The sequence below is a fragment of the Eschscholzia californica genome, unplaced genomic scaffold, assembly GCF_041429995.1.
Source record: "Eschscholzia californica isolate CP2 unplaced genomic scaffold, dmEscCali1.0.p SCAF_3, whole genome shotgun sequence".
Lineage (NCBI taxonomy): Eukaryota > Viridiplantae > Streptophyta > Magnoliopsida > Ranunculales > Papaveraceae > Eschscholzia > Eschscholzia californica.
This window is the reverse complement of record NW_028238420.1, coordinates 56,679,914-56,813,068: the sequence shown is the minus strand read 5'-3', so window position 1 is coordinate 56,813,068 and position 133,155 is coordinate 56,679,914. Positions and strand designations below refer to the sequence as shown.

Here is a 133,155-nt window from a genome sequence, read left to right as displayed (position 1 = left end):
AGATTGCCATATAGATATGCAGTAACGACATCTAGTAGATGCATATCGAGTCCTTCTTGAGCAGTTAGACTGATTAAATATCTAAATGTAATGGAATCCATAACAGGAGAATATGTTTCCTCATAATCTATCCCAGGTTTTTGTAGAAAACCCTGTGCCACAAGTCGTGCTTTGTAGCGAACGATTTCATTATTTTCATTTCGTTTTCTTAGAAAAACCCATTTGAACCCAACTGGATTTACATCCTTGGGTGTAAGGACCACTGGTCCAAAAACACTACGCTTATTGAGTGAATCTAGTTCTGCCTGAATTGCATCTTTCCATTTCGACCAATCAGGTCTTTGTCGACATTCCTCAATAGAGCGTGGTTCATAATCATCATTCTCTTTCAGAATTGAGGTTGCCACTGCAAAAGAGAATACCTCGTCGATAATTGTTTCATTTCGGTCCCATACTTCCTTTGACCATCCATAATTTATAGAGACTTCCTCATTGTTTTGTAACACTGTCTCATCAAGGGCTTTACCCACTTCAAGGGGTATTGGTTCAGAAAGTGTTGGTGTATTATTTATAGTCTCTTCTAGAGAACTATTATTTAGTGATTGGTTCTTTCTCTTTCTCGGAATAGTATCTTTAGAACCAATTGGTCGTCCACGTTTCTGATGTGGCTTAGACGACTCATTTGCTATAGCAGCTTCTCCTGGTCCTTTAGGAATATTAATTCGTGCACGAGCATTAACAGCAGGGATATATGATTCTGTTACCCTTGCAGCATCATTAAATGCATCTGGTAGTTTATTTGCAATGCCTTGCAAATGTATTATCCTTTCTACTTCTAGTTCTGACTGACTAGTTCGAGGGTCTAGATAAGACAAACTCTCTGTATGCCAACATAAATCATTTTGTTTATTATCCGATGTAGACGGATTTTCTCCCCCTAATGGTGGGAAAATTGTCTCATCAAAATGACAATCTGCAAAACGTGCGGTAAAAGTATCACCTGTCATAGGTTCGAGATATCTTATGATAGATGGTGAGTCAAAACCAACATATATACCCAGCCGCCGCTGAGGTCCAAATTTAGTACGTTTTGGAGGTGAAATAGGGATATGCACCGCACACCCAAACACACGTAAATGTGTAATATTTGGTTGATGACCCAAAACATGTTGTAACGGAGAATAACCATTTGCTCTGGGCCGAAGACGGATCAAAGCTGCAGCATGTAATATTGCAGATCCCCATGCCGAAATAGGCAATTTAGTTTTCATCAACATTGGCCTTGCAATTAGTTGTAGATGTTTTATGAATGATTCTGCTAGACCATTTTGGGTATGAACATACGCTACAGGATGTTCAAGATCAATACCAGCTGCCTGACAGTAAGCATCAAAAGCCTTTGATGTAAATTCTCCTGCACCATCAAGACGTATCTTTTTGATAGGAAAATCTGGAAAATGAGCACGTAGTCTAATAATCTGAGCTAGTAATCGTGCAAAAGCATTATTACGTGTTGATAAAAGATTAACGTAAGACCATTTGGTAGATGCATCAATTAATACCATAAAATATCTAAATGGTCCACATGATGGGTGAATAGGACCACAAATATCTCCTTGAATCCTTTCCAAAAATTTAGGAGATTCCATATGAACTTTTGTGAAAGATGGTTTTACAATGAATTTACCAAGAGAGCAGGATTTACAATTAAAATCCTTAGTTATCAGAAACTTCTGGTTCTGTAATGGGTGTCCTTGAGAATTTTGGATTATTCTACTCATCATGGTAGATCCAGGATGTCCCAAACGATCATGCCAAAGTGTCACCACACTAGGGTCGTAAAGCTTCTGGTTTACGACAATATATGATTCAATCGTTTTTATCCTTACAAGATACAGTCCAGAAGAAAGAGTCGACAGTCTCTCTAAATCATGCTTCTCGCCAGAAGTATTTGAAGTAATATATAAATATTCTTCATTATTTTCATCTCTAGTCTCAATGTGGTAACCATTTCGACGAATGTCTTTAAAGCTTAATAAATTTTTCAAAGACTTGGTTGAAAACAATGCGTCATCAATGGTTATTTTCGTACCATGCGGTAATATTATAGTTGCTTTACCAGAGCCTTCAATGAGACTAGATGAACCAGCGATTGTTATCGCATTAGCCTTGTGTAACTTTAAGGTTTCAAAATATTTATTGTTTCGAAAGATAGAGTTTGTAGTTCCGCTATCAACTACACATATATCCTCATCATCCTTTGATATTGTCTTTTTGTAATCCATACCTTTTGTACACAAAAATAAGACATAAGATTATAACATATTTGTATTATATGAACATGACAATATATTACATTAATTATTTAAGAAACAAAGTAATATATACAAATATAACACTATTCTGGGAAAATTTTGTCAAACTCTTCATCAAGTAGTTTGTCAAATTCAGCGGGAGGTAGATGATCAAAGCTACCATCGTATATATCTCTTTCGGCTGCTGGGACACAATCTTTTAGAATCTCCAGATTACCGCCGTAATCAACAGGAAATAATTCGGTTTGTGATTCAGTATGATGAATTTCCACTTCATCAACTAGAAAATCAGACACATCTAATCCAGTGTTATAGGAGGAACCACCTATCTCCATCTGGTTCATTTCTGTATTCGTCGTTGATTTCTTTAACGACGCTTGATAAAGGTCTACCAGATGTTTTGAAGTTTTACAGGTCCTTTGCCAATGACCTGTCATGCCACATCTATAACATGATTTAGTTTGCATTTCAGATGGTTCATTTAACTCCCTTTTTCCTTTGTCTTGTCGACTAAATGGATGATGTCTAGTACTCGAGTTATTATAACGTCCTCGACGACCACGACCGTAACCACGACCACGTCCACCAGAGTGGTAGCCACCATCTCTGTTATTCCAACTTTGACTGTTCCCATGACCGCGTCCTCCAGAGTGGTAGCCACCATCTCTGGTATCTAATTGGTGATCGTTGCCACGACCACGTCCTCTAGAGTGGTAACCACCACCTCTATTATTTTTGTTGTGATCGTTGCCACGACCACCTCGTCCATAAGATGTCACATAGGTTTCAGATACTTCTGAATAACCTGTTGGACGAGCCTCTTGGTTTTTCATAATAACTTCTCTATTTTGTTCCGCAACAAGTAGACAAGAGATTAAATCAGAATGATATTTAAAATTCATATTTCTGTATTGTTCTTGCAGGTTCATGTTAGATACATGAAAAGTAGAAAATGTTTTCTCCAGCATTTGTTCTTCACTAACAGGAAAACCACAATGTGCCAATTTTGTCGTTATTTTAAATAAAACAGAACTATACTCAGAAACAGTTTTATAATCCTGCAGTCTCAGATGCAACCAATCATTTAAAGCCTTAGGAAGGATAACTCTTTTTAAATGGTCAAAACGTTTCTTTAAACCGGTCCATAACAATAAAGGGTCTCTCATATTTAAATATTCCGACTTTAGATCTTCACATAGATGGTGTCGGATAAAATTCAGTGCAGCCGCACGATTCTGAGAAGTTTCATTATTTCCCTCTGCTATGGTTTTCTTTATATTCCTTTCTTCTAAATGAGATTCAACATCAGGAGCCCAATTCAGATAGTTACTTCCTGTTAGGTCAAGAACTGCAAAATTTATATTAGTTAGATTCGACATTTGAAAAGTAATAACACAACTTACTTTGATTTTCAAACGGTCTTCAAGACAACCCTTCGTCTATAACTGGAATTATTTCCCCACTTGGTTAGAGCCTCGTGCTGATAACGTGTAACAAGTTTGCTATTTGTCAATAAGTAAAAAGAGAGTAGATAATAAAGAATAACAAAGACTTGGTAAAGAAAACTTATATTTATCTCATATATTTATATTTTCTTCTCACTCACTAACTAATGGAACAATGAAGGTATTTATAGTAAAAGTCCCAATCACAAAAGAGCATCCACGTTGGTAGTGGATGTGGAGCATTTAGAGGGTAAGGTATTTTGCTTTGGGCACCTCATGCTATCCATGTTCATTACTCAGCCAAATATCACCATTGAGGTACACCTCATGTTAACTTCACACCTCATGTTAACTTCTTCCTTAATTCTTAAGGAAACTTATGTGGCATCAAAATAGACCATAAATCTCTGGGCAGCCAATATATATAACAATATAAGTTTTATTTAGTCTTTGACATGCTGACTCATTTCTACTAAAAGACAAAAAAATTAAAATTTGACTACGATCTGGACTGTTCTTTTACACGAATGAGGCATCATACATGTCAAAGATCAAGTAAAGGGTGGCTCTAAAGGCACCTGGCCAAAAAGCTGTTAGCGGACGACCATTTCGTTGACTCAGTTTTCTTCTTTTATCTTCTTCTTCCAAAACAAAATTCATTTTTCTTCCGAAACAAAATCCTAGGTTGCACTACTACCGACATTCTCCGACAACCATATCGACACCTACCAGCGACCACTCAAATAAACAGAACCATCAATCCGAGTGAGATATTCATCTTTCAACTGTGTTATATCATCTTTTTAAAAGAAGTAAAGGTCCACTATCATCGATATTCTTAAGTCCCGGATCAGCTGATCTGTTTGGTCCTCTTAGGTCCCGATCAGCTGATCCGTATGGTCCTCTTAGATCCTGGATCAACTGATCTGTTTGATGCTCTTAGGTTCCGGATCAGCTTATCTGTTTGGTCCTCTTAGGTCTCGGACTGGTCCAGTCCGCCCGATAGATTTTTAAGGTAAATTAAAATTCATCTTTCACCACCGTCCGTCTTCATCAAATGATTGTTGATTCTAACACTTAGAGAGTGAAATGATTGACTGAGAGTAAAATTTGATATCTGGTTTTGAGCTTCAAATTGATTTTCAAATTGTGAGATTTAGATGGAGGTTAGGGTTAGGTTAGATGAGGTCGGGTGCTTACAGATGAGGCCGGTGCTAACAGAGAAATTAGTTGTTGGGCATGATGCTAATAGAGACCGCCTGCTAACAGCCTTTTGACTTGGTGCCTTTAGAAGCACCCTTAAGTAAAAACTCCATGTACTTATAACACTTTTGTTAGTATATACATATATGTAGGAAACATTGACTTGGGCTTCCAATATAGTGAAGACAGAACAGAGATATTTTTCTCCCTTCCGATATTGCAGCAATTGTTGAGTATCAAGATATATGATGAATTGAGAAGCAAGATCCGAAGATCCAATTATTTGAAGATATATAAATAAGTTTGTCTTATTTCATATATTTAAGATATCTTGTAATTATCAATTACTATTTGTATATCGACATATCTCAAATCATCTTTGTAGATCTTCGAATATCTTAGTCTCCTGATCGTAAGATCTCATCTTTTCGATCTGTCATAAATCTAACTACCATTGAGAGAGAAATATTTCGTTTCTTTGTGAGTCTAGAAAAAGAAAGAAGAATCTCTCCCTCATCTGAGGTTGAGACACCATTCATAATGTCGCAAAATGCTTGCCTATTGTGTACTGTCTCATATTTCTTTCCCACTGTTGCAAATGTCATGCATAATGTCGCAAAACGCCAGCGTATTGTGTAGCCCAATTTGGGCATGGTGCCCTTAGTAAGGGGTGTCTTTAGTCAAAGCTGAGGTTCCAATATGACTTTAATTATTGAACACAAGATCCCCAATACCTGCACTAGATATTGGCTTATAAGTTCGAATTTTGCTTAAAATTGATTTAGTGCAAGGACAAACAAGTAACACAAATCACAAAAAAAATTGTTTTATTTCTTTACTAGGTTCACATTTTTTTTTTTTTTTTGAAAGACGACTACGATCTGTGATAAGCTCGATAACTGCCCACTCAAACACTAACAAGACCGAGCCTATAGCCCAACAAGACAATGCCTTGAAGCCCAACAACATTATTTATACCCTAATAATAACCAAAGATTCCACCTCTCTCGGATTCAAACCTGGGACCTCCAGGGCTTTATGGAGTTTATATCAACACCTTGGAACCACTTGGGCTACAAACTGTTGACTACTAAGTTCACATATCACAAGTAGAAATGTTTTACAGATTTGATTATCAATTTCTATAATTGACAAGAAGAAATAAAAATAGGTGTTTTACAGTACAAATCCGTAAATAATTCATTGCCACGTCAGAATCATGAACCAATTCCTCTTAACAAAAAAAAAAAACAAAAATGAACCAATTTTTGTTTTTCTTTTTTTAATGTTTCCCCCCTTGTTCTCCCATTCATTCAGTCGTTTTTGTAGCTTCTGTTGCCTGAGAAAAGCACTGAACAAGAAGAGTTAAGCCTCGTCTGGATACACTGATAGCTTATTTCAATAGATTTTTTGGCAGAACTCAAGTAAAAGTGCTTTAGATCAAGCTATTTTAGTTGTTAGGTGTGTCATAATAATAAAAGCACTTTAATATCTTTAAAAGCTACAACATGACATTTGGTTAAAATAAGCTAAATGAATAATCTTCTGTTTGTTGATCCCTACATAGGTGGTGCACAATAACTTACGGCTGTATCCTACCTAACTGTTGCAAGTACAAATATCAACTTCTTTCCTTTCTTGATGTTCCCTTAAAAAGTTGGGTTTTCAAAATAGGTCATTCTTTTTGGAACTGATGGAGTAATTGGGAAAAGATAGAAATATCGAGCAACTAAAAAATTACATATATGAGCTGAACACAAGTTTATTGTAACAATTACAATGCGTAAAATGCGAAATGACTAACATATGACACACATCCCAGTTTAGTCCTTCAGCTCTTCGATTTTTTCTTTGGAGGGGCTCTCTTTTTGGTCTTCTTTGAAGCCGCTCCACTATCCTGTTAGCAAATATTAAGCGTGTAAGGTCACTTCATCAGATAAAAAGTGCAAATTTTTTGTGTTTCGAAGAACAAAAAAGGAAAATGAAGATCGTATAGATTCAAGAATAGTGGAAGTATGTGGAGATACACGAAACGGTAACCATATACTCTATCCAGACTTACCTTCTTGAACTGCCTATAAGCATTTCGACCTGCCATTTCTTGTCCATTTTTTGTTTTATAAACCTGAAGAAGATTAACAGAGCATGAACAAGGAAACCATTCAAAGCCTAGAAAGAGGGCAAGTAAAGCATAAACAACATTGCTTTCAACTAAAAGTGACCACGAAGCAAACAAAACGAGAGACATAGGAGCAAAAGGTTTGATTGGCAATTCATGTTATGTTTTTGGAATATCCTAATGAAACTTCTGTACGGACTATAGAGTTAGTATTAAGAAAGTAGATAGACTAGAGGATGACATGTTTTTCGAAGATGGCATATATAACATTGCTTTCATAAGTACAAGAACTTGAATTATGTGTGAATAGACATTACTTGGCTTGGCTGTAAGATGTTGTGCACCTATGTAGTCTTCTGTTTGTTGAATTATGTGTGCATATAGACATGTTTTCCGAGGATGGCATATAGAAAAAAACCTAAATGTTTGTTGAATTATATTGCATTTAAGACGTAAATTTGAGTATCCTGCTTCTAGGTATGTTAGCCTTTTGGAAACCCTCCATTCATATAACAGAATTTAAGTAACATGGAGGCTTTCCAAAGGCTAATATACCTAGAAGCAGGATGCTCAAATTTACGTCTTAAATGCAATATATCTCAGAATTGAAGTAACGCAGAGAAACCTTTGATTCTTAACTAAAAGTTGTAAATTTTCTTCACCACAATAACTTTTTCGATTTACCTTTCTTCCATCTGGGTTTGTATACCAGCGACCAGCTGATGTATTGGCCTGAACCCTTTGTTTCCCAGCATTTTTTGGGATGTTATTGCATCTCTTGGGGTTAACCCAGTTCGTGGGGACTTCTAATGTATCTTTAGCATTGGTGTTTTTCAAATTCTTCCTCCCACGCGTAGGATTCTTCTTCAGGTTTTTGTTCCCCTCCTTAAAAGTTTGACTAGGAGTTCCTCTGTGGCCAAACTGAGTCCTGAGACAATCCAACAAAACAAATACATCCTGAAAATCTTAACAGATGTAAGTAATTTTTGTACAGTAAAAGTTATAAGAACTTACTTATAGTTAACAGATTCTGCTGCATCACTCCGCATGTCAAACTGATCCCCCTTCATACCAAGAGGGGAAAAATTAGGTAGTCGTTCTCGGACTAATCTTCGGATCCTTGGGTCATCATGATAAAAATATCGGAAAGCATGAGGCCGTCCATCTTTTTCAATGCTTTCACTAATGTTCTTGTTTGGAAAACAAGCTCCGGAACGACCCAAGCGTACATGTTCTTCCTTACTTGGTCCTACATTATTATTTTTGACAGATACAAAATATTCATCACAGAATTCATCCAAAGCAGGTGTTGGGATATTGGTGCTTGTCTTTGGAGTAAAATATTTCCATAAATCCTCACTTTGAAATATATTTGACGAAATATTGGCTTTCTTCTGTTGATTTCCTGTCAAAGATGGACTAGGATTTAGCTGTCTCTTTTTATTAGATGAATCCGCTGCCGTGGCCTCTCTATTATGAGCATCACTAGCAGAAGGCTCGTCTGAGTCGGAATCAACCAACTGGAATCTTCTCAGAGGACTGATGGTTAACTTCGGAAACATCAATTTCTTCTCGCTTGCCTCCAAACTTGTAAAAGCTGAAGAATTTGAGTTGGGGGTATCTTTCTGGGCTTTAGTCTTACTGGTCCACTGCTTTGGTAGGACACGACAACGAGGCAATACAACCTTTGAACTGCTCGGTGCAGAATGGTTTTCTACTGATGAATGCATCTCTGCCATTAACCAAAAACAGAAAATAGGAACAAGTCATTACATCTAAAATTTAGAGTTTAGACAATGTAAAAAATGAACTATTTGCATCAAACTCTTCATATTGAATATCTTCCTTTCTAGCAATTACCCATTTGATGCAAATAGAGGACTTTCTAGTCTATATGATATCTTTTCCTTCATAAGGTCGCAAATGAAGTGCATCGTGGCTAATCCCCAGAGTGCATTGAGTGATATGATGTAATTGTTTATGTTAAATTTGTGGTCATCCAACTCATAACCAATTGGCAATGGGTTGCTATATCGCCTTTCGCCCAAGTGGCTATTCTCACACGCCCCCTCACGTGTGGCGTTATTTGAGCCGAGCACGTTTTGTTTCTTTTTCAGGTGACGTGGAGCACATGTGGCTTTTAAGTCTATCAGGTGTGGTCCTAGATCTGTTATCGTGTTAAATTTGTGTTCATCCAACTCAAAACCAATTGGCAATGAGTAGAGAGGACCTAGACATTATATTCTTGGTTGCTAGATAGCCCTTCTCCCATGTGGGACTATTCGCATAGTTTCAAATTTTTTCGTGGAGAGCAACTGTTTGTTTCTCTCTGGTTATGTTTCACTGATTAACCGCAGAGTTTCTTTCACGAAGATTGATAAAAAGTATATATGATGGTGATAGAGAGCAAACACAGGGAAACCACGAAATGCGAGAAAAAATATACCACCCAATACAAGTTTGGAGAAGATTTTCCACATTACAAAATCTCAAATTTCTTCAACACATTTCTAAGAAACTATAGTTCTAGAAATCTCTATTGATATAAGGGGATTCCATGATTTCTCTTTTGTTTAAATATGATAAATAAAAGAGGAAATGATTTAAAAACAAGAAATAGGGAAATTTACCTCTACGTGATTCCTCGTCAGAAGAGAAATCTTCGATATCATCATCAACAGTTGCGGAAATAAACACGGAATCACGTTTTTCAACGGTAGAAAACTGAGAAGAACGTCCTCCTCGTCTTAACCGCCTGAGAATAGGAGGTGAATCTTCAACTTCTATACCAGGATTTAGGGTTTGTTCTTGAACGGTTTCATTTTCTTCGAAAGATTGAGAGCCCAAACCGGTTGGTGGTTCTGGAGGTGGATTAAAACCAGGTTCTTGTCCTCCAGGATCATCTGATTCAAGATCTAGGTCTAGACCTAGAGAGAATGAAGGAGCTACAAAATCTTGATCTAGACCTAGAGAGAAGGAAGGAGCTTCGAAATCCGCCATTAGGGTAGAGAGAGAGAGAGACAGAAGAGTTTAGAGAGAGAATTAAGAGGTTGATTTTTTCCCTCTGGAGGGAATTTTTTTTGTTCTTTCGCGGCAAAATTTTGAGGTTGAAAAAATTCAACTGAGAGGGGAAAACCGTCGAAGCCCTGGAGAATTCTTTTTTCGGTATGAATCTACCCGCACTACGAGATGGTTACGGGTTTCGAGGTAATGATGATAGGCCCAGGCCCAAGTAGTTTGTCTATGTAGGAAATTTTATACACACCACAAAAGATGTTATCGATACACAAAATTATACACGGGCAATGCCAAATTACTAAGCAAACATAAAACTCATTTGTTCTCTGGCACCACCATATCCGCGGTGGAGACAGTTATAATTTAGTCGGTTTTTAGCGGTTACCTTCGGTTACCGGCTAAACATTACATCTCTTCGTCAGTTTTCTTCCTCTTTAAGGAGGCTTAATCTGTGAGAATCAGTCTCATTTCATCTTATTTCTCCCCCTTCTTTTCGTCAATCTCTCTTTCACTATGGATACTTCACAATCCCTGTTCATTCAACAATTCGATGCTCTCACTACGGATGATCCTATTATCCCCACTGTAGAAGAAGAAATTCCCATCACTACTATTCACAACATTAATCGTAATGGCATTATTAAGTTTTCGAGTTCTAAAAAGGTGGAGATAGGACAGGCCATGTTGAGAATGTCTAGAGTCTTGCACGGTCCAAACAGATTTACAATTTCAGAAATCTCTGATAATCTGTTTATGATTAGGTTTATCACTGCCTCCGAACTAGAATTGGCAATCGAATCCTCCCCATGGGTAATTATGGAAGACCTCATCATTCTTAAACCATGTGAACCAGATATTCCCCCATCAGAACATAGATTTGATCAGGCTTGGTTTTGGATTCAACTACATGGTATCCCAACAAGATACCTCAACAGTAACACTATAAACACTTTGGCCGGAAAACTAGGTAGATTTGTTGAAACCACACCGGAGGATGCGTTCAAGTGGAGTGTTTATGGACGGGTTAGAGTAGAAATTGATATCACTAAACCTCTTCCTTTGAGAATTAACTATAAACTCACTAATTACAAACTTATCTCGGTTGAAATTCGATTCGAACGACTCCCACGCTTCTGTGTTTACTGTGATATGCTAGGTCACACGATTAAGTTTTGCCCGAATATCCTCAAATTGGCGGATCTTCTACATCTAGAAATATCTGATGATCAAAGGCAAGCAGTATTAAAAAGAATGGAACCAAAATACCATGAAACTTTCAAGGTGCCGTTTGTTAACCGAGGAACAGGAAGAGAATTAAATTCTTTCTCCCCGGCAACCGTTGATACATTGACAAATTCGGCAGGAGCACCACATACGGATATATCCCCTAACAAAATCTACCCTTCTGTTGCTTCTGTCTCCGAAAGTTTTAATCCTATTTCTCCTAATGTTTCTAATGCTAAACGAGTTAAATTTACTGTTCACAGGAATCCGATATTGACAGGGTATCCTACTCCTCTAGGGGATCTCTCCTCAGAAGCAACTCATCATGTTGATTCGGTAAACATAGAAGGAAATATACTGTCTTTGAATAATACTACTTTTGCTCACTCAGAGGAAATTGAAGATCGTATTAGACGCACGTTCAAACGACAAAACAAAGTTAACAATCGTGAAAAATATGGAGATAGGGGTTCGGCATCCTTAATGTCGATTGATAAATGAATTGTTTTGCCTGGAATTGTCGGGGGCTCAGGAATGACCCGACAAAGGCTACACTTAAAGGATTCCTGCTTTCTATTAAACCTAAAATTGTTTTCCTCTCTGAAACTCATTTTAATTGTATTTCCTCTATTCCTAATTTTGCTTACTTAGGACTTAATAAGTACCACCTTGTTCCCTCCCAAGGTAGGAGTGGTGGTCTCCTGTTGTATTGGTCTTCGGACATTAATCTTTCTATTAATTATTCCACTAGCAATGTTATTCACCTTACTATTACTTCGGACTCTTCTAGTCCGGTTTGGGATTTATTTTGTATTTACGGTCCCCCTGTAATTCGGGATAGGGACTCTTTCTGGAACTCCATTCTTACTAATATCAATGCTAATTCGAGACCCACACGTTGTATTGGTGATCTTAATGCTATTAGTTCTACCACAGACAAATGGGGGGGTAGTGACAATTCTCCTTATATTAGAAGGTTTCAATCCTTTATGAGACAGGCCAGACTAATGGACCTGGGTTACAATGGACCAGGTTACACTTGGACCAATGGCAGATCGTTTAATCTGTTGACTAAAGAACGTTTGGATCGAGCCCTTTGTAATCCAGAGTGGCTCCTAGAGTTCCCTACTGCTGGACTTTTTAATCTCCCTCGTTATAATAGTGACCACTCGCCTATCTTACTTAGGACGGAGTCTCGACCAAAAATTCTGGATACTATCTCGAGGTATGAAATTTTTTGGTCAAAGCATAAAGATTACAAAGATGTTGTGTCACAAGTTTGGAATTCTGCCCACGGTACTTTTCATGATAAAATTTCAACTGTGAGAGACCACCTACGAGTCTGGAGCAAAGGGGCTTTTGGTCTTATTAATAAGAGACTTAAATGTCTCAAAAAAAGATTATCTGACATTCAATCCCTAACCCCAACTGATGATCTTTTACATGTTGAATCTAGTTTGCAGGAGCAGATTATACACCTAGAAGAATTGCACAGAACCCAATTGGAACAACGATCGAGATCGAAATGGGTCAAGAATGGGGACAGAAATACGAGAGCTTACCACGTCTCAATGTCCCAAAGAAAATCAAAAAATAGAACTCCCAACTGAAATTATCATCAGGAGTTATGACACAGGATGAGGAAGAAATTTCTAGTGCTTTAATTGCTCATTTTCAGAATTTGTTTACGGTGGAAGAAACTTCATCTCCACCGGCCGAGATACTTCAGGCATACCAAGCAATCTCAGATGTTGAATTACAAGAACTCAATAGAATTCCCACAGAGGACGAAATCAGACAGGTAGTGATGAAAATGGACCCAGCTAAAAGCCCGGGTCCGGATGGAATGTCTTGCCAATTTTTTCAGCATAACTGGGATCTCATAGGTGAAGAACTAGTAAGTACAATTCAATCTGCTTTCGGTTCGGGTACTTTTGACCACTTGATCAATAATACTACCCTTGCCCTTATTCCTAAGGTCAGGTCTCCTACTATTGCCTCTGACTTTCGTCCTATTGCTTTATGTAACTCGACTTACAAATTCATCACTAAACTCATAGCAAACAGGATTAGCCCTCTTTTGGATAATTGCATCGGTTGGAACCAAAACGCGTTTGTCCCAGGTAGACAAATATTGGACAACATAATAGTGACCCAAGAACTTATGCACACTATGAAAAACTCTAAATCCAAAAAGGGCGGCTATGCCCTCAAAATGGACATGGCCAAGGCTTACGATAGAGTAAACTGGACATTCCTAGAAAATGTCCTAAAAGCCATGGGGATTCAGGGAAACATCCTCAGCCTTATCAATTATTGTGTGACTACTGCCCAATTTAGTGTCCAAATTAATGGTGGACTTTTTGGTAATTTTAGCTCTTCTCGTGGCCTGAGGCAAGGGTGCCCTCTATCACCCTACCTCTTTATCCTAGTGTCTCAGTCTTTATCCTTTCTCATTAATCACTTTAAAGTACAAGGATTATATACAGGTTATAAGATTAATAATTACTGCCCTAGCATCACCCATCTGTTATTTGCTGATGACCTCATCTTCTTTGGGAATTCAACTGAAGCAAATCTGGCGGCTATTTCTCAAATCATGTCCGGCTATGAAAATTTCTCAGGTCAAAAGGTGAACTTTGACAAATCAGCATTATACTTCGGCCCAAGTGTCTCAAATGAAATCAAATCATCTTTTGCAAATATCTTACGAGCACCAGTTATGCTTGATGACTCAAAATACTTGGGAGCCTTGATCCTGAAACCAGGAAATCGTATCAACAGTTACAATTGGTTAGTTGACAAATTTCAAAGTGCGTTGGCAGGGTGGAAGACAAAAATGACAACACAGGCAGGAAGAACAGTTCTTATTAAATCGGTTCTTCACTCATACACTACTTATCCATTCAGTCTACAACAAATACCTAAGCAAATTATTCATACCCTTGAGAAATTAGAGCGTTGCTTTTGGTGGGGGCATTCAACAGAAGAGAGAAAGTTACATTTCATTGCCTGGGATATTATAGCTAGACCAAAACAGGAAGGAGGTCTAGGGCTCCGTACTCTGGAGGAGGTCAATTTGTCTTTATTAGCTAAACTGTTATGGAGATTACTACAATCACCAAATTCAATTTGGGCAAAAATCCTAATCGGCAAATACACTCCAGAAATGCATTTAAGATACTATACACCATCATCAAAATCATCAACCCCCCTGTGGAAATCGATTATGAGTATCAAAGATATTATTTTCGAAAATATTATTTGGAAATTGGGAGATGGCAGCAAAATTAATATTATCTCTGATCCTTGGATAGAGGCAATCCCAAATCATACTCCTATTCCAGTGTTTGAATTACCTCCTCAAGTTACTCTGGTATCGCATTTAATCAATCAAAATACAAAGAGTTGGAATATATCTATACTACACCAACACTTTGATGATGAAACAGTAGCAGCCATTCTAAATATTGCAATTCCAACAACAGATAGAGAGGACAAATTAATATGGTGCAAAACAGAAACAGGTAAGTTCTCAACAAAATCATTTTATACTACTATCACTAGACATCCTCCCCTTCGACCAGACATCTCTGACTTCCCTTGGAAGAAATTTTGGAGTAAAACGAATATGTTACCTAAAATTCAATTATTTGTCTGGAAGGTCATTCATAATGGGATCTCGGTTTTAGACAATATTGGAAAGATCATTACCACAGTAACTAGCACATGCAAAATTTGTGGACTAGAAAATGAGACAGTCATACACCTCTTTGGGGACTGTCCTGGGTTTCAATCTATTCTTAATCACATGAATCCGATCTTCACCGATCAGATAAACAGTAACCCTATATCTACAATGAAAAACCTACTCAACACAAATTATTGCTCAATAGACTATTGGTATGATTATACTTATCTTATTTGGCATTGGTGGAAGGCAAGAAACGAGTTAATCTTTCAGAATCGCCCAATCAATTACCACCTCATCATCAAGAAGATGAATGGCGACCTCAGGTATGTGCCTTCTTCCCCCTCCTCTTCTCATAATGGTAATTCTCGCCAGGTTGCAGAATGGATTCCCCCAGAACAGGGAGTTATAAAAATAAATGTTGATGGCACTTATACTTCCTTGAAAGCTTCAGCAGCTGCCATCGCTAGAAATCACGAAGGAATGATATTAGGAACTAAAACGATGGAATTTAACCCTAAATCAGCTCTTCATAGCGAGCTAATGGCGGTGGGATTAGGTTTGGATCTGGCTGAAGAGATGGAGGCAGTCCCTCTTATAATAGAAACAAACTCGAAAACCCTATTGGCTTTCCTATCCGACGGCTCTCAAGATATACCTTGGAGATTATCTGATGAAATTGATCGCACAAATGGACGGCTACAGGCAGGCCATGCTACAATCCAACACGTGGGTCGGGAGTGCAACACAGCTGCGCATGACTTAGCGCATTCTATTTTAAGTCCTTAATTTTGGCTAATGTTAATTCATAGCCCCTTTCCGTTTAACTTTCATTCTGTTTCAATCCTTGTATTTGTATGGAACAGTTTGTTTTCAATGAAAGGATATTTCAAAAAAAAAAAAAACTCATTCACACACACAACTTTCTTTCCCACCGTAAGTCGGAATCTTGCACCTTGCCTAGATCGCACTCTTTAGCTCTCTATCTCTCTCCTCCACTTTCATGACATATATCTTCATCATCTTTTGGAATCCTATATTACACCAAAATCCTAACTAAAGTTGTCGGTAAGATGCTACTAGTACCGGTCCTTGAATCCTATGTGACTCAACGGTGAAATCTCTCCTAAGTTAATTTTGATTGAACGAGTTTTTATTTACCGTAAATTAATTTGAATGACCCACAGCAGTGTCCTAACAAATCCATTCGTAAAAACCAATGTTAAGGGTTTGACTATACGATTTTGTAGACCTTTTACTTTTTGACTCATGAGACCTCAGCACTCAAGTGGAGACTGTTCAATCCATGCATACGAAATATAGTTGAATAAACGTTAATGTCTTGAGAAATATTTGCCTACCATCAACCGTCGTAGTTTTGACCATTCTTGCAGCTTTTAAGACATTTCTTTTTTTATCAGAAGACGTGAAATATTTGACCTATCACGTGTTAATTTTAGATTAATTACTAGTATATTATATTAGTTGATATGCAAGGAGAGAACAATCCACCATGAAATTAAGGTAGTAGGTAATGATTTTTTTTTGTTTATCTGGATTATACTCACTACACCCACCTCTAAACTGAAATTATAAGCACGCAAAGATTCACTTGTTCTGTACAAACAGTCAAACATTGAAAAAGACTAGAAAAATAATTCTAATGAGTACGATAGATAAAATCTTAGTGACACAAACGAAAACTCGTCTACTTACAAACTTGTTTTAATATATCTTAGCAGTTGCGGATGAGTCAAAACTCAAATCTATACTTAGAAAAGAAGTCATTCAAAGATGAAAGACTAGCTAATGGCTGAAAGCAGCCAACCTGACTGCTGAGTTAACCTTATTCATTTTGGTCTAGCATTCTTTCTTGTGTTGCCATTACTAGATGATAACTATAGAATTTTTTTCAACCAAGAACAAGATATCATTCTTTAATTATATCACATTTTTGTTGGTTAGTAGGAGGAGACTGTACTATACTCAAATACCACCTTAATTTCCACGACACTTAGGTTGTGTTTGTTTTTTTATTTGTGTCTGAATCTGAATTATCTGAATCTGAATTGGCTGAACTGAATTAGCTGAATCTGAATTGGCTGAATTATTTGAAAAGTAAGATGTTTGTTTTTTAAATCTGAATCACTACATCTAAATTAACAAATTTACATTTATACCCCCATTTATATTAATAAGAAGAAAAAAAACCTATCCATCCCTTTTTCTTTTTGAGTTTCTCTCTCCTGCCTTCTTTCTCAAACGAATGTATGCTACTTCACCCATAAAACCCTACTTCATCCCCAAACCCTAACATTTGTGCCTTCTTTTCCAAACGGCTAAACATCCCAAAACTCTACTACTTCACCATAACCCTACTTCAAACCCAAGTCCTAACATTTCACAGATTAGATTTGTGATGTGGTGAGAGCCGAGATGTTCTTGCTGTGGTGAAAGCGACGGGTGTATGGTGGTGCTCTAATTTTCTGGTGTGTTGTGGCGGCGGTTTAATTCTTGTTTTTGTTGGTGGTGTGGTCTAAGGTGGTGGAGCTTTGAGGGTTCGGTGGTTGTGGTGGTTGTTTGGTGGTGCTTTTGTGTTTGGTAGTTTTCTAGTGGTGATTTTTAATGGTAGTTGTCTGTTTTGTAGTTTTTAAGATTGGTGGTTTTTAGACCTGGGGGTGATTTTGCAATGGTGGTTTGTTGGTGATTTTGTGGTTTGGTAGTTTTCTGGTTGAGGTCCTTTAATGGTGGTGGACTATTTTCTGGTTTTAGGTTTGGTGATTTTTGTGTTTGGTGGTTTTTAGGTTTGGTGGTTTTTAGGTTTGGCGGTGGTGGTGGCAGCGGCGGTGGTGGTGGTTCGGTGGTGTTTTGTGCTCTGGTGGTGGCGCCCTTTAAGGGTGGTGGTGGTGGTGGTGGTGAATAATTTTAATATTTTTTAATATTAGAAAAGATGTTTTCAAATTACATGGGTAGAAGTGTCATTTGACACTTTTCAGCAGTTGGCCCCTAATTCAGACTTGTTTTGAAGTCTGAAATGTCTGGGCAATTTTTCAGCCAATTCAGAACATGATCCAATTCAGATTGCTTTTCAGATTTCCTTATATTAAAAAACAAACATCTGAAATCTGAATTGAATCTCAATTCAGATTTCAGATCTGAAAAAAATAAAAAACAAACACCACCTTAAAGAGCAATTGGTGGATATGACAATGTCTAACAATGTCTGTGTTATTGGTTAGACATATTTGAAATGTTTCCAAATGTCCATATTACTCATTTCCGACATCTCAAATGTCTTGATGTTTTTGTGTTATTCGTTTGTGGTATTTCAAATATCGTCTTCCAATGTCAGTCCTATTCATTTGAGACATTTTAGATGTCCTCCAATGTCTCTGTTATTCATTTAAGACACATAGTCACAGACAGTTCTTGATATTCTAGCTTCATGGACAGTAGTGAATATTTTGTCTAACTCTGTGGAGTTTTTTCAGAGAGACTGTCTTTCAAAATATGAAAGACATTTGTGAATATTTTTTAATGAAATTACTGTATTAATAAAATAATAATAAATATCCACCGATTGTCCATCATGTCCACAAATATCTCAATGTTCATGAAAGTCCAATAACATATGTTTGAAATATAAGTAAAATTATGTTATTCATACAATAAGATGATAAATATTATTATTATGAAAAATGGGATTAATTTTGTTTTGACTCCTGTGTGGCAAGCTCGTCGTTTTAACCCATAAGTATTTAACAATTCGATTTGGCACCCAAGGGCCACAAAAATTTTAAATTTTTCGCAAGTATCTGTGTGCGCCAAAATGGAGTTAATTCTCAAAAACTACAAGAACATTAAAGCACCTCATATCTCCCTCTCTCCTGCACTTCGTCTCTTGCCGCCTCGTCATCTTCTCTAACAAAGATCGTCGATCGACTAAATTTTCAACAACCATCTAAGATTAGACAGATTCCGAAGGGTGCACCCTAAATACAGACCTCTCAGTGAACAACCTAAGATTTCCTATATCTAGTTGGGATATAAATATTGTTGTTGAAGACGATGGGTTAGTTATGTTATTACTCCTTTTTTGTATTTTTTTTCTAATGTATTGTTAATTGAATATGATTGAAAGATTGAGTGCCTGTCAACCAGGTTAATCCAACTATTTTGTAATGTAATATTCAAATCTAATGAAAGATTAATTTGTTTCAAAATTTTATTTTACCATATAGTAGTTTGTAGTAAAAAGTTACTACAAACCATTAAGTGTGTAGTTGTCATTAGTTTAATATTCTTCTCCATTAAAAACAATAACAATAAATAAAAACTTTAAAAATCTGGAAAAAAAAAGATGGTTTTAAAAGTTAATTTTTAAGTTCAACAAAAAAAAACATGTACTGGATTGGTCCGTTAGTCAGCCCGCAAGCCAAACATGCCTGACCCCAAGACTCGACCCAAAAAACAACGCAACCATAGAGTTCTTAAGTTGGTAGCTTGGTTTATCCTCTTATTGACCTATGTTGTTGTAGGGGAATAACCTAGTGTATCTCATACACCTAATTGACTAGTGTTGGTAGCGGAATCTCAAACATCATATGTTTAACACTATTTCCAGGATCTATACATGAACATACCAATGAACTAGATTGGAAAGATGATTACCTCTTAATCGCTTTCCCACGAACTAAATTCCGATCAGTATTCGGAAGATAAGAGCTCCAAGTGTAGCTCCTCTACTTGAGACACCGAATAACGACTTGAACTCCCTCCTTTCAGTCAGCTAGGACCTTCTTGAAGGTTGAGATGAAGAACTCCTTCTTCTTGACTAGATACTTGAGAAAACTCCTTTTCTCTCTCTCTCTCTGAGATGTATATTCTGAAACTCTTTCAGTTAACCCTCAGACTCTTGAGAATTTCTCCTCTTCCTTTAGGTTGTATAATTAGGTATATATAGAAATCCCTAGAAGAGGTATTAGACTCAAACTAGGATTCCATAAACCTAATTATTAGGCAACACCCAAACTACCCTCCATTGGGTCTCTTTAAGTGGCCGGCAACATAGCCCTTTATGGGCTTCCTTGGCCGGCCCACTTAGGGCCTAGCCGGCCATCACATGGCCGGCCCTATTGCCTGGGCCGGCCATCACATGGCCGGCCCTATTGCCTGGGCCGGCCATCACATGGCCGGCCTTCCTAAAGCCATTCCAGGCCTCCCTTTTGGGCCCGGACATGTTTATCTCTTCGGACTTCTCCAAATCTTTCAGGACTTACCAATAACGGATCCAATCCACTTATTTGCCATTATCCATCTAGTCAATTCTCTCCGTTCAAATCCTTACTCTGTTGTGTAACCCTTGTAGGATCCGGTCTATGTTAGCCGCGAATCAACTCTTGATTCGACGATCGTAGTTGGCTTCTAGCTAAGCATTACGACCCCTAATTGGACCGGACTAATGATCTTCCGAATAAGCTCATTAAGATCCTAATAGTCAAATTGCACGCATTGCATCCTTGGTCGAAGGACACTCCTTCGGAAGGATACCATTCCTTCAGACTTTAGGCATCATATCCTTCAGTTGTTAGATCAAGTAGCGATAAATTTATAATACAAAATGAAATAATTTAGAAGAGATGTTTTTTTTTTTTTTGAGCCAAGGGAAAACATATTCCATTAATAAGTGACAAAGTCACAATGATACATGGATGATAATTTTTATTTCTCTCCTCTGAAAACTTCATGAGAATTACATACCTTTAAATGCAAAGTGCCTCATGAAGGGAAATAAATTGGACAAGACACAGACACAATGATCCTAAAGATCGAGAATAAAAAGACCCTAAAGGTCGACAAGAAGATCCTATAGATCGTGAAAGGAGACCCTAAAGGTCTGACAAAAAACTGGAAAAGAACTAAAAAAACTAAGTAAAAATAAAACAAGTAATTCTCTCTTCTCCTTTGGCTGCACATCCCTAACTGGATCGATCTTTCCGATCTAACTTCTATGGTATCTGACTTCACTTCGATGAGACGACATAACCAAATTCTCCCAAATTCGCTTCTTTCTCCTCTTACCCTTCCACGATACTCAAATTCACCGGATAAATCCTTAGCCTTTTATTTCTAAACCCTGATCAGAAACATACCTGAACCCAAATTTGACCGAAAAAAGTGCCGGAGACTTATAGCCGGAAAAGTTACTCCTCAAAATTCCAGTATAATCGGCTTTCACCATCTTTCCTAGTCTCATGTTGCTATAAGTAAAAGACGGCCATTTCAATTTCCTTCTAAAGCCGATTGATAAACCACTGTCTTCATTGATTTGATGGAGATAGATAGAAACTTGCTTCCTCTGAAAAAAGGAAACCCTAGATAGAGCTTTTTGTTCCTTCTTTATCTTCTGTTTAATTATCTATTTATCTCTCTGTAATTGTTGTTGGTTCCATTTCATATTGTATTAGAGCAAATTCAATGATGATAAAATGATAAAAAGACATCAAACAAACACCTATTTCACCATGAAATAGAATTATTAGAACCCCTCAATCAAAACATGGATGAAGACGATGTGATGGGATTTGACATCGGCTTCGGCGAAGAAGAAGAAGAATTGATTGAAGAAATTGAAGCAACAGGAGATGAAAAACGTTGAAACTTAAACCAGATTCAAAATGAGAGTATGATCATTGAATCTTCATCCAAGTCGTGATTAAAGAAGGAAATGGGTAAATCAACATCTTGAAGCAAACTAAACAAAGTTAAGAGTTTGATCCCGCTCAAACACCACCATAGCCAGAACGAATCAAACGATTAAGGAGAGAAAGGGAGGAAGAAAACTATAAAGGAAGCATAAAAGAGGGAGATCCGGCGAAGGGAAACCCTTCGCCGGAAAAGCTGGATCTCGAAACTCTTTCTCTCTCTAGGAAGAAAACGGTTATGCAGTGCTTTCAAACGGTTATTGGATTTAGAAGAGATGTTGACAGTGGTAAATAATTTAAGCACAAGAAATTTCATTTTTTTTCACATTAAGACTTGATTAATTAGAGAATTAACTTGTCATGATGATGAATTAATTGTAACTAACAAAACTATGGGAAAAATGGAAAACAATAAACTAATAACTCAATCATCAAAAAAGATAATCTGATTTTCTATTTACAAAAAAAAACCACATATATCTCCCTTTCTACTCTACATATAAAATAATCCATCTGATCCCAATTTTCACACTCCTAATAAAATAATCATGAAATAAAATAAATATAATTAATGAAAAGGGACGGTCAAGATCGACTCAGTTCACCTCAGGAATACTCTGTAAAACTGGCGTCCATGACCGTTGATGTTGTTCATGAACTTTGTATTGATCATCCTCACCGTTCATCAACTGAGTAATAACTTGTTCAAGGGAAAGTCCATCTCCTTCAATTTTCCCTAATATTTCCTCCAATTGTTTCTTACTAATCCTAATTTTTACTCGATCAATTAAACTACTACTTTCTTCTTCATAATTCCCATCCATTTTCTTCAATGATTTCTCCGATTCTTTGTTGCATTTCACATTTTTTCTGCTAAATTTCTTGGATTGTGGTGTTTCCCATTCATCTTCTTGTACCCATATCTTGGATGATTCATGTCTGCAACAGTTACCCATTTTGATAATTAGTTTTTCCTTCTCTCTTCTAATTTTTTTTTCCCTCTTCTAAATTCTTTGGTTTTGATTGAGAAATCAAGAATTTAGAAATGAAGAGGCTTGGGGTTTTTATAACTTAATAAGCTTACGTAGGGACTGGAGAGGAAGGAGGTTAGAAGTTGCTGATGTCTAGAAATTAAAGAGAGAGATGGAAATTAGTTGTCAAAGGAACTCATCTTTGATTGCCAAGTCAGATAAGATGTCATCTGATTGGGCATGATATGGTTGACCTATTACATTTTTTCTACAGTTAGATTGTTTGGAGTATGTGTTTTTTTGGTCCTATTAACAAATTTAATAAGTTCAATATTGGGTGTTTTGAGTGACCCATGGCCAAGCAATTGACTAATTGATAACCGACTAAATCTACTTTCTGACTCTGTCTGTTAAACAAATGTATTGTAGCATACATAAGTCACCTAATTATTTAATCTATTTGTCGTCGGCATTATAATCAAATACTAATGTTTTATTTTATTCGTCGGTAAGCAAAAAATTACGACGTATAAGAGTGAAATTTCCACATCATTGTTTTTCTCATAGGTTACATACACATGATATGGAGTATTATTATTTTGTACAAATGTAGATCTACATATAAGCGTAGCCTAACAGAAAATACCTGTATGTTTTAGATTTGGCCTACCATAGAAAGGAGTACGTATTTTATGCTGAGTCATAATTTAACTAATTATTGAAGCTCAAATAGTGAGGTGATTAGTCCGGGAGATGGGTGCTCATGTGTTCAAGTCGCATCCAATGCATATTTTTTTTATTGTTTGTTTTCTTCACCTAGTTTCAATTTTGAGAGCACCGGTTGCTATGTTTTTCAAGTGTACAAACAAAAGATGTCATGCTTCATTTTAAGGATTAATCTAGTTGATTTGAGTTCCGTAAAAGCATCATTTATATCCGAATTATTTTGAATATTTCACTACTGCACCATCTCCGTCTTAATTTTTATAGCATGTTGATCTTGATGTTTTAAAATATATAGTTCTTGATTAAATAAAATAGGTGGGAGATGTTACTGTTATACTCTAGATACATAGAAATGGGTGGGCTTTTTATTACTCAAGATCATAAATTTTAAGCCATACTATACACCGCTTTGTTAACAATAATGTCGATATGTAGAGACATTATGTTACTCATGTTTTGTACATGAAATGTAGTATTTACTCATGTTATAAATGGTCAGGGACGGAACTAGGAGTAGTAGTCAAGGGGGGCCGAACAAAAAAAAAAGTGAAAAATCTAAGTCTACCAGTGCTCGAACCGAGGTGTCTCACGTCTGAAACTCGAACCTCTACCATCTCACCCACGCTACATGTATGTTATGAATATGATTCGAACTTTATTTATACGAAAAACCAAAGAGCAATCAGCATTTCTAAAACAAATTACGGCAAGTCAATGGGGGGGCCATGGCCCCCTTTGGCCTGCATGTAGATCCGTCCCTGTAAATGGTTGTCTTTGACTTTCTTATTTCCATATCTAGAACAAAACTAGATATACCAAACATTATAGTAATAGTTTTTAAATATATTTGACACATTTTAAACAACGTATATCTACTTTGAGTGTGACACATGGGTACCATATACCATATAGTACATTATAGGGAAAATGATTGTTTGGGTACAAAAACTTTTGAAATTAACTATAAAAACCCCCACCTTTTAATATTAAGTATTAGTTATCATAACATTAAGGCTAATAGCTGATTAGGTTTAAAATAATATAGAATATTATTAATCAGGTCAAAAATTAAAACATATTTTAAATATATACCAATATTACCCTTGTATGGTTTTATACTCTCTCTCTACAACTATAGCAGTGGACGAAGTACAAACCCTAAGTTCCCTCCATGGCAGACGATTTGGAGCTGAAAAGAAGTTAATTCCGTCGTAGTTCGTGCTTCTGAGGTAATGTTCTAGGATTTCTTCTTCTTTTCGTTTCGTTTTATACAGAGAATTAGGGTTTATTTGAAATTAGTGGGAAAGTCTAGTGATTGTGGCTGGTTATGGTGGTAGGGGTTTGAAAAGTTACATCAAGTAGGCATCCATGTGCGTCTCCCAGATCTCTAAAAAACTTGATTGTGGTGGTGGCTTTTGAGAAATTACTAGTGTGGAAAGTGATCGGTGATGGAAACTAGCCCTAACCATCTAGGGACTAAATTTTGGTTTATTTCTGTATGGAGCTCTTTAACTAAGTCAATGGTTTGGAATGTTGAATACACATGGACAACCATCACCATCTTTGCGAACAACGACTCTTGCTTCGATTTGATTTTCAATAGTATTATGTTAGATTTAGATGATGTATTCAGTAGTAGTCAAATTAGGTTTTCTTTGTGATGTTAATGTAAGGAACACATTCATTTTAATGTGTAGTTCTTGTTGTAGTAGGTTAAATGCAAGTTATGTGTTTGATGAAATGCCTCTTACAACTAAAGTTTCATGGACTATTGTGATTTCTTGTTATTCAAAGCAAGGGGATGTTAATTCTGCTCGTTTAATCTTTTTGACAAAGCAAAGGGATGTTAATTATGCATGTTTCATATTTCTTGTTGTGCTACACATTCATCAGCTGTCACTTTTTCAAGTAACCCTTCAGGTGATTTATCGACTTTAGTAACCACAGTCAAAGTTCTCTCACCAGTTTTATAAACTTTCCGAGACATCCTAATTGACTCACAGGTAGAGAAACAGTAGCAATTAACACATTGAGAATTATGCTTTCTTTTGGGCTAATATACTTCATGATAATGTTACTAACTTGTTCATATATGTCTTCTGGCTGACCATAAACAGGAGTTCGAGTAATACCAGGCAAATCAACCATGGTTAAATCGGGAACACCATTTTTGTTAACAACAAGTGTAAGAGGAGTGTCCAATATACACTTACCATTTCCCGTAATCTCTTCGGTTGCAGAACAAATAGCTTCAGAAATATTAGCTTCATCAGTAGGCGCAACCTTTCCATGATACTCCAACTGATTTTTTGGTTCAGGAAATGAGTGATTTTGTAGGCGCATAATGAGCGGTACACGAGTACATATTCCTTGACCACGAGGGAGACTAATGCCAGCTAATGACTCGAGAACACTCGAGTTCCCCGAGGATTGATCGCCAACTACAAGAATGGTAGGTAGTTGAATTCCTCCACTCATAACTTGTAGGTGACGAAGCTTATCAACAACGTCAAGAAGAGGACGAACACGATCGTTGTAGTTAGATATAAGAGGTGGAATAGAATTTTGTCGAGTTTCTTTTGCTACAACTTTTGTGCTCGTAAACTTGTAGTCGTTGTCAATGTCATTGTTGTGAGGAGTTATAATATGCTGAGTTTTGTCACCTCTTTGAGAAGCATCATGAAGTGGACGAGAAAGAGTTACTTTTTTGCTATTCAGGGTGCTTTCTGGGCTACTTATTTTGAACTTGGAAGTTCTATCTTGAAGGGAAGCCATTGAGAGTCTAAAAGAGAGAAACAGAGCTAGAGAGCTAGAGATGGAGCTAGGAGGAGTTGGATGGGTAATTTGGTAGCAATGGTGGGTATAATCAGCTGATATTTATAGTGGGTTGGGGAAGTTGGAGATGGAAGAAGAGTGTTCATGCATTTAATAATGAAATTGGAACTTGATTTTATTAAAGGATAGTTAGTATTGAATTATAATGAGAAAACGTTTAGTCTGTCAAAAAAGTGTACTTACTCTACATTTTGCAAACACAGTTTGCAGTTTACATTTTGCAAACACAGTTTGCAGTTTACATTATGCAAACACGTGTTTGCAGATTAGATTGTTGCAAACACGTTTGCAGAACAGATTGTTGCAAACACGTTTGCATATCAGATTGTTGCAAACACGTTTGCATATCAGATTGTTGCAAACACGTTTGCATATCAGATTGTTGCAAACACGTTTGCAGAAAAGCGTAAAGAAAAAAAACGCCGTTTTTTTCTGGGTGTTTTTTTTTTGAAAAAAAAGTATTGAAAGTGGATCTTGTTAGAAAGCTAATGAAAAATCATTTTTAAATATATAATTTTTATAGAAATCCGACATCTCAAACAAAAGTTATATCGATTTAAAATTTAAAGAAAAATAAAAGAATTTAGTTACACAAAATGACAAAAAGGGGTATTTTAGTATTTGCACACTTTTTGACCTGAATAATAATTTTCAAATGTTTTGTGTTTTTCTACTCATTTTCAATATTATTTTGACCTTTTTAGAAATTACCCCTACATTATAATCGGCTGATGATAATGATATGGACTTATTTATAGTGCGAAAGAGGTTTGGGATGGAATCTTACAATTTTGGTGTGAACTGGGTTACAGGAAGGAATCTCTTTACCTTGTTGAGATTTGTTTCATGTTAGATATATGCGGACGTGTGATAATGGTTAAGTTTAAAATCTAGAAACGTAATTAAACTATTTTTATTAAATTAATTTCTTTAAGTCATGAATTCAGAACAAAAATATATAATAGAATAATGCATATGGTTTGTCAAATACGAAGGATAATATGTATAACATTTTAATTTTTTTAAAAGACAAATAAAAAACGCAATAGTTTAAATATTTTGTCGAAAATAAAATAGAAAATGCGGAAAGCAACTTCACTAGGCAAGTTGAAATGTTTTAGCTAAAAGTTAGTGTTAGTTAATGTGCGTCAAATGCAAAAGACAATATACAATACAATTTTAAAAATTAATTTTTGAGTAAAATCAAATTTGTTTGGAAGTTTACAAAATTATTAAAAGCAAACTAAAATTTGTTTAGAAATTTTAAAAAATATTTTTCATGTTGATTTGGACGGAGATTGTACTAGGGACCGGTGTTTTCAGTTATAGGGATAATATCGTATTTTCATGCGATGGGCTTTCTTTGCTTTAATTTTCAAGATTGAGTCTTGTTTCCTGACCCCCAGTGAGGCCAAGCTTATAAATTACGAGCCCTTAATTTGACCGAAACGACAATAATGATATTCTAGTGGTTTTTCAGCCATTAAAATATATTATTTTGACCTAAACATTATTTTTTTTTCCTTGCGTTTGGAGTGAAGCCCTATATCAGTTTGAAGAAATATATGGAGAAGATGTCAATATGGAGATTTTTTGAAGGTTACCCTTGAAGATAATCTTATTCACTTCAATGTTGAGAAAATTTGTCCTTTGGAGGTATTTTTCTCAAAGGGGTGAATCACTCAATGACTTGATAGCTCAACAAATGAGGTGAACAAGAGTTTGAGATTTATACCAAGATGTCGGTTTTCTCCTTTGGAAAAGGTTTTGAGAGAAAAGTCCATCCGCCATTCAAGATGAATAACCCAGATCTTGGTGTTTGTTAATAACTTCGTTCCCCTTGACGGTTAGTTCATCAATGAGTCATTTGTGGAAGGAAAATAACATTTTTGGGTTTTCTTTCTTCTTCATTCTCTCTTCTTCAGTTCGTGTGAGAACAGTTCCACATGAAAAAAAAAGATGTCTAGCAACAAAAAATATAATGCCTAGATCCTCTCAATTCATTTCCAATTGATTTTAAGTTGGATGACCACAAACTTAACAATTTGTTGATGATCTCAACTGAAAACGCAAGAGGCCGAACACAACTCATTCACTTTCTGTTCCTAGCTTCTATTCACTTTTCTCATAATTGAGAGGAGAAAATTTTCAAATTCTAGAGAGCTCGATTAGATTGTACCTCCCAAAATTGAGGTACCCATAAAACTTGTCCATATAAAATTGAGGAGTGAGCATACACATCTTTGTGGTCCCTAACATGACATGATCTACTCACTGTATCCATGTTGGTACATCAAGAGACAACTTATGGTGATGTTAGGTTGTATTTGTACATTTTCAGCTTGCATTTAATTCACTTAAAATTTACTTCTACTTAGTTTCATCATTTACTAGAACAATGTGAAATTGAAAATGGATGACTTCCCAGAATTGATTGAAAATCTCATTATTTTACTAGTGTTCTGCGATGGTTTGAGGCCAATATTACCTGGTACGCGAATCGCTCCTACATCGTATGCTACCATGTGAGTATCGGGAACATTAGGAGTATGCCTTTTTGGTGCGTTATTTTCGACTGTGGTATGTTTTCGACTATTTTCCTAGAAGACATGTATTCTTTATAATGAATTTATTACAGATACATCTACTCTCAAATATTCTTGTCCTTATAAACTTTAATGTCGAACAAATTAAAAAATATTATTGTAGTTAACTATCGAATTAGTGGAAACATTGTAAACTTACTAATGTGGAAGGGGAGAACCAAATGATATGCATGATTTTCAACAAAGAGGAAAAGGTATATGCATGATTAATTGGTTACTCATCAAACTTGGTAACAAGATTGTGAGTAAGTTCTACATAGAGGAATACATAAATTAAACCCACAGTAGAAAGTAAGATCATATATAGTTACCCCGCCAACATTGGGCACTTAAAAGATTCTTATTTTTGTGGACAAATTTGTGAAGTACTTTCTTACATACATTTGGACAAAAGGAGGAGAAGAAAGCCTACCACTACTACTCAAATAATTCTCACATTTAGACAAAACCTAATGTTTTGAAATATTCATTTTGACATAGACATACATACAAACAATCTTGTAAGACAAGAGAAAAATAGAATGAATGTGGACAAATAAATATACCCCATTAAACACAATGTCGGCAACTTATAACAAAGATAACATAAATAAATAGGTTGTATACTTGTATGGATATAGATAGTGTAAGGTTAAAGGCTTGTTTTTGTCCAATATTTTTATCTAGTTTTTTGACATTTGATTTGTATGAAAAATAAAGAGAATAATTGAAAAAATCGGCAATTTCTAGATTCAGATCGAATTAATAAATTAGTCTAAAATAACTTCAAAATTTGACAATTTTCACTATTCAAAATGGTCAAATTAAGCATCTTACAAGGCACAAGCATTGGTAGATCTAGAGTTGTTGAGGAATTGGGTGGTTAGGTCCACACATAGTATTTAGGAAAAAAATGGCCATGCATGAGCTAGGACTCTTTCCCTTGATTAGATTATTATGCAAAAAAAAATCTTTATACCATTGGGAAAAAATATTCATGAGATTTTAACTCACTTGCGCCATTTCGTATATTGGTCGAGAATCTGAATCTATCGATTCCGATTATTCAATCTATACATTTATTTGAAGATGTGAAATAATCATATAATACTTATTAGATTAAGCAAAATGGTTTTTTAAAGAGTCCATGGGTATATAGACCAAAATTAATTTGATAATAGGTCTATAGACCATTCTTCTTAGATTATGGATTTTTGGTCCTTTTACAAGAAGGGTATAAAGTATGGCTAATTTATTGGGTAATACCAAATGTATCCCAAATCAAAAAACCCCGGGTTTTTTGAATTTACGAGGGTTTTAGGAAACTTTCCCAAAACCCGTGGGCGTGATTTGTGGGGGATCTTTATTCAGCCGAAACAGATTGGATACCAATCTTCATAAAGACAGATTCTCACGAAAATTTCTCTCTCTTCTATAATCTGTTTAGAAACAAAATCTAAACTTTCCCAAATCAATTTTCTCTCTCTTCTTTACAGATTTAATATGGAGATTTATTAGCCAAAAATATGGAGATTTATTAGAAAAAAAAAGATAGAAACAAATCATAATTTCTCTCTCCTCTAAACAGATTTGGAAATCAAATTTTCTCTTTCCTATTATCTAAATCAATCTAGGATCAATTTAGCGTGATTTGGGGGTTAATATACAAAACATATATATCACTTTCTCTCACTTAACTTTCAGTTTTGGAAATAGTATATTTTTCTGGGAACATTAAAGCAACATTTGTTTTCGTTTTTACTCATACATAAATACAAATCGAATACAAATTATGAAACAAATACGTAAATTATGTATTATTTATGACGAATAAACCATCATTAGTCAAGTATACAACGTAATTTATCAAATGTATTTGGGTCTTGTTCAGTAAATTACACATACTTTCTATTACATAACACATAATTTCTTTTACATTACACATCGTTTACATTCTGTTACCAAAAAATCGTTTACACTATATTGTTGAAGAGCATATGTAGTCTTGAGCAGGACAAACAACATTTACACTATATTGTCGAAGAGCATATCCAAATGATTTTGCACCACCAGGAAACAAATGACCAACTTCAGTAGCAAATTCCATAAGTAACAACAAAACTGCAAAAAGAAAACATATACATTTGTTAACAAAACAAACAATTTACTAGAAACGACATGTATAATGGAATAAATTATGCATACTGTTTGTTAAACTTCATAATGTGTTAGAAGACAAACATAACGTTAGTTCGAATCACAAGGTCACTGTTATGTGAAAAAATATGTATAATGTGCAATAAATTACATATAATTTTTGGAACATTTATTGTACTATAAACGGCAACTGTTTTGTGAAAAAAGTACGCGTAAAGTACATGTACTTTATATCCAGAGAAAACAATGAATCTGAATATACCGCAAATCTGAGTCCGTCAGTGAAGATGAATCTGATCTGAAAAAAACTTCAGTAATGATTAAACGAAAATCTTAAGATACATACCACGAAAATTGAAAGATATAGAACATACCTAGATTCAATAAAACATTAAATATGATATAAAGATCAAAGATTTCATTATTGATATTAAAATTTTAGAGAGAGAGAGAAGTTTAGACTTCCATTTCAGATCTATCAAAGATGGAAATATATATTATGAGAAAGATCTACAATTGAATCGTTTTTTCAGAAATAATACATAACAATTTGATACAGTTTAAAAAATTAATTATTAGATCTTAAAAATGAATCTAAATACAAAACAGTAATATCAAATACATGAAAACAAAAACGAAATCTTACAAATGAATGTTCTCATTATGATTTTAGCAAAAATAATTACCTTCAAGAATTGATCTTCGATAAGTTTAATGGAGATGAATGTAGAGTTCTGATGTTAATAGTGGTTAAACAACTAGGTTAATGTTCTTGAAAATGAGATATACTATATTACGGTTACATATTAGATTTGTTAATATTTCTTTCATTATAATTCTGATTGGAGAGAGAAAGATGGAGACAATTAAGGAAATGATATATACATGATTATTTTGGCAAAAACGGTTACAAAATATATGGAAAGGCTATAATAGGTATTAATAAGGATTAAATATTATAGAGATTTGATATTTCTCTCGAGATGAATACAAATGGACTAGATCTCTTTTATGATGATTAATTTGGTTTTTAAATCCTTTTTAGGATTATAGAGGATTAAATCTCCTATTAGGACCCTATTTTTGGTCTATAGACTCAAAAATTATTTTTTAAACATTATTATTCTTCCCATCTTTTCTTTACTCTTCCATCTTTGTTTGTTTAAAGCTTTAGTCTTTGTTATAAGTAGATAATTAGCACATACTCAAAGACTAATAAAAAAATTAGATCCATTAACAAAGATTTAGATCACACAAGGGGCATCATTTTCGTCTTTATCGAAGTGCTTTATCTTTGGATATGGGTCACCCTTCCGGCCTTCCCATCTCTCGTGCCCTTTTCGTCGCGTAGTCACGTGTACAAGCTAACGTGTTAATACCATACGATCACCTCTGGATTTTGTATACCCACTTAATTGACGAGGTTTTGTATACTCACGTTACCCTGTCCATTGTCTAGCCAGTACTTGAGATATTTTAGTAGGAAACTTTTTTTTCTTTTTTGATGAAGGATATTTTAGTAGGAAACTTGTAATTTCATACATTACTTGATATAGTCATCATTTGGTTACGCAAATAGTTTGAAATGTTGACATATACTTCAAAAGTTTTTAGAGGTCTCGATTTGGGTCACTAGAAATGGAATCTTTAGGTTATTGAATTTGAGATTATTAAGGTATAAATAATGCGGAATTATTAGGAAAAATAACCTAATTAACTTGTTCAGGAATATGAAGATAAACGATGCGAAAGTAAAAGTAGAGACACCAAGATTATTTAACGTGGCAAAAAACCCCTCCAAGATAGAAGGTAAAAAACCACGGGACCTAGTCCAGAAATCTTCCACTATAATTAAATAATGGGTTACACAACTCTTCACCAAAACTATGGTGGATAAACTGAACAAAGAAATAGATATTTCCTACTCCTTAGGATTTGAACAAATCCTAGATTACCAAAGGTTGAAGAAGATAACCACAAACTAAATTGCTTCACAAGATTAATAATCTTCTTTTCTTCAAACCAATATTCTGCTCTTTCAATCTCTCTTGAAAGAACCACTTCAGAAATATCTCTTTCTCTGGCTTCTCTTTGTTCTGGAAGTTGTTTCATCTCTCTTATCTCTCTCTAACCTGAGAAGATATATCTGAGAGGATTCTCTACTAACTCTCCCAACTGGGAGCTCCCAACCGGGAGGATACTCTCTATCCTGAAAGTATGAATAATTTATTCCCTTTCATTCCCTATTTATAATGATAAATAAGGAGGTATTATACTAGAAATAGGATTCCTTTTTAGGCTAGAAATAGAAACTTCTATTTCTCCCTAAATAAGGAATAAGGGAAATCCTATTCAAACTAGGAATCCTTTTTATATAAGGAGGGACCCCAACAAAGTGCACAATCATGAAGGATTTGACAAAAAAAGTTGTCCAGCGAATGTGACGGTTGTGATATACATGTAGAGAATAGGTTGGGTCAATACTTGCTTGTCCAAGTGGTTGAAAGTGTTGACGTAAACTCGAAAATGCTGAAGAGTCCCAAGTTCGATTCTCACGGAAGGTGGAATCCATGATTTATTGAATTTTGGTTATTAAAGGTGTTAATAATGTAATTAATTTGTTGGGTTTTAAGTCTCTTTCATGTTGTCGGATTTTACATCTCTTTCATTAATGCTGAACTTAGGCATTTATCGTGCTCATCATATCTTCCTGATATATTAATGTCTTGTAACGAGTAATGTAGATCGTAGTCGATTTCTCAAAAAAAAGAAAGGAATAGGTTGATTTGTGGATGAAGTAAAACGATTTGAGAGATTAGTTTATATAGAGGAAATAAGAGTTAGGGGGTTGTAATTGGTAATAGCCCCTACCCCTTTTCAGCCAATGATTTTGGTAAAACAGGCACATGTGTGAGACATATTTGTGTATCTGTACTAAAATGACAATTTTCTAACTCTTAAATCCTAACAAACAAATCTTTCTTCCCTTGCGATTTTCAACTTTAATCTTCACTATCTATGAATATCTAAACACGAGATCTTCAATATCTAATTTTGTCATATTTTAACACGAGATTTTGAACTAGGAAAAACATTTAAGCTAATTCATGTGTTAGTCTTTAAGATGTGATTAGTTCACCTATTTAACCCATTATATTCAACCAACCTTTTTTTTTTGAATTGTATTCAACCAACCTTTATTTGGCCTATGCTAACCAGTCTTGTTTTCTTTTTCAAATTCTACACTTTGTTCTTTATCTTCATCTTCTTCGGTGCAAATATTCTTGATGGGAATTCAACCACACCATGAGTTACTATCTTACTTGTTAGAGTTGATGAGGAAAGATGACGAAAGAGAAATTTCTATTTCGAGGGAGAGAAAAAGTACATTCACTGTATGAGCGTGACGAAATAGAAAGAAAATGAGGGAAAAAAGGGCTAGGATTACAATAGGGAAATAAAAGTTAGATTAAGTATTTTCAAAATTAGACTTCTGAAAAGGTGGTGGTAAAAATGAAAGTTGGTTAACTACAAAGGCTTAACGGACGAGTTGGTCACATATAGGGGGTAAAGGAGAATTTTCTCATATGGTATCCACCAAAAAGTCAACAGGAGAAGTTCCGGTCTCGACTGACAAGAAGAAGGGTGGATGACGTACTATAACCTACCTAAGAAGTGGGTGTGCAAACTGAGAAGAAACAGGGTTATGACATGTCAGTATGTCCCACGTGGAGCCCGCCTCGGATACCAATTCTCGCGACAAAATAAATAATACATTGACACAATTTCCAAAACTACCCCTGTACTGGTACCCTGACTCGACTCCCGTGGAAAGTCTTTATTCTATTTGTATTCACATGCCAAGGAAAAAGTAATGGTGAAACTGTAATTTAACTAAACTTGAGGTGCAGTTCTTACCAGTATCATATTAGAAATACTGTGTATCTAGTTTTTATGTAGTCATGATCCTAATACCCAATTGGCTAAGAACTAGGATCTTTTTGAAGTGTGGGCCCTTAGTAAATTGAGAAGTATATTTTCCAATTTTTTATTTTTATTTTTCTTTTGAATTTCCAAGTGCAAGTAAATATTTGTATTTTGGTGTACGCGGTTAACATACATTTAAATATACGTATTTAGTACATTATTCTTTTGTATGCTTTGTTAAATTTGTTGTTACTTGTTGCCCCCAATTCTCGTCAGTTTCGTTTATATATGTAGTAAATATTGGTAATGTTAGCTGCATTAACATCTGAAATTCCAAACACCAAGAATTCCTAGGTTCGATTCCCACCGATCGAAAGTGGAATTCTTGGTTATTAAACTTGGGTTATTAGTGATATAACTAATGTAATAAGTATGTCGAGTTTTAGATCTCTTTTATGTTGTTGGGTTTAAGCCTCTTTCATTATCAGTTCAAACTTAGACAATTATCGTGCTTATCACATCTTCATGATGTATCGATGCCTTGTAACGACAATCGTAGTAGATTTCTCAAAAAAGAAGAAGAATATCTAACAATTGTCCTATATATTAATACTAATAATTTTAGTGACTTGATTCTGATTATACAAAAATTTAAATATTGTCTATTGCACTTAAAATCTATATTACTATTATTATTATTTCCTATGAAGTATAATATAAGGAAGTCTCCCATTTAGAAAAATATGTCTCAATCACTTGCCCAACTCAATGAATTTGTAACTTTAGTGAAAAGAAAATGCTATTATTTGTGGTATGTGGATATAAAGTATAAACTGGTATAACTTATAAGAGTGAAAAATGACAGAATAGGAGCTATAAAAACCATCCGTATTTATTTTGTACTTATTAGAAAAAGTACCCATTTTATAAGGACCGTATTTCCAATTATATTACTCCATATAGTAGTCAGTATATACAGAAGCAATATACGTATTTCTCTTTCTCTCTCTAAAAGATTCATATCTCTTACCATTCACACTTGCTTGAGTCAAAACTCAGTATCTCTCTCTCTTTCTCTCTCTAGCTCTCTCCTGGTCTGGTTCCATCTGGAGCTCTTCTGAAGCTCTCATGGCGGGAAAAACTTGTCGGAGAAAATGAAGATAACAAGTAAAGATAATTTGTCGGAGAAACTTCCGGTGATTCTTCATTCAAAATCACCGGATTCAGATCTTCAAAGGAGGAAGAACGATCGGAAACAACATAATAGGAAAATCAGAAATCCAAGCTTTATTGGCGGAAAAATACGATTGAAAAAGGATTTAGTTTCATTTGGTAAAAGAAGTGGACCTGTTACTCCTCTATTGAGTTGGAAATTTGATGATAGAGAAAATGGTGTAGTTTCAGAAGATAAGGTACCGGAATCAAGTAAGAAATGTCACCGGAAAGTTAAGAGTAATGAAGAAGGTTCAGTTTCAGCTAGAAAGCTTGCTGCTGCTCTACGACAGTTTCAGTTACCGGAGGTTCATGGCGGCCGAGGTGAAAGACGAGTTCAACCTAAGAAATCATCTTCTCATTTAGGAATCGAGGTATACAATTTTTTTTTTTGGTCTCTTAAAATGATTTCATCAGCATATGATTCTTTTTCTAGAGGTTATGACATGAAATTAGGTATAAAGGTTGAATTTTTAAGTGACATAAATGGAAACTGTTACCTTTCATTCTTCTGGTTATACTATTAGATCTCATTTTTAGGGTTTTGAACCTTAAAGTGAAAGGGATGTAGAAGTTATTATTAACGGAGAGATACTCAAATTGGAACAGATCAAGACCTAGCCCTAGCTAGGATTGTTAGTCAAACTGGTAGAATTTAACTTTTTGACATTAAATTGAGTACCCAAACCATTTCTTTTCATTTTGATAACACTGGTAGGATTGTTAGTCAAACTGGTAGGACTATATTTTACCTGCATTATATATCTTCCCAATCTTTCTTTGAAGATTTTGAGGGCATAAGTTTATATGATCTCGAAGTAACATAGCCAAGAATTGAGCTCAGTATACTTGTTATGTAAAATTTAAGGGGTATGTGTTCATTGGTTTGTTTATGAATGCAGCCTGGTGCTGGGCATTTTGATCTACCGTTTCTTCATCACCGAGGTAGTAGAGATTTGGGTGCAGAGAAGAAAGATGTTTTACAAAATCCTCTTACTTTCTGTGTTCCGAGGAATGGAGTTCTTTACAAGGTAACTTACCTCCTTCATCTTTTATATAGTACATTTCTTTAAGCATCGGTAGGACTGTCGACTAGAGGATCGAGTAGTTAGAAACAGAATCAACCCATTAAGCTGTTCTTGTGCTGGGAGAATTGTCAATCCCCATGTTGAGGAGATGTTTGATTTTCTTACTAAATGATCTTGACTATCTAAAATATGACATATCTTTCGACGATTGACACAATAATCTTACCTCTGACTATTCAGTATTCATGGTAATATGGGTGTGGCCTTTCATGGGCATCAAACATTTACCATATTTGGTATGTTTAATTAGTTTTAACTCATCCAGTTAGTACCTAGGTTTGCTCAAAGAACTCGACCAGTAACATATTCTGTTGGTTTTCTTGATCACCTGATCAGATCTTAATTATGTAGGTTGATCCTTCTTTATCAATTCGGAATTCAGCAATGGAGCGGGCAACGAAATGGGACCCTGGTTACTCAAAAACATCAGATGAGGTGTACCGGTTTTATGGACAGATGAAGCTTTTAGAAGAGCAACAGATGGCAAATGTTTCAGTTGTTTCTGCTCTTCAAGCAGAACTCGAGCAGGCTAGAACGCGAATTGATGAGCTTGAGAATGAGCGTAGATCCTCAAAGAAGAAGCTTGAGCATTTCTTGAGAAAACTTGCTGATGAGAAGACCTTGTGGCGGAAAAGAGAGCATGAGAAGGCTCGAGCGGTTATTGATGACATTAAGGCTGACTTAATTAGGGAGAAGAAAAATCGACAGAGGATGGAAATGGTTAACTCCAAATTGATTAATGAACTTACTGAGATCAAGCATTCTGCTAAGCGATACATGCAAGATTACGAGAAAGAGAAAAAAGACAGAGAGCTAATGGAGGAAGTTTGTGATGAACTTGCCAAAGAAATTGAAGAAGACAAGGCAGAAGTAGAGACACTAAAGATGGAATCCATGAAAATGCGTGAAGAAGTTGATGAAGAGAGGAAGATGTTGCAGATGGTAGAGGTGTGGCGTGAAGAACGGGTTCAGATGAAGCTTGTTGATGCAAAACTGACTCTTGAAGAGAAGTATTCCCAGTTAAGCATACTTATATCACAGCTAGATTCTTTTCTAAGATCGAGAAGCGAAACCCTAGATATGATGGGGATGAGAGAAGCGGAGTTCCTCAAAGACGAAGCCGGCAAGGTAAATATTCAAGATATAAAGTTCTCCTACGAGCCTCCAAAATCAGATGACATCTTCTCTGTCTTTGAAGAACTCCAAAATGGTGAAACTATTGAGAAAGAAATCGAACAATGTGTTGATTATAGCCTAGGCGATGCCTCTCATATCCGAACCACTAGTCCTGAAAACAATGGGTATAGCAGAGACACTATTCTAAGACATCCCAATGGTTGTGCGGATGAGAATGGTGAAGGAGATGAAGATGAGAGCGGTTGGGAAACTGTGAGCCAAGCAGATGATCAAGGTTCAACCTATTCTCAAGTGATAAGTGATCATTCTAGTAACAGAATGAGAAGAGAGAGTAATGTGTCGTGTAGTGGAAACGAATATGAAGAAAATGCAGGTCGTAAAACACCGGATACTGAAATCAGTGAATTAAGTTCGATATCAGCGAGGCAATCAACTAAGAAGAAGGGCTCATCTATAGCTAGGATTTGGAGATCAATACCAACTAACGGTGAGAATATTAAGACAATATCAGTAGATGGATTGGATGGAGGAAGACTTTCAAATGGAAGAATTTCTAATGCAGGAACCATTTCTCCGGACCGTGGATCAGCTAAAGGTGGACTTAGCCCACGTAGTTCTATTGGCCAGTGGAGCTCACCTGACACGGGATATCCACATGTAACACGAGGTATGAAAGGGTGCATAGAATGGCCATTGGGTAGAGAAAGAAACAGTTTAAAGGCGAAGCTTTTGGAAGCACGGATGGAATGCCAAAAGACCCAACTACGTCACGTTCTTAAACAGAAGATTTAGAGGTATTGTATGTCCGACATGAATCATGTTTCTCTTAAGGGTGAGACGCAAACTACGAAAGAGCTTCCGAAGAACCTGAAAGTCGAGAAAGCCGATTTGATCAATCTCACCGTCTTCATTTGTAGCTACTTTTCGATTTTGTTTTCGGAGGCATTTCTTTTTATGACTTTAGCTTTAAATTATGTAATCTTCTTGATCAAATAGCTAGGGTTATATTATTCTATTCAATTTCTGTAATCAGATATTACTTCTTCTGCATATATAGAGCACAACAGAGAATCTACTGCAGAAGGGGAAACAATTTTATGAGCAATCTCTTTGAATTTTGTACATTTATCCATGCCAGTGTCTAAGAACCGTTAAAACAGTTGCGTAACGCTCATGGACTGATACAGACAGAATGCCCGTTATAACAGTTTTTTTCATCGGAACTACCGTTAACCGTCTCTTGTGTCCTGCCAACAACCCGACCTACCAAATTTGCAAAATTTATAAGCTTAAGATTGTGTTCGGTAGCTTAAATCAATATTCTCATCCATATATATTACTTGTCGAAAGAAGTAGTTGGAAAGGACTTCCTAAAATCTCAACAAACAAGATTCAAATCCTATTTTCTTGAGTGGAAGACAACATTGATGTCACTAATTGAACCAATCCTATTAATGTTCGTATTAATGTGAGACCCAAGTTAAATATCTAGTTACTAACCACTCAATAATGTACTCTTTCGTCAACATTTGGTATCCCAAGTGGTCGCTTATGTTAACATATACTCCAAAAATCCTGGAGGTCCTAGGTTCGATTCCCCCAAAAAAAAAAAAGTAGATTTTGTAGTTTATTGACTTGAGTTGTTAAAGTATAAAAAATGTAATGAATTTGTCGGACTTTAGACCAAAATATAGTAATAATAATATAATTCTTCGGCTAATGGGCGAATTGGCAAAAGTGGAAAAGGTAAGAATTAATGCTTATTGCTTTTTTTCCCTTAAAATTTCTTAACCCTTTCATTCTCAATCTTTTGACTGATGTTAAAATTAAATATATTCTATATATGATTTGTTATTTCACAACAAAAAAAAAGATATACATTTGGTTTTGGTTCAAAAGTCCAAGAATTGCTGGATTTGATTTGTGTTACCTATAATTTACCCCCTTAAATTATTCCACTAAGTTAAGGCAAAATCGTCGTTATACTAGCACATCATTCGCCCCCGAAACTCTGTAACATTGCACCAAGAATATACTTCATGTGGCTGCTTATAACAAGGCTATGGCGAGACCCTTAACTCTCGAACTCCCATCTCTTCTCAACATGTTATTTGTTTTGAGAAGAAGAGAGAAGTTATGAGTTCAGTGGTACGTTCAAACTTGACGTTTAATGTCCAACAAAATGAACATTCACTGGAATCCGACTGTTAGAGTGCAATAGAACACGCCAATTAGGCCCATCGATGGTATGTTCCTTGAAGACAAAGGTGAAGCGGGTCGAGAAGCAAGAAATTCAAGAAAAATGCTATTTGACTCGAAAATGAAAACTGACCACAACTGGAAAGCGCTGCCAGACTCTCATTGGTCTCGGCATGTGGAGAGAAAAACAAATGGACCAATGGGAGCCGACCACACTTCGGGCTATGGTCTGCCTCTTCTTGAAATTCAAATGAAATGTTCTTGGGTTCCTTCCGAGCAACCTCAAGAATGGACATAGAGACAATGGCTTTTTCAATTGGAAATGGACCTCATTATCAAAAAATTTGTTTTAAAGCAATCATCTCAACTTCCGATCGATACTAAACAAAGAGAACAACAATTTGAGAAACGATATGAGGAAGCAAAAGTCATACCTAATTTGAACATACATATTTTTTTGTTGAAAAATACTGATATATTGAATCCTCTAAAATAAAAAAATATAAGAAAAGAATCGAAGAAAGCAATCATACCTAATTCATTGGTTATTACCTTCAACAAAAAAAAAAAAAAATTCATTGGTTATTAAATCATCATCTCACATGGCTTCTCTCACGTACTTTATTCCTTTGTCAAAAATTTTATATTTATTCGATTACTTTATACTTCAACATTATTGAAAAAAAGTTTTGATTGTGATTGGTTCTTATTGTGAATAATACTATCAATTGGCATTTTCTCTGTGTTCCCACTCTAAGTAGTACTTCTGGCATCATCAACCGTTCAAAAGTCATTCTTTAGTGGTTCACAATGGTGTGTGTCGGTTCAAAAAAAAACTCAACGCGTATAAGGATAGATGTTTGCACCACACAAAAGATTTCTAAGTTCTTCGCGCAAGCACCCTGTCCCTTAGGGTTACGATGGCTCCGGGAACTTGCCTCGCTTCTCATGTAAACACAATCTATTAAAGAACGTGTCATGACTGGTACAAAACTTTATCTACCACGGCTTGTGGCAGTAACTACTAAAAAAAAGTGAAGATCAAATATGGCTTATTTCCTTAATAAAACCAAAAATTTAAAAGTCTATCAAATTTAAAATGGCGAACATAATTTTTTCGAAAGAAAGAGAAAGTCGATGAGCCAAAACTTTTTTTTTTTGTTGTTGAAGATCAAATAAGGATGATAACAAAATGGTCAAAGAAGCCGCAGAAGAAACAGATAAGTGGGCAGATAGGAAAATTAAGATGTGTTTGGTACCCCTAACCATGTTAAATTGTTAACTATCTAAAAAGCTGTTTCTTAGCTGTTCATCTAAAATTAAAATAAGCAAAATCAAACATTTAAAAAAAAACATACTATGTTTTACTATTAATTGATTTTTTATTTTAATCTATAAAGTGGTATTTCTGTTTTAAGAAAAATATGGTGCATGTGAAGATTACCACCAAAATTGGATATCAATTAGGGATTAACTTCTCTAAATTGAATAACTCATTGTTAGTTTGATTTTCTTCCTTCTTTCCCACAAGTTTTGGTGATTCGTTGTATCTAACCTAGATAAATGATTGGATAAATGATAAGATTAGGAATTTCTCTAACTGGGACAAAAATTTAGGTCTCTTTGACAACACTTGAGCTAAACTCTAGGATCCTAAATCACAAACTACTGGATACAAATTTGTATGGGTTAGACAGAATGCATAATAAATTTACGGATTTAAATGCACATACAAATTTAATGGATTGAGGGAGACTAGCAGGTCTAGAAGAGCAAACTGACTTATCATCGAGTTGCGTGCTATACATGGATAATGGATTCTCGATCATGTATATCCTTAATAAATAAATATTTATACCAAAAGTGATATAAATGGAAATTAGCTAATCCAAATGGAACAAACTAACTTGTTTTTTTTTTTTTTGATGAAAAACAAACTAACTTGTTGGTACTCTATGATTCTCTTGATTATCTTCACAAATTTTGGTGATTCATCCTATCTAAGTTACACATTTAAATGTATAATTCATAATGTTGGTGACATCTCTTAACGTTGTAATCTAGGCCAGTTTGTGACCAACTATGCACAATGTAGAAATTTATTAGATCCAAACGTCCCCAAGTTGAGTGGAACTAATAATTGTGTAGAACATAACAAAACAACTGTTTATTCAGTTACTTGCTTACTTAAATTAAAGATTTTCAATAATAACCTAGTTTTAAGTTTTATCAAGTCTAACATGGATGGAAGAATGTCACTATCACAATAGTATCACCTCCTAACCTACTCTTATTAATTTAGACAAAAAAACATGGCGCAACATAAGGATGTCATGTGCTTTTCTATCTCTCTCTCTCTATCAACAAAAAAATCACAACTCATTTTCTCTTTGATGTCTATATAATAGAGCCCCCTTTTACTCTCTTTCCCATTCATTCTTCTTGCTCATAATTCATAAAGAGGAAAAACTTCTTTCATTATATCCCCAAAAACTAAACACAACCCATAACAGAATTCCTTCAAATCTATTATCTTTATCTTCTTTTTCTTGATTCAATTGTGTTTTAAACGAAGAAATCAGAAATGGGTAACTGTGTATTTCATCCAAACAAAGCTGATCAAATGGAAGATGAAGAAGATTACGAAATTGAACCATCCATGGGTTGTAATTTTGAAGAAGATCCTAAGAAGATAATGATGGAAGAGAGTCATAATAAGAATAAGAACAATGTGGTAAGATTGAAAATTGTAATGACTCAAGAAGAACTGAGTCAAATTCTGAGATTTGTTAATCAAAATGATGATTCTATTAAGTATACTTCAATTGAGCAATTGTTGAAGAAGATGAGGAGAAGTAATAATGGTAAGAGGAGAACTTCAAGAGTTGGCTCATCAGATACAAGAAGCAATTGGAAGCCTCATCTTGAAAGTATTCCAGAGGATCACTAATTCACTACTAATTCTCCCTCTCTCTAGACCATTTGCTCTCTCTAGATATCTCATTTTAAAGGATTGAATTTTTTGATTTTCTTCTTAATCAAGGTTTTTGGTGGAAGGTGATCTTATTATAGATGCAACTTGGAGAAATTAGTCTATGTAGTTTTGACAATTTTAACATAACAAATCTTGCACTAGTGTATTCATATTCATTTGTCAATAGTGTACCATATGTTCAAATGGTTTTTGTGATGAATAAAACTGTCTCGTATTCCATTTCAATATCAATGCACACATATATCGTGTGGATACATCATGAATGAATGCATAAATTGATTGAGTCTGATAATTACCATTATTAAAGACATCTTGGGGTTTAAAGACCCTTAACACAAGTCTACCTTTATTTATTCCATTTAACACAAGTCGATAAATGATGGGTTTCACCTCCACAGTCAATTGAATCTGTAACCTCTGATTTTTTAGAGTTGATGCACAACCAACTGGTCAACCAATTATTGATTAGTGACCTGCCCAATTGACTGCCAGTGAGCAATCTACTGAGCCTACCCACTAAAATGTTGTGGGTGGAAGGGTATTACCCATACTTGGGTTTTTGGTATCCACCGGACTTATCAGACTTGATGAACATGTTGGACATATTTCCAACTATTCTCCAATCCGTACTTTGAACTCATTGTATGTTTTTTTTGTTGCAAGATTGAAATCATTGTATGTTGAGAAATCCTAAACACATCCACCAATTTTATTAAATACGCACCCTCGCAACAATGGTATTTTGTGCTCAAGTTAAAGGAGATGCAAGTACAGTGAGTGCATTTAACATTTCCATGTCTATTCACAATCTCTTCTTGGAAATAACTACCCACCAATTAAAGTTTTTTGAAGTCAAACTATTTCGCGTGGGAAGCTAATATTTTAAGTCTATGGTACACAGTAAAATTGTGGTGGACGGGCAATGCAAATATAAGTAGGCGTGAAAATTGGCAGAATAATGCAACTGCACAAATGTAAAATATATAACTCTTTTTTTTTTGTAAGTTTCAATTGTTAGAGAGGAATGCAAAATACGAGTTACAGAGTGATCTTAAGAGTTAACAAAGTACTGATGTTAAAAGTTCTACTAAGTGGCAAAATAATATTCCTTTTGAATTTATCTTGTAACTTATGACAATTTTTATGGGGTTGTGTTGGGGTTCGACTATTTTCTTGGGCTCGTATTCGTTTAATTTCTTCATCCTCTATTAAGGGCACCCAACCGGGTCCAAATGATCCAGCTAGGCGACCCACGAAATAGCCTTTTTTTTTTAAGCTAAAGGCATCCTCCTTCTTATAGCCAAGTAGGAAGTTTCTATAGGCACAGGTTTGGCAATAGCAAGAGACTATACACTTTTTGTTATTCACACACACACACACCTATCATTTGAATTCTTTCTGTCATTATGTTAATTTCTTCCTTTCTAAAGATCTATGAATATATGTCCAATGATAAATAAAGTTTACCTTTGATTCTCAATATTACGGTGCAAGAGCTATTATTATTTTCACGCTATTATTTTCGCAACTTAAATAACACAAGTAAGCTTCGCAAGATTATCTTCTTCATCTTAAGTGAATCAAAAGGGGTCTTCTATCAACAATACCCAAAGTATAACCATCCGATCTTGCAGAATACCGATGTTTAGGAAGAAAATTTAGGTGGTAAATAATCATCTCTAAAGTGGGTTCTCTCTCTCTCTTCACAAATTTCTCCTTCTGCCAACCGGCTATCTCTCCCTTCTTTACCAGTTACAGATCTAAGTTTTTTTCTCTGGCAAAGGGTCATCCCTTCGCCGGAACCCGTTTATCTTTCCCGTGTAGTCTGTTTTTATCCATTAATAGTTTCTAGGGACTTCAATATTGAGAATTGTTGTGTTTCTTTCTTTGGTTTTAGAGAGAGAGAGAGAGGAAGAGTAACAGATGAGGCTTCTAAGAGCATCTCCAATGGGACACTCTAAAAGTCCTAGTTGTCAAGGGCCAATAGAGATTCTCTTTCCAAAATGTCAATATAGAGACACTCTAATTTTTGTTGGTCTCCAATGGAGATCTCTGAAGTGTCTATACTTAATACACATGTCCTTCTTCAATTCAATTGATAAAAAGTAGTTGAAAAGCAAGATTTTTTATTGGTTAAAATTTAAAAGTAACACTTAGAGTGTCTCAAGTAGACACTCTCATTTTAGAGTTTCTCTCTCTAGACACTCTACAATAAATGTGTCCACCTCATATTAGAGTGTCTAATAAAGTGTTCCATTGGAGATGATTTTTTAACAAAAACTCCAAAAAGTCTATGTGGCACTCTAAGTGTTAGAGATTGAGTGTCCCATTGGAGATGCTCTAACACACAACATACTCTCAAGTAACATCACATTAATTACTACTCATCAAGGACCAACCCATTCTTCAGTAGAAACTTCTACCGAAATTGATTCTCATTTTCAAGCGCCTAGGTTTGCCCACTCTTCTTCTCCTACCTGATCCGAATAATACTTGGCGTCCCCTCTGTTTTCAGATCATAAAGGACGGGAACAATTCGGATTGTCGATCGTTGAAGATAAACCAGAAAGAAGTTCGGTGCTTTTAGAGAAAGAGAAGGGTTAGAGAGAGAAAAGAGATGGCAGAGAATGGAGGAGAAGAGAAGTGTGCATCATTAGAAGAAGAACAATATCAACTTTTGGTTCTTTTAGTTTTTTCCGATGATGGCGGCGGTTTTCCGGTTATGGCGGCGATTTTACGGTGACGGATACGGTTTTCCGGTGACGGTTGCGGTTTTTCGGTGCCAGTGGTGGTTATTTTAGTTTTTTCCAGTTATGTTGTTGACATTTAGGGTCTTTTCATCTTTGATCTTTAGGATCTTTTCATCCTTCTCCTTTCTTAATTTCGTCAGTGTCAGGTTAATTTCTCTCAATACATGAGGCACTTTATATTCGAAGTTCTGCGAACTTACTTATGTAACTCTCAAGTAGCTGGCCGAGAGGAATAATATTTTATCCTTTTAAATTTGTGATTGTATCACTTATGAATGAAATAAGGTTTCGGGGGTTTAAAAAAAAAATAGGAACCTTATTTTAGTAAAAAAAAAATCATGCAAAGTTTCTGGAACAAAAAGTGAAAAATATGGTGTTTTTAAAAAAAAAAAAAACGGTGAAAAAGTAATGTAGAAGACCGAATATACATTATTTTAAATAAATCAGAGGATCAAACAACTGTTTTTGTTTGTTTAAATTACGGACCATGATATAATTTTCATTTTTTGATGGTTATTATCCTTTTAGTAATTTTACTCCTGTTAATTAGTCGCCATTTAAAAATTGTAATAGTTACCCGGTATTTCTAGAAAATGAATAGTCTAATGCAACATCACCCCCGTCTATGTGAATATTTTTTAGGGTTAATTTGGCCTCAATTTGTGGCCAACCGGAAAATTTGACAACCATATTGTTAGAGTATAAAGATCAAGATGAATCGAGATCCGTAGATATCCGTATCAACCGTCCAAGATATATGAAGATATTATTTGTACTTATCCTAGATAGAGTCCTAGGAAAATAAGATACCCGAATCACTCTATAAATAGAAGTGACCTCTATGTATTTTACATTGAGTTGAGTTGCATTGAGTCTTCGAGTCTGTAACCAATCAATCCCACGATTGTGGAGATAATATAATGTAGCCATTAATGGCTTTCTCCGTGGATGTAGGTCGTGATCCTCCGACCGAACCACGTAAACTATGGTGTTATTTACTTTATGTTTATATCCCTCTATCACTCGATCTCAATCTCCCTCTCTCCTTCTCGGCTTCAATCCGAGCTCACATCACTATCTCACTCGGCTTCACCGAGTTCACCTCTCTATCTCGGCTTCATCCGAGACGAACATCTATAGAGGTTTATACCTCTTCACACATATTTGTCCAATATTCTAATTTAGTCTAAAATACTATGATTTTGTTAGTCAAACTTAATTGTCAAAAATTTCTTTTCTTTTTTACTCTTGAAATTAAAATGTTTCTCTTTTGTTTTCCTTTTTTATTGTTGTGAAAAATTACTGATAACAGAGACTGCCATTGCCTTGACATTTAAAAAAAATTCATCTTCCTTAATCTTAGTGTCAATCTAAATAAAATCTGTGTGGGTGAGACAATTTTTGCCAATTCAATCTTCCATTATAGGAATTAGGAGTTAATCATCAGAGTAGGACATCCTCAGCCAATAATAGATTCCACAAAACTTGGAGAGAGAAATTACACAATTGGCTTTCCAGACAAAAGCATGTTACAAACTTTGGACTTAAGTGAGATCCCAAAGTAACTTCAATTTCTTTCTCTTTTATGTTTCAAGTTTAATAGTTTGGTTGGGATTATTTGGGTATTAAAAGAGAAAAGGAAAATGTTATATGTAGATTTTAATGGTGTTTTCTTAATTGGTTTTATTTTCTTAATTGGTTCGTGAGATTATAAAAAATCACAAATAAAAAGAAAACTAGTCACAAATTAGGGTGTAGAAAAGAAATGACCCCCTAGAAATAAAAGGACGTAGATAGACAGATATTCATAATTAAATAGGAAGATATCATAAAAAGTAATGATACTCCATAACTACCAACTCTAGTTCATAATTTAGATATAATAAAATTGTTAGAGGTAACCAAATGTGATATAGAATGTAATTAAGAAGAAAAAGAAACAATAAATTAGTTATCGGGTACGACCAATTGCAGATTTGTTAAACTCAAAAGAAAATGAAAATGTGGTGGGTTCCATTTCTTCCATCAAAGGGGAAGGAATCAATATCACATGGAAGACACTAAAGCGTGTTTGGGGAGTTTTAGAAGTATTTGTGGGGAGGAAAAAGAACTCATAGAGAGAGAGAGAGAGAGAGATTCCAGAGAATCTGAACAACTAAAAGAGATCTTGTCTTCATTACAACAACAACAACAACAACCATGAAGAAGAGGATTCTAGGCTTGTAGGGTCTGACAAGTTGGATGCACGTGTGGATATGAAACTGAACAACTAAAATTACATGTACAAATTGTATTACATGTACGAACGATCATACATGTAACTCTCTTTATGTATTAAGTAATACTTTTTGAGTCGTTAGATGAAATGTATGATATCAACTCTTTTAATTCTTTCTCGATGAATATGGAGATTATAAAAGCTGATTATTAAGGTGTAACCAATTACTCATTTTATATGATTACCCTAAGATATACATACAAATAAGACTCATTGGTTTCATATATTTAGGCAAATGCCACCTACATAGAGTTAGGTTTTTCTTTTTGTTGAATGAACATAGAGTTAGGTTGAGTTTGGTTTTTATATGGAGTATATGTTTTCTTAGAGAGATAAACATATTTCTCTACTCTATATCGAAAATCATTTCGGGACAGAATAATGTTTTTAAAGTAATTTTTCAAGTTGGATTTAAAGATCTTCATAAAAAAAAAAAGTTAGATTTAAAGAAGTTTTCAGTCGAATATTTAGAAAACAATTTTATAATAAGGTTGTTACTGAAAACAAGGGTCACAACTTTTATATCAGAACTTAGATAAATACAACCTCTAAGTTAGAGTTGTTAGGTCATGAAAGCAGGTTCCATCCCAACTCACATCCCAGACAGATTTTCATGATAATAAGTAGTGGAGATGCAATGATAAATTCAAAATTTGACTGGGCCCAAAACTGTCAAATCCAAGGATTCAATACTGTAAATTGGGCCCAAATCAGATCCATGGACAGTAAAAGAATGGGTAGTGACCCTTCATTTTTCCATCCACAAAACACATGTTGGGTGGGATCATTATTTATTCAAGCCTCAATAATTCAATTTCCCACTATCAAAGTCAGGTATATTCAGAAGAGGTTAGAAAAGCAATAGAAGAATTGAAGTATCTCTTATGTCATTTAAGTTAAGTCTTATAGGACACCACACATTAAGAGACTATTTGGTTCCTCCGTTAGCACGATCTTCACTGGTTACTCGCTCGTGTTTTTCTTGTTTTTCTTAACCAATTGCACCAACTACTCTTAACCATTGAAGAAGGCCATTGTTATCACATCTTCAGTTCTCAAATCAAAAATAAAAAAGTTGTTTCAATTTTGCACTTCAAATCAAATCGAGATTGATTTTTGCTACCAATTATTTCTGTTGTGGATAGTGTTAAAAGGAAGATTGTAATTAGAATATGAGATTATCGTTACTCCAAATTTATCAGCTATAACTTGTTGAGTGAGTCGTGAACATTGGTTGACGTGTAACCTGGTTCATGATCTGAGTTTCTTTTCAAGCTTGAATTTTGGACCAATCGTTTACTTTGGTTTTCTCTAATCTTATAAGCGGTTGTTATCATCAGTGTAAAATTGTATCCTACTGTAGGTTTTGAATGGAGAAAGATAAAAGCAACCGAGTGCTACGATTTTAGCGAGTTACAAATACTAAAACTCCTGAGAAATCTTAGTAATCTTGTTTTTCATTCATAATAAAAAATCACTGTGTCATTGTTTGTCGTGCGGTAGGCCACCAATTGAACTACACCAGTCTTTTATGTCTCCCCGATTATTTACTCCCATTGATATTTTTTTCTTGATTTGTTTGTAGCTCACACTTCAATTGTGGATATCTTATGATATTTCATGGGAATAAAGACACTATTATTACAACTTTGGATCTCAAACTCTAAGCTCCTGCTTAAAAGATTATTAGTACTTTCTTTTGTTTAAACAAAATTTCAAGAATAACAATATATATTATTCAAATCGAGTGTGCAAAGATTTCATTTCTCTTCCAATTTATTACATGATATAACATCATTACGTTATATTGATCGGATACATTTTACATATGAAATATATGTATAACGCTATATACAACAAAGCTATTAAAAAAAATAATTTTTAATGTTATCTTCCGCAATAAATAGACTTAACATATAATTCTATACATATTATATTATGAGTTTAAACTACTTGCAAACAAAAATAACATTAACACATTCAATACTCTTGTTTCCACCAAATTATTAGAACCTTGTCCACTACATTCTTTAATCTAGCTATGATATACTAGTCTTTAAGATCCTTGATTAATTTTTGTCCAAATTAGTAAAAAAAGAGTTTATATTATATCATTATTCCAAATTAGTATTTAACCGTCTTGGTGATGCCACGTGGCAGTAGATAGAAGCAAAATTAGTGGGCCAAAGATGTTCCCGTGAGGCGACTGCCGATGGAAGGAATTTAATTTGACTGATAGTCACTAGAATCTTTTATCTTTGCTTTGGAACCATTAGTGCTAAAGTCACAATATGGTGCTTGAGAACACCAAGAAAAAAATTCATCAACCAATCGTCTTAATATGACCTTTATTACTTTTTGAATTTTGACTCCTCGTGCATTCGAAGATGTTTTTACTAGACAATTAATTTAAAGTTTGTAACATTGTGTAATATTACATTTTTATTATGTATCTCGTATAAATCTGGATATGTAATATTGTAATGTTTGTGTGTTGACATAATCTAAGTCACTAAGTGACATTAAGTTAGACCTTGAATATATATTAAAGATCGGGCACAACTAGCATAATTTAAGGGTCTTAACTCTTATGAACGATGTTTGTAAGTTCTTTTTTTTTTCAATAAATTTGTCTTTTTACTGAAAAGAAACTTGTAAAGAAGTCATGGTTCAATAAAAGCTAAAATCTGTTAAAAAAATAAATCAATTAATTAATGAACAATTGTAATGGTCCGGTGAAAGCTACCTTTGGTAAAAGCCAAAAGAATAAACTTATGATGAACTTGAATATAATGAGGCTTAGACTAACTTTAAAAAATTTAGAGTTAATTCCTATATGGCCCCCTACTTTGTGACCAGCTTCCTTTATGGCCCCCTTTTTTTCGTAAATTCAAATATGGCCCCCTATTTTCAGATAAATGTCATTACTGCCCTTCTTAATTCTAAATTTAAAACAATAAAAAAAAATTATTTCCACCTCACCCCTCTCTCTCTCCACCTCATCTCTCCCTACACCTCATCTCTCCCTACACCTCACCCCTCTCTCTCTCTCTCTCTCCAATTCACCTCTCTCTCTCTCCAACTCTCTCTCTCCTACTCACCCCTTTCTTCTCCGGCAAGGTGGCCGGCCGGAAAATTTTCCGGCCGGCCACCTTCAAACTTAAAAAAAAAAAAAAATTTCTCTCTCCTCTCTCTCTCTAAATTTTTTTTTTTTTTTTTTAAAATCTCACCACTCTCTCTCTCTCTAAAACTCCGGCGAAGGGGGTTTCCCTTCGCCGGAGATCTGTTCACGAACAGATCTGTTCGTGAACAGACCTGCTGTTCACGAACAGATCTGTTCGTGAACAGATCTACTGTTCACGAACAGAGATCTGTTCGTGAACAGGTCTCTGTTCACGAACAGAGAGCTGTTCGTGAACAGCAGCTCTGTTCACGAACAGCAGCTCTGTTCGTGAACAGCAGCTCTGTTCACGAACAGCAGCTCTGTTCACGAACAGCAGCTCTGTTCGTGAACAGCAGCTCTGTTCACGAACAGCAGCTCTGTTCGTGAACAGAGATGTTCACGAACAGAGCTGCTGTTCGTGAACAGCAGGTCTGTTCACGAACAGATCTGTTCGTGAACAGCAGGTCTGTTCACGAACAGATCTGTTCGTGAACAGATCTCCGGCGAAGGGAAACCCCCTTCGCCGGAGTTTTAGAGAGAGAGAGATAGTGGTGAGATTTAAAAAAAAAATAAAAATTTAGAGAGAGAGGAGAGAGAAATTTTTTTTTTTTTTAAGTTTGAAGGTGGCCGGCCGGAAAATTTTCCGGCCGGCCACCTTGCCGGAGAAGAAAGGGGTGAGTAGGAGAGAGAGAGTTGGAGAGAGAGAGAGGTGAATTGGAGAGAGAGAGAGAGAGAGGGGTGAGGTGTAGGGAGAGATGAGGTGTAGGGAGAGATGAGGTGGAGAGAGAGAGGGGTGAGGTGGAAATAATTTTTTTTTATTGTTTTAAATTTAGAATTAAGAAGGGTAGTAATGACATTTATCTGAAAATAGGGGGCCATATTTGAATTTACGAAAAAAAGGGGGCCATAAAGGAAGCTGGTCACAAAGTAGGGGGCCATATAGGAATTAACTCAAAAATTTAACAATAGTATCCCAATGATGAGGTAGCTTGATTAATTGATTTTAAATAAGATAATGAAAATTCATAAAAGTTATCGAGTGTTTCTAATCACAAAACAAGTTGCAAAAACAAATTTGATTTATAAACTTAAAACAATGTTTTATTTATAAACATTTACTCGTAACATGAAGTATGAGAATGATTCCAAAAAAAAACATTGAGTAAAATCCATGAAGGAAAAAATAGTTACTACTCCATATAAAATATATTATTTTGTTAATTACTGTAATGATTTTCTTATTAATTTTAACAAAATAGTACTTTGTGATAAATTAAGTAACCCGTTTGTAACAAAATACGGTGGTTGTGGCAGATTAGGAATGGCGCAGGGCGCCAGTATTACCATAATATGACGTGTCAGCATGGCAGAACACGAGTTGTTCTGTGCGGTACCGTGTTATCTTATAAAAAATTGTGCCCTGCGTGTTTTTTTATCGACACGTCCGCTGGCGGCTATTTTGTGAATGTAAAACTTTGTATAGTATGTCCCACTATTCAAATCAAGATGTCCCTCTCCCCTCATCTTTTTGATACCGCAACGTTTTTGTCAAATTTTCATCCTCCCTCTTGATGGGAGATATCAACTAAATGCACATGAAATGAAACATAAATTAAATAACAAAAAGTAAGGAATCTCAAAACCCCATTTCAATAAGAGAAATGCTACCCTTACAACTTAAAATCTGGAAAATTTATCCAGATTGACATGGCTCCTACATGGCATTTTGGAATTTCAAATGCATTTATGAGTGAATTTGGCTTTTACCAATCTACCCTCTTTTCTTTTCTCTTGTTTCTCTCTCTAAACCCTTCAAATGAATTCATAGCTTCTCTCTAAACCTTAACTACTGTAAAATAAATAGGGTGGTGAAAGGACATACTCATCATCCAAACCTTCTTGTTTGTGAGAAACAATCAATTAATTTGACATATTTGGGGTTTACTTGGGTAGAAACCACTAACTTCTACAGCAAATCTGAAATTTAGGAAAAAAACCACTTGCTCATATTCTCTCTCATTATCTTTCTCTCTCTAACTTCCTCTTTCTTTCTCTAACCAGAAATCTACAACATATACAATCCATGGTGATTTTTTTCATACAAATGATATGCAGAAAGCCTCTTTAATATTGACTTTTAGTAACTTTGAAGTAGGGAAATTTTATAGATTTTGATTTCCATTTTCTGAAATAGTCATTTGAACTATGATTCTTCTCCTATCAAATAGATTTATGGATTGAATATTTTAAGAAGAAAACTTGATTTCGTTTTTCAAAGTTTGGTCTTATTTGATTTCTGGGTGATTAAAGGATTTAGAGATAAAGGTTTTAGAGAGAGAAACCATAGACGAGAGGGTATATTGGTAAAATCAATAAATTACTTATAAATGTATTTGAACTTCCAAGATGCCATGTAGGAGCCAAGTCAATCTGGATGAATTTTCCAGATTTCTAGTTGTAAATCTAGCATTTCTCTATAATATAAATATATCACTTCATTTGAGCTTGGGCGTCACTAGTTTAGAGAGAGAAAGTGAGAAAACTTATCACAACAAATTCATCTCTCAATTCATGTTATTTGAATAACAAAATCGAAATTCCAACTTGGGTAGTCGGGATATTTTGATTCCGGTGGCCGGATGTTATAGAATTTAAACAATTTCAATGGCTAGAGGACGAAAAATCGGTTCAAATCGACATGAACGGTTATTAGATAATTTTAGTTATAATCAGAACCAATCGGCTGGAACCGGTTCAGATGGACCGGAACTCGGTGAAGAAGATGTATGGTCGATGGTCGATGATGATCAGGTGGGTCGCGTTACACGAAATGATTGGAGCTACCGTGAGATAAAAAGTAAAGGTGACCGTTTGATTCGAAATGAACGGTGGTATGATAGAGAAGGTCGTCAAATTGGTGGACTTTCTTTAGCTTTTGAGGAATCAACAACTAAAACTCAATCCTCGAGAATTGTGCATCAATTCAATGGTGGTCATGGTTCGCCACGTGGCTATCATATAGCTTCGTCGGCTCCGGTGAACGTACCGGACTGGACGAAGATTCTCCGTATTAACTCTGTTGAATCGCTGCATGATTCAGACGATGGGTTAGACCACGATGATGAATCCGGAAGAGTTCCACCACACGAGTATTTAGCACGTGGGGGTCGTAAACACACGACCACATCGGTTTTTGAAGGAGTTGGTCGAACACTCAAGGGTAGAGACTTGAGTCGGGTTCGAGATGCGGTTTGGAGTCAGACCGGATTTGATGGTTAATTATTAAGTATTTAATGTTATTAAATCAAAAAAATTATTTTTAATTACCAAATCGTTTTTGTATATTTTTTTCTTAAATGAACAATGATTCTACTGGTGAAACTCAGGCATCTCCAAGTCATATAACTTTTCTTCCAATAATGTGGATCAACTTATATAATTAGAGCCCTTAACAAGTTGGTTTCGGATATGTATCTCACTATCCGTAATCAAAGTTTATTAAATTAAAGTTAGTTTCGGTTCTTGGAGATTTTGGTTCCAGTTTTATAATGTAAAGATCCAAAACCTAAACTCATTAAAAAAACGGATGTTAGTAAGATATCGGCTAATTATGATAAGATTTGATTTTTACTCGTTTTACCACGAATAAGAATGTCAGTTCATTCAAAATCAAATTTTTTATAAGGATAATAGATAGATGATTGAGTAATTAAAATTTACAACAAATTTTATTATTATATATTAAAATTTGTTATAAATTTATTATTAAATCTGTTTTGATCATCAATTCAGAATGAGTGAAGTAAAAACTTCAAATGAAGTAAGAAGAACGTGATAAAGTAGAATAAGTAATTGAGATTTGCAAAAAAAAATTGATTAATTTTCTATTAAAATCGGGTATGGCATACACATTGGTCATACTCAATTGGTATTTCGGGTAACACATAGTATTGGGTACTAAACTCGTACCAAATATGAAAATGAAAGTCCAGAACTGGCATAAACGGTTACAATTCAAGTTCAATTTGGGGTTAACGGGTACAATTGGTCGATTACCACCCCTATACATGACACATCACCTAATTCACATATCGTACGATTTAATACTAAAACGAATATTAGTGAACTTTTAATGTGTTCAAATTGAAAGAGACACGTTTTAAATTGATGATAAATCAATAATTCTGAATCGATCTTAAGCTCAATAGGGGAAGCCATTTTAAACATGTTTTTAAAAATCTTAATTTGGAGTTGTCGTGTTTTACCAGATGAGGTATAAATTTTCGTGCATACATTGAAGTTTCGTATCTGAATTTTTTTACTCAATACATTGTGAACCAATCTTTATTGTGGCGTAGGTAATTTAAAAAATTACTACTTTATTTATTTTTATTTTTTTTAAAGACGGGGCCTATAGCCCAACAAGACAATGGCCTGAAGTCCAACAATATTATTTATACCTTAATAATCCCAAATCAAATAACTAAAGATGACATCTTCTTTGAGATTCGAACCTGGGCCTCTAGAGCTTTCTGGAGTTTATGTCAACACCTTGGAACCGCCTGGGCTAGCAACTTTTGACATTACTACTTTATTAAGATGCACACGAAAATGAAAGAACAAACTGTTTGATTGCTACCACTACCAATATATTATACGGCTCTGAATAGATGATAGAATCGGGTCCCAACAAAATTGTTACTTATTTGTTTTAAATGGTAAATAAAAAACCAGAGCAATTATTCAGTGGTCCATTTCTATGCATTGAGGAGTTTGTTGCTTTTAGGGGATAGGGATGGTACACAAGTAGGCAGGGTTCTTTCTCTCTCTCTCCCTCTATAAATTGTTTGTTTGTTTCCATGGAGAAGTTTTAGAGGGAGAAATTAATGGAGGAGGAGGAGGAGGAGGGAAAGGGGAAGAACCTTTTTGAAGAAAGAGACTTTTGTCTTTCTTTGGCCTCAACAGATTGAGAGCCACTGCTTTTTTTTTTTACCCTATATATCATCACTTCATGAGATATAGTACTACACAAAAACTAAAACTATAAATGAATAAAGGAAAATGAAAGGTTAGGATTTTTGTTTGAATGAGACCCATTTTCTTCATTTATCATTCATGCATTTGACATGACTCAATTATTTTTTCATATGGGGTATTTATAATTTACTATCATGTTTAGTAACTCTACAAATTTAACTTCTTTGTATGCATAACAAAAGTTTTAGTTTGTCAACAGAAAAAAAATAAGAAGAAAAGAAAAAAAACAACGTTTTGGTTTAAGAAGCACGATGTTCAGGTGCTTTTTGCGTCATCTGCTTCCTGCTTTGTTTGAACAATTGACAGAAAATATATAACTAAACATCGTGCGCATCGAATCAAAATACTTGAAGTGGAAAAGTAAAAGAATTGTATCCTTAATTAACCTAGTTTAGGCAACAATGGACTTTAATTAAGGTTTACACATAAATCCATACCAACATAGTATAAGAGATTAAAGAAAGTGATAGTGGTGGGTGATTCTTTCATTTTTTTTTAATTTTTTTTTCTCAATGTATGGAAGAAATTATTAGATTATGTCATTATGAAATGATACTACTATTTTAACTGTTATATATTAATAGAGAATCGAATCACATAATATTTTTATGTCTCGTTTTCTTTTCAATTAGGTTTTTTGTATTTCGTCTGAATAAGAAAGCGTTCTACTTATACTAGTGATACCATGATAGAACTTTACTTGAGAGATAATTCAAATGATTTTGATTCTCAATTGTGTTACTCAAAAATGAGTCAACACCTTATTTATACTAGTGAATACAGCTCAAAGAGCAATTACAATTAACGGACTCTGCCGTTAGTACTTAACAATGAAATACAGACCCCATTAAAAATCTAAAGTTCATTCTATTGCAAAAAGAAATAGGGGATAAGGATTGGTATACCTTCTCTTATTTGTTGTGGGAATGGTGGAAATCCAGATGTGAAAAACATTTTCAGAACAAGAATCCAGATCTGGCTAGAGTCTGGTCGAACACAGCTAATGCATTAAGGTATGTGTCTCATCTTCATCTTCCTTCTTTGGTTTCTACTAACATGACACAGGAAAACCGATGGTGTCCTCCACCGGAGGGTAAGTGTAAAATCAACTTTGATGGAGCTTTTCGAGGTGACAAAGCAGCTTGTGCAGCCATTGCAAGAGATTCCGAAGGAAATAATTTGGGAACGAAGGTAAGAACAGTTGAACCAAGGTCGGCGATTTACAGCGAACTTAAAGGACTGGAGGTTGCCCTAGATTTGGGGGAAGAATTAGGGTTGAGTGGTTTTATAGTGGAAGGGGATGCCCTAGTCTTAATCAATTTAATCTCGGCCGTCGACGGGGAAATCCCATGGAGATTGATCAACGAAATCAACGGCCTACAAGCAAGGGTCAACCTACTACATATTGCCTTAGAGTATTGCAATCGGGTGAACAATCAAGAGGCACACCTCCTGGCCTCCTCATCGATGGATCCTCAGATTTCTTAAAATCGCTTTGAAGTGCTTGTTGCTAACAATAGTTTCAGTTTAGTCTGTATTTAACTTTTTCTTTTCTTTTCTTGGGCTACTCTGTAATTTATTTGGGTTATTAGACTTTTTGCTTTCAAAAACAATGAAACAACAAAAGAAAACACAATTCTTGTTATAGTAGCCTTGGTGTAAGGTGTAACTGAGGTGTAATAAAAGAATTTAATTGGGTTAATTCCGTTTTGGCCCCCGATTTGTGACCAACTGGCCGTTTTGGCCCCCATAAGTGTCCGGCAGTTCGTTTTGGCCCCAAAAATTTCCTATTTGGCCCCAAATTTTATCCAACCTCCCAATTCTACCCCGGTGGCATTTCTGTAATTTTTATTTTTTCTTTTTATTTGTCCACCTCATCTAATCTCTCCTCCACCACACCACCTCCTCTCCACCTCACCCTTCTTCTCCGGCGGAATGTTGCCGGCCGGAATAAAAAATTCCAGCCGGCCACTTTATTAAAAAAAAAAAAATTTCTCTCTCTTCTTCTTCCTTTCTCTCTCTTCTTCCTCCTTTCTCTCTCTCCTCTCTTTATCTCTCTCTATTCCGGCGAAGGATTACCTTCGCCGGAATAGGGAGATATAAAGAGAGGAGGGAGAGAGAGAAAGGAGGAAGAAGAGAGAGAAATTTTTTTTTTTAATAAAGTGGCCGGCCAGAATTTTTTATTCCGGCCGGCAACATTCCGCCGGAGAAGAAGGGTGAGGTGGAGAGGAGGTGGTGTGGTGGAGGAGTGATAAGATGAGGTGGATGATAAAGAAAGGTGTGATGTGGTCTTTTTTTTGTTTTTAACCTTTTTTACAAATAATTCTGTTTTGGCCCCCGAGGATAATTTCGTCAAAAATTTAGTCCTTAGGGCTAAAACGAACTGCCGGACACTTATGGGGGCCAAAACAGCCAGTTGGTCACAAATCGGGGGCCAAAACGGAATTAACCCAATTTAATTTGGTCCTTGTTAGTTCAATTTACCCCCTTATTTTTGTCAAAATTTCGATTTCTATACTTTTGACATTTCTTGTGATTATAATTTTTTATTAATTTGTGAATTCAAGTCCAACAATTATTGGTCGAGTCAACTATGAGTGCTTATCAGGTTGGTCTGGTCCGACTCAGTCCGATAAGCACCACAAGAGTCATTACATGGTTGTGTAGTTGATACACTCTTGGGGTGTAAAGTGAGCTTGTAAAGCATCAAGTTTTTTTTTTGTCCATAGATATGATCTTATACAAGTATTTCCCAAAGAATTGATGCCATATGGACCATCTTTCAACAAAAAAAAAAAATGTACATATGGACCATGAAACAAACAAACTGTCATGAAATTGGTTTAAAGACCACCAGAAATAACCCCACTATATATGGACCATGAAACAAACAAACTCCAATTTACTACAAATTGTGGAATTTTCAGGATGCAGAACAACTGGGCTATTACCAGCCCATTATTTGCTCATGTCTTCCTAATTGAAGTATAGAATAGTAAAGGGAAGTGTCTAAGGGCACGCAAATTTTTTACCTGCCCCCACGTAGATAAAGGCACACTAGCCAATTGAGACTTTTATTCCTCTCTGAATTCACCGCCACCATCATCATTGGGATCAATTCTCTCCATCCTCTCTCTCTTTCATAAACCCTCGACCAGGGTTTCTAAGAGACAAAACCCTCGCACAGAGAGAGGGAGAGGCACACAGAGAGAGGGAGTGGCGATGCCGTGATAGTTGGGGGTATCATTGGTGCTTCATGAAGGTGGCGGAGATGAAGATGAGACGGGTGGGGTGGGGTGGGGTGGCGGGGGGAGATGGTGGTGAAGGTCGTGGTGTGGTTGTTAGTGGCGATGGTGATGGGTATGGTGTTCGTCGATAATTGTGTGGTCAAGGCTGAGTGAGGCAACCCTTGGCTCGAGTCAAAGGATTGTTATTTGTATCACATCGTGAAAGCACGTCTAGGTTTTCGCTCGATTCACGTGACATCAAAACTCGATTTACGTAGACAACATAGTACATGCATCTGAGCGAATGCTTGAACCCACCCGTGCTTGTACTATGAAAGTTTTTTTACCACGACTGATGTAAGTTCAACGGGATTGACCACGCCTTCAGAGCGCGGGAGATACCTAATAAATTTAGTAGTTATCTTTTTGTGGATTCATGAGTCAGTAACTCATGACATTGATTACATCATGATGATACAATATTGCAAATACAACTTGATGATTGGATAAGTATATAAACCGCTATAGACCCGACCCAAGACTCTTCAAGGTCGTATGAAGATCCTTCATGTCCTTTTTAAAATGTCCTATAGTCCATCTAAATTACTTTTACACAAGCCATTTATTATTTCTATTACGACTGTAAATCAGAGTAGATGCGAGCAACTGAGAAATCAGTTGTTTGCAAATTAATGGTCGTCAAATACGTACAACACCCAAAATAATATAGCTTCCAATTGACTTGTAATGTAGGCTATTGAGAATTGATATATGCTCCCCAATCAAAATGCCATCCCACAAAGTTGTGCATTTATTTTTTATACGTTGAGAATCCTTTTCCTGGTTATAAGTCAATTGGAACTTGCAAATTAATGGTTGTCAAAGAGGTACTAATTGAGTTATAAAATAGGCAACTGAGTTTTTATAGGGGCCCCTAAACTTCTTTTTGAATAGTAAGTATTTGAGTTTCTATCTTTTGTGTAGAGAAATACGTGTTAGGTTTCAACTAAAATGAACTTCCACACTATTAGATGGTTTTATAACATAATTTTCTTCAATATTCTCCTACTTCATCAAAAGTTCAAGTTCTCTCTCACAAACCCGACCTTTAATGGGCTTCTTCAATCTTCTTAGACTATGATGGATAAAACGTGTGGTTTCACAACTTCCATCTATTCAATTCAAGGTATAAGAGCTTTCAAAATGCGCCAAAAACATCATTGACAGATAAAGACACCTTGTGTGTGTCCAAGAAGACAAGTGGAAGGAGATTACTAGAAGACGCATAAAAGAAAGAAAATGAAATGATATTTATAAACCATCTTAGAAGTCTTTCTCTGACCATTATGATCATAATTGTGCTAATCAATCTTATTTAACCCATCTTGGATCCTCAAATTATTAGTACTCATTTTCATGATTAGGGTCTAATCCTCGTTATCTTGTTACACGCCAAGATTTGATCCTAAGATTGTAGAACATAGATACTAATTAGTTATAAACCCTCATCGCAACATTTTGCCGGGTAAAACCATATGAACATTCCGACGAAGAGGCCCCTTCACCTTCACTGGAGAAAGAGAGAAGAAATAAAGATGGTCGCTGACCGTCGTGTGATTGTAGAAGATGAAGATGCGAGAGAGAAAGAAGATGAAAAGTGAGAGAAATAATGAAATAAAAACAAAAAGTTAAAGAATTTAGGGAAGTGAAATATTGACTTTCTAATTAATGTATAGAGAATACAAAAAGGAGGTAATCTGAGTATCCAACATAAATTAAGGGGTCGGCCAAAACTAGTCATAACCCAGGGATCAAACAGAAACTAACCCTTAAAAGCAACTCTTCTTTTATCAACCTTTATTTGCCCCAATGCTAAATGTACAAAGAATCTTTGACAAGATTCTTCACAAAATGCTAAGTGAACAGTCCCGATCAAAGTCAAACTTTGAAAAAATTTGATCAACTTTTGTCTTTTAGTTAAAATGAGTCATTAAGTCAAGAATCTATTTTGTAGATATGTGAGGGTAATGCCTTTCTATATTAGATTGCAATGTGTGAGTCATCCCTTTTTTTCTTTTTAAAATTAGATTACTACAAATATTTTACGTTATATATATCAGATGATTTAGATACATTATAAGGATATAATATACTCATAATTGTCATGAAACTATAAGGAGATACTTATAAATCTTAAAATAATATAGAACAGACCTGAAGATCAATGTTATCTATTGATATTCTTTTGATTATACACTTTATAACAGAAATCGATAATGAGGGATTTTCACCTTGACAAATACCCGAACTTGTGCCCTCCAAATTCCCGAAGAATGCGCAACACCACACAAGCAAGACCCGTGTGTTTTCTCACTTCTCGAAGTATAGGCTAATTATATATTTGGATTATAGAACTATATTTTCATTATGCAATTCTTATGGTAATACAAGAACACAATGTTGATTATATCTTAATAAATAGAAACTAAATAAATATTCGATCTTCCACTATAATGCAATAATAATACATATGAAATGTGTAACATTGATTACAACAAATATATGTTCCACAATGGGGGATCCTAGAATAAGGTTAAAGGCTCCTCCTATATTGATACTATCTATTCAAGATGTGCACAATCAAAATGTAATAAATTGAGACCTACCTAGGATAGTGTATTCATAAATAGAAAATTTTGTTATTGACAAGCAAAGAAAGGGCATGTCCTTCTTTTGACAATGAATAGATTAAACGAATTACAACTGGATTTGTTTAACATTTTCTACAATTTTAATTTGTGAAGGAAGTCGATTAGACCATTCTTTGAATTTTGCTTTCTTCTTTTTGAATTGTTCTTCCTTTCAATTCTTACCCTCTTCTTCCCTCTCTAACTTTCTCTCTCTTTACCTAAAACACTCTTTTTTATTCTTCAAAAGTTGTTAGTTTTTGTTTCCTGTTTATCTTCTTTCCTGTGGACTATTCTTATAAACTTTTTTTTTTTCTAGAAAACCAGAAGCTGACTTGGTTTTACCCTTAAATTTTAGATACCCAAGTTGGAATTTTTCTTCAATAATCTCAGCTTCAACATTTGGAAATTTGGGTTTCTTTCAGAAATCCCAATTTCATTCTGTAATTCAAGTTCTTTTTTTCTCTCTCTCTCTCTAGAATTTCTAGAGAGATGGGTTCTTGTTTAAGTAAGAACAAGAAAAAGGCAGCAAAACAGAGCAAGAATAAAAATTCAGAACCAGAACAGAAAGGAGATTACAAACAAAATCAATATCATCGTATAGCTAGACCCAGAATTCAAGAACCAACTATTCTCATTTCCAAAACCCCAAAACAAGATATAATACCAATTCCAATCCAAATGCTTCCTCCACAACCACAAATTCTTCCCAGACCAAAAAAGCAATTCCCATTAACAAAACCAATTCAAGGACAAAATTCAATTCTGGGTAAACCCTTTGAAGATATTAAAATGTTTTATAATCTTGGAAAAGAATTGGGTAGAGGTCAATTTGGGATAACTTATCTTTGTACCGAAAAATCAACAGGTCAATTATATGCATGTAAATCAATTTTGAAGAGGAAATTGATTAGACCCACTGATAGAGCTGATATAAAAAGGGAAGTTCAAATAATGCAACATTTAACAGGTCAAGCTAATATTGTTGAGTTTAAAGGTGCTTATGAAGATCAACATTCTGTTCATCTTGTTATGGAACTTTGTGAAGGTGGTGAACTTTTTGATAGAATAACAGATAAGGGTTTATATTCTGAAAAAGCAGCTTCAGAAATTTGTAGGTCTATTGTCAATTCTGTTCATGTTTGTCATTTCATGGGTGTCATTCATAGAGATTTAAAGCCTGAAAATTTCTTGATATCAAGTAAAGATGAAGGTGCATTGTTAAAAGCAACAGATTTTGGTTTATCTGTTTTTGTTGAGGAAGGTAAACAAAAAAATTTCATCCCTTTTCATGTCATTTTTTCATTCATTATCCATTAGGTCATGTTTGTCGTGCCGGAAAGTCATTATATGCTAGTGATTAGAATATCTTAGTTTATTGTTTGGTTTGATCAAGAATAAGATTGTCAGAAATTGAATTTATCTGTATGACATGTGATTTACAACACCGGAGGAATGAAATCTTAAACCCATCCATGACATTGAGCTTGGGGTATCCCCTCTTGGGGAAATTTTGTTCAGCTTGATACATACACATGTACTAAACATTATTTTAGAATGTGACCTATTAATCACATTACATTCATGCCATATGTATTTTGCTTTCTAAAGCTTAACATATATATACATATATAAGAAAATTACTCATTAGGTTGGTGGTTGTGAAGAGATAATGAACAATCGGAAATCCGACTCCCCAAATAACTAACCATTGCCCTTAATCTGTTTGGAAAAATGTCTTTTAACGGTGTTCCTTTCGTACTTAAAACCAATGTTGCTCGTTAACGTTTATCTAGTTATATTTTTTATATTTCTTGGTGTTCTTGTAGCATGTCAAATTTTTCATTTATACTTCCTATATTACTTCGCGTGATCTGATATGAATCTTGTTTTAGGTAAGGTGTATGAAGATATAGTAGGAAGTCCATATTATGTTGCTCCTGAAGTATTACACGGTTCTTATGGTAAAGAAATCGATATATGGAGTTCAGGAGTAATCTTGTATATTCTTCTTAGTGGAGTACCTCCATTTTGGGCTGGTAATTGTTGATAAACAAAGTTTTTAACTATTTGTATCGTTTGATTCAGTTTCTAGCTTTTCGAAAATAATGAGAATTATTCTTTTGTCATGATTGGTTTTGCAGAAACTGAACAGGGAATATTTGATGCTATATTGGAAGGAGAACTTGACTTTGAAAGCTCTCCTTGGCCAACAATATCAAGTAGTGCCAAAGATCTAGTAAGGAAGATGCTAACCCAAGATCCGAAAAAGCGTATTACTTCTAGAGAGATTCTTGGTGTGTTTTTCTCCTTCCACTGAGTTGAACTTCATTCGTTTTCCGTTCCTAAGATACTACATTACTAACCTTAGATGCTTGATTGACTTGATAATTCAGAACATCCGTGGATTAGAGAAGGTGGGGAGGCATCAGATAGGCCAATAGACAGTGCAGTATTATCCAGGATGGACCAATTTCGAGCAATGAACAAGCTAAAGAAGCTAGCAATGACGGTATGATATGAAAATACACGACTAACTCTTCATTTTAAACTCGGTTTTCACATACTAGGATATTGGATTTTGTGGCTTGTGAAGGTAATTGCACAAACCCTTTCCGAAGAAGACATTAAAGGGTTAAAAACAATGTTCAAGAACTTGGACGCTGACAAGAACGGCAAGATCACATATGAAGAACTTAAATCTGGTTTAGCTCAACTTGGGTCAAAGCTATCAGAAGTTAAAGTCAAGCAACTAATGGATGCAGTAAGATACAAATCAACCCATTCTCCCATTAAAACTTTCTTATCCTTATCTGTTTCAGATTGGTATAATAATTTGTTCTAAATAAGTTATTTGTTTCAGGCAGACGTAGATGGAAACGGAAGTATTGATTATGTCGAGTTTGTAAGTGCTACAATGCATAGACATCGGTTAGAGAGAGAAGAATATCTGCGTAGAGCGTTCCAATTCTTCGATAAAGATAACAGCGGGTTAGTTAAAAGTTAAATTTTTTTTATCTTTTCAGTTCTATCTTGTACTTTTCAATAGACTCTTAAAAGAGGTAAAAGTAAGGATTTCGAATATGCATTATCCGACCATTTCATCTATGGCTTGGACAGGTTTATTACGAGGGACGAATTGGAAGTAACCATGAAGGATTACGGAATGGGTGATGAAGCTGGTATTAGAGAAATAATATCAGAAGTCGATACGAATAATGTGAGTACTTAATCAGTTTGAATCCTAAGAGTTTTAATTTGACAAATCAGCCAATTTTACTGATTCTATTAAACCTCTTAGGATGGGAAGATCAACTACGAAGAATTCTGCACGATGATGAGAAGTGGAATGCAAAAACCAAAGCGCTAATAAGTATACATCGGAGGTAGAAGTCTTTACGTTCATAGTTTTTATCTAAGTTATATATAATGCTATACTGTATCTAAATAAAATAGCAATGTGAGCAAAGAAAAGCTAAAAGAGTTTGGGTAGTTTACAGATGAAATATAGTCAATGTGCATATTTACTGGATTATGTTTAAAGATTACACACAAAAATATCTCCCATTTCCCTTTTGTTGTCTATCAATTATTGAGGAATAGACTTATCACAAGATTAATCTGAGGGTTGCCCTATGAAAACAATGTTGTGCTTCATATAAAGGATATGTATATGCATATGTGTGTGTGTGTTCTTTAAAATGTTGTAGAGTCCATCAAGTGTGGCATTTCCTCTTTTTAGTTCTTGGGTTGTAGTGATGATGCTTTAACATCTTTTTCTTGTTCTTGTTAGGTTAAAAGTAACAAAGGGTTCAAGTTATCTTCATTGGATTCTAGACCAAGAAGATGTAGTGTTATTATTTCTTCCATAAACTAGAGAGAGAATAAGAGTATGGCATGCAACCATCATATTTATAAGCCATGCTTCATACACCATCACCTCCATCAACAAATACTTCATACCATCATCATCATCTCACCATAAAACACAAAAGCAAACCTAAACTAGGAAGTGGAATTTGGTTTATAACCATCATCCATACCACACATACCCAAACATAGAATACAAGTCTAGAACTAAGAACTGCATAAACCTCAACCATTTTATTCTTCTACAACATAAAACATGAAACTAGACTTGCAAGATGTGGTATCATAATCTAGTGGTGTTTGTTAGCAACAGTGCATTGCTTTCTGATCTCTCCTTTTGTGCCAGTGAGAGGGTTGTTCTCAGAAAGGATGGTAATGGCTCTTGCAAATTCCTTGGACCAGTATTCCTGACTCTTAGCCATCTTCTTCACATAGGGTTTAGTCCTTTTGTCTGTGGCTAACTGGTGATCTACTAAAAGTAGACCCTTGTTGTCCAAAATGTTCCTGTAATAGTTATTATCGAGTATCATCGGTGTTCCTCTGTCGTTCCTCACGTACTGGACGGCCTTCGGGTCAGGGATCGCGTCTGGGCATTTGTGAAGCATGTGCTCGACGTGGTCTGGGTTGAGTTCGGGATCCACTTCTGGGTATAAACGGTGTACCAACTTGACACAGTGAGTTCTACCGACACTGTGAGCACCTGTAAAGATATCGAAAGTTAGAAACTAACTTGGTTTTTGGTTAAGCTACCGCTATCTAGACCATAGTATCTGACCATGTGATGGGCGAAAATATCAACAGATGTCGAGTATTAGATACTGACTCGGGTTTGGTTAAAGCAACCCTATCTAAGCCCCAAAGCACAAGCGATAACCTCTAGAGATGTCAAGTATCAGAAACCTAGACGGATTTGGTCAAGGTAACACTATCTAGACTACATTATTTGAGCACATGACGCGTAATATGTAGATATACCTAGTAAGGCAACAAGTCCCGGGGTGTCGATGCCCATAGAGGAGAACCTGTCGAGGACGACAGATATGCTCTCATTGTGATCTGGAAGGTATTGCTCTAGTATATCTGCCCTGCTCTTTCTTCCATCTCTTCTTCCTGTCTTTAGAGGAATGTATGGACCTCCAAGCTGGATACAAACAAACATAAGTCAGTAGACAGATAATCAGATCTAACTCTGTATCAAATTTCATTTAGATCAAGCTAGCATAGCAAAAATCGTCGAAAAGAACAGTACAGATGACAGATCTATACTGATAGTGGTATGAACTACTAGTTACTATATGAAGAAATGACATTTATGAAGCTAATTATAGTTGAAAAAGTGAGAAACCCAAAGAGGAAAAAAGATTAATACCGCAACAATGCCATCTCTACCAGACAAGACAAGGATATCAGCACAAGAAACAACTTCAGGGCATTCTCTTTCTACTGCTTCTTTAATGGTGTCAAGGTATCTGAAATTTCTTAGCCCAAAACTCCTATCTGTCTCCTTTTCTGATAATTCTCTTCTTGTTGAATCTAGTAGTAGTGAAGCATCACAAGACTACAACCCACACCACAAATAGTACCAAAAATATCAAAACAAATCTTCATATAACAAAAACAAAACAAATAGGTTAGACTTTAAAGAGAAAGAGAGATAGGGTTTTATTTTGGTTACCTCAACAGCACAGTCATGGAAGATATTTCTCAACCATGAAAATGCAGTGTTCTTGTGACGTTTGTAAAGAAGTTTGACTTGTTCTTTGATGATATCTTCAGCTTGAGGACATGAATCTCTGTAAAAGTTCATAACAAGACCTGGGTTTTCTTCATTTTCTGATGAAATTGCATTATTGAGAGCCAAAAATGATAATGAGAACAGAGCAAACAAGAAGAGAACTTTAGAGGAAACCATTTCTTTCCCCTTCCTTTTCTTGCTTTCTTTCCTTCACTCTATTGCTTCTTTAAATAAAGAAATTGGGAAGATAAGATAAATTAATTTTTTTTTTTGTTGCAAAAAAGTTAAACAAACTAAAAATAAATAAATATTACATTTGCCTTGATTTTAGGGTTTTCATTGAGATATTTGTTACAATTGTAACCCCTCTGTTAACAAATTCATTTCAACTTCAACACTCAAACTTCTGTTTGAGCATCTAATGTCGGTTAGAGATATGATTATATTAAAGCAACACTTGGCTTGATGGTGGCCGTTAGATCTTTGTGATTTGATGAGATTTTTAGATGATAGACAGAAATGATCATTGTTACTATACTCCAAAAGGTTTTACTGTGGAGTGTGGGGTTTGAAGGTTGATGGTGCATTATATGTTGTGGGGTTTAGAGGAATCTGCATTATTGGCTCACGAGACGGCTGGTTAAGTTTTGTAGGTCAGAATAGTGTTGGATTAATTACTTTTGGCCCCCTAATATATGACCAACTCGTTGTATTAACCCTCAATTTGGATGTGCCTAAGCTTATTTTTCAACAAACCTTATTCCATAAATCCATTGCCGAAATCTTGGAAAGACTAGATCTCTATTGTATGAGTTATTTTCTTGACACCAATGTACTTTATTTATTTCTCAATTCGTTACATGCGAGAAATTATTTTTAGCAATGAACGTCAGTAAAAATAATTGTAGATTTGGATGAAAACAATACACTTTTTGTTGTTGAATCTGTTGTTTGTAGTTGTTAATTTTATCAATGAAATATATTAAGTTTGTATGGGTTTCTTTCATAAAAAAAAAAATTTGTATGGTTTTATATTAGAACAGACGGGTAATTTTCTCAACGTCTCCAAAAGTAAACTTCGTATAGAATATTGTCCACCACCACCTTAATTGTGCCTCTACTGCCGCCGTAACTTCACCACCACCGTCACCATAACTGCACCTCCACCACTACCACAACAACCTCCATCTTCCACCACACACATCCGTGCTAAACCTCAATCCTCAACCACCACAACCTTGTCTCTGCCACCACCAACAATGTACGTCCACCACCCTACCTCCACCCATCACTGCATCTCAACCATCATGGATCAAAGGCTCCAATTCCATTGCAGTTTCAATCACCATTACTTTTGTTACAACTGTCATTATGCACATTATAAATAAAATATATTGAAATGTAAGTATTTCGAAAAGAATGAAATTAAACAAGTAAATTATGTTATCAAATTGTCAACAACCCTTAGTTGGAGTGGTAAGAGGTATAGTCAAGGGTTCGAGACACTAAACAATTTAAAAAAGAATTGTTTTATCAAATTAATGTTTCACTTTTTCTTTGTAAACAACTATTTTGTCGAGAATATTTTTTATAATTTCTAAGGTTATTGAAGTAAAAATACTTCTATTCCTAGTTGTCAAAACGACGCCTAACTAGTGAGAAAATAATTTTAGTGGCAAACAAGCAACCTGAAATAACATTGTACAACTTACCCGCACAAAGACTATATGCATTTAGGACAATAAGTTGACACATGACAATATGATGCACAACTCTAATAATAATTCTAATTTTATTTTTGATGAACAAATAATTCTACTTTTTTAAGAATAAAATTAAATCTGATTTTACTTTATCCAGATTTAAGGTTTTATTTATGTTTATATACTAGTCGTTAGATATGGATTCTCTTTTAAAATTATCCTATTATAGTGATTTAATCAATAGTATCGAATATGCAGTATGATGTATCCTCTGTTTTGGTACTATAAAATACAAAGGAAATGAGTAAATACGGTATATGGTTCAAGAAAATATCACAAGTTTCCAAATGTGAGCATTAATTATTAGTTAATGAAATCTACTATATAAAAATTTATTATTTTATCGAACGACCCATAGTAGGTGTATGTCATAATCAAAACTTTATGATATGATATATTTTTTAACTCTTACAAAATATTATATGTTTATTTATTATAAATGTTATGAATAATTGAATACGCTGACAATGCACAAAAAATCATAAATGGCTTATCAGTGATGTGGTATATTTTTTAATGTCATCACCTCCCCCTACAAGAAAATGAGTGGAACCTTGACGCCATAGCCAAGTAGTTGCCACATAAACTCTAAAAACCCAAGAGATCACAGGTTCAATTTTCCTTAAAAGTGAAATCCATATTTTATTGAACTTGAATTTGAGTATTAAAGATATAAATAATGTAGCTGGATGGACTTTAAGTCGTTTATTTCTCTAGATTTAAGCCACTAATTTAATTAGACTGTAGACCTTTTCGTTTTAAAGTTTAATTCGACGGTTATCGTGTTTATCACATCTTTGATGTATTACAATTGTAATGACTTTTGTAGTTGTTTTTCGAAGAAAAGAGTGCTCCACATGTGACATAAGATCATATTTCTTTTGATTGGAAGCATAAGATTATATAATAAGACACAGTTTTCCATTTTTTATTTAGGAATACTAACATCGATAGAATATGTTAACAGGACCACATAAAAAGTGCAATATACGGGATTATTTTGACAAAATGAAATATGTAACTACTTGAGTTCTAGTAGTCCTTTTCCTTGTAATGTTTATAGTGGTTTTCTCTCTTGGAAATATTGCATGTAAGGGTGTAAGTAGGGGTGACAGTTGATCTGGGTGGGTTGTCTGCTGACATTAATTTCATCGTCGCTATCGATTAGACAAGAATTCTATGTCCACTTAACAACTAGGTCTGGTTCAATCAAAATCAAATTTAAGATAATTAAACATCATTAAAAAAGTGCTTTCGTGATTGGTTTCTAGTGACTCGGTTAAGTGTTTACTAATAAAATCAAAGTAGAAACCAATTCACTCATAATTCTGTTAAGTGATTCCGTTAAGTGACTCGCTGATTCAACACTTTATTTATACCCTTAAGCACAAGTCAACAAATGATAACATCCCACCAAGTACCGAACTCATGACTTTTGGATATTCGGAGTACATGAATAACCAAACGGGCAAACAATAGTTTTCTATCACCATTTTTTTAACCATGAAGCAGAAAACATAAAAATTTGAAGCAGAACTTCAAGAGTCATTACATTTATTACATGACCGCAATCACATCATGAAATACTACAATATTAGAATATAAGGATTATATGAACGCCAAAACAGAAACTAACCTTTTAAAAGCCATATAAAAGGAACTGCCATCCTAAAGAGCCTTGAGCCCATCTAAACTACCTTAGTTTTATTTACTGCGCATAACTACAAATGATAAATCTTGAGGACAATTTAATCCCAATGCCTCATCTACTTGAAACGCAACCCTCGACCAAAGGCACTGAAACTGCTAATACTAAGCAATTATTCTGTTTTACTACGAAGATTTCGTTTTACCAATAATTGTAACCCTTGATTTGTTATTCTCAAACCGACAAAATTGCAAATTAAACTAATTTTAAAGTGTGGATTAGTAGTATTCCTTTTGGACCCATAAATAACAAAAACAAGGGTCTGGTTCTATCCGTGTTTACAAAGTTAGATTTCTTCTATCAACCTTCAACTTGTATTAGCACAAATGAAACAATCAAATCAATGAGCAAAACTCAACTTACATCTAAAGCTGTTTACACCTTATATCAGCAACGAGATGACGAATGTGAGGCCCATACCATTTAACTCTCTCAAGATGTTGCACTGTAACCTCCCAATGATAACCTAAAAAAGATCAGGAGTTACAAGGATCATTAAGATAACCCTAATTGTTTTAGCCACGGGAAGTAATCAAGATAAAGATAGTAGTGAAGTGCTATAATCACTTGGACTTTTACTCGGACTCGTACTCAATGCATTGATGGTGCGGTATATACATCTAAGTCTAAGCCATCGAGATTTTCAAATAATAGCTGACGAGAATATGTGGTCAAAAAGATGGTACATCAGATTTTGAGCTGAACTCTGAATAACACTAGGGGAAAGTAGTATAATAAACATAGATTACTAGTTGGATTTTGGGAGTGGGCATGTCTTGGAAGATTTGCTAGATAATTCAAAAATGTACCTTCAGATGTAGCAATGTCTCTAATCGACTTGACTACGTGTTCTGACCAAGAGCTTTCCTCCGAGTCCTTCACATTCCCATGTACATGCAACATTCCGCCTTCGGTTCTGCAAATTAAGAATTTGTCGAACGGTTAGTATTATTAAAGCATTAAATTCCGATCATTTGTTGTAGGGGAACCCGTTACTGGAAAATGAGAACTGAGATGGTGCAGGAAATTGTCATCCGAACAAGCTCGAATAACGGAAGAGTGGAAGAATTACAAACCACCCAGAAAATCAACTTGTTACCTTAATGCTGTTACTGCAGTACCCCAACTTTCCTCACTAGTAGGAAGTAGACCAAGCGAGACACGATCAGCAACCCTCTGCAACACAGCAGTTGGTAACTATTAATACGAACAGAAACAGTTCTGCTTGACTAATACATTTGTTCGTGCAAGGTTTATGTTGTTAAGTAGTTCATCAAAATGTCCAATTATGACCGCTGTACTGGCTTGGTAACAAACTTAAAATTTGATGTCATCAAATATCAGCATATATCAGTTGATTCAGTCCTATCAGGCTATCATGGTATTGGTACACCTTCTGAATTGTTGTTCCAACTTCATGTTAAGAGATATGTGAATCATAACAACTTCTGAACATTTCATGATTATCGAGTAAGGGCCGCAGGAGAATCGGGTCCGAAAGTAACATCAAGAGCCTAAACCTGTTAACAGAAATTAATAATCTACAGAAAGAAAATTAGATGCATACTTTAGGTGTTGTGATCCGATTATCTCCTTCAAGTATGACACACCGATCAGCCACTGAATTGATTTCAACATTACGCCGAAGAGCTTCTATAGCATGGGGATTCCACTCGCAAGCATAAACCAGCTTTGCCTTGGCCCTGATTGACAATTCCATGGTCATTACTGAGGTTTCAAATCCACAAGTCAGTTGGTTCAAAAACAACATATTTTCAGCTAAACATTTAGATGAAAAGTACAGTTCGCTTCATACTAATACACAAACGTGAAAAACTATATGCACAACTGCACGAGCATGTTGTTGAGATCATGGGAGATAACCAAACAAACTAACAAGAAATATAACGTCGCAAATCAAGTTAAATTTCTTTATGTAGTCTGAAATCTGAATTAGCTTCTATGTTATACATGAGTTTTGCATTCTTTTATGAGTTCATCAGTATCTCAAATGCAGAGAAGAATATTTGTTATTTGGGGTAGAGAGTGTTAAAATTATAAACTCAAAAGGTATTTACTTATTTATTCATTAAATTAGTGTTAGATGAGGTGGATTAGTGTTAGTAGTTAAGTAATTAGAGAGTTAATTTTAGTGGGATTAGTGTACTAATTAGTGGGGTTAATGTACTAGTTAGTGGGTTAATAGATGAGTTAGTGGTATCATGTTAGTAGTGGTCTTAGTTAATGGGTAGAATTTGAGTCTATAAATAGACCAGTCTTTGTAGTTAATCAAAAATCAAATCAAAATCAATTCAAGTATTCAATTGAGATAAATATCTTCTTTATTCTTCTTTGTTTGTGCAAGTATTTTTAATTTCCAACATTTGGTATCCGAGCTAGAATTATTTTGTGATTACTAACCGAATTACAAAATGAATGGATCAATCCAACCTCAGCTTCCGCGATTTTGTGGGAAAAATTTTGATCAATGGTGTATCCAAATGAAAGCATTGTTTGGCTTCCAGGAAATTTGGGAGGTTGTCGAATTTGGGTATGTAGAACCAGTTGATCAGGTAGCACATGAAGCTCTCTCTCAGGTCCAAAAGGATAGTTTGAGAGAGAACAGAAAGAAGGATAAGAAGGCATTGTTCTTTCTCTATCAAGCTGTTGATGAGATTGTCTTCGAGAAAATCTCAAGAGCTGAAACAGCTAAAGAAGTGTGGGATTTGTTGCAAAGATCCTACAAGGGTGATGAGAAGGTAAAAAATGTAAGGTTGCAGACTTTACGAGGTGAATTCGAATCTCTTAATATGATTAACTCTGAAAATATTTCTGATTATTTTTCTAGAGTTCAGTCTATTGTTAATCAATTGCGGGTTAATGGTGAAAAGTTAACTGATCTACGTGTTATTGAGAAAATCATGAGATCATTGACAGGTCGTTTTGACTATGTTGTCGCTGCAATTGAGGAAGGAAAAGACCTCTCAACTATGTCAGTTGAAGGTTTGATGAGTACATTATGTTCTCATGAACATAGGATGAACCAGAGAGCTGCTGCAGGGTCTATTGAACAAGCTTTTCAAAGCAAAGTGACTCTGCTTGAAAAAGGTGGTTTTAATGGTGAAGAGAGTCATGGTAAAGGACCAAAAAAATTTGGAAGGTATGACAAATCTAAAGTTAGATGTTTTCGTTGCAAAAAATTAGGTCATTATAAGTCAGAATGTAGAGTTTCCAAGAAATATTCAGAGCATGCTAACTTTGCTGAAGATGATGTAGAAGAGGGAGAAATTCTTTTATTGGCTTGCAGAATGGATGACGATTCGGATGAAGATTCTGATGAAATTTTAGACGAAGATTTAGATGATTATTCGGTAGAAAGTGATGAAGATGGAGTTTGGGACTGTCCGGTTAAAGAAGATCATCAAATAAAAATTGATACGGATGATGAGACAGTAGCTTCAGAATCTCAAGTAATTGAGATTACACCTATTTCTCTGAATATTGATGATAATTCAAATCTAGAATTATGTCCCAGTTCAACTTACATTCAAGTTTTGTCAAGGTTTGATGACTACGTTGTAAGCAATGATAATAATGGGTCTAACGAATATTTTTCAAGTGTTATATCTTTTGCAGATTGTAATCACACCAAACCTATCACTGTTAAAGAAGCAGTAAAAAATGTGGGGTGTATTTCTGCTATGGACGACGAAATTTATCCAATTGAGAAAAGTGATACTTGGGAGCTAAATTCTTTTCCTGCAGAAAAGAAGTCAATTGGATTGAAATGGTCATTCAAAACCAAGTACAAACCAGATGATGAAGTAGACAAATTAGTTGTTAAAGGGTATGATGAAAAGCCAGATTGATATGAAGTTTTAAGTTGATGATTAAATGACTAATATTTTTTATTAAGTCATTGAAGGTCCATTGATTTTTCAAGTTGAAGATCATGATGGGTGTTATAATGTTTGAGTTTAAGGGAGAGTGTTAAAATTATAAACTCAAAAGGTATTTACTTATTTATTCATTAAATTAGTGTTAGATGAGGTGGATTAGTGTTAGTAGTTAAGTAATTAGAGAGTTAATTTTAGTGGGATTAGTGTACTAATTAGTGGGGTTAATGTACTAGTTAGTGGGTTAATAGATGAGTTAGTGGTATCATGTTAGTAGTGGTCTTAGTTAATGGGTAGAATTTGAGTCTATAAATAGACCAGTCTTTGTAGTTAATCAAAAATCAAATCAAAATCAATTCAAGTATTCAATTGAGATAAATATCTTCTTTATTCTTCTTTGTTTGTGCAAGTATTTTTAATTTCCAACAGAGAGTGCCTTGGTTAGCAAAATACAAAGAGGTGGTTCATGAAGCTTTTGACTTATTGGTTCACATAGGAATGGGTGTATTGATTCACGTACGAACCAACACCATTGTGACTTACAGAAGAAAAATCAACCCATCTTGTACTAAGAACAACGTCTACAGTCTACTTCTAGTTTCAAATGATTTTCGCTAAGAACAAGGATAAGATCTTTCAGAACCAACAAGGTAATTTTCAAAACAATCATAGCCCATACCCGACAAGAAATGGAAGCACAAAATATCCAATTCCAGCAAACAAGTCCACAATAACCTCATCCTTGCAGTCAAGACGAGCTACCCGTAGCTTCTCAGAAAGATTACCCCAAGAGAACATGCACTTTGTTGCATCAAAAGAATAGAGAATTCCATTTTCACGATGATCTACCCATCCATTATCTCCCACAAGGACCTCCAAAGTACTGTCCCTTGTTCCAGTTGGAGCAATTCGACCCTAGAAGTATCAGCAAAATTACATAACAGAATATTAGGAAAATGTAAATTCCATGTAGACTGATAGCTCTTCCCAGAAAGCTGCACATTTAAAGTTTGACCATTAGTGGGTTTAAGACATATGAGGGTAGTTGTGAACTTCTAAGGCTTCGTGCATTTACCATGTGACTGTAAGTTCAAAGCGCATCTAAAGATGAAGGTGCTTATTGTTTTCCTCCGTTAAATGGGTATGGAAACTTAATACTGAACTTGCCCAACTTTAATTCTCCATCTGAACTACACCTCTCAGTTGTCAAATATCAACTAGCATGGATTACTTTTCAAAGTGATGGGAACCACATGATATCAACCTAACATATGAAAGAACCATATAATCCTACTCAAGTAATGGCTTACTTGGCGAGCAAGTCGACGTGTCCCAAGTGACTTAGCAACAGTATCCCAAAGCTCTTGCCCAAGTGAGTCCCATATTTGATCCCTGAAAGAATTTAATGGAAGAACAATGATATCCCCAAGTCGCTCCCACCTGAAACAACATTTGTCACTCTGAATTGTACATGAAATGGTATAAATTAAGGTAAAATAGCTATCATGTTCCGTGTCGCTTCACTTGAGCAGCAGCAGCTAGTTTCAAGTTAAGAACGTACGACCCACGGCTGATGGCTAGTGAAAGCTATGCAATCCAACTAACCTGGCAAATTGAACTTGGAAAAACATACTACAGTATCAGAAAACTCCAATTTCTTAACTCATTCACAAACCTTGTGGGTATCTGCTCCAACAGATTCTGCGAGAACTCCTGATTCTTTATCAACGATCCCACAGCTTCAGCCATTATCTTTTGAGGAGATTTGGGAGTTTTTCGAACACTAGCAACCTCGTCCATAACTATAGAGCCACCGCATGCCAACAGAAGATTCAAAGCAGTTGGACAAGAAATATCATTTAGAGAAAACTTCACATCTGTAACAGGGCCTAAGGGATGACCACCATTAAACTCATCTTTCCAAGCAAGTTCCTTCTTGTCTAAAAATAAGGTGTAGAACTTTGTGGTAACAGGTAAACAAATATGAAGACCATCTTCACAAGAATAAACTTTCCTCCCAAGATCTAGCCATCCAAACTGTTTTAATATGTCCTTCCCTAGTTTTCCATATTTTCTTTCAAGTTCTAGAACCCAGTGCTTAGCACCGATATGATGCTTGCAACTTGCAGAAGGGGATACAGATTTGTGGATCAAGTTCGGATTTTCCACCAGAGCCTCTATATCTCTACTTGCACCTATTAGATGACTATTAGTGTTCTTTACTAGCACTTTAGAACGGATAAAAGGATCATCTGAAGATGTAACTGGCAGCAAGCTCATTTTCATCGGCTCACTAAACTTTGTCCCAAATGCATAACATGAAGCTCCACCGCCAACAATAACAAGATCGTCACTGACTACATTCACTGTGCTTCGCACAAGCAGGTCCTTGCCAACAGAGTTCAGAGTCACATGCTTCCACTTCCCGAGTCGCATATCAAGTAAAGATACCTCTTCGAAATGTTGTTTTACAGGACATCCTCCAACTATGCCAATAAAAGTTTTGTAGATAAACATAGAATGAGAGAACCTTGCATAAGGAGCTATTCCTGTTGTTTTCTCCTTCTTCCACAAGCATGTTTTCACATCAAAACTGTAAAGATCTCCTAGAGCTTTCTCACCATCATAACCTCCAAACATAAATAACTGAGATCCATTTGAGACCATTGAATGGGAATGACGAGCTGACGGTTGTTCCCCCTGGATACTTACCTCACTCCACTGCAAATTCTCCACATCAAGAACATGCATGGATGAAGAGATAATTTCATTGTTAAGCCCACCGAATACATATATCGTGGAACCTACAACTGCTGCAGCATGCCGGTGCCTATTTAACATTTATGTTTACTCAGAATTTTATGAAACAAGAGAATATAAATAAATAAACTAGAAATAAGAGATCTAACGTTAAAAATGGAAGATCGGATACGACATAAGGTGATAAACATTTTGACAGCGCATATTGAACAAAAAAAATTAGTCATTTGTGTTACCGAAATTTCCGGACTTTGTATCGACTGAAAACAAAAGTTTGAATTAGGCAAATGACTCCGAAAAGAATATTGGCTACTATATGTCTTAGGCTCTTAGCAAAGACAAAATTATTTTTTAAAACACAGAATACTTGGTGAATAACATAAAAATAACAGTACCAAGTAAGAAGTTGAATATATATATAAAACATCACCTTGGGTGGAACAAGCTTCCAGTGCATTCTTGTAATTTCCATTCACTTCTAGCTGGATTGAAGACCCAAACATCATTAAGAATATTAGTAGGATCTTCCCTCCCTCCAATAACAAACACACTTTCTCCAACAACTGAAGCTGTGTGACCTAAGCGTGGAGAAGGTCGCATATCAATATTAATTGCCTCCAATTTACCAGATTGGGGATCAAGAAGAAGAGTATCGTTTCTTCGAGAATGTCTTCCTAAGCCTCCAAAGCCACCGAAAATTAGAACTTTTGGAGGATTTATCTTATCCAAGGTACAGACAGAGTGACCCCATAGAAAAATCTTGTCAACTGGTTCTCCAACAATCACCAACTTGACAACAGAAACACTGCACTTTGTGGATCTCAACGACCCTGCCACAAATCATAAATTCAGCCACCACTTGAACCAAACTGACACAATTGAAAATTCAGTTTTGGCATCTTCCTCAGCACTATTATAACATTTACAGTTAGACAAGTATACAGTGTGATCTCTTCTGGCACTTAGTAATGAAATGAAACGTGTCATAGACTTGGGTTATCCTTGTTTTGGTCGAAAATTATACAGTTAGACAACTATACAGTTGGACCAAGGTTTTTGTCGAAAATGGTACACAACTGAAACATTTTATACATGGAATGTGTCAAACTGGTTTTCAGTTCCCAACTTCCCAATATAACGATCTCACCTGTGACAATGGTGGTGGTATCAACTTCTTAAAGTCTGCCATTCCATGAATAACAATCATACAGCATTTTCAATTTAAATATGTGAGTGCCCATTGCTCAATGGCGGCTACAACAACATGACTACAAAGATATCAGATGTGATAGTTAGAATCTGCCCATGTTGTATTGAATCGATAAAACTAGATCTATACTAATGGGATCGAGTCTAACTAATCCTGCACAAAGGTTATTTCCCCTAACTTAAAGAGCTTTTCTTCTTCTTTAAATATCTCTTACCGTAAATTAAACCTTAGGGAAAATCATCACCAGTTAAAACTAACAGAGTTTAACTTTTATTTAATGATTTCATCCATGAGTATTTTCTAACCATCTATCAGCATTTTCTTTTAAGCCCATAGCCTAGACAAATGAATTCAGAAAACAGAAAAGGGAAGGTTTCCAGTAATGAAATTTCTGTTTCGGTGGAAATTTCGGTACACATGGAAATGATTTCAACCGAAATATTTCGAAATTTATTTCATTGACAAGGCATTGTTAAGAGAAACTTAGTTAAGTTCCGGTTTTGATGAAAATTTCGGCACGCATGGAAATGGATGTTTCGAAATTTAATTCCTTGAACATTATGATTAAGCAATCCATAAATTACAACAAAATGAAAACTTTCAGAAACTTAACGAAAACTAGTTTACCTAAATGATCATTGAGCTCTGAATTCCCAACACCAGAATCAACCAATTTGTTTGAATCAAAAGCGCCTAAATTCCCATCATTTACGAAATCATCTTCCTCTTCAGTCCTAATTGAACTATCAATCTCATCAACCAAAACTTCATTATAATCTTCATGATTAACCAGAAATTTACTCTCCAAAACATGAAGAAATCCATCAGTTCTCTTTTTATTAAGTTCCATTTTCTCATTTGAAGTTTTAATGAGAAACCTGACATAATCAGGAGAAACCAAAATATTTTTTGTTGATCCTAAAGGAACTTCTAAACGAATAGAACATCTAATAGCAATAATAACACGTTTATGAACACTAGTAATTCCTGATTCTCTAAAACCACAAGAAATAGCAGTTGATACTAAATCTTGAGCTGATGATATATCTTTGCATTCAACAGCTAGTATGAAAGGTTCGAATCTGAAAACGAGTTCACCTTCTTCAATGTGAGAGATTGATGAGTCAGATGGGAAGAGGAGATTAGTGACTGAGTCAGGATCAGCTGGTTCATGTGAGATGAAGATCCATGAACCTCCTCTTGCTTTTTTCTTTGAAGTGGTGGTGGAAGGAGGTTGAGAGAGGATTGAGATACGGCCGGAGCAGGAGCTGGTGGAGAAGTAAGAAGGGTGAAGGTTTAGGGTTTTGAGGAGAGGAATAATGGGAGCGTCAATAGTACCTTTAGGGGATTTATCAATTTCAGTAGAAGCCATTGCTGCAAGTGTAGCTGCCTTCCTTCTCTCGAACTCCATCGTTTCTCTCTCTCTACTCTCTCTCGGCGAAGGCCGCTATTTTTCTTGTGAATTGGCCTGGAGGGTATGTTTGGTACCGTAAACACAAAGTCCAATATTAACCCAGGCTAAAACACGCACGCTAAGCCCTAAGGCATGCCACAGATAATTAGGTTGAATGACCCCATATGTTCCAAGTCTTATAAGCTTACCTAGACTTATCTGATATGTAACATCCCATATTTTCAAGATTAATTTAAAGACTATTTGACATTTGGGTCAAGTCAAAAGAAGGTCTAAACAACAAAGAGGACAAATTAGGGGGCATTTTGTAATCTGGCCAAAACCAGGGATTTAGTTGAAAATTAGGATGTTTATGGGAAGTTTGAAAAAGTCAAAAGGTTTAGAATAAATTGGAAAGGCTCTTAACCTTGCTGCATGAAAGGCAGGTGGGATTGAAAATTGGGTTTCTAAATTGGCTTATATTAATATTTTAATGCATCCCACTTTTGTATGATATAAAGGATAAACACAAACCTTCTTTAGTATAACAGAGAATGAGAAGCAGTCGGTGGTTTTAATGGCCGATTAATGGTTCGAGCTTCTTTCGTCGATTTCTTCACGTCCGATAGTCGGAATTCAGTGAAACTTGCTCCAGGTAATCCCATTCGACTTGTTCTAAATATCTATCCGTTCAGAATTTTGAATTTCGTCCGAATTTGGTGGTTTTGTGATAGCTATTTCGTATACTGTATAGTTGTACTAATTTCATTTGGGATCGAAATTTGAAGCTATTTAGACGATTATTATTCGATTTCTTCTAATGGTTTATGTTCAGGATCATGTTTAGAATGTTATGGACTATTTTGGGATGACCATATATAGACGGGGTGCTGCCGAATTATTTTACGTCTCGAATTTCATATTTGGACTAGTTTTTGGAATGAATTGGAATAGAAATAGTCACCCGAATTTTGTCCTATTTCATATAAATGGACAATTTCAGTTATAGATTTATACTACGGAGTTCATTATATGATTTGTCAGCTTATAAAGACTCTAAAATGAAAAATAGAGTTTTTGGGAAATTGGTTAGTTGGTTTCGATGCATTTCAAGTATTCAATGGACTTGGTTATGAAAGCTAGAGATCGATTCGACAGATACTTGAAGTCTTCCGAATTTAGCGAATTTGCTTTTAAGTTTTCATGGTTTTGTTTTAATGATTCTTTTTATTTACGAAGGTTCTTAGTATAAGAACCTAATGTTTCTTTTCGGTTTTGGTTATTCTTCCTTATCCCAGAGTATGCGAATGAGGAGGAATTTGGTCGTCTGGTAGGCGGGAGGTCTTTGATTATGCAAGGACTGAGGTAGGGGTTCTGAATCCTTTATCCAACATAGTTTTATAGATAATGAATATGCTAGATTATACAGTTATATATGCGCCATTATAACTAGAGTTTAGGTAGCATGAAACTCGATTTATGTGATGAACTGAAATATGGTTGAATGGTTTTACTGCGATATGAGAAATGTTTTCGAACTGTTTTACGATGATTGCGAACTACTTGGGATTTTGTTGTATGTACCCGACTGCGAATTATGTCAACCTACGGGCACGTAGCCATTGAGGGTAGGTGACATGTGGACACGGGTGTGACCCGTGTGAGACCGGTGAGGTGGGCGACACTAGTCATGAGACCTGTGGGAGTAGAGTGCTTCACTTGCTGGCCATTGGTGCTCGTGCCTCCAGTTCGAGGCTCAGGGACGTACTCCTGACCGCTCGTCTGGGAGGTGACATTGATTGGGAATCCCTCTGCTTTGTGGCGATATGACTCTTGGTTGTTCCACTTCCGTGTTTGATAAGATAATGAATTGAATATGAATATTGGTTTTGATAGATGGATGAAACTGATTTTGAAAGATTTCATTAGATGCATGACAGGGTACCGAAGAGAATGAGGTTCAGGTCCTTCCATGGGTATTGGGGGACGGCTCTCTTATTCGAACTCGGTGATCTAAAACGTATTTAGATACTTAAGGTATATATGTATCATGAGGTAAACTCTTCAATGATTGCGGAGTCCCTTAGTGGGAAAGGGACTTACCGGCTAGGGGTAAGTCTCTTTCTCGAGGAGACGTAGTGCATTAGCTAGTGCCATAAATGGGCTGGTACTATCTAACGCACTCTAGGTTCTCCTGAGGAACTCTCCTCTTATTGGGAGCGCACCATGGGTGGGCAGCTAATCACTGCTATTGCTTGCTAGATTAAGGAAAATGGTTTTGTATATAGTATATACGGGAACTGGTTTGATAACTCGTTTTGTCATGATGTTTACAACTTATTAAATGAACTTTTGAAAACGTGATGGGTTATGGATTGGTCTTCTACCAGAATAACTCGTACCAGTTGTTAGTGTGCAGGTTCTTGGTTATAGCCTCGAGGCGGAGTGTGTATTCTAGCCGGTGATCTTGTCTGACGAGGCTAGCAGGGTTATGTCGTTGTCTTTGGTTTTGTTTATTGGCTTTTCGTTATTTTAAAGTTATGTATTTATTGCAGAAACCAAACTCTAATATGTATATACGTAACACTTAAAGTTGTTTATAAGTGGCATCGGTGTTTTATGAGGCGTTTGTACGTTTGTGGTTCGGGTTTCGACCCGAAACTGAGTTAAGTTTGTTTAGCTTCCGCTCGATAGTTTATTTCTTTGTGTATGCGAATGTATGGTTTGCATGACAGGTTTTACAGGTGCGACCGGTTTGATTTACAGGGGAGACTCTGTCGGATTTCTGTCTCGTCTGTGAATTGCCGGGGCGTGTTCGTGTCTATTTTGGGACACGGGGCGTCACATGATACACTAATCACATGAACCGAATTACCGTATTATTTATTTTTGGTGTAAGTGCATATGTTCCATGTATTATAGGCTTACCCTCTTAACAAAAAAAAAATGTATTATAGGCTTACCTACTTATGAGATGCACTTATCACATGAAAATTCGAACACAAAACTCTACTCAAACACAGTATCCTACAATTAACAAACATAGCAAAGAGGAACTAGTCTACTAGAATCACTTATAAGTACCCCAAAAACCTATTTCGGATCAAACATATACTTCTGCTTGTGTGTTCGAGTAGTTACACTGATGATCACTTCATCAATTCACTATGGAAGGAGAACTTTACTTTAACCACATATTTAAGTCAATTCGTAGAATCTCACTTTAATGACATAGTTAAGCGAGTTCGTCATGTCTTAACAAAAAAGGAGAACCTCCACACCACCTCTTTGGGGTTAAAGAAACTAAGAACATCTCCAAAGATTCTCTTTCCTAAGTGTCAATACTGAAATAGTTTTCTTTGTCTACAATGAACATCTCTAAAATACATCTACTTAATGCTCATGTAACTCTTCAATTCAATAGATAAAAAGTAGTTAAATAGAAAGGGGTTTCTATTGGCTAGAATTTTCAAGTGACACAGAGTCTCAAATAAGCACTCTAATTTAGAGGGCCTCTCTAGAAAATCTCTATTAGTAAATGCTCCACATCATCATATAAGAGTATCTCGTTCGATAAGTTTTTTTAACAAAATCTCTATAAATCATAAGTGACGCGCTCTAAGACCACCCAATAACCAGCTCGTCAGTTCCACTTTTGGGTGGGAGAGGCCTCAATACATGGAAAGATAACCTCACCTCAAGAAATAATGATCACTTTTGGGTGGGAGACGCCTCAATACATGTAAAGATAACCTCACCTCAAGAAATAATGATCATAAATTTCCAAGAAATAACGATGAGATTCTGATTCTTGACGCAAGCTATCAATTTTAACTGATGGGCTTCGTGAAGAACATTTTTACATTAGTAGTAGGTTACACGAGTTAACTCACCGCCCACAGCGCACAGAAGTATTCGTTTTGCATGAGAATGCAAGCCTGATATAGAAGAGAGGACTTCCTATATTTTACAAAGAAAATGAAGCAAGTATACATAACCAACATCATAACCCAACAGAAATATGAACTGAAATGTCAATCTTATTTTTCATAATAATATCCATATTCTAGAAATCTTCATAACCAAAACAAAACAAATACTGGATAACAAACCAAACCAAACCAAACCAAACCAAACAGATACCAGATACCAAACCAAACTAGAACTTAATACTTGAACCACACCATCCACTAGTCACATATTCAAACAACCCAAACAAATTGAATATTCAAAAACCATGTATTTTGATATGATCTTTCTTCACAAGTCCAGCTTTGACTAGAAAGTTGGAAACATTTTTACGCTGGTCACCCTGGAGTTGAATAACTTTTCCGAGTTCTATGTCATGAACAACAGTACCATTACAGCAGAACTCTTTCTTCAAATCTTTGAGAATCTTTTCGTAGCTGAACTCCTTTTTCAGACCTTGAACTGTCGTTAAGCTCTTTTTACCATTCCTTTGTTGTATACGTATATGAACATACTCTTTCGCTCCTGGCGCTCCCGAATCTAAATCTTTAGCCTCAGAAAATGGATCTGCAATGATACATACATATATCACATAAAACAAAAGCTCGAGCCACCAATTCAAACAAGTACCATAAACAACGAACAGTACTACAAGGAGTTATCCGAAGATATGGTGTTTCGGATGGAAGGTGCCCAAGAGCACTCCGCTATACTAGTACCAATTCTTCAATTTGTACGATCTCATTTGTGGGTGGCAGGAGTCAATAACACTAGTACTAGTCCATCAGTTCATTAATGAGGTTCACGCACAAGAAAAATTTATGTACAGACCACATCTATGTATCTACCCGTCACATTTCGATTGAGTCAATTTCGTTAAAGCGGATAAAAAATCCCTATAACGTTCCACCATTCCCAAACCTACAAATCCCTCCATTCATCACCCTCTGTCCCCACAGTTAAAGTTTCGTATCGGTGTTTAAGTATCATGAAACATTGTGAAAATTAGGTTCTTCTATTCATCCAAACGAAACTTGCAGGAGGACACCCAATCATAAGGTAAATAAACTTTCGTACCACGATTTTTCGTTCCAAAGTTTTTTCCATGGAAGTGGTGAAAAACTGAAAAATGTAAAACCCCATCAACCTAGCCCACCCAAGGTAACACTCCAATATGTGCAATTACCAGTCAAACAAAGCCACCTAAAAGTCGAACAGCGTTGTAACATTCTTACAGAGGAACATCGGAAACTACACTTCCAAAATAGTATTCCCAATTTCTCGTCGATACGATGAGTCCTTAAAGTCAATTGGAGGTGTCCCCCCTATACGGTGTCCCCCCTATACTAATCAAATGAACCCGTGTTCATCTTACGAATGGAGGACTTCAAACCAAAGGGGCCGTGACCATCTGGGCAGCCAACCGACACTAGTTTCAGGTTGAAAGAGGTCTAAAACCACATAAAGACACCAAATATGCCCTCTCGAATTATACCGATTCCAAGACTTGGAACTGAAAGGCTTATTGTGAGCCCTTAAGATATTAAAAGGAACCCTAAAAGAGAAGGATATAGTCCAAGGTTCGATCAAAAGGAAATCAATGACTTCCTCACTCTCTTAATGGACGATCAAAAGGAAATCAATGACTTTCTCTCTCTCTTAATGGAGGGTTGATTCCTATGTCTAGATTTTGTAGCCTTTTCTATCATTTTTTAGATTTAAAAAAAAAATCTAACCACGGGTCATACACTATTATCAACTACTATACAATATTTAAATCGCAGAGAAGATCATTTGCATAGGAATGGGTAAAAAAAAATTAGGGATACGAACCGAAGGCGGATGGGATCTGGATGTCGAGTTCAACCATGAAAATTGTTGATGAGAGATTTGAGAACGAACTACTGAAATTTAAAAAAGGAAAACTTAAAAATCAAACATTCAATTCAAGGTAATCAGAACAGAACAGTTAATACATAATCAAGCTACAAATTACCTAATCGTAGAAGAAGATTGAAGCTTGGGGACCTTGAAAATTGGAGAATGATTTTTATGAAAATTGGAGAGGATTAGAAGGGTTTATATAGGCAGCAGCGTCTGGAGATTTAGAAACCGACTACTTTGAACCTCTGGATAGATTTTCGTTATGCTGTCTGTCGTCAAAAAACGGATTAGATGGACGGTCAGGATGAATGCAGAAGATTGACGGTGCTTATTTAGTGCGTGTGGCTCACGCATTAGTGACACCTAGCAGGGTCCCACATTACTTTCTCTGGAAGAATCCAGAGCAAGGAATGTATATAAGCACCCTGTATGTGCTATAAACACGTCATATTGCTATGAGCAGACACCTTATTTAGTTTTCTTTTCTTTTATCTGTTGAGAAAGCAACTTATTAAGATAATAATTTCCAGAGTTTTTTATAAAAAGGGCTAAGATGAGGTTTTAAATTCCAACAACATTATTTATATATTCTAATAAATTCAAGTCTAATATTTTCTAAAATTTATATACTATAATAAAGCCAAGTTCAATATTTTCTACAAGGAACCAGGCGATTTCTGTGACAAGAATAACGTTTCATCGTCCACCACCTTTTGGTACAGCAGTTGGACACCTCTTAAGCCCATGAGATCGTGAGATCGAGTCTCGGTGGAAGCAATTTGCTATCAAGATTTGTCTCATGTCATTTAGACAACTTATAAAAGTAAATAATATAATAAATTTGTGGAACTTTAGGCCTCGGGCTTTAGGCCTTTTTCATTATGATGGTTCAAATTAGGCGGTTATCGTGCTCATCACATCTTCGTGAATAACGACTAAGGTGGATCGTAGTTGATTTCTCAAAAACAAAAAAAAACGTTGCATCAATACGAAACTAACTACTATTCTCCAAAATTATTTCAACAGAAAAAAAACTACTATTCTCCAAACTTGGTAAAACAAGGAGCACACGTAACTCCATACTCTAATCTCTCACACATACATTTAACCCAGAAAATGAAAGTATAGCTAACTTCACTTCCCAATCTAAATTGCCTGTTAAAATTCCGAAGGGTCATAACAAAAGGAAGAATTCCTCCATGATCGAAATATGCCAGTTCTACCTACATTTATCAAAACAAAACAATACTGTCAGCTTCCTAAGCAAGATCAGTTCAGAATACAATTCAATTCAATTCTTTTTACTTGGTTCTGTTTTAGTTCACAGCAAACACAACTTTAAGCTCGCAGTACCCTTGACAATGGAGTGAGATTCAAACACTCAAACCCAGAAATATTACCACTTTCCTAGGAGGTCAGATAGGAACGAGCTCTTGGGGCCTGGGCATCTCCTTTTACACAAAGGGGAAAAGAAAATTATACAATCCTTATACAAATCTCAGTGTTGCTAAACATGATTCTCATGTTTGATGAGTACGTAATCTAATACATTATAAAGAACAAATGGATTTTGTGTCGCATGTGACAAACATCTTGATAAATTATGGTCGCCCACCTCAGTTCGGCACAAATCCTAGCCTAGATCTATTAAATCATCTAACTCTCACTAAGATATTAAAAAGTGGTTTGTTTCGCAACATTAAATTTACATGTAATCTCATTTTTTTATAATTACATATATATGTCAATAGCTCAAAGTTTAAACTAATGGACATTGACTTTGTAACTCTCAAGCGCATCCCATTCTAACCTTCTAAATTCTAATTAAAGAGGAAAACCAAGTACCTCAGTGTCGAATCTAGCAGTACAGGTGAAAGATTTGCTAGTTTCGGTAACGACAGTTACATCTTGACGAGGTCTAATGTCACTAGCTTTGCTCGGAAGGTCGATGGTATATCGCTCATGACCAGTTAGGCCAAGTGTACCTGCATCTTCGGCAGGCTTGAAACATAGAGGGATGATACCCATTCCTACTAAATTACTTCGGTGGATCGTCTCGAAACTCTTTGCAATTACTGCTTTCACTCCCTGGTTCAGAAGACGATTCAAGCAAACAATGAAGATTACCGAGAGCACTATCAAAGATCAGTAGAATACAAGAAGCAGGAACAAAAGAACTTTATGAGTTAATCAATAAATATGTGTGCAACTAACTAGTAACATTGGACCCTTTGCTGCCCAATCTCGAGAGCTTCCACTTCCATACTCTGCTCCAGCCAGAACGATAGTGTCATGCCCTGATTCCTTGTACCTCTGAAAACATTATATTTATCAAAATGGGTTTAGCAACTAAAACAAAATCAGCAGCACAAAACTATTCAGTCTGTAATTAGATCTTCCTGTGGAGCAATTACTTAATATGCAAGGAGAAAAATGAGATGGTTAATTGAAACAGAAGTTTCATGTGCAAAAGGCACCCATAACACAACACCTTGTCTTACATACCCTTTGGGTGGGTTTGGCACCTAAATTGGTCAGGTATAGAAGCCTCAGGTGGTCTACGAAAGGCTCACGCCCAATGAAAAACTTTGTACCATGTGAAACTAGGCCAATGGGCCTCAGCAGAGCCTAAATCAAGGGAAATAGAGCTGGTACCCAAACAAGTGTTACAACAAATGGTTAACGATTTTGGAAGTACAAAAGGAAATACATCGAGGCACTCACAGTTGCAACATCAAACACGTGTAGTTTTTCACCCGTTGGAATGTGAATTGTCTTTGGCCCAACTTCTCCATTCAAGAGCTTGTTGACTATACGAGTATTAGCAAATGTGCCCCTAGCCATTACTTCATCATTTCCACGACGACTACCATAAGAGTTAAAGTCTTTTCGGTCCACCCCACGTTCCATAAGGTACTTAGCAGCAGGGCTGTCCTTGTGGATGCTCCCAGACGGTGATATATGATCAGTTGTAATACTATCGCCAAAGTTGAGCAAGCAAAAGGCGTCCTTCACTCCTTGGGGACCAGGAGGTTTCATCGTCATGTTCTTGAAGTATGGAGGCTCGTGAATGTAGGTTGAGTTCGGGTCCCATGAGTAGAGTTTGGAAGATGGGATAGAGAGTTGATTCCACATTGGATTGCCCATTGTGATAGACTCGTATGTCTTCTTGAACATATCCGTTAAGACACTGGATTGAACAACTTAGGCAGTTATAAGTGCCATTTATTGATTAGAGAATCACTAGACAAATCTTGGAGGAAAACTGCTGGTAGTCTATGGAAGATTGGGAATAGTGACCTCAGCAATTTCTTCATTAGAGGACCATATGTCCCTGAAGTAAACACTTTTACCATCCTTGCCTGTTCCAATTGGCTCCTTCTCGAAATCAATGTCAACCTGAAAAGTTCACAAGTTTCATTTAATCTAAGCACTTGGTATGCCAGTGAACAATATCATGGAGAGCTTATACTGATGAAAATGTTAAACCCAATACAGGCTTCTCAATTCATCCCTACATTGTTTAGCTTTTAGTGGCCATGCTATCTGACTCCTCAATGGATCCCATCAAATTGAAAAAGTGTATAAAATTGAAGGCCATCAGGTAAAGAAATATAGTGAAAGACAAGTATAAGCTTACAGTGCCAGCAAGGGCATATGCAACAACCAAAGGAGGCGAAGCGAGATAGTTAGCCCGTATCAAGGGATGGACGCGGCCTTCAAAGTTTCGGTTCCCAGAAAGTACAGAAGCGGCAATAATGTCTGCAAGTTAATAACAGCATTACTGAGGAAGATTATCCACAAGTAAAGCAATGAATTGCATCGAACATCTAAACACGATCAAGTGAAATGGTTAACGTAAGTTTCTACCATTTTCTGAAATTGCAGAAGCAACTGATTCATCAAGATCCCCCGAATTCCCAATACATGTTGTGCAACCGTATCCAACAATATGGAAACCCTGCTGGTTCAAATACTTATGCAGGCCACTGTGGAAAATGCATGGCATCCACTCGGTATATATTGAAAATGTAGTAACACAACACTGAAAATACAGCATAATTGAATGATCTTACCTTTGCATAAGATATTTCGTAACTACTCTAGAACCGGGGGCCAGACTTGTTTTTATCCATGGTTTAACCTAGAAGAAAATCGTTTTTCACCATCATAAAATCATCCTGTCTAAAACTGATATGAGTCGAGTTCTCTTAAGGGCAAACAACTATAGTTTAGAGATTTCTCTGCTTTATTTATTTATACTTGTTCTATTGAAGTTTCCTATATTATTTTCAGGATTAGTTTTTTTTATATTCCTAATTGCTTCTAAGTGAAGAGCTAATTAAAAGTGCCGTTCCTTCTGATTTTGGGTTATGTTATATCCTAAAAGATAAAGATTGTAGGTATTCTATCTAACAAGTTTTTGATATTTTAAAGGTTTAGGGCGTATTTTTGCTGTAATTATTTGTATAAAAAGCTTCAGTAATGAACTACAAATTAAATTCAATGATTTCGTTTTTTGTTACGTCCGCTTGAAGATTGTAAATTTGGTTATGAATCAAGAGGATCTCTATCTTTTATTTAAAGATCGTATCCCATCATTGAAACTTCTTCTCAAGTTCCAATGCGTTGACATCACATTTTCTTTCATAGCCATTGAACTTGGATTGAATATGTCAATATGGCCTTGACATATGGCCCCAATAAGGCGATCGAAGCATGGGAAGCCCCCTTCAAAAAATTTACGAATCTGTAACTATACCAAAGAAAAATTGGAAGGGCTGTATGACTTGAAGCGCTAGATGGGGTAGACGGGCATTATGAGTACCCAAAGGTAGCCAATAAGTCATGCCACTATTACACCACCATTGCAACCAATGAGCCCTATACTCTCAAGAACTCGTTCAGCCTCCAATTCTTGAAAAGTAGGGGTCAACAAACATATCGCATGTGAGCGAAATTCTTCTGGAAGTTCAAGGCGTAGAATAATAAAACCACAGATAAGAGCTAGCTTACATCTGTCACAACCGACCAACATCATTCCTTCAACCATTATAGCTCCCAACGTGTTAACAGCGAAAGAACCACTATGGTTGATAGAGTGAAACTTTATATCGTTGTAACTTGTAACGACAAAATGTTGACGCTTTCCTGTGTCTAAAGAAGGTTTACAATCTAAAGAACATCCTGTTGATGAATAAAGGATCTGATATGAATTTCTTCGATGCACAAACTAGAAGTTCAAGTCATTCACATTGATATCATAGGAAACATAATTAAACAAATAAAAACTAATTTTATCTTCATCCGTAGATATAAGGGCAAAGTTTGAGGATAAACTTTCTTGGAAGAGGGTAAATTGTGTGAACCGAGTTTCCTCAAGGGTCCTTCTCTTAAGAGCAAACAACCATAGCTTTGAATTTCTTGGTTTAAACTTATTTCACTTCTCTATTTATGTTCGATATGTCTTTTTTAATGTCACTTTTTAAAGAATTTTTGTGATTATTATTAGGTGCTAAATAAAAGTGTCATAACTAGCTGCATTTAGGCCAATCAACATCTAAAACGGGTCCTGAGAGTATTAAGTGTCTTAGTTAGCAAGTTTTAGGGGTTTTATTATAATTTAGAGTTTCTGTCTTTATTATAAATATTGTAAACCTCCTTTGAAACTTCCGCCTGCGAGTTTAAATAAAAAGACTTTTGCATAAAAATAAAACATAAGAAATACTAAGGAGTATGTAATTCTGTAGCTGACCTCAAGGCCTAGCTCACATGCTTTCTTTGCCACCAGAGCAGCCCCAATCATGACATTAGGATTTGAAGTATTCGTGCAGCTGGTAATTGCTGCTATGGCAACGCTACCGTGCTTGAGTTCTGCTGGCTGCCCATGAAAAGAAAATCTTGCAACTTTGTCTTGGAATTTCTTTGGCACAGCAAAGCCCTGCTAATTATGTTTAGAAAATTAAGAATGCGTTGTGATGAACTAAGTAAAACGAAATGCAACCTTACCGCTCGGTGTCGTTTCTGGCCTCCTAGTATTGAGTATGTGCAAGACAACCACGCTTAGATTATTACAACTTAAAAGCAACCAAACATACGACTCCGAGAATTAGATTCCAGTAATTGACGTCTAGTGACGATACTAAATAGTAACAATCTATTTGACTACCAATTATGGAAACCTTCTTTTTCTGGAGATATATCCACTGCAATATCTAAATTTTCTAGACCTGTCGAGACTACACTAAGTCAGAATTTTCATGATTAATTGATAAACAAGAACAACAGTAGGTGCTTAGAACAGATGCTTCAAGCAGAAAAGTCGAAGGAATAAACTTAAAGTCGAGCAACTGAACTTCGATCACATTAATTTGTGCGCCCTCACCTTGAACCCAACTTTGTTATCCAGACAAGAATGCCAGTCCACTTTCATCTTTTTCAAAGGAACACGGTCATGAGGTCTGACATGGAGAGAAGTTGAAAAATATCATGAACGGATACATCAGAACATTAATGGAAAATATACATACCTCTTTGGTCCTGAAACACAGGGTTCGACATCCTCAAGTTCCAATTGCAAATAAGAAGAGTACATTCTTTCTTGTTGAGGCTGAAAACCACAAATAGATATGAGTTGCATCCCATATACAGAATTTCCAGCTTTAAAGAGAAAGGCAATAAGATAACCTAATGGTGGTACCTTATCATAATCAACAAACATATTATTTGCACGGAGGTAGGCTTCTATCATTGCCACCTATAAGTAAAACATGAAGGACAGTCCACGAGTTAAAAGATAAGCAGTACTATATAACTAATTCATGTCGAAGTAAAAGACTCACAGTCTCATCACTTCTTCCAGTAAATTTCATATAATGTAAAGTAATATGATCTACAGGGAAAAATCCCATAGTGACCCCATAATCAGGTGACATATTGGCAATAGTAGCTCGATCAGCCAATGATAACTCTCTCATACCCTCACCTGTATGATTTCATCAATCAAAATAATTAACAGGTTTAGAACCCCATACAAGCAAACAGATCAATGATGGAAAGCTAAGTCCCTATAAATCATGAAATCTAAATTACCATAAAATTCTACGAACTTGCCAACAACTCCATGCTTCCTTAACATCTGGGTCACAGTCAGAACCAAATCGGTAGCTGTGACACCATTGCGCAACTTTCCAGATAACTTAAATCCAACAACGCTAGGCAATACCATGCTCATGGGCTATCAATTTTGAAAAAGATATTGAATTAGATGCAAATCAGCAGAATTAACTTGTGTACATTTTAAAGCTTATTGGAACTATGGAAATACAACTACTACAGATTCATTTAGGTACTTTAGCAAAGGTAAGGAAGAAAATGGCATGTTATAAAACTTTTAAATGGATATACTGGTCCCTTGTACCTGGCCAAGCATGGTGGCTTCTGCTTCAATTCCCCCAACTCCCCAGCCAGCAACTCCTAACCCATCAATCATAGTTGTGTGGGAATCAGCTCCGACCACACTATCAGGATAGAGTGTGCCTTCAGTGTTGAAAACAATCCGGCCAAGGTATTCCAGATTAACCTGAAATTTTATTGTAATGACTTGTTTATAAAAACCAGAATTATAAATAAATAACGAGAATGGAGGAAAACTGAGATCACCAATTGAGGGTATCTGATATTGGAAGCTCTTACCTGGTGTACGATGCCAGAACCTGGGGGAACGACGAGCATATTTTGAAAAGCATTAGATCCCCATCTGAGGAAAGCATATCTTTCCTTGTTCCTTCGAAATTCAAGCTCCATATTTGACTGTACTGCATTTTCTGTTCTTGTAACATCAACCTGGACAGAATGATCAACCACAAGATCTACTGGAACCTGGAAACCAGATAAAATATTAGAAGTTCATAGCACATAAGAAAAAATTCAAGCAACAAACAAAATTGCAAGTGATGATAAATCAGTGGCCTATTTTATTAAAAGTTTGAACTCCATAGCCGAATGGGGAGAGAAAGAGTCGCAAGAAAGCATAAATTAGATATTTTTCCTTGTAATATTCTATCATAGTTACAGAAAATAATAGTAGGGCTGCGCCATCATGCACATACCAGTTTCAAATTCAGTGTTGGATGTTTAAGAGCAGATACACGAGCTGATTTGCAATAAGTGACATGAATTTACCGAAAAAAAAAGGTGTAAACATTTGGAGTCATCTTAAGGCAAGATGAAGTGGGCTGAACGCAGATTCAAATACATAACACTTAACAACAACCAACGCCAAAGCAAAACTTAAGCATTATTTTAGCCTATACTGAGGTAGGAGTACAGAATCGCTTACTTGACTACGTATATAAGATAACCAGTGAAAACGAAGTGACTGTTTCTTGAAGATCCAATATAATAATAAAAAGGGTACCAACTTGTTTAAGAGTATAAACTAATACATACCAAAGGATTGATTTTGTTAGAGTTTCCACCAAGCTTGTTGATCGCATCGCGCATGCATGCGAGGTCCTCAAGAGAAGGCACACCCAGTGAAATCCTGGATAATTAAGAAAGTGTGTTCTGAACATATAGAGAATAAATCAAAATATCAAATGTAACAGAGGTTGATGAGTAAGTACAATAAATCATAACTGCTTTTAAAAAGATTATGGTCTCAACCTGCAAAAGAACACGGGCAGGTTTGAATGGGATTTCAACTTGCTCCAAAGAAGTTCTCTCCCAGTCGATAATGTTCTCCACATCTTCCTTGGTAACTTGGAAACCATCACAGTTACGGATGGCTGACTCAAGAAGGATTTGGATGGAGTATGGGAGTTTATCTGTGATGGATACAACAAGAAAATTAACTCAATCGCATGAACAAATCTGAGATGAATATACAGGAAAACAATGTGAGCTCTAAATTAAACAGACTAAATCCAGAAAGTAGATATCAAATAAAAAGACGGATAATAAAGTTACCAATCCTTGGATCATTCATACTTGGAAGACTATAGTACTTCCCGAATTCGCCCCCACCAGGTCTGGGAAGACTGGTGTATATTCCCTTGAAAGCACTCTCGGAAACTAAAAAAACACATCAATGAACAAGCCAACTTCATGTTGGAATCGACTTTCCAGCAGGAGCGTTTTTTGCCCTTTTGACAAGGTTCCCTTTGTCGAAATAACTCAAATAACGTACCGTTGCGTTCGTCTCGTCGAGGGCTTGAATTTCAAGCTTTGGTTTGCTCAAAACCAATTTTCGAAGTTTGGGTTTAAATATGGAAATATGTGAAATCTACATCCGACGGACCAGATTAAACCCGTGGATCAGTACCTCCTTTCTTCAAGAGGGTTGTGACTTTTCCCCCCAAAAGTGAGGGTTGTGACTTTTCCCTCCAAATGTGACTGTTAACAAACAGTCACCTCTCACCTTTAAATAAGCCATGAAACCAGACTTCAAAATTCACTTCGAATTAAGAGAGTTTAAGGCATTCAAGAGTTTTCAATACTTACTGACGTTCGAAAGAGTTTTCAGATCTAAGTACCTCCGATCCGAAAAGGTAATCCGTTGTATCCTGGGAGACAAATCGCCTATACTGTTGGTACAATGAACCGGACGAATTATTGTCTTAAGGAAAGAGATCACTCGCCTCGGTTCTAACTAATATAATTTCTGTTCTTTATCCTCTTTCTTATTTTATTAGTTAAAGATACAATTTGTATCTGAAATTTAAAAACAGAGTACTAACATTCTGTTTTTCATTTAAGGAATTTTAGTTAAAATACTGACTGTTTATCTCTGAAAAATTTCAGAAGGATATTATCATTGTTTAAAAGAAACAAGACGATAATATAGTATACAGATTAAAACAACAATCTTAAGACAATAATTTTATTTTGATTTGTATACTGAAAGGTGTATTCTGTTTTTCAGAAAAAATGGCAAGCAATGTTGAGTCAGGAATGAAATCAGTTGGTCCAACCACTCATGCTGAAAAACCCGAGAAGTTCTGCGGGATTGATTTCAAACGCTGGCAACAGAAAATGTTGTTTTATCTGACTACCCTTGGGTTGGTCAAATATTTAACAGAAAGCAAGCCTGTGTTGAACGAAGATGGTGATGTTCAACACGTATCAGCAATCGAAGCATGGAAACATTCTGATTTTCTATGCAAGAATTATATCCTTAATTCCTTAGATAATGGGTTGTATAATATTTATTATGTTATGGATACTGCAAAGGAATTATGGGAAACTCTAGCAAATAAATATAAAACTGAGACTGCTGGAGTGAAAAAATTCATAGTAGGGAGATTTCTTGAATTTAAGATGACTGACATAAAGTCAGTAATGTTACAAGTTCAGGAATTCCAACTCATACTACAAGAATTAAAATCAGAACATATGGTTACAAATGAAGCTCTCCAGGTCAGGGCCATGATAGAAAAATTACCTCCTGGATGGAAAGATTTCAAAAATTATTTACGTCACAAAAATAAAGACATGTCCCTTGAGGAGTTAATTCTAAAACTCCGAGTGGAAGAGGACAGTAGAGTTGCAGAAAAGAAAAATGAAAAGTCTTCTTCTGATTCCAAGTTTAATATGATTGAGGGTGGTTCCACACCCAACCAAAAGCGTCAACGTCCTCCTAGTCAAGGAGCAACCACAGGTAAGTCAAATAAACGAAAGTTTGAAGGTGACTGCTACACTTGTGGCAAGAGAGGACATCTTGCAAAAGATTGTCGTTCGAAAAACGGCAAAGTCAAGAAATATAAGAAGTCAAAAGGAAAGATCAAGGCAAAGAATCAAGCTTCTGTAGTAGAAGATAATGAGCCCGAAAATCTATGTGCTATGGTGATGGGAGTAGAAGACATTTCTGAAAAATTTCAGAAACTTAACTTGTGTTCTATGATTTCTGAAGTAAATCTCGTCGCAAATTCTATGGAATGGTGGGTTGATACGGGAGCAACAAGGCACATCTGCGCCGACAAAAATCTTTTCTCAAACTATACCGAAATAAATGGAGGAGAAACTTTATTCATGGGAAATGACGCTACCTCCAAGGTCGTGGGAAAAGGAAAGGTTATTCTGAAATTTACTTCTGGAAAAGAAGTAACTTTGAACAATGTACTGCATGCCCCCGATGTTCGAAAGAATCTTGTCTCTGGGTCTCTACTTAGCAAGAACGGTTTTAAACTTGTTTTTGTTTCTGATAAGTTTGTACTTTCTAAGAATGAAATGTATGTAGGGAAGGGATATTGTACTGGGGGGTTATTTAAGTTAAACGTTATGACTGTAACTCCTAAGAATATTAATAAAGATATTAGTTCTGCTTACATTGTGGACTCTTGTGAAATTTGGCATGAAAGGCTAGGTCATGTTCACCATAACTCTCTGAAGAAGTTAATGCACATGAACCTAATCCCAAAATTTAATACAGACTCTAAAACAAAATGTCATGTATGCATAGAATCTAAATTATCTAAGAAACCGTTCCATTCAATTGAAAGAATAACAGAACCATTAGACTTAGTACATAGTGATCTATGTGACTTAAAAATGGTCCAGACAAGAGGAGGAAAAAAGTACTTTATAACCTTCATCGATGACTGTACAAGGTATTGTCATGTTTACTTATTGAGAAGTAAAGATGAGGCGATTGAGAAATTTGAACTTTATAAGAATGAAGTTGAAAATCAAATGAACAAAAAGATCAAAGCTTTAAGAAGTGACAGAGGTGGTGAATATGAGTCACCATTTGCTGAAATTTGTGCCAAAAGTGGCATTATTCATGAAACTACTGCCCCTTACTCACCCCAACAAAATGGTATAGCTGAACGTAAGAATCGAACTTTAAAAGAAATGATGAATGTTATGCTAATAAGTTCTGGACTACCCCAAAACTTGTGGGGGGAAGCTATTCTTTCAGCAAATTACATATTAAATAAATTGCCTCATAAGACAACAGGTAAAATACCATATGAGATGTGGAAAGGAAGACCACCGTCGTTTAAATACATCAAAGTGTGGGGGTGCTTTGCTAAGGTGATGGTCCCTCCTCCTAAAAGAGTCAAAATAGGACCAAAAACAGTAGATTGTATCTTTATAGGAAGTGCCATAAATAGCAGTGCCTATAGATTCTTGGTACACAAATCTGAGATTCCGGATATACAGATAAACACTATATTGGAATCCAGAGATGCTGAATTCTTTGAAAATACGTTTCCATACAAAACGAATTCAGATAGCTCCTCATTAAAAAGAAAACGTGACCAAACCGAAGTGGTAGAAGCATCTAACAAAGATGAATCTGAGTTAGAAAAAGAAACACTTCAAGAGATTGAACCCGAGTTAGAAACTGAAGAACCTCGAAAAAGTAAACGGACAAAGGTGGCAAAAACCTTTGGTCCCGATTTTCTGACATATCTATTGGAAAATGATCCACAGTCATTTGTAGAAGCTATGAGAAGCCCAGAAGCTTCCTTCTGGAAGGAAGCTATAAACGATGAGATTACGTCCATCATGAATAATCACACTTGGGAACTTAGTAGAATTGCCTCCAGGTTGCAAGCCTTTAGGTTGCAAATGGATCTTTAAGAAGAAAATGAAAACAGATGGATCAGTCGACAAGTATAAGGCAAGACTTGTAGCAAAAGGGTTCAGACAACGAGAAGGTCTTGATTACTTTGACACTTATTCTCCTGTAACTCGAATCACCTCTATTCGGTTGCTACTGGCAATATCATCCATACATAATTTAGAAATACACCAAATGGATGTAAAAACTACTTTCTTGAATGGGAAACTAGAAGAAGAAATATATATGAGTCAACCAGAAGGGTTTGTCATTCCCGGCCAAGAAAGAAAAGTATGCAAGCTAGTAAAATCACTTTATGGGCTAAAACAGGCTCCGAAGCAGTGGCATTTGAAATTTGATAATATATTGATATCAAATGGTTTCAAAATTAATGAATGCGATAAATGTGTCTATACTAAGACCACCGCAAATGGATGCATTATCCTATGTCTATATGTAGATGATATGTTAATTATGGGAAATAATTTAGATATCATAAATAAAACTAAGAAGATGTTGTCTAAAAATTTTGATATGAAAGATTTAGGCAAAGCAGAAGTCATCCTTGGCATGAAAATTTCTAAAACTGATAACGGAATAAGTTTATCACAGTCTCATTATGTTGAGAAGATTTTAGAAAAATTCTGCAAGACTGACCAAAAAGTTGCAAGTACACCGATAGACCCAAGCATTCACTTAATGAAAAATACGGGTCAAGGAGTCAGACAATTAGAGTATTCTAGAATTATCGGCAGTTTAATGTATCTAATGAACTGCACTCGACCAGACATAGCTTACTCAGTTAGCAAACTGAGTAGATATACAAGCAATCCCAGTAACCTACATTGGAATGCTATCATTAGGGTTCTAAGATATCTGAGAAAAACTAAGGAATATGGGTTGAATTACACCAAATATCCCGAAGTACTAGAAGGGTACTCCGATGCAAATTGGATCTCAGATACAGATGATAGTAAGTCAACTAGTGGATATGTGTTTACACTAAGTGGGGCTGCCATTTCATGGAAATCTTCAAAGCAGACGTGCATAGCTCGATCCACAATGGAATCTGAATTCATTGCTCTGGATAAAGCAGGGGAAGAGGCAGAGTGGCTGCGAAACTTCCTGGAAGACATTCCAATTTGGTCCAAGCCTGTGCCAGCAATTAATATACACTGCGATAATCAAGCAGCGATTGCAAAGGCACATAGCAAAATGTATAATGGTAAGTCTCGTCATATAAGACGCCGACATAATACCGTAAAGCAATTGCTCTCAGAAGGAGTCATAACTGTAGATTATGTCAAGTCCAAAGATAACATTGCGGATCCATTTACAAAAGGGTTATCTAGAGAGCTGGTAATTGCATCATCGAGGGGAATGGGGCTACTGCCTAATGAAAATGAGTAAAGTCATAACGGAAACCCAACCAAGCTGACTGGAGATCCCAAGATCTTGGTTCAATGGGAAACTGAAGTTATATACTGACTCGATAGTAACACTGAAAGAGAAATATCTCTTACCCATTCCTATGATGAATCAGTGTGGCCTGCAAATAGAAAGGATAAGCATTTGGCTTTTAGTAATTACTAATTTTTAGAATTTCTTCTGAAATATGGTATTGCAGGATACCATTAAAAGAATTACCTATATGTGTGTGAACTGAGGTCGGTTCTATGAGAAGGTCGTAAAGGCAGACTTCTTTAACACACACACGAAAACCTGGGAATGTTCACGGCCGAAATGAACACAACCGAGAACTACAGAAAGTAAGGAACTAGCTGTGTGATAGTTATTGCATTGGTATGCAGTTCATAAGACTCAGTTCAAGACATATGTTCACTAAAGTCTTTGCAAACCCGATAACTATTCGCTACGGAAGATTCAAAGCCAAAAGCTATCTTTCCCGATGCAGCAAACTTCCGTTTGAGAACTATAGCAATGCTAACAGCATATTCGAAAGATCAATATTTATTCATGTGGGGGATTGTTGGAATCGACTTTCCAGCAGGAGCGTTTTTTGCCCTTTTGACAAGGTTCCCTTTGTCGAAATAACTCAAATAACGTACCGTTGCGTTCGTCTCGTCGAGGGCTTGAATTTCAAGCTTTGGTTTGCTCAAAACCGATTCCGTATGAATAAGATATTAATTTTCGAAGTTTGGGTTTAAATATGGAAATATGTGAAATATTTAAGGAAAGTCCCATATCGGGTAAGTTAAAGGAATATGTAGGGTTTATAATAAGCTGCTCTCCCATACTATATTATGAATGAAATAAAGGTCCAACGGTTTGCGTGGTTTGCACCACGCAAACCACGCACGCGCACGCGCGTGGGCGTTTAGGGCGCTTTGGGCGCTTTGGAGGCGTTTGCACTTTGCACGTGCGCTAGGAGCATAGAAGCCTTTGTTTTATTTTAAATACCAAAGGCAATCCGACGGACAAGATTAAATCTACATCCGACAGACCAGATTAAACCCGTGGATCAATACCTCCTTTCTTCAAGAGGGTTGTGACTTTTCCCCCCAAAAGTGAGGGTTGTGACTTTTCCCTCCAAATGTGACTGTTAACAAACAGTCACCTCTCACCTTTAAATAAGCCATGAAACCAGACTTCAAAATTCACTTCGAATTAAGAGAGTTTAAGGCATTCAAGAGTTTTCAATACTTACTGACGTTCGAAAGAGTTTTCAGATCTAAGTACCTCCGATCCGAAAAGGTAATCCGTTGTATCCTGGGAGACAAATCGCCTATACTGTTGGTACAATGAACCGGACGAATTATTGTCTTAAGGAAAGAGATCACTCGCCTCGGTTCTAACTAATATAATTTCTGTTCTTTATCCTCTTTCTTATTTTATTAGTTAAAGATACAATTTGTATCTGAAATTTAAAAACAGAGTACTAACATTCTGTTTTTCATTTAAGGAATTTTAGTTAAAATACTGACTGTTTATCTCTGAAAAATTTCAGAAGGATATTATCATTGTTTAAAAGAAACAAGACGATAATATAGTATACAGATTAAAACAACACTTCAGTGACCAGACATGATAAAAGGAGTAATCTAGTAACGATGAATATATTATCTAGATTGTCTCCACTCATTGTCAATTGATTTTGAGTTGGCAGATACGTGAACATAACATCAAAAACCTAACTGATTCAGCTTACCTGAGCCAAACTTATTATCCAACATGGACAGAAAACGAAACAGAAGACAGAAATGAACAAATAAACTACTCCTTATACAAAAGTAAGATTATTGAATTCCCACAACTTTAGAGAGAGAAAGATTGTAATGCTGCTATGATATGATATTAACATCTGCCATCTTCTCTGTTTAGTAGATTTCCAAGTGGCGGGATGGATGACTAACAACTTCTGTATTTTGTCCTTTGGCCCAAAATTTTGGCGTCATAAAAATACTTTTTGGTTATAATCCAAACGTGGGGATACTCAAGTTTGTTGCACAAAACTTGATTTGTTTCTAACCACTTTGATGTGTGTATTTGTGAAAACATTCCAAATCTGAATATGTTGACTCAAAGATTATTGATCTTTATTTCTCAGATTTTAGATAGTATAATTTGCTTTCCTTTTAAGAAATTCAGCATGAAATTGGTGAGTCTCGTTGAGAATTGTGGAAATGGTTTAGGTTGTAGCTCCTACTTTAATCTATTGATGATTATGATTTATGAACTATGATTCCGACTTTCTTATGAGTTATGAGTCTTAGATGTGAGAATAGTTTAACATGGGAGAAGGGGTATCTAGCAACCAATAATATAATGTATAGAAACCAATAATATAATGTATAGATCCTCTATACTCATTGTCAATTGGTTTTGAGTTGGGTGACCACAAACGTAACATGATATCAGAGTTAGGTCCGCTGATGATATGCTTAAAAGTCACACATTCTCCACGTCACCCGAAAAGAAAAAAAAAACTCATGGTAGGCTCATAGATACCCACATTTGAGGGGGCGTGTGAGAATAATCCCACATGAGGGAAGGGCTATCAAGCAACCAAGAATATAAATGTACAAGTCATTTCCACTCATTGCCAATTAGTTTTGAGTTGGATGACCATAGACATAACATTAGATAAGTTCAAATTTTATTAATTAGTTGATATTCGTTTGTCGTTTGATGGTTATGATTTATGAACTACAATCCTTAAGCAAAAATCCTACGTGGATTGTCGTGCTTTGTGCTTTCGATGATTCTATAGCATTACTGCTCATATTCTGTTGCTACCAAGGTCGCCGCTAGAGGTGGGATTTGGCCCGGAAACCCGAAATCCGCTCGCGACCGTCCTAGTCCAAAGGATCCGTGACCGGGCGATGCTCGATCCACTCACTATCCGACTGCCCGAATACCGGGTGATCCGCCCGCTTAGATCGTCTGTCGTCCGAACCCGCTTATATAGTGGGCAAAATTGAAGATAAAGCCCAAAAAGAATGGGCAAATAAACTCAATAACTTTGTTCTTCCAATTGATAAACCATTAGCTATAAGTGCACTAATGGAGAAAAACATAATGAAGCACAAAAACCTATTAGCTGAACCAATCGCCTCCAAAGGGAAAACCACGGTAATATTCCCAACTATACAAGAAATCAAAGCATTAGCTAATACAAAATTCATCAATGGAAACCACTGAATAAAATCAATAAATATAGAACCAGTACCCGATACACAGGCAACAATCAAAGAAAAAAAATCAATGATGCATAAATTACAACAACCAATATACCCATCCAACTTTTTCAACAAAAAAACAATATACCCATCCAACTTCCAAATGCATTTGCGAGTTGGGACCAGTAAAACTGAATGATGCATCAAGGTTGATGGAACTCAATGATGCATAAAGGTTGATGCAAGTGACCCTGATTTGATAGCTGCGGAAGGTAACTATAGCATTCTAGGTCCAACAACAATACCTATTATCAAAACTAAACCGCTGCAATTTCGAACAAAAATTTCTTCATTTTTTATTAGAGACTTCTGCCGATCGACCGATACCTGGTACGTCCGCCTATTAAAACGGTCATGAACGAGCACTTTGATGGAGAAAAATTCGAAATGTCTGTCCGTTTTGTCTGGATGTCCGAGTGGACACTTAGGACTTGTTCCCGTTTCGCCCTGACCGATTAGGTTAGTGTCCGTTTGCGGAAGATCGTCCTCTATACGTAATTTTTTTTGAAGAGTAGGGGCATTTTAGGTATTTCACCTGAATGAAATTCTTTTCTATTTTTCTCAAAAACTGGGGATGGCCGGACGGGCAGGAAAGAGAGAGTTTGAACTTCTGAAATCGAGCACGACAAGGAGGAGCCTCAGCCGACCAAGCAAGTGAAGTGAGCAACGAGCACTAGGGTTTAAGTTAAACCCTGCGTCTCTTTCTCTCTCTCTCTAAAAACTCGGTACCTAAATAAAAAGAGCCTCCATTAACCAATAATATTCATCTTGTAATCCGAAGGAGAAATCTAGTTTAATTTTATCTTATACTGTTAACTAAGCTAAAATAATATAGCACAGAGTAGAAGATCAAAGAAGGTCTTGAATGGAAGCAACAACTCAAATATCTATTGATGATAACAATATTGAAAGTGAAGTCGTAATGGAGGAAATTGATGTACTTAAAGACGATGAAGATTTATTTGAGCCTGATATCGAAGAAAATAATCAAGGTTTGTTTATTATTATTATTATTATTATTACTATTAGATTTCTTCAAATTAGGGAAATCTTTTTTCTTTTTAGCAATTTAATTAGTATGAAATCTCTTAACACTATGAGACTAATCACAAATTAGGTATGCAATTTAGAGAGAGAAAGTTTGATACATAGAAGGGTGTTTAGTTGATTCATTGAACTAGTTTAGGGAACTAGAGAGAAAAAAATGTAGTTATGAAGAAGACTATATACTGCAGTCATTGGCTCATTGTCTATTTTATTAGCTTCAAAAGATTAGAGAGAGAAATTTAGTTAGTAGACTACTAGTAGTGGAGAAGAATGTGTGTCAAATTCATTTTTCACTGTACACTAGGTTAGTGTAAGAGGAAAGAATTCACATCTAAGAAACGATTTTGAAGTCTCTAGCAACTCAAACTATAGTATAAGTAAAGTGGGTTGCTCTATTTTTCGGGATTGGACCTCGTAATCCTAGGAAAGTTGGTAAATGTTCAACACACATGTAATTTCTGAAGCACTTACTAGAGCTCTTGACTCAGATGTAATTTATGTTTTGTTATTCAACCAAACTCGTTTATTTTTTAATTGTGGGTTAGTTGATGTTTCAATAGAAGCAGATGAGGTTGAAACTGGGACAGAAGAAAGGCCAAAAGTTATGGTGAATATATCATATATAGCAAAACTGAAAGAAATCTTTCGTAACTTAAGCTCGGTTGAGATTCAAATTTGTACCGATGCTTCAAAGGAGTTCATTAAGCTTTTGAGAGGTGAGTCAGGAGGTGAAATTCTATGTCAATATGTGCAAGATTCCCCTTCACTCTCGGAACTTAAGGAAGCTTGGCAAGTGCGACAGGGTAAACCTGTAGTCGCACGCATTTTATCCTTAATTGCAGTAGTTCTTGATCATCCCGAAGGCAGATATAAATCTGGTAGTGGCAGATTAAACATAAGTCGGGGGCTTGACGCATTCGCTAGTTCGATAATTAAAAACAAGTTACAGGATGTTTACACAGAGTTGAGTAGTAAAGAAGGCAAGCGTCAAAATGCAGCGTTGTCACTAATGGCCGCAATTGTTAGGCGTGGTGTGGGTTTGGCTTCTGAGGTTGCCAAAAACTTTGACTTCAAGCTTCCTGCGTTTCCCAAGCTTTCAGAATACCTGAAGAATAAAGTGATCAAGAAGGGAAAACATTCAACAAGAAGGTCTTTTATTGAGTTCGCCGTGTCATTCTTGGAAGTTGGGGATCCCAGATTATTGAGGTGGATTCTACAACAGAGGGACATGTTTTCCGGTATCCTACGTGGACTTGGAAGTGACGATGATGAGACAATTTTTCATGTTTTATCTGCACTTCGCGACAAAGTTCTCACTCCACATTCCTTGGTGCCCCCTAGTCTTCGGAGTGTTCTATTTGGAAGTGTTACCTTGGAACAATTAGCAGGCATTTCTGGTAGTCCAACAGGTGGCCCTTCTGCTGACATCGCACATGAAGTTCTACTCCTCGCTTGCACTGATCCTCAAAATGGGTTGATGCCAGATCTTAAGGCCCAACCATATCCATTGAAGGGTAATTCAAAGCGGCTAACTGATTTCCTGCAAAAGCTAAAGCCAATAGATAGCAGTCATCACAGGGATCTTCTTTTGTCTATTGTTCACGGGAGGCCCTCGTTTTGTTCGGTCTACTTGGATGAGTTCCCTTATATTCTCGAGCCTCGTGCATCTGCAAACTGGTACGTTTTTATATGTAATACTTGTCTTGCTATGTTGTTTTTTCGCCTTTGCCTTTTTCATTTATTTGTTAGTTTGATTTTTGAGGAATTGTAAAGTATTGTTTTGATAGATGAACATATGTTGCTCCGTAAAAGACACAAAATCTTTATTGTTTCATTTTGTAATGGCGGAAAAGGGGCCCTTGGTTCTCATAATATGTATGCACTTAGCCACTTATATACTTTCTACTCTTCAAGTTCCTCGTGTTTTTTTGTGTTTTCTTCGTGTTTAATCCTTGGTACCTAAACTTCTTTCAGGTTTTCTGCTGTTTCTTTAGCGGCAGACTTGGTTTCCTTTGCAAGTACAAGTTTTAGTTTTGACTTTCTTGCTTCCCAGATACATGACCCTCCCACTATAGATAGTCCCGAGGTACAATGCATGTTAAAATGCATTATTCCTAGTGCATTTACTCGACTTGTAATTAATAGGGGACTACAGCATTCCAATCTTCTCGTGAAACATGGTTCACTAAGGCTCCTGTTGGAGGCATTGAAGTCGTTAAACAACTACATTAGTGCGATTGGTTGTTCAGCTCATGCTAACAATTCAATGATATATAAGTTGTTGTCTCTCAAGCAAGACTTTCAAGATGAAGTCAGAGCTTTGCTTCCTGACCCTCAACTTCTATATAAGTTACTTCCTAAAGAGAAAGACAAAAAACCTGTTGGGAACATTTGTGGTGTAAAATCGAAGAGGGCAAGGAGCTCTGAGGGATCACCTCAATTACAGCTTCAGGGTAGTGCGAAGAAGCAAAAAACTGAATGCTCTGATGATATTGATATTCTTATATGTGGCATAAGTACAGAATCTAATGATGTTTTGTCTAAGGAGAGTGAGAATGTTCACGATAAACTTATCACGGAGGAAGAAGTTGAAAGTGTCAAGGCTATAGCTGGAATTTGGGGTTTACAAGAGTCTGCTATTATAGGAAATGAACTAAAAGATGCAGAAATGTATTTTCAATCTAAGGTTCTTGATGTACTTGCACTCTATCTGGTAAGTTCTTCCTTGTTTACTTGAGTAATTACCATTCAGATCACTCTCCTATGAAGCTGTTGATTAAGTTCTACCGTTTATCTCAGACCTTTCAAACCCACTACAGGGAGGCCTACCAATTGTTTATGTCAGTTTTATTTTACTGTGATGTTGCCCTCTTGGGGTAGGAATCATAGGATACGTACAACTGTTTAATTTGAGCATCTCGATCAATAGGGAAACTTTTTCTTTTATAATCAGTTAGGTGGAAAAGACACGGCCAAGTTCTCATGTAAATTTATGATACTGCAGTAGTTGAATAATCCTTAAATAGGTCATCAATAAGACCTGTTGTCCCTTACAAAATACTGACGAGGTTCTGTGAGCATCTTCTGCGTTGTTGTATCTTACCTGCACAATTTTGTACCTTAGGCACGATTTACTTCGATTTGAAGCAAAAGAAATTTTTACAACCCACATACTCTTATGGCTAATCATGGGTTCCTTCTTTGCAGCGTACGATGCCCATTGCTTTGGAAGGTTCATACAATTTATTTAATGAGCTACCAGATGATCCTACTACCCTATCAGTTAATCACCAGCAATCACTATTGTCCCTGTTAATAGAATATATTGGTTGGTCTCCTGGGAAAAAGGGCCTTATTGAACCGCCTGGACTGATTTACAAACATTTGAAGCCATTGCTCAGCTTACTGATTCGTTCACCTGTCAAAGGCATACGAGAACAAGCATATACCCTGTCGAAAGCAGCTATGTTGAGTACTGGTGCTTTTGACAGAAATCCATCAGAGATTGATGCATGGTTCTTGTTTTTACCTGGTTATACACAAGAGGAGGTACCAGAGGATGCAGTTAAAGTTTTTGGTGATTTGTTTAGAGTTGTTGTTTCCTTCTTATATGATGCCGTTTCTAATGTGGGGAAAAATTTATACAAGTATCATGACCATGTGAGGCGTATCATCTCCAAGTTAAAAAGCGATATAGGTAAGCTATATGTTTGTCTTCATTTCAAGTCTAGGCTCATAAGATCTAGTTGCAACCTTAGATTCTATCTTGTTATTGTTTGCACTGTGTAGTAGAGACAATATAAGTCAAACTTCGATCCAGGTATACTGTTCAATAGAGCTTTACTTATCTAATCTAGCAGACTAGCACTCAATTCGGATGATTGAAGTATTAAAGATAGCAACCAATTGATAGATTATTGATTTAGTCAGCAGAGTGATGGCGGTGGACATATATACATATAGGCTATAGCAACCAACAGTTCTAGACAATTAGCTTATCTTGACCATCTATAATATATAAAAACAGGTTAGTCGGTTATTTTGGATAAGTCTGGTCGTCCATTTTTGTTGGGAGTTTGATAGAGATCGCATCCGACGGCTGGTATAAATCCCTCTTTATGTAAATAAACTCAAAAAAGAAGGGTAATAATGTTCTATAGAATTTTCCTTTTGCCAGAGGTCAAAAAGTAATCTCTTAGATCACTCTCACTAAGCACTCCAAAACTCCCAAGTCCATAACTCGAATCCTCCGAAAAGCTGTATGAGCCAGGTTTGAAGGTTCCACTGAAGGCCATCCTTCAAATAATATTGATAAGTAGATTTACACATTTAGCCATTTTAACCCTCAGTAACGTCACCAAGAATGTGACATTGTACAGATATACTATTCCCCATTAAATATTCATAACTTAGTCTTGTTTCCTTGAAGAAAACAGAAAGAACTTGATTTAAATTTCATTGATCAAAAGGTCTTTTATGTATTAAGACATAAATAATGTCATTTTGTGTTCTTAAATTTTATACAATGGCACTTTTAGATTGACATGTTATATCCGTAATTGCGTTCGTACTATCATCTTGCTAATTGAACCTTTTCACTAGTTGTTCATTACTCAATTGGTTAGTTATTCTGAAATCGGGCTTCAATTAAATATATTTGTGGTCTCTACAAAATGGTTACTTATGATGATCTTGATCTATGCTATGTCTCCTGCAGATGTTTCTCCTGATTTCAGCCCTCTTATCTTCTGTGTTCTGGATAAGTGTCTAAGGTTACTGGACTCCAAATCTGAGAAAAAGTTGTGTGATAAATCCATGATCTCAATCTATGTATGCAATACACTAAGTTTTATCTTGCAGACTCAGGTTGATTTTCCATTTTCTTTAATTGCTTGAATATTACTTTTGGCTCTTACCATTACTAAGTCGTGAGTACTAACAATGAACCAAATTTTGACAGGTTCAAGTAGGATTATTACCTGCTTTTATTGATTCCATCTTAACTGAAAGACTTGGAAACTTCTCTTCAGCTGGTGATGAATCTGATGAGTTTCTTTGTGAACGGAGGGCGTTGAAGAATCTATCGATCTTTTCACGAAATCTGTCTCATCAGCAAGCTTGTAGTAGCTTCTTTTCTATAGCTCCAAGAACTCTAAGTCCACGCCAACATCCTTTTGCCAAAACTCTTAGTAAAATCGAAAAGGTACTAAAAAGTAAACGTGGTGAATCTTTAGTCGGAGTAGCTGCAACTTTTTCTTCTTCAGTGGTTTGCATAACTCCTAATGAGATATTAGAAAATTTCCCCAGAATCATTACTATGTCTCAGCACCTTCTAAGACAACATATCCCATTCTTATCTTCTCTATTTTTCCTTGAACGGAATCTTCTTGCTGGTGTAATTGATACTTGGCCCGATATATTTTTCTCTGGTTTGGAACTAGTTAATGGAAGGATAAACCCAGGTTCTAGAAATAATTCTCATTCCTCTGAAGAATTTATGGAGTTAAATTCGACGGAATCCGCTCCTGTTGCATTCAGTTTCTTTCTGAAGCAGACACCCTTCTTTGTGCTCTTCTCTTCAATCATAGGACTGGGCAATTCCTATTTGTTGGCTTCCACCAAATTAATTGACATTCTTAAGGTCAAATTGTGTGAAAGTTCACCTAAGGATTCCATTGTGTCTCTGCGCCTAATACTCTTTTGGGTCCATCAGTTACAACTGTCTTATAGAGTTAAACCGTCTGATGAGGTGGACACGCTAATTGAAACTTGCTTTGTGTTCATAAAGCAAATATTCACCAAAGTTTTGATCATGAAGTCTACCTCTGATACTTCAACAACCATTGAGGCTCCTGATTTGGTAGTATATGCCCAAGAAGTTGCAAAAGTTATTATTCATCATCCTGCAGTTATTTTGTCCTTATCACATCCTTTTTTCTATAATACAGAGCCTCCAGGTGGAAGCTTAAGTCATACATTTGAGGAGTTTTTATGTTCATCGAAGTTGAGCTTTCATGTGGACCTTAATGTTATACATTTATTAACAACAATGGCTGACTACTTGTTAGCTTTATGCAATGATCAGTGTGATGATGCTGGCAATATAAAACTTTTAAAGGTTTTCAGGACCATGGTTCAGCAGGTAGTATTGTTATTCAGAGACAAATTTGATTTCTACATCGAGAGTAAAGATATGATGCCCCTTCTCCCAACATATTTCACTCTCCGTGCTTTGATTTGTTATACATCTCCGCTTGAGTTGATAGAGCTTGTGAACTGGGTGTTTCATAAAGTTGATCAGACTGACTGGATAGGATGCACATCTTCAAAGCTCGATGCTTTCTCTATTGGATGTTCTATTGCAGGCGATACTTTCGATTTGCTATCAAGTTATTTTCAGCACATAAAGGAGAGAAAAATATCTTCTTCTTTGTTTTGGAAATTTGACGAGGAAAAGTTTGATATTGTGCTTCTCGAGCAAGTATACCATAAACTGATTGAGCTTGCCATTAGTGTCAAACTTGAATGTGCAGATTTATGCCTCTTGAAGGCTGTGACTTCTGTGTACAGGCATAAAACTACGCAGCTCCAAACTGATGTTCTCCCACCAATTATGGCAATGTCAAGGGTGATAATAAGCACTCCTACTAAAATTCTCTCTCATTGCATCCACCAACCAAGTTCAACCAAGGCGAGATTTTTGTTTCTACTTACGGAAGTAAGCCCTCTGCACATCACCCTTTTTGGGCAGATATTTTCATCAATTATGGAGAAATGTTTGCCTCTACAGAAAAACACAAGTGAAGAGAACTGTATACATGTTCTCTCGGATAAGGAGCTTATGATGCTATTGCCTGTTGCTTTGTCATACTTGAATTACAACATTAATAAATACGGTATTCAGTGTCTTAAGTGTATGGGGACTATTCTATCAGTTTATTCGACAGTTCTGTTGGATGGTTTCTTAAACAGGACTTTCTTTGTATCTGAAAATTTATTCAAGGTGGAATACGGCGAATTGGTGCCGTCATCTACTGAAGATCTTTTTAATCTTTTGAATGGCAGTTTATCTGGGAAAGCGATCCAAATGTTGCGATACTACTTTGCTTCAGTGGGTTCAGTGGAGTTGAAGAAAAAGAAGCTCTTTGGTGCTATTTATCCATTATCTTCACATGACGAGTTGCTAGATTGTGATGATAATGGGATAAATACATGGTCAATTGAGCATTCACTAAACATCATGTGCAAGGTCATGACGAAGATATCCTTTATTAGGTTGCTGTTATTTCCTGAGGTCGATGTTATCCACTATTTGAAGACACAAAAAAGTGGAGATCTAAAGGAGATGCCTCTCAGAATTGGGTCTAAGAGAAACCATTCCTTAGAGCTTAGGTTTATGAGCATCTTGGTTGGCACATTGCATAAGATTGTAGAAAGATTACCTTTAGTGGCTGATAATTCCGACAAATCAAATCGTGCCGATTGTTCACCATGGTTTAGATTCTTAGAAGGTTTCATTTTAACGAACATCATTCAATTGACCAAGGAGATGGAGAAACAACTTGTCCAATTGGATTCTATTCCTTTTCTAAAACCATTTGTAAAATCATGTCTTCTTCATAGGTTTGAGGATCCGAAAACATTGAAAGCTCTTAGATGTGTTCTTGTTTCACTATCGGAAGGTAAAATGTCGTTCAATGTATTTCTTGAGATGTTGCAGTCACACTCTCAGTTTGTCCCTTCTATTCTTTGGAGCGACTCAATGTCCGATTCTTCTAGTGTTTCTCATGGTGGGACATTGTTGAGGCCTATGTCTAGCGATTCAAAATCTCATGTTTCTGTAGCTACTGATCTACATGCATTTGATGGCAAGACTTGTTTAGAAATATCTCCTTTGTATAGTAGGAAGTTAGAATTGCTTAAACTATTCAGAGTACTCTATCATCTCCAAGGTCGTAAGAACAGTATTGCTCCTGCGGAAGATAAAATCAAGAATTCAAGGGAGTTGCTTTCTTTGCTTCTTTCATGTTACGGTGCGACAATGAGTGAAATTGACTTGGAGATATTTTGTCTCATGCAAGAAACTGGTTCGATTGAAGGATCTGATTTTTTAGGCATAGCCAAAATGGATTACCTTTGGGGAAGTGCTGCTTTAAAACTTAGGACAGAAAAAGATATTGACTCAGCAAATGGCATAAATGATAGTGAAACATGTGAAAAGCGCAGAAGGCAATTCAGGGAAAATTTCGCAATTGACCAGAAATTGTGCCTGGCATTAGTTTCACATTTTCCTTATGACAGGGTTGCATGTGATGGGCATACATCACTGGAAAAGCTTCAAAAGGACGATTTGGTGGATATGCTTGAGGTACTTGTCACTTGATGTTCAAAATTCTCTGTTGCTCTTATGCAAGGAACGAAATTTCGGTTTCGATGGAAATTTCGGTCGGTCCAAAAGTGGACACGTTTCGTGGAAACGTTTCGGTCTGTGTGGAAATTTTACAAATTTGCGGAATGATAAAACAGTTCTAAAACAATTAAATTCGGTATTAATCTGCAATAAAACAATTAGTTTAGGGGATAAATTGAGTTATTTAACTCTATTAGTACTAAAACAGTTAAGTTAGGTGTTTATCTGCAATTAAACAGTTAGTTTAGGGGGTACATTGAATTATTTATCAGATGTAAACCTAAAACAGTTAGTTTAGGGGTCCAATCTGCTATAATAGTAATAGTTAGGGGGCTAACCAGAAATAAAACATAACATCCTTGTTTTGTAGTAAAAATTGTGTTCCCCTTAAATACAACCCTTAATCCCTATTTCTAAGACTTCTCAGCCAAAAGAGACTGTTCCCTCTTCCTCTCTCTCTCTCTCTCAAATCGGAATCTGAAGTTAAAGATCACCTAAAGAAGAGAAGAATCTCTTGAAGAACAAAAGATTTGAGAAGTAGTCAAGAAAGATGGAACAAATTAACAGAAAGGTAGAAGATAAACAACTAAGGTATTATATGAGTTATGATTTTAGAATCTTTCGAAACCCTAAACCTAAATCTTTGTTTCGAAATTTCGTGTCTGATTTCGGTGGAAATTTCGTTTCGATGATGTGAATTTAGGACATGTTTCGGTCATTTCGACCGAAATATGTCGACATTTTATTCCTTGCTCTTATGGGAAGAATTACTTTTCACTTTTCTTATTAATCGATTTGATTATTGTAGGAAGCACCTCCAAGAATTGATAGGATTCAGCGGTATGATCCTGCTTTTCTCTTGCGCTTTTCAATTCACGGGTTGTCAATGGGTTACTTTGAAAATTTGGAATTTGCGGAGCTTGGTTTACTTGCAATTACAATTATGAGCATATCATCACCAGATGAAGGGATGAGGAAATTGGCTTATGATGCTCTCGCGAGGTTCTATAAAATGTTGCCGGTAAGAGTACTAACTGTTAATTTGCAGTTTTGGTTCATTTGACATCTTTACATTCTGTTTTTTCCATCAGTAGCCTCAAGTTTTTGTTGAATCTTGTGGATAGATTATATATTCTTGTATCATAGGTCCAAAAGCCGTCTGAACCCTGACTTGGCTTTTGGTTTACTTCTCTCGAGTTACAATAAGTTTACGTCATTTAGTCCTCTCACGCTACTCGATAAGTTTACAACTGAAGCTCTAAGTCTTAGGTCTCTCTCTTACTCTCCGCGTTTCCACTACATTGTAATTTTCTAGCAGCATGTTATTCTTCTAACTTAGTTTCTACTGTGAAGTCTCAGTTGCTTTGCGAGCTAGTTCTCTATATAAATAAGTACTGTGAAGCTATAAACCATATTTCGGATTTAAAGAAGCTTGTAATCAGTGGAGAGTGAATGTAATCTGTTCCTCTATTTATATCATCTTTGATATCTTCTCTCCAATCAATCCCATCTTACTGTCCCTGCATGTCTTCAATGGTATATCTGATGTAACTGTAGTAGACTTTTATGTTTAATGTTTAATTAATGATACTGTTATAGGAATATCGAAACAAGAAAGTCAGGTTGCTGTTTCAATCTTTTATGACGTACTTGCAAAACGGCATACGTGAAGAATTTCAGAAAATTCCATCTGCCATAGCTGTTTTTATGGCTGAAGCTTCTTTTATCTTGTTGGATCCTTCCCATGATCATTATTCTACCATAAAAGAACTACTCGTACACTCTGTAGGGGTCAATTTGGAGGTATTTGATTTTATACTTCTACTTCCACTTTATCATTGTGATCACTATTAGGTTCATGATTTATTTAGTGTATTTTGATCAACTCGGACTGAACTAAAATGGCCGTTGAACTGATTCTGTGCTGCATTTGATCATCTCGTTCTCATGTGCAGCGCATACCATTATTCGATACTTTGGTTGATAGTAGCTCAAAAAATTTCAAGAAAGACAGATTATGGATTTTGGGTCTATCTTATGTGGGGTTGAATTCAAATGATGATGCTCAAGTCTTTAAGTCGAAATGTGTGAAGCTATTGAGCTTTTATTCTTCTCCTCTCTCAGATAATGAGTCAAAGACTCTGATTCTTCAGGTAATACATGAATTGGCTTGAACCTATCTTATATAATGATATCCTTCCATCTTTCACTCCATGGTTGTTTTTCTACCCTTACGGATTCCATTCTCTGATAGTAGAGAGAAATAATTAATGCTTGTCTTGTACTTATGAATTAAGGCGTAATTGTCCGCCATTTAAGTTTGCTTGAGTTGGTTTTACAGATAAATTCTCTTTTGTGAGCATAAGAATGTTGATACTCGAAATTAGTGTTCTTTTTGTTTGGTATAATGTGAAAGCTCTACTTGTGTTTGTCATGTATGAAATATGGTCCCCTGGAATGATCGGCTCTTTACTTAAACTTAATATTTGATGTTCTACAACTTCTCCTCTTATTATCCTCAAATGGATTTGGAGGAAATCTTGAACTTTTATGAAGTATTTTGACCAAATCATGCTTCCAATATGGGTTAGTAGGAACCCACCCTCTTGCTTGTAATCCAAGCCTCTTCTGTACCTGCAATTTTCTGTTTATGTTAAAACTAAAAGTTCTGCCAATCTTCGTCAAACTAATCCAGATAACTCATTATTAATCTTCAAGAGTTCAATTTTTGGAAGGACGACGTTGTGTTGCGTTCTTTTTTGATTCATTATTTGAAGCTAGTTGCGATTTTGAGCGATACAATAGTTTCGTTCTTAGTCTTCTATTCTGTCTTTTACCTGTCAGCTTAAATATTGGTTAAAATACATTGCAGATAGTGAAGAAGTCAGTTAAATTACAACCGCTAGCTTGTTATTTAGTCGAGCGTTGTGGCTTAATTTCATGGTTATCATCTGTTATTGGTTTCTGTCGTGGGGAACTATGTGGTGAAGACAAAACTCTTTTCCTAAAGCAGATGACAGTCGTCTTAGAGGTAATATATTTACTTGAAAGTATTTTTCTGCTCATTAGCATCATTACCTCTTATCGATATTAAGTATTTCTTTTTCTTCCTTGTCGATTATTTTATCTGATTAGTTACTACTTGATTTGAGTTATAAGAGCCCGTTCATTTAGGCACTATTTTTCTTCACAATTTGACTGATGTGATTGATTTGTGCTAGATGGAAGTAATTCAATAATTTAAATTTCATGTAGTAGAAGTATAGAAAAATCACCTCATTGTGATTCTTTTGCAGTCTTGGTATTAACTCGCTGTTTGCTGTCTTTACCTGAACTTTAGTTGGATTTTAGCTGCGTTCAGTTTCCCCAAATTAACCTTGATATAAACCACATTTAAATTTTCTGGAACAGCATTATCGTCTATTTACTAAATGACATTATTTCAACTATACTGGATTTTTGAGTAATTATTGGCAACAAATAAACAACAAAGCCCAAGAGGTATCACATAGGTTTTCTTTTCTTTTCTTTTCTCAGTTAGATTAAATTACAATTCAAATTTGTTAGAGAGAGGAGAAGAATTAGTACTTGTTGGGCGAGGTGGTGCTCTCATGGTATTTAAATTATATTGTTATATATTTGATTTCATAGAACATTGTTATATAATGTCCCCATTATACAGCATTAAGTATACAATTGAATCAACCAGTAACAATATGAAAACATATTTCAAAAAATAGTTGTTAGAATGGTGAAACACTATTGTTCATCATGGTTACTCAGAAAGGCGTTGAGTTATAAAGGGGGAGGCCAAAATGTGAATAGAGGCTTTTGGAATGCATTGTCAAAGTAAATCAGAGTATACCTATTGAAAGACACACCAAAGCAATTATTTCACTTCGAACAACTTCTCATATTGGTGTTTATATGTGAAGTACGTGGCATTGGACGTCTTAGATTATATGAAGTACGTGGCGTTGGACATCTTAGATTATCTATGATATGAAAATCTATTTATATCAATTAGTAGTGCTGTCACATTTTGATTATATTTACTAATATGCATTTTCAGATATCCAAATTTCTTTTTGCTCCACATCTGCGTAATATATATGGAAGAATCTTATATATAATATTAGTTTTTGCCTTTCTCTATTTTCAGACTAACAATTAATATTTTTTGAATAATTTGTAATGCACTTTCAGACTAACAATTACTATTGGAGCCTCCTGCTAAGATTTACTTATTTGTTTGTACTCAGGTTGTAAATGACGTTATTTCAGAGAGAGCTATCTCTGAGAAGTGTTCCATTGAGCAACTATCGGAATTCTCATCTCATATCTACAAATATCTCTTTGGCAGCTTTGAGACATTAAAGCAAAATGTATATTTGGTTCGTTTAATTTTACAAATTGTGGTGACAACTTTGAGGATTTCTCAGAGGAGGGAGATAATTCAACCACATTTTAGAATATCATATGAAAGCCTTTTTCAACTGTCCCAAGTCATTGATCAGGAACCAGATAAAACACAATATAATCTTGTTGCTAAGCTTGTACTCAGCGCCATGCTCACGAGTTCACCACCTATTCTCGAAACTCACTTGGTATCTCTCTTTTCTCTTTACATATTTACATGCCAATCTATATTCTATATAACTTATGTGATGAATTCTCAGTGATAAATTGCACCTATATACTGATAGATGATCATCTTAAGAGAAACAAAATTTTTGGAAACGGGTCCTTCTCATATGGTTGCTTTTAAGACTGCAATTCTATTTGGACTAGTTCTTCTCGTAATTTGTCTTTGGAAGTTAATATTCTCTCTTGCCACAGAAAAGTTCTCTGCTCTATTCACTTTTCATAGTCTCTCTTTCAAGTTTTTTTTTCGTTTTTATTTTACTCTTTTAGTATTAGCCTAATTTTTCTTGATTATATATAGTTGGTTTTGGTTTGTACCAAAAAAAAGTTGGGATAAGTTCACTTGGGTTAAGTAGACCCAGTAAAAGATTCCTGTGCAAAAAGAGTCATAATAGTACATGCATGATGCATCTCACTTTTTGACATTTTTCCCGTCAACAATAGGAATCCTAAAATCTTGTAGATGTTTTATCCTTGGATGAAGATGTCCTTTTCACTTTAGGGTTCAAGCAAATGCATCAAAAATCTACACTTGGAAAAATATAAGCTGTATTTTGATCTTGCTTGACAAATATATGTTTCAGATTATTTCAGCATGCCTTCACTTTCTGTGGTTTCCTTTTCTATCAGTTGTACTTTTTGACATTTGACTTTCTTGAACTCATTATAGCTTTCCGATAGATGAGTATTTTACATGTGAATTTCGATTTCCAGTTGCAGGACAGAGAAAACCTTGTACGATTTGTCAAGTGGGGGATTTCTGTTGCATCTACAACTCACCCGAAGGAAACATCTGTTCCTGAACAATCTAATATCCAATTCGAACAACCAGATCACAAGACCTTAATCTCGACGCTTTTACGTTGGTTGGTAGCTTCAGTGATACTTGAGAGAGTTTACAGAAAATCTCGCAAAATAAAATCATGTTCTTCAGAAATTAGAAATGCAGAAAATCTACAGTTGTTTCTTGATTACGTAAAGAAAGAAAAACTCATTGCAAGAGAAGACGATTATGTTGAAGATGAAGAAAACGTTTGTAGCAATGGCATTCCATTAGCTGCTATTATTTTGTATCTTCAACAGTTCCTTGGAATAGAATGCAAGATCCTCCCATCGGTCATTTCTGCTTTGTGTATATTACTACTTTCTGATGGCAACAATAATACAGGTGAGGACTGAGTTATGGTTGATTTCATAAACTCTTTTTTTTAGATAAATTAAACTTGTTTGAAGATTCATTATTGTTAATTGAATGATCATCTTCTTATATTCATACGGAGATCTTATTTATGAATTGATCAGGAGCAGCAGTCCCATTAAGTGATGACCAAGTAAGGCATGTGGAATCCATGTGTTCGAAGATACGTTGCCCCGTCGAAGCTCATCCTGCTTGGAGATGGTAAAAACATTTCTGAACCTAAAGATCACTTCAATTTTAACTGGAGATTCTTTTTGTTTCTGTTTTTCACAATTTCGAGATTTGTAGTTGGTACCATTTTCATCAAAATTATTAATTGCTCAGAAACTAAACTACATTTTCTGAACAGGTCATTTGATCAGCCATGGAAGAATTCTGAAGATCTAACGTCAGAGCTAACAGATAACCAGAAGGTAGATGAATACAATGCTTGCCAAACTCTTCTGGTCATATTTTCAAATGCTCTCAGAGGAAACTCATTAGATTTACCAGTTTTATCGCACCGAGATTTGGAAGAGTCTGATGTTTTCGCGTGGGAGAAAACATTCTTAGATCTAAATTAATATTCGAGTAAAACCCAATGTAGATTAAATTATCAATTTTTTTTTTCTTTTATATGTTTAGGAACTACATGTGTAATTTTTGCCCATGATTTTTTTTATTGTTTATATATGGGCATTCCAAATTTTGTATCTGTAACTTACATGAATCTGAAATGAAGTTGAATTGGAGTTGAATGTCAGTGTTGTCAAGGCCATGGGCTTTTAAGTCCAAAACAAAATCCAAAGGACATGGGCATTCAATGTCGTTTTTGTCAACATTTTACTGTGAACGTAAATAAGTAAATACGTGCAGAAACTTGAATCAAACCTGTACCCCACCTAAACTAAATTCTTTTATCTTCTTCAGGATTCTTCTTAATTCATCTTTGAAATCCTTGATTCATCTTTGTTCGCTTTGAATCTTCATTCTTGAATTTGTTGAACTCTAGTTACAAGATTCGACAATGGTAGATCGTATACACTGGAAGTTATAATTGCAACGTGGCATTAATAAGTACTCCGAACAAGAAGGAATACAAAAGAGATCCACCTTTATTCAACACAACAGAAAAATTTAGGGTCATACTAGTTTTTGCATTCACGAACATTTACAACGATCACATAATATGATAATAATGAAATCAAAGTATGTAATCAACTTTGGAGCTGTATCTAGGATGTGAAGTAATGACTCACTACAAACTCCTAATTTGAGGACCCCTACTTTTTTTTTTTTTTTGTTGAAAAGAAGCACTACACCAACTAGAGAACCTTCAGCTCCAATGCCATTTTCTCCTTCGAATGCCAGGTACGACTGACCCCCTGATTTCTCCCCCACTTTGTTAAGGCATCCGCGAGAATATTGGTCTGTCTCGGGCTGTAGTGAAATTGGATGTTCTCGAAGTGGAGACGACAGGCTTTTATTCTCTTCATGTGTTGAAGTGACTGCCAATTTATAGAAGTATTGTCGTTCTTGATGTGGTGAATGAGATTGTAATTGTCACTCTCTATGAGGAGGTGTTGGATTTTGAGATCCATCGCCCATTGAATCGCCTTCAGAATAGCCAGACATTCGCATTCCTCCGCCGTCTGTCCCCGAACAGGCTCTGCTTTTGCCATAATGAAATCTCCGTTTACGTCGTGAATGATGCAACCTATACCAGCCGGATATGAGAGTCTGATGAAGGAGGCGTCAACCTTTATTTTGAGGAAGGGGTTGGGTGGAGGCTGCCAAATCGCCGGGGGGGCCTTGCCTGTAGTTGTTTGCTCTTCCTGGAGGCTGGTAGAGTAACAAAGAATCTGCCTGATCACCTGTTGAGGCGAATTGTCAGTTCTAGCAAAACATTTGTTACATCTCGTCTTCCAGATAAACCACATTATTTTGGCGAGAAGCGCCGTTGTAGAATCATCCAAGAACTGCCAAGACTTTATCCATTCGAGAACTGAGATCACAGCATCCGAGCGAACGTTGAAGTGAAACCAAATAGATCTCGCAAAGGTGCAGTGGAGAAACAAATGAGACAAGGATTCCCGCTCCTCGCAGAAAGCACATTGATAGCTGTTACCGATGAATTTACCGATTTTGTCTTTCACCGGGATACTGTTGGTGCAACACTTCCAAAGGAAAAGTTTAATTCTGGGTATAGTTTTGATGGTCCAGATGAAAGACCAATCAATCGTGTCGTTTTCCCCGTTGTCGTTACTCAAAAATTTGTACATGGATTTAACCGTGAAATTTCCCGAGTTGGTGAGAGTCCATACCATTGTATCCTCTGCCCCTAAGTGCAGGTTGATACTAAGGATGGCCTTACAAATATCGTCATTAAAGTAAAGATGTAGCAAACTCTCATTCCACTTGTTATCTGTAATCAGATGGTTTACCGTGTCAAAAGGACAGTTGTTGAAATTAGGAATAGGCGGTTTATGATTGGGAATCCAGAAGTCATCACAGATACTAACATTGGTGCCCTGGTTGACATCCCAGAAGATGAGGTCCGCCGTCTTACCCAGAGGGGCCGCCAGCGATTTCCAGACCCACGAGTGGTGTTGTTTCGGGACAGTGGGTTTGGAGGATTTGGGGAAGTATTTGGCTTTAAGGAGTTGAGCCCAGGGCGCTAGAGGAAATTTAAGGAGACGCCATCCCAGTTTACAAAGAAAGGCTTCATTGTCAATGAGGGGGTTCCGAAGGCCAAGACCACCCATCTTCCGAGACCGGCAGATGGCTGCCCACTTGATGGTGTGAATGGATTTAGTTTTTCCCCACCAGAATGACCGTTGAATGGTCTCTATGCGAGAGCTTATGCCTTTTGGGATGGCAAAGCACTGCATCTGATATCGAGGAACCGCCGCAGAAATAGTCGATATGACTACAGTGCGGCCTGCTTGAGAGAGGAGATTTGTTTGCCACTTAGAAAGTTTTCGATTGATTTGATCAATCAGCGACTCGAAGGCTTGATTTTTCTTAGCTCCAATGAAAAGTTTAGTGCCCAAATACTTGTCAAGGGAAGAGGCTTGGTGAACTTTGAGGGATTTGGTAATCAGACGCTTGAACTTGGGATGGGTGTTTTTGGAAAAGAAGATGGTGGATTTGGTGTAGTTAATGATTTGGCCCGATTCTGTCCCGAATAAGGTAAGGATGTTGATGAGATTTGTAATGTTATCAAGGGTGTTACGCCCAAAGATGATACAGTCATCGGCGAACAGTAAGTGATTGATGGTGAAAGAGGAGCGAGGGATAGTGAAACCAGTGAATTTGTGAGGGGTGTCAGGGGAATCTAACAACCTGCTGAGGCCTTCCATGGCCAGAGCAAAGAGGAATGGGGAAAGCGGGTCTCCTTGTCTTAAGCCTCTAGAAACATTGAAGGACGGACCAGGTCTACCATTGATAAGCACAGCCAAAGAAGAGGAGGAAATGCAAGTATGAATCATTCTGATCCAATGATTGTCGAAACCCAAGTTTACCATGATGTCCTCAAGGTAATGCCATTCTACACGATCGAAGGCTTTTGACATGTCCAGTTTTAAGCCAAAAAAACCTTTAGATCCTTTCTTGCTTTTGAAAGAGTGGGCAATCTCTTGGCTCATGATTATATTGTCAGTGATTTGTCAACCTGGGACGTAGGCCGCTTGAAAAGGGGATATGATTTCTGAGAGGGTAGATTTCAAACGGTTTGCCAGGATTTTGGTAATGATCTTGTAGGTGGTATTGAGAAGGCTGATAGGTCTGAAATCAGTCGTAGATTGCGGGGTCTTGGTTTTTGGGATAAGGCAGATGTGGGTGTGATTCGTGGAGGGAGGGAGAAAGGAAGTTTGGAAAAAAGAGCTCACCGTCTGGACAATATCCTTTTTCACTGTGTCCCAGTTGGACTGGTAGAAGAAAGGGGGGTAGCCATCCGGACCGGGGGCTGCCTCGGGTTTAAGGGATAAAGTAGCTTTTCGAATTTCCTCTTCGCAGGGAACTGCCAGGAGGATAGAATTCTGAGAGGGTGAAATCTGGTTGGTGAATAAATGTTTAATGATACCCGGGGAGGATTGGGGGTTGGTGGAGGAGATGTTTCTGAGGTTGGTAGTGAAGATATTATAAATTTCATTGGTATCAATGCTCCAGGAGTTATCATCCTTTTTGATTGAAGTGATATTGTTTTTCCGATTTCTGGTGACGGCTTTAGCATGAAAATATTTGGTATTTCTATCGCCCAACTGGATATGGGCCACCCTGGATTTTTCCTTCCATATGCTTTCTTGAAGATTATAGACCTCTTCCAGCTGGGACATGAGGGAATGAAGAAGGTCAGGATTACGAGTGGACTGGATAGACGAGGTAAGCTGTTTGATTTTGTGATCCACATGTCCAAATACTTTCTTGTTCCACTGAGACAACTTAATTGCCAGTTGATTGAGTTTATATTGAATATGATGAGAACTTTCGATCCAGTTTTCTAGAATGAAGTTTTTACAGTCCGGGTGTGACATCCAGGTTCTAATGAATTTGAAAGGCTTGGAACCCGAAGGAGAAGGGGGATTGGTGGAGAGAAAACACGTCTATGTCAAGCGCTTCATAAGCCTAGTTTCGTAAGCTTTTGACAAAACACGTCATGGTTTTCTGGGTACTGGTTTTGTAAGTCACTTTTTGAGATGATACCTTTTTCCTTTAGGAATGACTTGGGTCAAGATTTGAAACATAAAAGTGAAATGAATAAAAGAGAGAAAAACTTTCTCAAGGGCCAAGGTCTGACTTCTGAGCCTAGTCTGGACCAAGTGGTTCAAGACCTTCTCATATTCACCCGAGACATATCTCGGCTAAGAGGTCCGAGACCCTCTTGGATTGGCTTGAGACGCGACTCAACGTAGGTCATCTACTTCAAACATAGTTCATCTACTCGAGACACACGAACAATTGATGTGGTCACCAATCTTAGTTGGTTATAACTGAATCCAAGACTCCTCTCGATCGCTCTTTAGTGTTGAAGAACAGAACTCCTTGTGAATTGACTACATAACTTTAACTATGAGAACTTATGCTCCATTTCACCTATTCTGCCAGTGTAATTAGAGAATAGTTTATAAATTTTTCACGCCTTTTCAGATTAGTCGTCTTTTTATAAAGACTTCCCCAGTCTGATCCCACTCGAGTTAGTATCCTCTAAAAAGACCCAAATCAGAACTTATTTAAATTCTACAAATGATTTATAATCAAAACTCTCATTGAGATTCCCAGATGAGGAATTAATCCCAATCTTAAGGGAATTATCTTGCGCCGACCAAGAGAGTGTCATCGTTTGGGGCTCTCAGTCGACCGACCCCTTCAGTTAGCCGGGGTGCTTGGCCCGACCACCTATTATAGGTCGTCCACTTTGTTGAGCCCACGCGCATCCTTTGGTCGGTTTTCTACCGCGCCTTGTGCACACTAATCTTGTGTTTTAATCAAGCTATCGTTGTTTGTCTGTAACACGTGGCGGGATTCAGTCACCGTTAATTGCGGGTCAATAGAGTGACCCACAGATCGAAGTTGATTTCTTCTATTGACTCGCAGATGGTTGTTGGTTTCTAGGTAAACATTGGTGTCACGTAAATTGTGGATTTAATAACTCTAGATTTTCATGTACAAAGATTGGATGACTTGAGGGTGATAGTAAAATGTCTGAGTAGAAGGAGTCCAAGTGACACTTCTCTTTTGACTCTATCCCTGCTTTCTTCTTCTCCTCCCTACTCTCTCAAAATTCTTGATTTCTCCAATTAGTTCTCAATATCTCTACAAATCTACATCAATTACAGCAAACATCGATCCAGATCAACTACTTCAACTGTTCACTGTAAGTTCTGAAACCCACTAGCACAAAATCTCTCTCTCTCTCTCTAACAATCCAATTTCTTTTAGCATTTTGTTTGAGAAATTTAGGGGTTTATAGGGTTTTAATTTATCTTCAGGAAAAAAGAGAACTTTAAACAGTTTAAAGCTTGAAAATTTTAGAGAGATATGGATTTACATTTAAAGGATTTGTTCAAAAAATTCAATGAACAATTTGGAACTGGTCCAGGACTTGGACCTGGATCAGGAACTTGTTTAATGAAAGTAGATGGAATTTCTCCAGTTTTTATTAGTTCTCTTTATAAAGCTTCAGCGTCTTTATATAGAACAGATCCATGGAAGAGATTAAGATCTGGTCATTTATTTGGAATTAGGGTTGGTAAAGACTCTGATTGGACAAACAAGAAACAACCTTTTCCTTGTGCACAATTCATTGGTGGTGAAGGTGGTGATTTAGGGTTTCAAATGTTTAGATCTGAAAGTGATGCACAAAAAATGACTAGTTCTAGAGAAACAATTAGGGTTCCTAATACTGAACTTTTAAGAGTTACTTTTGAGAAAGAATCATTAATGTTTCCTTCTAATCGAAGAATGATTAGAAGTTTATCATTAGAAGTTTCAGGTACTGATCAATTTCCTGTAATTGATGTCGCTCGTTGTACTCCAATTGGTGAACTTCAATTTAGGAATCCAACTCTAGAAGAACTTAGGTTTGTTTATGCTTTCATGAAAGGCATTGCTATGGTTCATCCTGTTCTTCAAGAGGATAGAGATTTTGCTCCGAAATGGTCTAGATTGATCAATTTTGGTCATTTCATCGAAACAGTTGATGTTCAATGGCCACCGGAAATGGTAAAAAGTTGGGATCTTGTTGCTGTAACAATTTCACATCCACCTGGTCAAGCTTATGAAGATAGAGTTAATAATAACTCTACTGCTAGTTCGACTCCGACGAAATATGCTGAGCCACCCGAAGAAGAATTTTTCATTGATTCGAACTCGAAAACTTCTTCTGGGTTAAGGGTTTGTTCAATGTGCGAAAAGGAAGTTTATTCCGAACAATCTCTATGTTGTGGGCGATGTCGATCATTGATTTATTGTGGATCAATTTGTCAAAAACAACATTGGAAAGAAACCCATAAGAGCATGTGTGGTCTTTATAAAGCTATGATGGAGAGAGAAGAAGAATTAGAAATGAAGATATTTACTTTCCCATGTTTTGCTGAAAACCCATGTAAATGGCTTGAATCAATTGGAGTTCATCAGAAAGGAATGTGGAGAAGAAAGTGTAATTGTTATTCTAACTCCCCATTTGGTCTTCTTCTCCCAAACAATGAGATTTCAGAATCGTGGGGTGGTCTCGATGATGATTCTTATCCTCAAGATTCATCTTTCTCTAACCATCTTCGTAATGGGAACTCAAATTCTGTGAATCTCTCAGGTTGGTCTGAGTATTATAATCTTCGATCTCTCCCAATGTCTAGCCCGGTTGCAGCTATACTCTCACACCCATTAACAGTTTATTACATTTTACTTACTCTCAGTATTAGTTCGAAAAACCTTTTAATGAAAGGAAGAGAGGTGATAGTTCATTACCTTGGGCCTGAAGGAGAGTTGGATTGGATGCCGGCTTTCGCCGAAATCGGGCATTTGCTCAATGGGTTGGGTAATATACAGATGGTTATGGTAGGACCTGAAGTTCCGACGAATTTATCAGGGACGGTATCAGGGATCAGTAGTAGAGTGAGAGTCAATTTTGTGAAAGGTTTTTACCAAGAAGAAGCTACTTATCTTCCTCCTCCCCATGTAGTAATTGGATTGAATTGTGGATTGGGAAACTATTCTACCTGGGTTGGAGCTCTTGAAATGATCAAATCCATGAATGTTCCAACTTTCTTCACTGATCAATCTGAGATTTCTTGTTCAAATTCTAAACAGGTCCTTAGAAGTGTTGGATTGCATATTACACATCCAATGGCACCCAACCCTTTTCGATCTCCTGTTAGAACTCAAGGTTCTTCTAATAATCTGCCATGTTATAGCAATGGCTTTGTTCTCGGGGTGAACACATGAGATTGGATCGAGTTATCTATCATCTATCGATGGATGTATTTTGAGGTATTCCTTTTACCATGTCTACTGATATTCTTATTCATTTTGAGAACTTGTTCTTAGTTTAATGCTGTAATTTGGTTTTACTATTTTCTATATCTTTCACATAATGAATTATAGATCTTTTGGTTTCCCTCTTTAATGGTTTTCCTTTTTATCTATATCTCTAATTTATGATTATAATCTGTGACGGCTTAGAACCTTTAGGAGAGAGACAAACAAGTTCTTGAAATAGTTTGAGGAAAAGGGAAATGTTTGATGAACATCATGGAAATGAAATTTTCAACAAAAATGATTGCTTTTTTGTTATCCCGTAATTTATGGATTGCACCCACCTAAGACCTAACCTTTATATGGTTTTCTCTTGTTAAAGTGTACAATTATATCCAAACATTATTGGATTTTATTGTAACTCTAATTTTATTAGGTTATATCACATAAGTACATGACCGAATATTGTAACATTATCTGATTTGTTGTAAACAATCTGACATCGCTGGTGAGACGAAGTGTGGTGCTCTTCTTAAGAGGTTAAACACCATTTCCTATTAAGGTCTTTTAAAATCGTGTGGCCCAAGAGTGCCAGCACGGACAACGTTATTAGCAACCCGGAAGACTGGTCCTCGGTGGTGTTCCTCTGAAGAGGTTAGCAATCCTTTTCTAGTGAGACTTTTTAAAACCTTGAGGCTCATAAGTGCCAAAGCGGGCAATACCAATAGCAGTCTCTAAGACTAGTCCACATCATCCTATAACATGATTTTGTTGTAATATTTTCACGTGTTTTGTGTTTTCTATCTGAGGAAGAAGTAAAATCTTTACAATTAGTTGGGCTCTATGAAGAACTCTAATAAACTCATTTTAATGGTCTAATAAAACGGCTGAGTTTTAAATTCAGCCTATCAAATTTGCCCAAGGTGTTTGTGCAATGTTAAGCCAAAAAACCAAGGGTCAATTCTATTCTCATCCCTTAACTAATAGATTGGTTAGGGTTCTATTAACATTCTTTATTATTTTCAACTTTATCATTCTTTTTAGTCTCATATCTGCCTTCTTCACTTTGCCTTGTCACGGGAGAGGAGCTTGGTGGAAACAGAATTGGCCCCTTATCCGTTGGCGAGGGGTACGGCCCCTCAGAAAAATATCCAGATAAAATGGTAATCAAATTTTTACCAAAATTATAAGATGTAAAGTTCGATTTTAAGATGTCATGAACCCTTAAACGCTATATAACTTATAAGGCCTTCTTGCTTTCCAGTGACCCAAAGATTTCATAGGTTTAATATGGGGTGTCCAAGCACTGTACCAGGAGACAGGGGACACCAATATGTTAATTAAGGGGTTAATATATTAGTTGGCCAATATATGGAGCAATTGCCAATTTTTTTAGATAAAAAAAAAAAAAAGAAGACTTCAACCTAAAATCAAATAATGACAAGTTTCTCTTATAATAATGGGTTTGGTCACAGACCCAACTACTGCCTATATCCATGAAATATAAACAAATGGATGCTACGATAATTAGGTCATTTGGGACATAAAATAAACGTGATATTCAAGAATCCCTTGCAATTTCCTCGGTTCATCGCATACACGTTTATACTTGTCATTTTCCTTACATTTGTTTTTTTTTCTGGATTATATCGAATAAAGTCAAAATATTCAAACTTGGTAGACATAGTGAAAATATCTTGTTTTTTATTACCCGTGTCATATTCTAAATTCAAACTAAGTTTCTCATACCACGACTTTCAAATTTATGGTAATTGAACCGGTAACATTTGGTATGTATCTTTAACTATTTGAAATATTATGTTGTCATTTTCCAAATCAATTGATATATGAGCCTACCATATTATTTTTATTATGGCTGGTCACCATATCAAATTTTTTGTGTTGCTCATGTAAATAACATCTTCAATCGTTAAAATCCCATGTGACCATTTTTTTACTTCGGATACCTTTTTTTTGTTTTAATATGGTAAAACAATGGTGATAAGGAATAACTTTTTTTAGTTGCCATGAATGATGAACCTATATCACATTTCTACTCTCTTTTTTCAATTTTTATCATGAGATATATCACATCTCTACTTTTTTTTTTTTATGAGAAAACATCACATCTCTACTTCATATATTAAGTTTGAACTTATCTTCATAAAAAAAAAAGAACTTATCCACGATCTACAAAAGAAAATCTTAATGTGGACACATTATGTTCATGGATTAGAACCATTGGGTAGTAAATCAATAAAATAATAATCCATATCCAAGTTCAATCTCCAAGTTCCAATTAAATGGTTTCACATGTCATAGTCACATTCCACCGCTTTTTCTCACAAGGTCCTGAATTTATAATAAATTGAGTGAAAATATAATTTATTAACGTTCACTTCTATTTTTAATATATATTTTGACTTTTCATATAATTTTCTTTTAACAAAAAATATATAAATATTCTTAGCAGCTATTATAATTGTTGGTGTTTTCCTCTAGGAAAGAAAAGAAAAAAAATTGAATGTCTGAATCTGAATTGACCATTAAAAAATAGATCTTCCTCAAACCCTTCCTAGAAATATCTTTCTAGAGAAAATAGTAAAATGTATACTTAATTAATAATAATGCAACAAAATATCTAAAGATATTTATCAACAAAAGCCAACACTTTTTTAAGGAGGTCAAAAGTCAAACTAATTTCCTCTCTTCCTTCCCCTTAAATTCCTCACCTCCATCACCGATTCTTCAAGCTTTTTTTTGTTTAGAAAGAGAGAAAGAGAGAGAAAGAAAAGTTAGAGAGAGAGAAAGAGAAGTTAGAGAGAGAGACAAAGATGGAGTTTGCATTTCAACCATCACCATGGCAACTATTCTTCGACGCCCCTTTTCTCTTCCCATCATTCACCACCCAACAAAACAACAACAACGTTAACTGGACTGAATCTCCTGATTCTCACATCTATACCGCCAATCTACCTGGTAATTAATTATCAAACCTAATAATCTCTTCTTCTTTCATTTCAATTTCTAACTAAAAATCTAATCTTTTTTTTGGGTTTAATTTTGAAACAGGGGTGAAAAAGGAAGAAATCAAAGTTGAAGTTGAAGATTCAAAATACTTAATAATAAGAACAGAACCCATTAATGAAGAATCAAAACCAGCAATTATCTTTAAGAAGAAAATCAAACTTCCTAGTTCTATTAATGTTGGTTTCATTTCAGCTGGTTTTGAAGATGGGGTTTTAACTATTACTGTTCCTAGGTCATTATTTCCACGGCGGAGGTTCCAAATTAATCCGGCTGACTTACCCACCGATCACCACCATGAAATTCTTGCACCAGCAGCTTAAAATTCATCTTTCTTTCTTCTTCTTTTTTAGGATTTTCATTTTCTTTGATGTAATTGCCTTGAAATTTTGAATAATGGAAACTCTGTTCTAGATTCAATAATTGATGACCAGATGGTTAGGAATGATTTGATTTGTTAAAATCAACGGTTGAGAATTAGTTACCGGTAAGAATTACTTGTATTTTCAGGTAGGGAAGTTGGAACTAGGAGGTGGTGGATATTTTTTTACATTATCCCTACCTCCTCATGTGTAATCGATAAAACCCCCAATTGATGTCCATTTGAGTTTACCCCTCAATTTGGAACTTAATTTGGTAGTTTTTGTCAATTTCGCTATAATACGATACGTGATAAAAGACGAATCAAGATGAAGAGATCCGACGATCAAGACGAGTTTAAGAATTAAGCTACGTGTGCATGTGATGGATCGAGAAGACGAGATCTGACGATCAAGAAGAACTCTGAATATTCCGAGATTCATCTTGATCGTCGGATATCTTCATCTCATTCCGTCTTATATCACGTATCGTATTATGTTCAGATGGAAAAAGTTAAAGATTCTCATATCTTTTGTTTGTTTGGTGGTGGAAAATTTGAAGAAAAGATTCATTTTTAGTGGATTCTTAGGTCCACCATTATCGGTTCCATAGAATTGTATTCAAGAGGCATCGACCCATCGTGGCTGTTACGAAATGCGCCAACTGAACTCAATCAGTTCGACTCTTTGAATATTGATATATGTAATCTATTCCATAAATCTTTTTATGGATTTTTTTTGTTGAAAGATCTTTTTATGGATTTAGTACTTTCTATTCTTCACAATTTTTTGTCTATTTATATATAGTAGAAATATTCATCACAAAACTTTAAATATTTATCACAAATGATGTACGATCTAGGTAGGGTTGTAAATAGTAGTTTATCGGAACAGATACAGATATATTCGTATCCAATATCTGATAAACTATTCGATAATTATCCAACAGATATTATATATTAACATCCGAATCTGACTCTGATATTATTAACACATAACGATACTCGAAACAAAAAAAGTCTCCATGATTTCTTTTTTAAGTTTTTAACCTTTAGATATAAATAATAAACCTCAACCATCCATTTTATATATTACTTATCGGATATAGATATTTATCGAATCAGATATTACTGTAACCACATTCGTATCCGATAAAGAATCTGAATCCGTGTCCGATATCCGCAACTAAAGATTTTTGTAAAAAGACCAAATATGGATATGGACCAGATGACGAATATTCAGACATCCATTGACAGCAAGGCCGGGGTTAGTAAGGGGCATGTGGGGTCACATGCCCCCATAAGCTCCCAGGACCTCTCATTAATACTACTCCTAAATGAAGGCTACTGTTTTTTTTTTTGTAAGAAACCCACCATCACAAATCCAAATTCTTATATGAACGTATTAAGCAATTATAATTCAGGTCCATAGAAAAATAGTGTAAAACCCATCTCAATGTAATTTCATTCTTCATACATGAAATGATATATATAATTTCTTAAAACTTAATCTGTTGAGTAACACGATTTTTCCTAATCATCTCCTTTCTGAAATAAAATTATTTTCTTACACAACGTTTATATTTTCTTAATGTGTTAAATTAATTACCTAGCTTGATTATTTACTTAAATAAAAGTGTAACAACTAAATTACAATCAAAATAGAACGTAAGACATGGTAGATAGTCAGTTGTCTTAGAATCAAACAAGATAAAACATGAATATATATATATATATATATATATATATATATATATATATATATATATATATTTGTGTCCACTAAAAAGTAAGTGGTATTTTTTTGCTTCCCTTGGAATTTTGATCACATGTAAATTTTGTCCACTAAAAAGTAAGTGTTATTTTTTTGCTTCCTTTTGTATTTATATTTCTATATAAAATTGTGTATTTCTTTTTCTTCAAAATTTGAACTAAATTACTCTAAAAATATAATTAAGAACATTATGAAACTCACCTACGTATTTCTTAGGATCATTCAAAGAAGATTAAATAGCAATAGGTTGATTGGAAGAAAAATTTTGCTCAAATTTGTCGTTTTCTAAATATGATAAACTATAGTATAGAACGCACCGCTTTTTTATTGAGTCGATCGAGAAGGTATTCAATCAGTAAATTAAAACATAATGTGTTAATATATATTGTTTGATTTATTAATTAATGTGGGTTTCTCTTTTTAAAAGTGCCCTCAGAGAAGAAAATTTATGACTTCGCCTCTAATTGGCAGACTTACTTCTAGGATTAAATGTATCGGAGAAACAATATTATTAAGGGTTATTTCCCTAATGGCCCCCAACTTTGTGACCAACTTCCCGTCTGGCCCCCTACTTTACGAGAAATACCCATATGGC

General features: G+C 35.8%; 10 protein-coding genes, 1 long non-coding RNA gene and 3 pseudogenes across 18 annotated transcripts; 7 read left to right on the top strand and 7 right to left on the bottom strand.

The window, feature by feature from the left end:
* Window positions 1–2,398: 2,398 nt before the first annotated feature.
* LOC147552235 (uncharacterized) lies at window positions 2,399–3,694 on the bottom strand. The gene has a single exon (XM_086668623.1). The coding sequence runs from the start codon at window positions 3,692–3,694 to the stop codon at window positions 2,399–2,401; it is 1,296 nt and encodes a 431-aa protein (XP_086524749.1).
* A 2,990-nt stretch (window positions 3,695–6,684) lies between these two features.
* Window positions 6,685–10,249, bottom strand: LOC147552234 (Rho GTPase-activating protein). Its single transcript, XM_086671297.1, has 5 exons — window positions 9,713–10,249; window positions 8,097–8,814; window positions 7,767–8,010; window positions 7,026–7,088; window positions 6,685–6,860 (listed from the first exon to the last, which is right to left on the bottom strand). The coding sequence occupies exons 1-5, from the start codon at window positions 10,080–10,082 to the stop codon at window positions 6,795–6,797; spliced, it is 1,461 nt and encodes a 486-aa protein (XP_086527423.1). The 5' UTR covers window positions 10,083–10,249; the 3' UTR covers window positions 6,685–6,794.
* Window positions 10,250–25,277: 15,028 nt separating this feature from the next.
* Window positions 25,278–26,362, bottom strand: LOC147552233 (putative dynamin-related protein 4A pseudogene; annotated as a pseudogene).
* Window positions 26,363–35,551: 9,189 nt separating this feature from the next.
* On the top strand, window positions 35,552–39,407 carry LOC147552232 (uncharacterized). The gene is made up of 3 exons (XM_086671296.1): window positions 35,552–36,506; window positions 37,035–37,163; window positions 37,572–39,407. The coding sequence occupies exons 1-3, from the start codon at window positions 36,075–36,077 to the stop codon at window positions 39,147–39,149; spliced, it is 2,139 nt and encodes a 712-aa protein (XP_086527422.1). The 5' UTR covers window positions 35,552–36,074; the 3' UTR covers window positions 39,150–39,407.
* A 14,839-nt stretch (window positions 39,408–54,246) lies between these two features.
* Window positions 54,247–55,123, top strand: LOC147552231 (protein S40-6 pseudogene; annotated as a pseudogene).
* Window positions 55,124–62,716: 7,593 nt separating this feature from the next.
* On the top strand, window positions 62,717–66,251 carry LOC147552230 (calcium-dependent protein kinase 2-like). The gene is made up of 8 exons (XM_086671294.1): window positions 62,717–63,957; window positions 64,589–64,732; window positions 64,838–64,990; window positions 65,090–65,205; window positions 65,290–65,457; window positions 65,557–65,684; window positions 65,814–65,913; window positions 65,995–66,251. The coding sequence occupies exons 1-8, from the start codon at window positions 63,186–63,188 to the stop codon at window positions 66,061–66,063; spliced, it is 1,650 nt and encodes a 549-aa protein (XP_086527420.1). The 5' UTR covers window positions 62,717–63,185; the 3' UTR covers window positions 66,064–66,251.
* Window positions 66,252–66,586: 335 nt separating this feature from the next.
* LOC147552229 (peroxidase 42-like) lies at window positions 66,587–68,502 on the bottom strand. Its single transcript, XM_086671295.1, has 4 exons — window positions 68,239–68,502; window positions 67,933–68,121; window positions 67,539–67,704; window positions 66,587–67,263 (listed from the first exon to the last, which is right to left on the bottom strand). The coding sequence occupies exons 1-4, from the start codon at window positions 68,473–68,475 to the stop codon at window positions 66,854–66,856; spliced, it is 1,002 nt and encodes a 333-aa protein (XP_086527421.1). The 5' UTR covers window positions 68,476–68,502; the 3' UTR covers window positions 66,587–66,853.
* A 3,406-nt stretch (window positions 68,503–71,908) lies between these two features.
* Window positions 71,909–84,189, bottom strand: LOC147552227 (Met-10+ like family protein / kelch repeat-containing protein). Its single transcript, XM_086671293.1, has 10 exons — window positions 83,874–84,189; window positions 80,263–81,288; window positions 78,856–79,255; window positions 77,341–78,495; window positions 76,976–77,105; window positions 76,345–76,580; window positions 73,337–73,472; window positions 72,869–72,945; window positions 72,579–72,685; window positions 71,909–72,235 (listed from the first exon to the last, which is right to left on the bottom strand). Exons 2-10 carry the CDS (start codon window positions 81,044–81,046, stop codon window positions 72,135–72,137), a joined length of 3,126 nt encoding a protein of 1,041 aa, XP_086527419.1. The 5' UTR covers window positions 81,047–81,288; window positions 83,874–84,189; the 3' UTR covers window positions 71,909–72,134.
* LOC147552228 (uncharacterized) lies at window positions 81,570–83,631 on the top strand. The gene is made up of 3 exons (XR_015238403.1): window positions 81,570–81,683; window positions 82,327–82,393; window positions 83,434–83,631. It is a non-coding gene; the product is annotated as an uncharacterized LOC147552228 (long non-coding RNA).
* An 861-nt stretch (window positions 84,190–85,050) lies between the features above and the next one.
* On the bottom strand, window positions 85,051–87,123 carry LOC147552226 (protein translation factor SUI1 homolog). 2 transcript variants are annotated; one of them, XM_086671291.1, is made up of 3 exons: window positions 86,994–87,123; window positions 86,831–86,901; window positions 85,051–85,564 (listed from the first exon to the last, which is right to left on the bottom strand). In XM_086671291.1, the coding sequence occupies exons 2-3, from the start codon at window positions 86,865–86,867 to the stop codon at window positions 85,257–85,259; spliced, it is 345 nt and encodes a 114-aa protein (XP_086527417.1). In that variant the 5' UTR covers window positions 86,868–86,901; window positions 86,994–87,123; the 3' UTR covers window positions 85,051–85,256. The 2 variants fall into 2 exon arrangements, with proteins under 2 accessions (XP_086527417.1, XP_086527418.1); XM_086671292.1 differs by having other exon boundaries at window positions 86,831–86,898; window positions 86,994–87,111.
* Window positions 87,124–87,873: 750 nt separating this feature from the next.
* On the bottom strand, window positions 87,874–102,726 carry LOC147552225 (aconitate hydratase, cytoplasmic-like; annotated as a pseudogene). The gene is made up of 19 exons (XR_015238402.1): window positions 102,619–102,726; window positions 95,852–95,956; window positions 95,549–95,709; window positions 95,333–95,426; window positions 94,577–94,762; window positions 94,302–94,463; window positions 93,974–94,118; window positions 93,724–93,866; window positions 93,412–93,638; window positions 93,267–93,342; window positions 92,637–92,822; window positions 90,958–91,025; window positions 90,752–90,870; window positions 90,522–90,643; window positions 90,177–90,280; window positions 89,606–90,080; window positions 89,096–89,194; window positions 88,727–88,969; window positions 87,874–88,104 (listed from the first exon to the last, which is right to left on the bottom strand). The product of XR_015238402.1 is annotated as an aconitate hydratase, cytoplasmic-like (transcript).
* A 1,627-nt stretch (window positions 102,727–104,353) lies between these two features.
* EMB2788 (ribosome 60S biogenesis amino-terminal protein) lies at window positions 104,354–120,185 on the top strand. 6 transcript variants are annotated; one of them, XM_086671288.1, is made up of 15 exons: window positions 104,730–104,874; window positions 104,990–105,141; window positions 105,757–106,873; window positions 107,171–107,909; window positions 108,404–108,893; window positions 109,914–110,062; window positions 110,157–113,564; window positions 114,415–114,627; window positions 115,206–115,409; window positions 115,562–115,759; window positions 116,479–116,637; window positions 117,869–118,213; window positions 118,965–119,418; window positions 119,559–119,649; window positions 119,798–120,185. In XM_086671288.1, the coding sequence occupies exons 2-15, from the start codon at window positions 105,015–105,017 to the stop codon at window positions 120,009–120,011; spliced, it is 7,908 nt and encodes a 2,635-aa protein (XP_086527414.1). In that variant the 5' UTR covers window positions 104,730–104,874; window positions 104,990–105,014; the 3' UTR covers window positions 120,012–120,185. The 6 variants fall into 6 exon arrangements, with proteins under 6 accessions (XP_086527416.1, XP_086527413.1, XP_086527415.1 ...); XM_086671285.1 differs by having other exon boundaries at window positions 119,553–119,649; XM_086671290.1 differs by having other exon boundaries at window positions 104,354–105,141; window positions 118,971–119,418.
* A 4,673-nt stretch (window positions 120,186–124,858) lies between these two features.
* LOC147552223 (uncharacterized) lies at window positions 124,859–127,552 on the top strand. Its single transcript, XM_086669273.1, has 2 exons — window positions 124,859–125,302; window positions 125,418–127,552. The coding sequence occupies exon 2, from the start codon at window positions 125,467–125,469 to the stop codon at window positions 127,369–127,371; it is 1,905 nt and encodes a 634-aa protein (XP_086525399.1). The 5' UTR covers window positions 124,859–125,302; window positions 125,418–125,466; the 3' UTR covers window positions 127,372–127,552.
* A 2,600-nt stretch (window positions 127,553–130,152) lies between these two features.
* LOC147552222 (HSP20-like chaperones superfamily protein) lies at window positions 130,153–130,848 on the top strand. Its single transcript, XM_086672446.1, has 2 exons — window positions 130,153–130,380; window positions 130,474–130,848. Exons 1-2 carry the CDS (start codon window positions 130,236–130,238, stop codon window positions 130,749–130,751), a joined length of 423 nt encoding a protein of 140 aa, XP_086528572.1. The 5' UTR covers window positions 130,153–130,235; the 3' UTR covers window positions 130,752–130,848.
* Window positions 130,849–133,155: the final 2,307 nt, after the last annotated feature.

What these genes read in the sequence shown, in the direction of transcription:
- LOC147552235 (XM_086668623.1), bottom strand. Translation starts at nt 3,694, where the DNA reads ATGTCGAATCTAACTAATATAAATTTTGCAGTTCTTGACCTAACAGGA.
- LOC147552234 (XM_086671297.1), bottom strand. Translation starts at nt 10,082, where the DNA reads ATGGCGGATTTCGAAGCTCCTTCCTTCTCTCTAGGTCTAGATCAAGAT. An exon ending in GCAGAATCTGTTAACTATAA is followed by an intron (nt 8,011 to 8,096) that starts GTAAGTTCTTAT and finishes GGATTGTCTCAG; the next exon opens with GACTCAGTTTGGCCACAGAG. An exon ending in CAAACCCAGATGGAAGAAAG is followed by an intron (nt 7,089 to 7,766) that starts GTAAATCGAAAA and finishes AATCTTCTTCAG; the next exon opens with GTTTATAAAACAAAAAATGG.
- LOC147552232 (XM_086671296.1), top strand. Translation starts at nt 36,075, where the DNA reads ATGAAGATAACAAGTAAAGATAATTTGTCGGAGAAACTTCCGGTGATT. An exon ending in CTTCTCATTTAGGAATCGAG is followed by an intron (nt 36,507 to 37,034) that starts GTATACAATTTT and finishes TTATGAATGCAG; the next exon opens with CCTGGTGCTGGGCATTTTGA. An exon ending in GGAATGGAGTTCTTTACAAG is followed by an intron (nt 37,164 to 37,571) that starts GTAACTTACCTC and finishes TTAATTATGTAG; the next exon opens with GTTGATCCTTCTTTATCAAT.
- LOC147552230 (XM_086671294.1), top strand. Translation starts at nt 63,186, where the DNA reads ATGGGTTCTTGTTTAAGTAAGAACAAGAAAAAGGCAGCAAAACAGAGC. An exon ending in AGTACCTCCATTTTGGGCTG is followed by an intron (nt 64,733 to 64,837) that starts GTAATTGTTGAT and finishes TTGGTTTTGCAG; the next exon opens with AAACTGAACAGGGAATATTT. An exon ending in TTCGATAAAGATAACAGCGG is followed by an intron (nt 65,685 to 65,813) that starts GTTAGTTAAAAG and finishes TGGCTTGGACAG; the next exon opens with GTTTATTACGAGGGACGAAT.
- LOC147552229 (XM_086671295.1), bottom strand. Translation starts at nt 68,475, where the DNA reads ATGGTTTCCTCTAAAGTTCTCTTCTTGTTTGCTCTGTTCTCATTATCA. An exon ending in GTAGAGATGGCATTGTTGCG is followed by an intron (nt 67,705 to 67,932) that starts GTATTAATCTTT and finishes GTTTGTATCCAG; the next exon opens with CTTGGAGGTCCATACATTCC. An exon ending in GGGACTTGTTGCCTTACTAG is followed by an intron (nt 67,264 to 67,538) that starts GTATATCTACAT and finishes ATATCTTTACAG; the next exon opens with GTGCTCACAGTGTCGGTAGA.
- LOC147552227 (XM_086671293.1), bottom strand. Translation starts at nt 81,046, where the DNA reads ATGGAGTTCGAGAGAAGGAAGGCAGCTACACTTGCAGCAATGGCTTCT. An exon ending in GTGCTTCCATTTCTTGTCGG is followed by an intron (nt 73,473 to 76,344) that starts GTATGGGCTATG and finishes ATTGTCAATCAG; the next exon opens with GGCCAAGGCAAAGCTGGTTT. An exon ending in ACTGCAGTAACAGCATTAAG is followed by an intron (nt 72,686 to 72,868) that starts GTAACAAGTTGA and finishes CTTAATTTGCAG; the next exon opens with AACCGAAGGCGGAATGTTGC.
- LOC147552226 (XM_086671291.1), bottom strand. Translation starts at nt 86,867, where the DNA reads ATGGTTGAACTCGACATCCAGATCCCATCCGCCTTCG. An exon ending in CCAGATCCCATCCGCCTTCG is followed by an intron (nt 85,565 to 86,830) that starts GTTCGTATCCCT and finishes GTATCATTGCAG; the next exon opens with ATCCATTTTCTGAGGCTAAA.
- EMB2788 (XM_086671285.1), top strand. Translation starts at nt 105,015, where the DNA reads ATGGAAGCAACAACTCAAATATCTATTGATGATAACAATATTGAAAGT. An exon ending in TGATGGCAACAATAATACAG is followed by an intron (nt 119,419 to 119,552) that starts GTGAGGACTGAG and finishes TGAATTGATCAG; the next exon opens with GAGCAGCAGTCCCATTAAGT. An exon ending in GCTCATCCTGCTTGGAGATG is followed by an intron (nt 119,650 to 119,797) that starts GTAAAAACATTT and finishes TTTTCTGAACAG; the next exon opens with GTCATTTGATCAGCCATGGA.
- LOC147552223 (XM_086669273.1), top strand. Translation starts at nt 125,467, where the DNA reads ATGGATTTACATTTAAAGGATTTGTTCAAAAAATTCAATGAACAATTT.
- LOC147552222 (XM_086672446.1), top strand. Translation starts at nt 130,236, where the DNA reads ATGGAGTTTGCATTTCAACCATCACCATGGCAACTATTCTTCGACGCC. An exon ending in CTATACCGCCAATCTACCTG is followed by an intron (nt 130,381 to 130,473) that starts GTAATTAATTAT and finishes ATTTTGAAACAG; the next exon opens with GGGTGAAAAAGGAAGAAATC.